The sequence below is a fragment of the Mytilus edulis genome, chromosome 11, assembly GCF_963676685.1.
Source record: "Mytilus edulis chromosome 11, xbMytEdul2.2, whole genome shotgun sequence".
In the NCBI taxonomy this organism is placed as follows: Eukaryota; Metazoa; Mollusca; class Bivalvia; order Mytilida; family Mytilidae; genus Mytilus; species Mytilus edulis.
This window is the reverse complement of record NC_092354.1, coordinates 83,844,991-83,966,886: the sequence shown is the minus strand read 5'-3', so window position 1 is coordinate 83,966,886 and position 121,896 is coordinate 83,844,991. Positions and strand designations below refer to the sequence as shown.

Sequence of the window (121,896 nt, the reverse complement as noted above, 5' to 3'; positions counted from 1 at the left end):
ATAAAACAAGCTTAACATTTTATCTAAACCTTTTCTAAATAACCCGAAATTTATTTTGAAAATGGTAACAGGATAGACAAAATATTGTACCACCGATCAAAAAATGTTTCAAGATATTCTTGTATGACATCATTAAGGTTGCATCTTTTAATATGTTGTTTTTAAAGTACTGTTTGTTTTGATTTGCTTATGTAGAGGGTTGTTTGAATAAGTAACTTTTAATATTTTTTCAATTTCAAAATTCGACATTTTTTTTAAATGACCCATATAAGCAGTAAAAGTAATAACTTACAAAAACAAATGAAAGAATATTATAACACATTATTAAGATGAAACGTCAGTACCTAGAATCTATTCTTCAAGACCATTGTGTATTATTTGTCTATATATTGTAAAGGAATATTCATCATATCTAACAAGGTCTTGGTATCTTCCAATGAACTTTTTGAGAAAAAGGACAAGACATTCTTTGACATACCCCTGGTTCATCAACTTTCTGCTCGGAAACTTGTGGCAAAGTCTAAGTAGCAGGTGCAAGGTTTTGAATACCGAATGAGTTTGAAAATGTATATCCTATACATACTATATGCAGGTAGAGTTTGTGTATTGCTACCTAGGTGTGCGAAATTGATATTTTCAAAATGAAAATCGTCTCGTTTGTCCTCAATTCTAGTACTGAGACGACCGCTTATGTCAAATTCGAGGTATAAGTCCAAATATGAGGCAGCGGAAGCCGTGTCTGTTGTTTCTTTAATTGCTAGTTATGGAGGATATATCAATAGCAGTGGCGGATCCAGAAATTTTCATAAGTGGGGGCCCACTGACTGACCTAAGAGGGGGCCCGCTCCAGTCACGCTTCAGTGATTCCCTATATAAGCAACCAAATTTTTTCCCAAAAAGAGGGGGGGGGGGGGCGGGCCCCCCTCTAAATCCGCCTCTGAATAGAGCCCAATCAAAAAAGTTTGTATTGTTAATTGAAAGAAAATTCATCAATATATCTGAAAATGAATTTAACGATCTGGCTACTTTTTTGATCGTCTTGCAAGTCCATGATGGTATTCCAATTTAATATGAAAATAAGGAGAGACTCACAGTTCGTTCCCATAGGAATGCCGACAATTTGTAGAAAATGTCTACCTCCACATTCAACAAATATGTGTTCACAGATAAACTGCAGCGTTCTAATCACTTATTCCACTGTGTAGCATGTTATACTGTTTGTTTAGTATTAACATGGAAGTAATATTCAATATATTATCAATATTACTTCCATGGTATTAACAAAACGAGCATGGTATTCAAAAGTGATAAATACATAGCATATCATCGGCTACCATTTTTATTTTGAAAAGTATTGTGGATTATTTCTTATAGAATATTTTTTAATTTCACATGGGGAATTGTGGTATACAGGTTTGAAAAATCTTAAGTTTTGATAGATCTTATTTCAGAGAGGGATCGAGATTTAAAATTATCCAGACACTCTTAGGATTTTTTAAGAATCCACATGGATTAACACCACCACTACGCAAGTAAACAGTATTTCTGATGACCCTCTATCGAATAACAGATTGTTATATAATGTCGGGATCACTTTGTTCTAATGCACAAACGATATATAACATACACAGTATAGATCTGAGATAATCTGTTAAATATGTTATATATAATGTCAGGATAATTTTGTTAATGCACTATCTATACGTAATATTTAAACATTTCCTTGATTATGCAAGAATAACCCTATTTCTAAAGCCCTACTTTTATGTAAGTAGGTAAACTGGTATAAGTTGTAAATGAATTAAACCTGTTCAAAACAATGCAATACCATTTATAACTTTATAAACCTGTTAAAAACAATGCAATACCATTTATAACTTTATAAAAAACAATGCAATACCATTTATAACTTTATAAACAATGCAATACCATTTATAACTTTATAAAAATTAATATATCACAAAGGAATAATCCCATTTTGATGCAAAATTTGGTCACATGAATTTGCATGAATCTTACATGAAATTATCGTTAAAATTTTCATGTTAGATTCTCATCTATACATGAAAAGCGCGTTAATCTTTAACCTCACTTAAAAAATGTTTTACAAGCATTTCAGATTCATGTGAAACCCACGTGACCGGATTTCACCTGAGTCTCACGTATTAGCTCGTTTGAGGAGAAATCCACGAGACTTTTAAGTGAGATTCACACGAAGTTAAATTCACGTAAAATTAATGCGAGTGAATTTTCCCTGTGTACTATATATACATGATAAATGACTTGATCTGTTTAATTTTTAATTATTGAAACATCTCGTTCTAACATGTCTAATGTACGACCAATATATTCAGGGTGAGCTATACAATTTAATTCTGATATATAATATGATGACAGAAAAACAAGTTCTAATGCACTACACACATATATATATATATATATATATATATATATAACCATGACTGTATTATATGTGATATACAACTATTCTATTCCTGTTCTTATATCTACTACCAACATATAAAGTTAAACGATTTATATAATCATTCATTCTAAAGTATTACCAGTATATATAGGGTCAACCATATGAAATGTTATATATTATTGTACTAAATGAATGACATAGTTGATATTTAATGACAATTTACTTGAGATAAACAAAGAAAAATAGATAAGGTGTTACTATTTGTCACGCTAAGAAAGTGATCATGGAAGGTATGTATTTACAATGTATTAAGGTGGCTCGGGCCTATTCGAAGTTTCCATCAGAAAGGCCGTATATTTTGTTGTTTTATTCTTTACAGAAAGTGAATCAAATTGGTCGAAAAAAAATAAGGGGTTACGGACCATTTAAGCTCAAAATTTTACTTTTAAACAGGTATGTATAAAAAGGGACCATTTTTCAATGAAATGATAGGGAAAATAGAGGTGTTGACATATTTTTATCGGAATATCAAAAAAACGTTCTTTGACACTTGGTCCAAAATTGTAATATAAAAAGCTGAACTATCATGACTATAGCTTCAAAGAATGGGCAAATACAAAACATAGGTCACGAATAAGGAAAAAAAATATTTTGCCTTAAACCCAAATTTTGGCGTGAAAATGATGAAAATGGGTGAAATGTCATTTTGACCCTTTAACAAATACGGATGATAACGAACATATTCTATTAGTCACATAACTACAATGATTTAACATTTCTAATCAATCAAAATATTAGAAAAAAAATATATCGAATTTACGACAAATACGTTTGTAATTCATGCGTGAAATTATGCGCAGTCGAATAGTCCGGAGCCACCTTAATAGAAATGTTCCTCTAATTAAGCACTTTGCAGAATATATACGACGTAAAACTACATGAAGTCTTGTCGCTCTCCTTAGGCATTCATAGATCTTGCTTTCTATGAGCGTTGGTTCCTCCAGCTAAAAAGTCGCATCAATAATTCTTTTTGCAGTATTACCGTGGAATCATTTATTTTCGAGGTTGCACCTTTTCGTGGATTTAGGAAAACTTGTATATTCGTGGATATTTAATTTCGTGGTTTTGTCATAGTGTCTTTACAATAAAATTGAGAATGGAAATGGGGAATGTGTCAAAGAGACAACAACAGACGACAACAGAGGGTTACCAACAGGTCTTCAATGCAGCGAGAAATTCCCGCACCCGGAGGCGTCCTCCAGCTGGCCTCCAAACAAATATATACACTAACCCAGTGATAATGAACGCCATACTAAACTCAAAATTGTACACAGGAAACTAAAATTAAAAATAATACAAGACTAACAAAGGCTAGAGGCTCCTGACTAGGGACAGGCGCAAAAATGCGGCGGGGTTAAACATGTTAATGAGATCTCAACCCTCCCACCTATACCTTATACAAGCCTATAGAAAATTTGTTATTCGTGAAATATTTAATTTCGTGGTATGTGTGTACCCATGAAAAACACGAAAATTGGTATCCAACGAATAATAATGAATCCATAGTATTGTTACTTTTTTTGTTTCTCGTTTTATTCATGTTGGTATATCTTTTTTCTGTGATTTTTGTTGAATACCCTATATTTATGTTGGTGTTGGTTTATTGTAACCTTACAGTATTTCTGTTGGTCCGTTGTTTTCCCTATATAGTTGATGTGATTTTGGCTGTTTTGATTTATGACCGGGATTTGTTTTCGTTTAATTTACTTAAGACTATTGAACAGCGGTATACCACTATTGCATTTAATATCTATAGGTATCTTCAACACTTGTATTATTTTTTTTTTGGTGTTGTTTGGGGTGAGACTTTACTCGACTTGGTGTAGGTTACCTTTAAATAAAATTACAAAGTTGGAATACACAGATAGATCACCAACTGAACAAACTTGTTTATATAGTACCCGGAGAAAGTATCACATTAATAAAATAAAGTAATAAACGTTGGTACTAAACTTTTGCATCTTTGAAGTGACAATTGAAATACTCTTATTGAAACTCTTAACTTCCCCAATACACTTAATAGTACACAGCTACCTTTTGCATAGGTACTATTTCTGTACTAAACATCTGTAGTACTGTAAATTTACCTTTAATATTTAGTACTATTTCTTTACTTTAAAATTATTGTAATACTTAGGTACCTGTATTTTAAAGTACTAAAAATTTTGGTACAGAAATAATACCAACAGTGATGGCAATATTCAATGTTTGATAATCAAATTTTATGAGATTTGAAATAGACAAACTGCTGAAAATGTAACGGTGTAACCAAAAATTTCCAGCGTAATGTTTTTTCAATGTCAATGTTGCTGCGCATTGTCAAATACTTTTTTACTTTATTTTTGGAAAAATTCAGAAATTTTTTGTGTTCTTTTTTTTTTACATTTTCTTATTTTTTTTCTTTATTTTGGCAAAATTTTATTTTTTGATTTTTTTTGGCAAAATTTCATATATTTTTTTTAATTTTGGCAACATTTTATTTATCCTCTGGTGAACAACCAATCAGATTGCAGTATTTATGCTGCACAAGAAATAATTGGTTTTACGTAACATGTGTAATTGGTTTTACATAACATGTGTAATTGGTTTTACGTAACATGTGTTATTGGTTTTACATAACATGTGTAATTGGTTTTACGTAACATGTGTAATTGGTTTTACATAACATGTGTAATTGGTTTTATGTAACATGTGTAATTGGTTTTACGTAACATGTGTAATTGGTTTTACGTAACATGTGTAATTGGTTTTACGTAACATGTGTAATTGGTTTTACGTGACATGGTCATTCAGTAATCTCTGAATAGAGTGTTTACTTACATGATAAACCCAACTGGATAAATTTGTACATGATCTATAAAATTTTATACAAGGTCATTTATCTCTGGACAAGTGCAGGTAGACTATGTATAACTTATACTTCAATCTTTGAGGAATATTTAATGAAAACTTCAGTATAATATTTATATGCTAGCGATCACATAGCTTATTTATGGATATTTGAACAAATTATTTGTAATGTTTGTGTCATTATTTATATGTATATAATTATGTAAACGGTACAATGTCTTCCCTCTTTCGGAAATGAAGAAATGAACCATTTTTAGGCATAGTGAAAATATATTGAATATTCTCAAATATATACTGAGCGAAACAATCTCTACCATTAAACCGAGATTGTCCCAAAATGTTCCGGATGTCAGAAATTGCGTATTAACTCGGACAACCATTTTACATTCACATCTTGGGAACCTACTATATCGAATTTATCAACATCTTTTATTTAACTCTAATGTATAATTCTGTCCACTCAAAATCAATTCAAATAATTCAGGCGTTGAAGAACACATTTGGTTTTTTTCCATCCAAGTTGAAGATAGTGAATAAACTGCCATTTACACTTTTATTTGCCCTTTCACCTCGGGTGATAGTAGATAATAGAAAATCCCATTTAGACTCTTCATTTGCCCTTTCACCTCGGGTGATAATAGATGATAGAAACAGGAATTTAGACTCTTCATTTGCCCTTTCACCTCGGGTGATAATAGATGATAGAAACAGGAATTTAGACTCTGCATTTGTCCTTTCACCTCGGGTGATAATAGATGATAGAAACAGGAATCTAGACTCTTCATTTGTCCTTTCATCTCGGGTGATAATAGATGATAGAAACAGGAATCTAGACTCTTCATTTGTCCTTTCATCTCGGGTGATAATAGATGATAGAAACAGGAATCTAGACTCTTCATTTGTCCTTTCACCTCGGGGGATAATAGATGATAGAAACAGGAATTTAGACTCTTCATTTGTCCTTTCATCTCGGGGGATAATAGATGATAGAAACAGGAATTTAGATTCATCATTTGTCCTTTCATCTCGGGTGATAATAGATGATAGAAACAGGAATCTAGACTCTTCATTTGTCCTTTCACCTCGGGGGATAATAGATGATAGAAACAGGAATTTAGACTCTTCATTTGTCCTTTCATCTCGGGTGATAATAGATGATAGAAACAGGAATCTAGACTCTTCATTTGTCCTTTCATCTCGGGGGATAATAGATGATAGAAACAGGAATTTAGACTATTCATTTGTCCTTACATCGCGGGTGATAATAGATGATAGAAACAGGAATTTAGACTCTTCATTTGTCCTTTCACCTCGGGTGATAATAGATGATAGAAACAGGAATTTAGACTATTCATTTGTCCTTACATCGCGGGTGATAATAGATGATAGAAACAGGAATTTAGACTCTTCATTTGTCCTTTCACCTCGGGTGATAATAGATGATAGAAACAGGAATTTAGACTCTTCATTTGTCCTTTCATCTCGGGGGATAATAGATGATAGAAACAGGAATTTAGACTCTTCATTTGTCCTTTCACCACGTGGGATAATAGATGATAGAAACAGGAATTTAGACTCTTCATTTGTCCTTTCATCTCGGGTGATAATAGATGATAGAAACAGGAATCTAGACTCTTCATTTGTCCTTTCATCTCGGGTGATAATAGATGATAGAAACAGGAATTTAGACTCTTCATTTGTCCTTTCATCTCGGGGGATAATAGATGATAGAAACAGGTATTTAGACTCTTCATTTGTCCTTTCACCTCGGGGGATAATAGATGATAGAAACAGGAATTTAGACTCTTCATTTGTCCTTTCACCTCGGGTGATAATAGATGATAGAAACAGGAATTTAGACTCTTCAATTGTCCTTTCATCTCGGGTGATAATAGATGATAGAAACAGGAATTTAGACTCTTCATTTGTCCTTTCATCTCGGGTGATAATAGATGATAGAAACAGGAATTTAGACTCTTCAATTGTCCTTTCATCTCGGGTGATAATAGATGATAGAAACAGGAATTTAGACTCTTCATTTGTCCTTTCACCTCGGGTGATAATAGATGATAGAAACAGGAATTTAGACTCTTCATTTGTCCTTTCACCTCGGGTGATAATAGATGATAGAAACAGGAATTTAGACTATTCATTTGTCCTTTCACCTCGGGTGATAATAGATGATAGAAACAGGAATTTAGACTCATCATTTGTCCTTTCACCTCGGGGGATAATAGATGATAGAAACAGGAATTTAGACTCTTCATTTGTCCTTTCATCTCGGGTGATAATAGATGATAGAAACAGGAATCTAGACTCTTCATTTGTCCTTTCACCTCGGGGGATAATAGATGATAGAAACAGGAATTTAGACTCTTCATTTGTCCTTTCATCTCGGGTGATAATAGATGATAGAAAAAGGAATTTAGACTCTTCATTTGTCCTTTCACCTCGGGGGATAATAGATGATAGAAACAGGAATTTAGACTCATCATTTGTCCTTTCATCTCGGGTGATAGTAGATGATAGAAACAGGAATCTAGACTCTTCATTTGTCCTTTCACCTCGGGGGATAATAGATGATAGAAACAGGAATTTAGACTCTTCATTTGTCCTTTCATCTCGGGTGATAATAGATGATAGAAACAGGAATTTAGACTCTTCATTTGTCCTTTCACCTCGGGGGATAATAGATGATAGAAACAGGAATTTAGACTCTTCATTTGTCCTTTCACCTCGGGGGATAATAGATGATAGAAACAGGAATTTAGACTATTCATTTGTCCTTTCATCTCGGGTGATAATAGATGATAGAAACAGGAATTTAGACTCATCATTTGTCCTTTCACCTCGGGTGATAGTAGATGATAGAAACAGGAATTTAGACTATTCATTTGTCCTTTCATCTCGGGTGATAATAGATGATAGAAACAGGAATTTAGACTCTTCATTTGTCCTTTCACCTCGGGGGATAATAGATGATAGAAACAGGAATTTAGACTCTTCATTTGTCCTTTCACCTCGGGTGATAGTAGATGATAGAAACAGGAATTTAGACTCTTCATTTGTCCTTTCACCTCGGGTGATAGTAGATGATAGAAACAGGAATTTAGACTCTTCATTTGTCCTTTCATCTCGGGTGATAATAGATGATAGAAACAGGAATTTAGACTCTTCATTTGTGCTTTCACCTCGGGTGATAATAGATGATAGAAACAGGAATTTAGACTCTTCAATTGTCCTTTCACCTCGGGGGATAATAGATGATAGAAACAGGAATTTAGACTATTCATTTGTCCTTACATCGCGGGTGATAATAGATGATAGAAACAGGAATTTAGACTCTTCATTTGTCCTTTCACCTCGGGTGATAATAGATGATAGAAACAGGAATTTAGACTCATCATTTGTCCTTTCACCTCGGGGGATAATAGATGATAGAAACAGGAATTTAGACTCTTCAATTGTCCTTTCACCTCGGGGGATAATAGATGATAGAAACAGGAATTTAGACTATTCATTTGTCCTTACATCGCGGGTGATAATAGATGATAGAAACAGGAATTTAGACTCTTCATTTGTCCTTTCACCTCGGGTGATAATAGATGATAGAAACAGGAATTTAGACTCTTCATTTGTCCTTTCACCTCGGGTGATAATAAATGATAGAAACAGGAATTTAGACTCATCATTTGTCCTTTCATCTCGGGTGATAATAGATGATAGAAACAGGAATTTAGACTCTTCATTTGTCCTTTCATCGCGGGTGATAATAGATGATAGAAACAGGAATTTAGACTCATCATTTGTCCTTTCACCTCGGGTGATAATAGATGATAGAAACAGGAATTTAGACTCTTCAATTGTCCTTTCACCTCGGGGGATAATAGATGATAGAAACAGGAATTTAGACTCTTCATTTGTCCTTTCATCGCGGGTGATAATAGATGATAGAAACAGGAATTTAGACTATTCATTTGTCCTTACATCGCGGGTGATAATAGATGATAGAAACAGGAATTTAGACTCTTCATTTGTCCTTACATCGCGGGTGATAATAGATGATAGAAACAGGAATTTAGACTCATCATTTGTCCTTTCACCTCGGGTGATAATAGATGATAGAAACAGGAATTTAGACTCTTCATTTGTCCTTTCATCTCGGGTGATAATAGATGATAGAAACAGGAATTTAGACTCTTCAATTGTCCTTTCATCTCGGGTGATAATAGATGATAGAAACAGGAATTTAGACTCTTCATTTGTCCTTTCACCTCGGGTGATAATAGATGATAGAAACAGGAATTTAGACTCATCATTTGTCCTTTCATCTCGGGTGATAATAGATGATAGAAACAGGAATTTAGACTCTTCATTTGTCCTTTCATCTCGGGTGATAATAGATGATAGAAACAGGAATTTAGACTCATCATTTGTCCTTTCACCTCGGGTGATAATAGATGATAGAAACAGGAATTTAGACTCTTCATTTGTCCTTTCATCTCGGGGGATAATAGATGATAGAAACAGGAATTTAGACTCATCATTTGTCCTTTCATCTCGGGTGATAATAGATGATAGAAACAGGAATTTAGACTCTTCATTTGTCCTTTCACCTCGGGGGATAATAGATGATAGAAACAGGAATTTAGACTATTCATTTGTCCTTTCATCTCGGGTGATAATAGATGATAGAAACAGGAATTTAGACTCATCATTTGTCCTTTCACCTCGGGTGATAGTAGATGATAGAAACAGGAATTTAGACTCATCATTTGTCCTTTCATCTCGGGTGATAATAGATGATAGAAACAGGAATTTAGACTCTTCATTTGTCCTTTCACCTCGGGGGATAATAGATGATAGAAACAGGAATTTAGACTCTTCATTTGTCCTTTCACCTCGGGTGATAATAGATGATAGAAACAGGAATTTAGACTCATCATTTGTCCTTTCATCTCGGGTGATAATAGATGATAGAAACAGGAATTTAGACTCTTCATTTGTCCTTTCATCTCGGGTGATAATAGATGATAGAAACAGGAATTTAGACTCATCATTTGTCCTTTCACCTCGGGTGATAATAGATGATAGAAACAGGAATTTAGACTCTTCATTTGTCCTTTCACCTCGGGTGATAATAGATGATAGAAACAGGAATTTAGACTCTTCAATTGTCCTTTCACCTCGGGGGATAATAGATGATAGAAACAGGAATTTAGACTCTTCATTTGTCCTTTCATCGCGGGTGATAATAGATGATAGAAACAGGAATTTAGACTCTTCATTTGTCCTTTCATCTCGGGTGATAATAGATGATAGAAACAGGAATTTAGACTCTTCATTTGTCCTTTCACCTCGGGGGATAATAGATGATAGAAACAGGAATTTAGACTCTTCATTTGTCCTTTCACCTCGGGTGATAATAGATGATAGAAACAGGAATTTAGACTCTTCATTTGTCCTTTCATCGCGGGGGATAATAGATGATAGAAACAGGAATCTAGACTCTTCATTTGTCCTTTCATCTCGGGTGATAATAGATGATAGAAACAGGAATTTAGACTCTTCATTTGTCCTTACATCGCGGATGATAATAGATGATAGAAACAGGAATTTAGACTCTTCATTTGTCCTTTCACCTCGGGTGATAATAGATGATAGAAACAGGAATCTAGACTCTTCATTTGTCCTTTCACCTCGGGTGATAATAGATGATAGAAACAGGAATTTAGACTCTTCATTTGTCCTTTCATCGCGGGGGATAATAGATGATAGAAACAGGAATCTAGACTCTTCATTTGTCCTTTCATCTCGGGTGATAATAGATGATAGAAACAGGAATTTAGACTCTTCATTTGTCCTTACATCGCGGATGATAATAGATGATAGAAACAGGAATTTAGACTCTTCATTTGTCCTTTCACCTCGGGTGATAATAGATGATAGAAACAGGAATCTAGACTCTTCATTTGTCCTTTCACCTCGGGTGATAATAGATGATAGAAACAGGAATCTAGACTCTTCATTTGTCCTTTCATCTCGGGTGATAATAGATGATAGAAACAGGAATTTAGACTCTTCATTTGTCCTTACATCGCGGATGATAATAGATGATAGAAACAGGAATTTAGACTCTTCATTTGTCCTTTCACCTCGGGTGATAATAGATGATAGAAACAGGAATCTAGACTCTTCATTTGTCCTTTCACCTCGGGTGATAATAGATGATAGAAACAGGAATTTAGACTCTTCATTTGTCCTTTCACCTCGGGTGATAATAGATGATAGAAACAGGAATTTAGACTCTTCATTTGTCCTTTCACCTCGGGTGATAATAGATGATAGAAACAGGAATTTAGACTCTTCATTTGTCCTTTCACCACGGGTGATAATAGATGATAGAAACAGGAATTTAGACTCTTCATTTGTCCTTTCACCTCGGGTGATAATAGATGATAGAAACAGGAATTTAGACTCTTCAATTGTCCTTTCACCTCGGGTGATAATAGATGATAGAAACAGGAATTTAGACTCTTCATTTGTCCTTTCACCTCGGGTGATAATAGATGATAGAAACAGGAATTTAGACTCTTCATTTGTCCTTTCACCTCGGGTGATAATAGATGATAGAAACAGGAATTTAGACTCTTCATTTGTCCTTTCATCTCGGGTGATAATTAGGAGATAACTGTATTGTATTTTAAGCTCCGACGGCATCAATTGGGGATTTGATGGTCGCAAATTAAGTTTACTGGCGACGCGTTAGCGGAGACAGTAAACGGACATTTGCGACCATCAAATCCCCAATTGATGCCGTCGGAGCTTAAAATACAATATTGTTATCTCCATTCTAATGAAACTGACAGAAAACAACGTTAAAACACGTAATTCAAATCTGTCATATGCCGTCTGCGCATGCGCGTACGCCCCATAGCATCAATTGTCAATTGATGCCATGTAAGAAAGTGACGTTATCCAATCAAAATGAACGTTACAAACGTTGTTGCATTAGAATAGATGATAGAAACAGGAATCTAGACTCATCATTTGTCCTTTCATCGCGGGTGATAATAGATGATAGAAACAGGAATTTAGACTCTTCATTTGTCCTTTCACCTCGGGGGATAGTAGATGATAAAATATGCTAACAAACGTTAATTTGGACAACTAAATGCACTTGGGCATTTTTATCATTTTTTCAAAGGATGATTTTCAATATTCACCAATCGATTACGTGAAAACAAATCCGGACCACAAACCAAAACCAAGGAAAACACCTAAACTATAAGAGAAAATCAAATGAACAACAGAAAGATTGAACTACAATAAAACGAACACCAACATACATACATAGAAACAGACTATTTGATAACAACTGTCATTTCATAACATGGTGGAGAAATACATAGAAACAGACTATTTAATAACAACTGTCATTTCATAACATGGTAGAGAAATACATAGAAACAGACTATTTGATAACAACTGTCCTTTCATAACATGGTAGAGAAATACATAGAAACAGACTGTGTGTTTGGCCTAGGGTAATTCATATATAAGAATAAAATGCTAGTACCAGAGCGTGCCTTTAACAATGTGTAAGGCACAGTTATGTGGAGATAGAATTATAAAAAAAGTCAATCCCGTTTCGTATTTGTTACTTCCTGAAGATGGTTTCATTCGAGCGTCGCTGATGAGTCTTTTGTAGACGAAACGCGCGTCTGGCGTATATACTAAATTTAGTCCTGGTATCTATGATGAGTTCATTTATATTCAGACACGTTTACCAAAATTAATTTGGGACCTTTAATTTTCATCAGATTTTGTTAAAAATATTTACCTTGAACCTCTGACAAAAATAAAAACAATAATAAAAAACACACACACACTTTATCGGGAAAATTTCATTGGATATGTAACTGCTTGAAAAACATTAAATTTGATCATTGAGAAGCTTATTATTTCCTTATCAATAGAATGTGATTAAAACGTTCATCTGGTTTTATCATCCTATTGTGTACCACCTTTATATATACCTTATCTATACCTTATTCCCTGAAACCTTGCAGGGATTCTTCATTGTTTTGATTAGTTTTGGATTTTAAAAATTGTTGTCTCTAATATCACTATTGAGACAATGATTTTTAAATGCGCATTTGGTGAAGAAAAAAATGGTTACCGTGCATTTTATTATATGTCGAATTCAATCCTTAACCTTTGCATTTTAAACAATATTCGGTGTGAATTTTGAAAGAAGAGGATAAATAGTTATCAAAGGTAGCAGGCCTATTATTTGATACGTCAGACGCGTGTTTCGTCTACATATAACTCATCAGTTGAGCCATATCCGATTCAGGTTATCTATGCTTAGGATAATAAAATCTCTGTATTGTGAAAATATGTAAAGTAAATCGTTTGTCTATTTGATAGAACCATACTAAAAACTAAAACACTTCTCAAATGACCTAGTTTGTTTGTTTCTTTCAAATTATACAGGTTTACAGTTAACAGCGTTTATTCTTGTAACATTTACCATTGTGATATCAGTAAATGGTAAGTACAATTACTTAAAATTTAAAATGTTGTCTTTAATGTTACCCACAATAATTACATGTTTCAAATTCGACGAGTCGTGTGAAGAAGAAACGTGCCTCATATAATACTTATTCTTGTATAATAGAAATCGGAAGTTGTGGTATGAATGCCAATGAGACAACTCTTCATCCAAGTCACAATTTGTTAAATAAAAGCAGCAAAGGTCAAAGTATGGCCATCAACACGGGTTTGCTCACATCGAACAGCAAGCTATATGATCCCCTCTAAAAGGAATTATGTATAACCATTCAAACGGGAAAACCGACGGTCTAATCCATATAAAAACGAGAAACGAGAAAAACTTATGAGTCATCTCAACAAACGATAAACCACTGAACAACAGGTTCCTGACTTGGGACAAGTACAAACAAATGCAGCGTTTAGACACCTAAATAAATCGTCAAAACAGATGACTCATTGATAAAATGTATGCGATTTTTGGTGGATATAATGGATAGAGGTTAAACACGTATATATGTGTTCAATGAAATTTTCATTCATTGAAACCACTAAATAGAGATCTACTGAAGTACAGTGTTTTACCAATCAACACAAATGATACATACTGTACGAAAATATAATATCATATCTGACTAATGCATTTTGTCTTAATTGTTAGCGTCCAATTCGACTCAAGTGCAGTGTTTTAAATGTAATGGTGTTCCTAAAATGGAGGACTGTGGTCACACAGTGACATGCGGTGAGCACGAGGTAATAACAAAACACCTTAAGTGTCAGTCTTTTGTTTACACACAATTACATGTGGTGAGCACGAGGTAATAAAAAGACAAAACACAGTAATGATCAGTCTTTTGTTTAAACACAGTGATATGAAGTGAGCACGAGGTAATAACAACACAAAACACATTATATATCAATCTTTTGTTTACACATAGTTACATGTGGTGAGTACGTGTTTACACATCCAGGCATAAACTAAATCCGAGGCAAAAAGTGTAAAGTAACAAATATATAAAACTAAAAAAAGACAAAATGGATCACTTTTTAACTTACAATCATTAAATAATTAAAAGCATGATGATTTCAACCTTCCCATTTCGAAAAAAGTCAAATTTTAAGCATTTTCCCTTAGAATTACACAACATTTTTGTAAATATCTAGCAAAGGAAGTTTTCCAAGACATTAGTTCTAAATTCATGACGGATACGCTTACTTACAATATTATATAGCAATTGTACTACGGATACGCATACTTACAATATTATATAGCAATTGTACTACGGATACGCATACTTACAATATTATATATCAATTGTACTACGGATACTCATACTTACAATATTATATAGCAATTGTACTACGGATACGCATACTTACAATATTATATAGCAATTGTACTACGGATACGCATACTTACAATATTATATAGCATTCGTACTACGGATACGCATACTTACCATATTATATAGCAATTGTACTACGGATACGCATACTTACAATATTATATATCAATTGTACTACGGATACTCATACTTACAATATTATATATCAATTGTACTACGGATACGCATACTTACAATATTATATATCAATTGTACTACGGATACGCATACTTACAATATTATATATCAATTGTACTACGGATACGCATACTTACAATATTATATATCAATTGTACTACGGATACGCATACGATTTCAAACTAAAAAGGCTGAAAATATTCAAAGTAAACAATGTTCATTTCTTGCAAAATATGTTTCACTTCCGGAAACTAGAAGTAAACGCTCTTAAGCAAATGATAAAAACTGCAGGCTTGACTGTAAATACAGTAGTAACATATGAAGGCTAAAATTAGAAAAATAAAGAACACAACAAAATAAGAAGTTTCTCAAGGAAAACAGCGAGAATAGTAAATTTACATTTGTTTCAACGATTGAATGACGTTTTAAGACACAGGGATGTCACTGTAGCAATCCATGGATATCGTTCATTTTATGTCCGCTATATTGCTCGACGTATATTTTATGTCTCACTAATAACCTATACCAAGATCTCGTGTTATATTGTCAATGAATCCTAAATGGTCCTCTTCTGTTTGTATGTCTGTTGTAAAAACTGGAAAAGGTCATATTGTCCGTAAGATTATTCAGCAGAAGTCATATTGTCGTTCTGATTTTATTATAATTGTCGTAACCACAATCCAGTCTCTTTTGAATGGTTTGTGTGCAAGATGTTCAGAAAACACAACTTAGACATCTAAAGATTCAGCGACACGAACACCACCAAAAAATCAGGGGTGATATTAGATACATTGCAAGGGTCAACAATTCGTGCTCCTTTTTGACCCCCGTCGTGTTGATCGTGTGAATTTATATTACATTAATCTTTACGGCGTATATTCGCATTAATGTCACTTACGTTCAAGATACAGTATATATGCGCCACGTCACAGACATTTGTAAATTCTGCTTATACATTTCGCTCGTTTAACTAGTTAAGAATCGAAAAAATAAAAACATTATTCCTTTTTCCGTCTGAAGAATACTGAATATATTCTCAATGCTTGTTTATTTTGACAAATATATGTAAGTCAGGAATCTGATGTTCAGTCGTTGTCGTCTGTTTATGTGGTTCATAAGTTTTTCTCGTTTTTCGTTTTTATAAGGATTATACCTTTGGTTTTCCCGTTTACATGGTTTTACACTAGTAATTTTGGGGCCCTTCATAGCTTGCCGTTCGCTGTGAGCCAAAGCTCCGTGTTGAAGACTGTACCTTGACCTATAATGGTTTACTTCTATAAATTGTTACTTTGATGGAGAGTTATCTCATTGGCAATCATACCACATCTTCCTATATGTAAGGATTGTACATATAAATGCATGCCACATACCTTTTTGTATGTATATGCTAATATTTTTTTTTATCATTATACATTTGTATGTACATGCTTATATTTTTTTTTTATTACAGGAGTGTTATGTAAGGCGAAGTGTCGGTACGGTTGGTAATGTACTATACGAGTCAGGATGTATTTCAAGACAGGTACGTCATATAAACCAATAAATTGATAAATGCCTGCAGGAGTGTTTATTCAGTACGTGGTTTACACATAAAAAAAAATCGCACACAATAAATCACAATGATACAAAAAGTAGTATGTAAAACAAATTCTGAAGTAAAAGTTTAACTGAAATAGAAAATGAGATCATGTGACCATTGTGATCATTTCTTACTTAGAGCCAACATGACCATTGGTTGATGACATGTCATGTGACTTTGTGTTGATAATAGATCAATTGACCATTTGTTGGTGACAGATCATGTGACTTTGTGTTGATTATAGATAAATTGACCATTTGTTGATGACATGTCATGTGACTTTGTGTTGATAATAGATCAATTGACGATTTGTTGATGACAGATCATGTGACTTTGTGTTGATTATAGATCAAGTGACCATTTGTTGATTATAGATTATGTGACTTTGTGTTGGTTATAGATCAAGTGACCATTTGTTGATGACATGTCCTGTGACTTTGTGTTGATTATAGATCAAGTGACCATTTGTTGATTATAGATTATGTGACTTTGTGTTGGTTATAGATCAAGTGACCATTTGTTGATGACATGTCCTGTGACTTTGTGTTGATTATTGATCAAGTGACCATTTGTTGATGACAGATCATGTGACTTTGTGTTGATTATAGATCAAGTGACCATTTGTTGATGACCGATCAAGTGACCATTTGTTGATAACCGATTATGTGACTTTGTGTTGATATAGACCAAGTGACCATTTGTTGATGACCGATCATGTGACTTTGTGTTGATTATAGACCAAGTGACTATTTGTTGATGACATATCATGTGACTTTGTGTTGATTGTAGATCAATTGACCATTTGTTGATGACATATCATGTGACTTTGTAATGATTATAGATCAATTGACCATTTGTTGATGACAGATCATGCGACTTTGTGTTGATTATAGATCAGTAGACCTCATTCGAGTTCATCCGTCACCATCAAAAACTCGTCAATTATGCGCGCCTTTATGACGTCATTTACCAGATAGAGGGGGTCGCCTGTATCCCTGCACTATTTACGTTCATCAGGCGTCTTAGTGATCGTCATTGTGCAGGATGAACTAGAAATAATGGTTGTTCTGTAGGTACTTAATGACAATTCTCTAATGACAGCAGAGCTGATTGTCAATCTTGATAATTCAATTTGCCGAATAATTCGTACAATATAGATTTATAGTTTTCCAACCACTCGCTCAACATTGGAATGGAAATGATGACGCCCCTAAACGCACAAATGACGTTCACTAAATCAAGAGTTTTTGGACGAAAATGCATCGAGCTCGAGAGTTGTCTATTGACCATTTATTGATGACATATCATGTGAACTTGAGTTGATTATAGATTAAGTGGCAATTTGTTGATGACATGTCATGTGACTTTGTGTTGATTATAGATCAATTGACCATTTGTAGATGACAGATCATGTGACTTTGTGTTGATTATAGATCAATTGACCATTTGTTGATGACATGTCATGTGACTTTGTGTTGATTATAGATTATTTGACCATTTGTTGATGACAGATCATGTGCCTTTGTGTTGATTATAGATCAAGTGGCCATTTGTTGATGACAGATCATGTGACTTTGTGTTGATTATAGATAAATTGACCATTTGTTGATGACATGTCATGTGACTTTGTGTTGATAATAGATCAATTGACGATTTGTTGATGACAGATCATGTGACTTTGTGTTGATTATAGATCAAGTGACCATTTGTTGATTATAGATTATGTGACTTTGTGTTGGTTATAGATCAAGTGACCATTTGTTGATGACATGTCCTGTGACTTTGTGTTGATTATTGATCAAGTGACCATTTGTTGATGACAGATCATGTGACTTTGTGTTGATTATAGATCAAGTGACCATTTGTTGATGACCGATCAAGTGACCATTTGTTGATAACCGATTATGTGACTTTGTGTTGATATAGACCAAGTGACCATTTGTTGATGACCGATCATGTGACTTTGTGTTGATTATAGACCAAGTGACTATTTGTTGATGACATATCATGTGACTTTGTGTTGATTGTAGATCAATTGACCATTTGTTGATGACATATCATGTGACTTTGTAATGATTATAGATCAATTGACCATTTGTTGATGACAGATCATGCGACTTTGTGTTGATTATAGATCAGTAGACCTCATTCGAGTTCATCCGTCACCATCAAAAACTCGTCAATTATGCGCGCCTTTATGACGTCATTTACCAGATAGAGGGGGTCGCCTGTATCCCTGCACTATTTACGTTCATCAGGCGTCTTAGTGATCGTCATTGTGCAGGATGAACTAGAAATAATGGTTGTTCTGTAGGTACTTAATGACAATTCTCTAATGACAGCAGAGCTGATTGTCAATCTTGATAATTCAATTTGCCGAATAATTCGTACAATATAGATTTATAGTTTTCCAACCACTCGCTCAACATTGGAATGGAAATGATGACGCCCCTAAACGCACAAATGACGTTCACTAAATCAAGAGTTTTTGGACGAAAATGCATCGAGCTCGAGAGTTGTCTATTGACCATTTATTGATGACATATCATGTGAACTTGAGTTGATTATAGATTAAGTGGCAATTTGTTGATGACATGTCATGTGACTTTGTGTTGATTATAGATCAATTGACCATTTGTAGATGACAGATCATGTGACTTTGTGTTGATTATAGATCAATTGACCATTTGTTGATGACATGTCATGTGACTTTGTGTTGATTATAGATTATTTGACCATTTGTTGATGACAGATCATGTGCCTTTGTGTTGATTATAGATCAAGTGGCCATTTGTTGATGACTGATCATGTGACTTTGTGTTGATTAAAGATCAAGTGGCCATTTGTTGATGAAAGATCATGTGACTTTGTGTTGATTAAAGATCAAGTGGCCATTTGTTGATGAAAGATCATGTGACTTTGTGTATATAATAGATCAATTGAGAATATGTTGATGACGGATCATGTGACTTTGTGTTGATTATAGATCAAGTGACCATTTGTTGATGACTGATCATGTGACTTTGTGTTGATTATAGATCAATTGATCATTTATTAATGACAGATCATGGGACTTTATGTTGATTATAGATCAATTGACCATTCGTTGATAACAGATCATGTGACTTTGTGTTGATTATAGATCTATTGATCAGTTGTTGATGACAGATCATGAGACTTTGTGTTGATTATAGATCAATTGACCATTAGTTGATGACATGTCATGTGACTTTATGTTAATTTTAGATCAAGTAACCATTTGTTGATGACAGATCATGTGACTGTTTGATGATTATAGATCAATTGAGAATATGTTGATGACGGATCATGTGACTTTGTGTTGATTATAGATCAAGTGACCATTTGTTGATGACAGATCATGTGACTTTGTGTTGATTATAGATCAATTGATCATTTTTTGACGACAGATCATGGGACTTAGTGTTGATTATAGATCAATTGACCATTTGTTGATGACCGATCATGTGACTTTGTGCTGATGATAGATCAATTGATGATTTGTTGATGACAGATCATGTGACCATGTGTTTCTTCCGTTCTAATTTCTATTCTGATAATTACAATATATATAAATAAACTCATTCAAATTTAATTCATGATATAATTTTGACATTCAGTATTCCTCTCAAAATCTAATTAAACCTTTAAACAGACTTATAAAGACGAGATATAGTTATGATACTGCTGTCAGGTCATAAATGATTGCATATGTTGGCTTTAATATTGATTCACTTATAGGGTCTTTTTATCTGAAATAAACATATGTATTCTAAAACCAGTTGTTAGAATGATGCGGGTTATGTTTTTCACATACATTTATGATAATAAATACCTAATGGGAGGGATTGCACTTGGTTCTGATATAACGAAGACATAATCTTTTAATCAATTTAATTGAGATTTGGAGCTGGCATTTAAGAAACTCCTGGTAGTCTTTTGTTAAATTATATATCATTGTCAATTTGTTTAGTCTCTTTTGTTACTTTTATTGACATCGGACTCGGACTTTTATAAACTGAGTTTTACTGTCTTTGGCCAGCGTTATAGGCAGAAAAATGAGATCACACGAAACATGATTAACCCCGCCGCATTTTTGCGCCGGTCCCAAGACAGGGTCTTGTATGTTTAATTAATTTAAGTTCAATCATATGTTTTGGGGTTAAGTGTGACGTCCATCTTCATATTGTTTGTGTGTGTTACATTGGTTCTCCTCTTATATTTTATGCGTTTCCCTCAGTTTTGGTTTGTTACCCCGATTTTGTTTTTGTCCATGTATTTACGAGTTTTGAACAGCGGTATACTACTGTTGCCTTTACTTGTAACTAGTACACATCTTTGTTTGGGGGCCAGCTGAAGGCCGCTCCGGATGTAGGATTTTCTCGATTTATTAAAGACTTAATGGTGATCTTTTTACTCTTTGGTCTGTTTTTATGTATAATAAATCTTTTTAGGTATGTAAACAGCTGTCACAAATTGGCAGGAAAAGATCTACAGACAGACGAAAAAGAGCATTTGTGAACTGCCTACAGTGTTGTAACTCTGAATTATGTAATAAACATCTGTGTACTAAACAACGTAAGTCTTAATACGTATATGACCATATATACAAACAACGTAAGTCTTAATACGTATATGACTATATATACAAACAACGTAAGTCTTAATACGTATATGACTATATATATATATATACAACTCGTCTAAACATCAACCCAACAATGTTAGATTTGTTAATTTGCTTTCGCAATATTTTTGTTCTTTCCTCGCCGGGATTCGAACCAATGCTACTGAGATATCGTTACACCATAAAGCCCAGATGGTCGTGTGGTCTAGTGGGACGGTTACAGTGCAGGCGATTTGGTGTCACGATATCTCAGTAGCATTAGTTCGAATCCCGACGAGGGAAGAACATAAAATTTGCGAAAGCAAATTAACAGATCTAACATTGTTGGGTTGATGTTTAGACGAATTGTATATACATAATGTACACAGCCATGTATCATCATCACTGCTGGTGATCCGATGGATAAATCTGTTGTAGAGTTGTCATTGGCTCAGACATACTTATGACTATATATATATATAAATATATATTTCGATTACTGACTACAAATTGTCGAGTTTTGTGATTAGATAACAACACAGAGATGTCAGTTTATATCCACGAAACTGTCGGGGTATAGTCGAATTTTATTTTACCCAAATCGGAACCTCAACGACGTCATTATAGATAACGTTCCTATGTGACGCAGTCTTACACTATACAGAACACTTAATTATAAATACTAAATGTTGTATCAATTTGCCTTGTATATATGCCTTTTTGTGTTTCTCTTGTTGCATAATTGTTTTTTGTCATATTGGTTAAGATTTGAACACAACGATGAATACACTACTCCTATTATTGACATCTTAACCTATTATGTCTCTTTGTTTTGTTCACACATCGTTGTCAATACAATGAAATTTGATGCGACTGTAATACAAGTGAGAGGTTTAGCTAACAATAAAAGCAGGTTTAATTTACCATTTCCTACATAAGAAAATGCATTTACTTAGTCAGGAATACGACAGTTGTTATCCATTCGTTTGATGTTTTAGGGATTTTGATTTTTTTTAATAGTGTGCTGAACCTCGTTTTTTGCTAAACAAACCTATCACTTATACCCAAACGATATAGTGACTTAATACAGCAGTTGTAATTATATTTCACCCAGATTAAACATTTTGTATTCTTTTCCAGCTGAAATTTCCAATCATATAGAATGCTTTGCATGCAATGATGTACTGATGCCAGAACACTGCAAAAACACTGTGTTATGTGGATTAGACCAAGTATGTTTTCTCACAAATAGTCGAAAAAGCAAAATCAAATTGTTTTAATCAATTGGCGAATGTCGTCCCTTAACTTTTTAGTTTCTCTGAAATTTAACCAAACTTGGCCACACTCTTCATCACAGTGTCTACATGTAGATTGAAAGTGTGTTCGATGTCTGTCAACCAACATGGCTGACATGGCCAAACATAGAATTGAAGAATAAAATCCAACTTTTATCTTTTATCTTGAAAACTGTTTTAAAAAAGTGAAAATTTGATAAACGTAGAAATGTTCAGAATGTTGACTGTCCATTTATATCAAAACTATAAGACGACTTCTGTTAGGAGTAATTGCCCATACATTGAGAATTTTACTATCTGTTTTTCCTGATAGTATATCATCTCGATCTCCATATCAAATAGAGCTCGAAGAAGGTGTAATCTGTACTGTATTACCGGTATTGACCTATATATATCTAGTATTTTTGTATTTGTAACAATTATAATTAACCATATATTTAGGAGTTATTACACAGATATGTTTGTATTTCATAGTTATGTATGGTCATCTTTATTTAAAGACGAGACTTGAGATAGGAAAATAAAAATTTATATTGCAAAAAAAAAAAATGACGAAAATTTAAAACTTTCCTTTGAAAAGCCTGTCACTTTATAACAGAGATGCAAACATCCTTACATATAATTAACTTTGGCAGGAATGTCAACTATCCTTACATATCATTTACTTTGACAGGAATGCCGAACAGATATGAGACTTTTATCTACAAACTACGAATTGAGGTACACACTAGACTGTGGTCCGAAAGCTGTGAGTATATTATTGTTCTGTGGTGTGAATATGTCATTGTTCAGTTCTGTGAGTATATGATTGTTCCGTTCTGTGAGTATATAATTGTTCTGTTCTGTGAGTATACCATTGATCCTTTCTGTGAGTATACCATTGATCCTTTCTGTGAGTATATCATTGTTCCGTTCTGTAAGTATACCATTGATCCGTTCTGTGAGTATACCATTGATCCTTTCTGTGAGTATATCATTGTTCCGTTCTGTGAGTGAATTATTAATTCGTTCTGTAAGTATACCATTGTTCCGTTCTGTGAGTATACCATTGATCCTTTCTGTGAGTATACCATTGATCCTTTCTGTGAGTATATCATTGTTCCGTTCTGTAAGTATACCATTGATCCTTTCTGTGAGTATATCATTGTTCCGTTCTGTGAGTGAATTATTAATTCGTTCTGTAAGTATACCATTGTTCCGTTCTGTGAGTATATCATTGTTCCGTTCTGTAAGTATACCATTGTTCCGTTCTGTGAGTATACCATTGATCCTTTCTGTGAGTATATCATTGTTCCGTTCTGTGAGTGAATTATTAATTCGTTCTGTAAGTATACCATTGTTCCGTTCTGTGAGTATATTATTGTTCCGTTCTGTAAGTATACCATTGTTCCGTTCTGTGAGTATACCATTGATCCTTTCTGTGAGTATATCATTGTTCCGTTCTGTGTGAGTATATCATTGTTCCGTTCTGTGAGTATTCTATTGTTCCGTTCTGTGAGTGAATTATTGTTCCCCAGTGAGTAACTATACCATTCCTCAGTTTTGTGAGTTTATAATTGTTCTGTTCTGTGAGAACATCATTGTTCCGTTTTCATCAATAAGGGATTTTAAACTGTCCATGTTTAAAAACTTAACTAGCTTTTATTTTTTTACGGAATATATAGAAGGTAGTTTGTTTTAATCTCGTTGAATTGTAACCTGTAGCAAGGCATGTAACCTTGAACGACAGTCAGAACAATCTGTTTAATTCTAGAAGAGATCATGTTAACTTGTTAACTTAACTAATGACTACATGATGGAAACGTATAATCTCTCTTATCAATAAACTGATGATATAAACCAGGATGGAAATATTGTATTTGTACCAGACTCGTGTTTCGTCTACAAAAGACTCATTAGTGACGCTCGATTTAAAAAAAGTTGAAAAGTCCATTAAAGTTCGAAGTCGAAGAGTATTGATGACCAATAATTCCTAAAAGTTTTGTCAAAAACAGCTGAAGTAATCTGTTCCTGAGGTACAAAAGCCTTAGTATTTAAAAATGCTAAGTTTTGTAAACAGCTAATTTATAATTATGACCATATCAATGATAATTCATGTCAACACAGAAGTTCTGACTTTTGGGCTAGTGATACCTTCGGAGAATAAAAAAACCACCAGCAGTGGCATCGACCCAGCGGTTGTAAATAAACTCATCATTGATTCCAGGATTTAAAAAATATATTTCGCGTTTCGTTTACATAAGACTCACCAGTAACGCTGTGTCTATTACAGTTTTAATGCCAAGTACAGTGGATACATCTAATTTCGTTGGCACAAATATTCGTACGAAAGATAACGAATCTACATAAATAACTTTGTGTCACACGCTTAAATTATTATGAGAATTATTAAGCGAGGGAATTGACTTCCTTACTGCATAAATGAGTATTTGTTTAAGGTTATATGCACAAATAGGGTTGTTAACGATATTACATGCAACACAGATCTGCAAGTAGACTTTTTAAACTAAGACAACCAAAATCTTTTTTTTCATTAGAACATTTCTGAAGATGTCATTTTTTCTTTAGTCCCGACAATATTCGTTTTGCATTTTTGTACAGTGTTAAGATTTGACCTTATAGATAACAAAATTCCGGATTTTATTGTTTGAATTTGTCTTTGTGAGAATTGTAAAAAATAATTGGAGAAATGCAGAATGATTTATGAAGGTTACCATGGCTAAATTTATGTCTAAAACATTAACAACATATTATTTTAGCTATGCAGAGCGTTAGAAAATGACCAAGTAGCAGATAAGAACTATTGTGTACAGTGTTGTAATAAAAATTACTGCAATCCAAAGCTGTGTGGATTCCTCAGTAAAGGTAAGCTTTATCATTTAACACTTGTTATGTTTAATTTGAAACAAGGTAGATATTGTTAATACAACAACATCTTCTTTTAATATAAATTTCCTGTTACAAATCATTGAATGTTTTTAAAAACTAAGAATTTTTCTTATCCCAGGAATACATTTCCTTAGCCGTATTTAGCACAACTTTTGGGAATTTGGGTCATTTATGCTTTTCAACTTTGTACTTTTTTGGCTTTATAACTTTTGTGATCTGAGCGTCACTGATGAGTCTTATGCAGACGAAACGCGCGTCTAGCGTATTAAATTATAATCCTGGTATAATCTTTGATAACTGTTTACTGAAATACATTGACTTAACATAATGTTGTTCGAGTCATTTATATTTTTATTAATATATCTAATAAAATAGAAATTCCAATGTGACGTCACTTTGTGCGTTGACGGATTTGGCTACCTCGGCTGTGAATTTTTATGTGCTGGTTTAGATTGTTTTAATTTTATAAAAAAATAATGTTTACAAAAGTATGATTTTTTAAATAATAAGGATATTCTTATACTAGGCAGAAAACCCTGGCCGTATTGGGCAAAACTTTTTGGAAATTTTGGTCCTCAATGCTCTTCAACGTTGTACTTGTTTGGGCTTTCGAACTTTTTTCATCTGAGCGTCACTGGTTAGTCTTGTGTGGAGGAAACGCGCGTCTGGCGTATACAATTTTAAACCTGGTACTTTTTGTTAGCTATTATTCGTGAGTTTCTCTGTCCTTTCTGTTCTCCCATTTATTTGTATTGTACTCGTGTCATGTAATGTTGTTATTTTAATGTTATATTTAACATTGCCATAAAAAAGGGGGGTTTGGCATGCCACAAAACCAGGTTCAACCCACCATTGTTTTCTTAAAATGTCCTGTTCTAAGTCAGGAAAATGACCATTGTTATATAATAGTTTGTTTCTGTGTGTGTTACATTTTAATGTTGTGTTTCTGTTGTATCGTAGTTCTCCTCATATATTTGATATATTTTCCTCAGTTTTAGTTTGTTACCCGGATTTGTTTTTTTTCTCAATCGATTTAAGAATTTCGAACAGCGTAATACTACTGCTGCCTTTATTTAAGCCTGTTGTAAATTGTTAATCATCGATAGACAATGGTATGAGTTAAGCCTGTTGTAAATTATCAATTATCGATAAGAAAATGGTATGAGTTAAGCCTCTGTAAAATATCAATCATCGATCATGTCGATTAGACAATTGTATGATTTAAGACTGTTGTAAAAAATCAATCGTCGATAAGACAATTTTATGAGTTAAGCCTGTTGTAAAATATCAATCATCGATAAGACACTTGTATGAGTTAAGACTGCTGTAAATTATCAATCATCGATAAGACACTTGTATGAGTTAGGACTGTTGTAAATTATCAATCATCGATAAGACACTTGTATGAGTTAGGACTGTTGTAAATTATCAATCATCGATAAGACACTTGTATGAGTTAAGCCTGTTGTAAATTATCAATCATCGATAAGACACTTGTATGAGTTAGGACTGTTGTAAATTATCAATCATCGATAAGACACTTGTATGAGGTAAGCCTGTTGTAAATTATCAATCATCGATAACACACTTGTATGAGTTAGGACTGTTGTAAATTATCAATCATCGATAAGACACTTGTATGAGTTAGGACTGTTGTAAATTATCAATCATCGATAAGACAATTTTATGAGTTAAGCCGGTTGTAAAATATCAATCATCGATAAGACACTTGTATGAGTTAAGACTGCTGTAAATTATCAATCATCGATTAGACACTTGTATGAGTTAGGACTGTTGTAAATTATCAATCATCGATAAGACACTTGTATGAGTTAGGACTGTTGTAAATTATCAATCATCGATAAGACACTTGTATGAGTTAGGACTGCTGTAAATTATCAATCATCGATAAGACACTTGTATGAGTTAGGACTGTTGTAAATTATCAATCATCGATAAGACACTTGTATGAGTTAGGACTGTTGTAAATTATCAATCATCGATAAGACACTTGTATGAGTTAAGACTGTTATTAATTATCAATCATCGATAAGACACTTGTATGAGTTAGGACTGTTGTAAAATATCAATCATCGATAAGACACTTGTATGAGTTAGGACTGTTGTAAATTATCAATCATCGATAAGACACTTGTATGAGTTAGGACTGTTGTAAATTATCAATCATCGATAAGACACTTGTATGAGTTAAGACTGCTGTAAATTATTAATCATCGATAAGACACTTTTCTAAGTAAAGACTGTTGTAAATGGTCAATCATCAAAAGGCACTTTTCAAGTAAAGACTGTTGTCGATTGTCAATCATCAATACGATACTTGTATGAGCTAAGCCTGTTTTAAATTATCTGTTATCAATAAGACACGTGTATGAGTTAGTACAGCCCTTGGATGGTGTAAACTTCCCCAAAAAACGTGTATGGTGTAATGGTGTAAGGTGTATTAGTACGATGGTGTAAGGTGTATGGTGCTATGGTGTATGGTGTAAGGGGAATGGTGTAATGGTGTATGAGGAATGGTGTGATTGTGTAACGTGTGATCGGGAATGGTGTGAATGATGGTGTACAATATTTCATTAGTTGAAAACGAAATTCTTTTTATTTTGTTTTTTTTTCAAATTATAAACATAAACAATAATAATAATCTTAATATTGGAAATTTAATTGCATTATGGGTAATTTCGGATCGTGTAGATAGAATGGGTAATGGTGTATGGTGTAATGTGTAAGGTGTATGGTGCAAAGGTGTAACGTGTATGGTGTAATGGTACAAGGTGTTTGGTGTAATGGTGTATGATGTATGGTGTTATGGTGTATGGTGTTAGTGGGAAGTTTACACCATCCAAGGACTGTACTGCTGTACAATATCAATCCCCAATGAGACATTTGCCTGAGTTTAGCCTATTGTAAATATGTTATCATCAATAAGACATTTGTTTGAGTTAGTACATTTACTGCTGTACAATATCAATCATCAATGAGACATTTGCCTGAGTTTAGCCTATTGTAAATATGTTATCATCAATGAGACATTTGTTTGAGTTAGTACATTTACTGCTGTACAATATCAATCATCAATGAGACATTTGCCTGAGTTTAGCCTATTGTAAATATGTTATCATCAATGAGACATTTGTTTGAGTTAGTACATTTACTGCTGTACAATATCAATCATCAATGAGAAATTTGCCTGAGTTTAGCCTATTGTAAATATGTTATCATCAATTAGACGTTTGTTTGAGTTATAGTTATAGTTATTGCTGTGGTAATGTCTGTTTTGCTTTTATTCATGTATAGTTTATCCAATTCCCTTTTAGTATATGATTAAGATGAAATTTCACCTTTTTCAGCTCGACCAGTGATGACGGTCAAACCACAGGATCGTAATGTGTTGCCGGGAGACAAAATAGAACTTCAGTGTCTTATAGCTCATATAGATGGGTTACCTTTCAATATAACATGGACCCACCAGGATGTAAGTTTACTACTTCAGAGTCTTATAGTTCATAAAGATGGGTTACCTTTCAATATAACGTGGAACTACCAGGATGTAAGTTTACTACTTCAGTGTCTTATAACTCATACAGATGGGTTATCTTTCCATATAACATGGACCCACCAGGATGTAAGTTTAGAACTTCAGTGTCTTATATCTCATATATATGGGTTCCCTTTCAATATAACATGGACCCACCAGGATGTAAGTTTACTACTTCAGTGTCTTATAACTCATATAGATGGGTTACCTTTCAATATAACATGGACCCACCAGGATGTAAGTTTACTACTTCAGTGTCTTATAACTCATATAGATGGGTTACCTTTCAATATAACATGGACCCACCAGGATGTAAGTTTAGAACTTTAGTGTCTTATAGCTCATATAGATGGGTTACCTTTCAATATAACATGGAACCACCAGGATGTAAGTTTACTACTTCAGAGTCTGATAGTTCATATAGATGGGTTACCTTTCAATATAACATGGAACTACCAGGATGTAAGTTTACTACTTCAGTGTCTTATAGCTCATTTAGATGGGTTATCTTTCAATATAACATGGACCCACCAGGATTTAAGTTTAGAACTTCAGTGTCTTATATCTCATATAGATGGGTTACCTTTCAATATAACATGGACCCACCAGGATGTAAGTTTACTACTTCAGTGTCTTATATCTCATATAGATGGGTTACCTTTCAATATAACATGGACCCACCAGGATGTAAGTTTACAACTTCAGTGTCTTATAACTCATATAGATGGGTTACCTTTCAATATAACATGGACCACCAGGATGTAAGTTTACTACTTCAGAGTCTTATAGTTCATATAGACGGGTTACCATTCAATATAACATGGACCCACCAGGATGTAAGTTTAGAACTTCAGTGTCTTATAGCTCATATAGATGGGTTACCTTTCAATATAACATGGACCCACCAGGATGTAAGTTTAGTACTTCAGTGTCTTATAACTCATATAGATGGGTTACCTTTCAATATAACATGGACTCACCAGGATGTAAAATTAGTACTTCAGTGTCTTATAACTCATATAGATGGGTTACCTTTCAATATAACATGGACCCACCAGGATGTAAGTTTAGAACTTCAGTGTCTTATATCTGATATATATGGGTTACCTTTCAATATAACATGGACCCACCAGGATGTAAGTTTAGAACTTCAGTGTCTTATAGCTCATATAGATGGGTTACCTTTCAATATAACATGGACCCACCAGGATGTAAGTTTACAACTTCAGTGTCTTATAACCCATATAGATGGGTTACCTTTCAATATAACATGGACCCACCAGGATGTAAGTTTACTATTTCAGTGTCTTATAGCTCATATAGATGGGTTACCTTTCAATATAACATGGACTCACCAGGATGAAAAATTAGTACTTCAGTGTCTTATAACTCATATAGATGGGTTACCTTTCAATATAACATGGACCCACCAGGATGTAAGTTTAGAACTTCAGTGTCTTATAGCTCATATAGATGGGTTACCTTCAATATAACATGGACCCACCAGGATGTAAGTTTACTACTTCAGAGTCTTATAGTTCATATAGACGGGTTACCTTTCAATATAACATGGAACTACCAGGATGTAAGTTTACTACTTCAGTGTCTTATAACTCATATAGATGGGTTATCTTTCAATATAACATGGATCCACCAGGATGTAAGTTTAGAACTTCAGTGTCTTATATCTCATATATATGGGTTATCTTTCAATATAACATGGACCCACCAGGATGTAAGTTTACTACTTCAGTGTCTTATAACTCATATAGATGGGTTACCTTTCAATATAACATGGACCCACCAGGATGTAAGTTTACTACTTCAGTGTCTTATAACTCATATAGATGGGTTATCTTTCAATATAACATGGACCCACCAGGATGTAAGTTTACTACTTCAGTGTCTTATAGTTCATATAGATGGGTTACCTTTCAATATAACATGGACCAACCAGGATGTAAGTCTACTACTTCAGTGTCTTATAGTTCATATAGATGGGTTACCTTTCAATATAACATGGACCCACCAGGATGTAAGTCTATTACTTCAGTGTCTTATAGCTCATATAGATGGGTTACCTTTCAATATAACATGGACCCACCAGGATGTAAGTCTATTACTTCAGTGTCTTATAGTTCATATAGATGGGTTACCTTTCAATATAACATGGACCCACCAGGATGTAAGTTTACAACTTCAGTGTCTTATAACTCATATAGATGGGTTACCTTTCAATATAACATGGACCCACCAGGATGTAAGTTTACTACTTCAGTGTCTTATAACTCATATAGATGGGTTACCTTTCAATATAACATGGACCCACCAAGATGTAAGTTTACTACTTCAGTGTCTTATAACTCATATAGGTGGGTTACCTTTCAATATAGCATGGACCCACCAGGATGTAAGTTTACTACTTCTGTGTCTTATAACTCATATAGATGGGTTACCTTTCAATATAACATGGACCCACCAAGATGTAAGTTTACTACTTCAGTGTCTTATAACTCATATAGATGGGTAACCTTTCAATATAACATGGACCCACCAGGATGTAAGTTTAGAACTTCAGTGTCTTATAAGTCATATAGATGGGTTACCTTTCAATATAACATGGACCCACCAGGATGTAAGTTTAGAACTTCAGTGTCTTATAACTCATATAGATGGGTTACCTTTCAATATAACATGGACCCACCAAGATGTAAGTTTAGAACTTCAGTGTCTTATAGCTCATATAGATGGGTTACCTTTCATTATAACATGGACCCACCGGGATGTAAGTTTACTACTTCAGTGTCTTATTGCTCATATAGATGGGTTACCTTTCAATATAACATGGACCAACCAGGATGTAAGTTGAGTACTTCAGTGTCTTATAGTTCATATAGATGGGTTACCTTTCAATATATAACATGGACCCACCAGGATGTAAGTTTAGTACTTCAGTGTCTTATAGCTCATATAGATGGGTTACCTTTCAATATAACATGGACCCACCAGGATGTAAGTTTACTACTTCAGTGTCTTATAACTCATATAGATGGGTTACCTTTCAATATAACATGAACCCACCAGGATGTAAGTTTAGAACTTCAGTGTCTTATATCTCATATAGATGGGTTACCTTTCAATATAACATGGACCCACCAGAATGTAAGTTAAGAACTTCAGAGTCTTATAGTTCATATAGATGGGCTACCTTTCAATATAACATTGACCCACCAGGATGTAAGTTTAGAACTTCAGTGTCTTATAGGTCATACAGATTGGTTACCTTTCAATATAACATGGACCCACCAGGATGTAAGTTTAGAACGTCAGTGTCTTACAGGTCATATAGATGGGTTACCTTTCAATATAACATGGAACTACCAGAATATAAGTTTGGGTATATGTGACTTTCGGCACACTAATGATAAAGTTATGAGAAGTAAGGTATACCAAAACCGACTTCCACACACTTATGATAATGTGACCTACCGAATTAGACTTTTTTCTGGGTTTTTAATAACACGAACAACACAACGGGTGCCATATGTGGAGCAGAATCTGCCTTCCTTTAGGAACACCCGAGATCACCCCGAGTCTTAAGCTTTCTCTATTAAATATTTTCCTTTGCCTTAAATTTCTCTTTTCTTTTTATTATGTGGTCTTTATTCTGCACGTGATTTCAAGTCCGAAAAGACCCATCCAGACTCAAATATAGATTTATTTCGTCTTCAAGCCATTGTTTCACTACTAAATTGTCTATTCTTCTTACCAGTACACTTAGTACAATCAAAAACTTGATAATAAATTGTTCAAATAAGGTCTTTGAAAATAGTGCAATTAATTACTTTTGGAATGTCAAAAACTTGTTGGAAGAACTTGACACATTGCTTGCTGATATTGGTGATTTTTTACCCTATAAACCACATTGCCTCACATTCTCATAAGAAAAAAATCACACACCTAATTAGATGGGCATTTAAAAAGTCAGATTGTGAATATATATGTTCAAACTCTTTAAGGTCATTTTTTACTACCATTAACAAAAGAACTAGTATGTCAATTGGACATGCTTTGATATTATATCTGCCCTTGAATTTTTACTAGATAACATTTTTGTTCGCTTTGGAGATTCTGTATGACTACGGACCTGGTTTTTTTATTGCTATGAATTACAATTTATGACAAAAAACAGAAAAAATCCATCGAAACAACATCTGATACAAAAAATGAATAATACTTTTAGATATTTGGATGATATATAGGCACTCAATAATAACGTCTTCAGTATGTATAGAAATCTATCCTTTAAATAAAGCTAATACTAACAATGACCACTGCACTTTGCTCGATCTTGATTTTATATCATTAACGGAAAGCTTAATACTAAAATTTATGATTAACGAGATAATTTTTCATTTCCTATCATTAAGTATCCATTTTTAGATGGTGACGTTTCCTTGTCATCATCTTATGGTGTTTATAAATCTGAACTTGTACGATTCGCTCGTGTATGTATCAACGTTTTAGATATTAACGAGAGAAATTTATATATTACTGAAAAATTATTACACCAGGGTTCTCGATATCACAAATTAGTCAAAACATTTACTAAATTTAATGATCGATACTAGGACATCATACGTAAATTTAACTCAACATGCAGACTTCTTATACGTTCTAGTATTTCACATCCAATCTTTTATGGCAATATACTTTATAAAACACAATAATGTCAGTATTCACCTCAGAGGCTAAAAAAACCCTTTAAATTGGCTTATTAAGAAGGAAATAGTTACGATACTGTTGTCAGGTCATTAAAGGGAAAATTCGCGATTTTTTACTTATGGTTTAATTATGTTCATTATGACATAATATATATATTCACAAAGTTTTATCGCTATAATTGCAGTAATAAAGGAGAAATTCAATAATCAATGAAAAAATATTAACAACTTCCTGTAGGTCGTGACGTTTTCTCCTGGTTTTTGCATGCCGGGATTTAAAATACAATCATTAAAAGTCTTGGTTTTAAATTATATTTTAACGTAATCGTAAGCGCGTCGATGACTTCTGCTTTATCTAATAACAAGCCGATAATAAGAAGATAAAACACACAGACGTGCAATTGTACATATTCATGAGATAAATTTTCTATGTTTTAAATTCGAATTTGAATTCAAATAAATTAATTTACTAAGAAATAAACAATTTACGGTTACAGACGGGAAACTTAATTCATGTGTCAGAATGAAATGATATACACCTCTTGTCCTTGATTTATGTCTCATAAAAAAGGGGGACTTAGAAATTAGAAATGGCTTTACCAAAGCATTTTGATTGTCTTTATTAGGCAAAAAAATGTACGAGAATACTTACATTTAGACTTTTGAAACCCATGTAATAATTAATATCTGAAACTATTTGAAGATAACTCTACCGAAGCGGAATATAATACGTACAAATAAAAAAAACTACTGTTGTTTTTTAATCTTTGCACATTAATGATTAATTATTGTTATCAATAATATTGTTCATTTAATTACTTAATTAGTACCTAAAATATGTCTACCGCTTGACATTAAATCTCGGTGTGGTAGGAAACGATTATTACATATAGATTATATTATTTGGATGAGGATTTGAGCTAGTCTATAAAAACACATTAATTAGTTAACATACATTCGAGACCAAATACAGTTGTTGTAATAAAACTTATATTTTAGTCATGCATAACTTTTTGTCCTGTGACTTTTTGTCCGTGACTTTTTGTCTGTGACTTTTTGTCCTGTGACTTTCTGTCCTACATTCGTTGGCATACGTGGACTAGTCTATTTACAAAACTTTTACCCCAATTTATTCAAAATATGTATTTTTTTCTTATGTTCAATGTATACATGTTTATATTTTAAATTGCGCTATAGTTCCGTAACTTTCTACCCAGTCTCGTATAAACGAATCGTCGACAAGTGCGTTCATTTTTTAAATCAATTTTTCTGATATGTTCCACTCTGTCCTTCACTATTGACAACGAGTATATATTACATTTTCCCAAATTCACCCTTAGAAAAAATATTTAAATAGATTTTAATTCCATCAAATCTTATTTTTTGGGGTATTATTTATATTTTTATGAATAATATTCTTTACACCAGAAATGTTATTTATAAACAAGCGTATGAGTTTAGTAATGACAAGTAAGACAGACTTGTATAGTATACATCTGATAGTTCAAATTGGAAAGTTATGAGTTATCGGCCATGTACACTGATCAATACCTGCAGAAGTGAAATGATGCATGAACTTGCAAGCCCGACAGGAAATCGCTTGAATACCTGGACGTGTCACCTCACACCCCTCACAATACCTTTGGAAGTAATACCTTTAGCAATGCTGGTGATCAGATGAGGGAAGATCAGAATTTATTTGAAAAAAGTTTATTACTTTAAAGAATTATGAACAAATTAGATTTTCGAAAACAATTTTCACGGAACACTTATTTATGATTTCAACTTTGACTTTTTACCTAATTCCAATATTAACAGTTTAAAAACAACAGACCATGGTAATTAAAAAAAAATAAGAATATTTTCCGTATCAAGTTAGTTAGTCGGATAAAACAACCGTACGAGTGACAAGATATCGACATGCATTTACGACTACATCGGTTACTGTCGTTTTGTTCCTTTGTGGTTTATAGACATATCGTTGTTATTAATCGAGAAAGAAGACAAAATGGCCGAACGCAGAGAATTGATACTCTAAATTTAAAATCGATGGTGATCGCTTATCTAGCGGAATAAAACTTTAATATTTATGAATTTGAGCATTTTTATAAAGAATGAACATAATATCAATTTTTGATTTTTTTGCGAAGTTTCCCTTTAAAGATTCCATATTTTGGCTTTAATATTGATTCACTGATAAGGTCTTTGCATCGAAAGTGATCACATTTAAAAAAAAAACAGTTGTTGGCATGACCCGGGTTATGTTCTTCTCATATATGTTATGATGGTATGATACTAAAACCCTAACGGGAGGTTATGTATGTGATACTCATATGATGAAGACATTATCTTTCAATCAGTTTGAAATGTTTGACTGTCCCTCTGGTATCTTTCGTCCCTCTTATAACTGAAGTCTGGAGCTGACATGTAAGTTAACTGCTAGTAGTCTGTTGTTATTTATGTATTATTGTCTTTTTGTTTATTTTTGTTTGATACATCTCACATCAGACTCGGATTTCCCTTGAACTGAATTTTAATGTGCGTATTGTTGTGTGTTTACGTTTCTACATTTGCTAGAGGTATGTTTAACCCCGCCGCATGTTTGCGCCTGTCTCAAGTCAGGAGCCTCTGGCCTTTGTTAGTTTTGTATTATTTTTAATTTTAGTTTCTTTATCACTGAAGTCGTGTATGTGTTTGTTTGGGGGTCAGTTTAAGGACGGCTGCGGATCGGGAATTTATCGCTACATTGAAGACCTATTGGTGACCTTCTGCTGTTGTCTGTTCTATGGTCGGGTTGTTGTCTCTTTGACAAATTCTCCATTTCCATTCTCAATTTTTATCCCATGCATTCTCCCATAATTTGGATGATTTAATTAACAATATTTTTTACTCACAAATTCTTTATTATTACAGATGAATCCATATTAAAATGCAGACGTCAGCTCACATTTGTTAACATTAATAAGTTTATTTCAAATTTAACGACACGAAAAATACTTTTTGTTAAACGAACTGTATTTTTTTTTTACTAAACACAACTATGTAAATATTTGTATAGGATACCATTCACAGCTATGTAAATATTTGTATAGGGATACCACTAATTCTATTTTTAGTCAAATAAAGTTGTGACAACACCACCTGTTCAGCTGATGAGTGAAAGCCAAATTCTTGATATGACTATAACAGCTCAACATTATGGCTACTGGACATGTTCTGCTAGAAATCAAAATGGTGTAGTTAACGCAACTGCTCTAATAAAACCACCTGTACCAAGTGGATAATGCAGTAATCTTACATCGTAAGTTGAACCCCATTTTTACAAAACATCCGCTTTTACTGGAGGTTTAGTTAGATCTCTTACATCGGAAATATTTGTGATTTGACTTATAAATGTTGTGTTTTTTATTTCCATTCCATTTTTAATTCTATTTTGTACCTCATAAATTTGCATTTGAAACCATCTTTTTTCCCCATAGAAAACACTACTTTTTGAGAAAATAACCTGAGACCTTTATCGATCCGTGTATTATACCCTTTTTAAAAAGTAAAATCACAAAAATAATGAACTAAAGTCCATAATAACATGGCAAAATCAATTAACAAAACAAATCAAAAACGAATGGACAGGAACTGTCATATTCCTGACTTGGTACAGGCATTTTCAAAGTTTCAAATTCATCACTTGCCGAATTGTGCCGCGATTTCGCGGTTATCTTCTAGTAATGAATACTGAATTTGAAACCGTAAGGTATTAGGCTTATTTAACTCCCTTGTAAGGTTTATTGATAGCTGCGAAATGTCCAGAATATATTACCAGCATTTGCAGGACGATAATATGATCGCATATAAAATTGATAAGTGAACAAACCAAACAGGTATTCCAGTTATAAATGTTAGGGACACAGCAGTCAACATTATGTTATATTTTAAGCACTATTAACAAATATGTCAACAAAAAACCTCCAAAAAAGACACATAGATAAAGCTCATAAAAAACCATCAGTATCAATTATTAGACTATAATCGTAAGTATACAAAGTATTTTTTACATGTTGTAAGAACTTAATTATATAATTGCACCTAATGTTGAAATCGGCTCTTCTTTCCACATGCATTTAGTTTTATTTTATGTCTCAAATCAGTTCAATATTAAAATGTTTCAATTTAAATACCATATCATACTGCTTCTTTTCTTTTTCAGATGAAAACAAAACCAAATATCAGGTGTTAATATGTATTCAAATTAAAGTTATAAAGTCATGAACAAATATGAATCGTGTTTGTTTTCGTCAGGTTACCTCACGCCACGCCTAACGTACACCATTGAGGAGTCATGACTGACTTAAAAGTATTTTTTAATAGAACTAATTGAGAATAAACAATCGAAATACTTTCATATTTTTCATACATAACAATAAAAAAAAAAATAATAGCAAACGTACTTCCACATACCGATATATACTATAGGGTTTAATAACGATACTGTTCAATTATCAAGGGTATGTCAGTATGCATTAATTGGACATTAGGAGCAAAATAGAAAACTACAAACGTATCAATATAAATGTGTACAATTCATTAGTATTACACTAAACTCGAATCGACACAGTTGGAAAATTAAAAATCAATGACAAAATTGAAAATCAAGAAGTGTCAAAACTGACCAAGGATATAACATAAACGGTACCAATTTTACTGGCTAAGATACGCATTTTAACAAATGATGTCCCATCAGTGATGGTATTTGAAAAAATCAAAATCTAGTGCGAACATTTTGGGTCTATAAATCCAAAACCGAAAAATCAATCATGGAAAAATAAGGAATCTATAACATTTCAATATTTGATAACATTTTACAGCTTACCATTTCAGTAACACAATATCTTAATGTTTTTGCCTGTTCCATATTTTACTGGCTACTAGCCTGGGGATACATTTCCATGCTATCAGTCCGCAAGCAGACTATCGAGTGCTAATTAATCATGTTTCACAAAATTAGCAAGTGCAAATATTGACAACCAAGTCTCCTCCGTGATACTTGCTACAAATATGTTTACAAAATACAAAAGCTGATATAAACATTGCTATCTGTAATTAGAAGCACAATAAAGTAAATTTTTGAAATATTCAAAAAATTTATTTTATAGTAATTATGTAATCTATTGACTCATATCTAAATCTATATGTCAAGATCAGATCAACAAATTAAATTGGTCAATGTACACAAGTGTTATAAGCGAGAGGAATAGCTAGCCGTAAAACCAGGTTCAATCTACCATTTGTTGTAGATTTCCTGTAATAAGTCAGGAATAAGGTATTTGTTATCAATAACTTCGTGTCTATGTATTTTGGCATTTGTTTTTCTTAAATTATAGTTCGTATGATTCTCTCGGTTTTCCATGTGTTTGTTTTCTCTCAATTGATTAATGACTGTTGAACAGCGGCTGCTTACTGTTGCCTTTATTTACATCTATATTTAAACCTCTGAGTGGAACTTGTCCTACCTCCGTGACAATTATGTTTTTATCCTCATTTCCCCCTCCCCCCCCCCAAAAAAAAAATAATAATTACACACATACGGTAGTAGCGGTTACACTTACCTGCAGAGAAATATATGCTTATTATCATCTATAGATATTTAGTCATTGGATTGAACAGGACTATTCATTTATCTATGGTATTAGACAGGTGTATTATATGTTTTACAACTAGTCTGTTCCTATACTAATGCACTACCAACATACATTTTAGGTTAAACCATTATATAATCATTGGAACATTCTAATGTCCTATTGGACCAATCCCATTCTACAGTTTTATCAGAATAACTATGGTCTACTATTTGAAATGTTATATACTAGTCAACAAAAGACACGATATAAGACACAGATTATATTTTACCGTTTAGTAGATAGCAATAACAACAAGATAGAATGTGTTTTTTAGGTTTTATATGACACACCTATTTAAATCCAATCACAGTCATAATGTTACTTGGTGGATATCGGTCCATTCCTGAATGAGAGCTTCACACAAACGTAACCTTGTAGGGTTTCCAGTAGATCTGTTCTTTCTAGAACATGTTTGCCGTGTTGATCCTATAAATGTTTAATAGGAGTAAGATCCGGAGATGGTTCTGGCCACGGAAGAACTAGAATATAATTTTATTCAAGACATAAAAAAGGCGATGCGGTTTGATTACCATTAAACAAATCTCCACAGGAGACCAAATAAACATAATTGATATCTAGAAGTTATCAATCGACCTTCAAAAAGCCTATACTGTATAGTCAGCTACAAAAGGCCCCAAAGCCCAAATGTAATACATTTCAAAAGTGAAAACGAACAGCCTATTCAATGTGCAAAAAAAAGGAAACAGCAACAAACGACTTACATTGAATTACAGGCTCCGTTACTGGAACAGTCTCATACATACATAATGCGACGGGGTTAAGCAATTCAGCTTGATCCTAAACTTTTCCTAATCTGATAGTCAATACAACTCCTTGTCATCATGGTCATGTGTACCATGGAGCGTTACCCTATTGAAAACATTGTTGAAACTGCGTTGTCGAATAAAAGGACTGACAATAGGACCAAGGATTTCATTCCAATACTGAATTCAAAGTTTCCATTAATGCTTTTTATCTGTGTGCGTCCATTGTGACATAATTCACCCATTATTATTACACCTTCGCCACCACACAAAAATTGTTCACCTTGCCTTTAATCCACCCTACTGCGTCCATCAGTAAAACGGAAAGCAAATCGAGATTCGTTTGTTAACAGGATATGCTGCCAGGTGTATAATTTCTAACGTCGACGTGCACGAGCCCATTAAATTTTTGCAGCGCTTTGACGCTGTTAAATGTTCGGTCCTTTCGTAGGATACCTCATGGATGCAGTTCCTGCGCTCTAAGTCTTCGACAAACTTTCGGACCCGCAATTCTGTTCTTGTCACTACTAGGTATTCTTCGGCCCGTATTTTTTTGGCATCTAATGTACGGTTTTACATGTATATTTGCAATAATGTGTCAGATGTATCTCGCGGTATCTACGTTATGACGTCTCATGGAGTCTACCGATAAGAGGTCTATCATTTGTTGAGCTATTTTGCCTCAGACGAATCATCAGTCTTTTTTCTTTACACACAATCTTTATTTCCATCAGTAAATATAAATTAATTAATAAAACATCATTAACGGCGAACTCGATTACCTAACGGAAATGTGACATTCAGGATTTTCGTCGTATTTGATCTGTAATATTTAAAACAAAAAAGAATTAAAAGACATATTTTGTCGTTGAAATAAACTTATACAAAATCTTTTAATTGAAAATATAAAAATATTGACAATATTAACTGTTTATCGTTTCTTTGGTTGATTAGTATATATTGTACTTAATGAATGACACAGTGTATATTTGATAACAGTTTAGTTGAGTTAAACAAAGGCGAATAGATAAGGTGTTACTATTTTGTCACGAAAAGCAGGTATCATGGACGGTATGTATTTAAAATGTATTTATTGAAATTTTCCTCTAAACAAAACAAATTGATGTTATGTAGCTTCACTAATGCTTACACATGTCATTCATTCTGCTACTGTAGTTTCGTGAAGATACATAGTTAGCACCTATAACTATTTTCGCAGAAATGTTAGCCTTTTTGGGGTTTTGCGTTTAGGTTCTTGGTGGTTCTTCGTTTTGTTCCGACTTCCTTTACTGCCCTTTATGTATGTTTGTGTTCGTTTATGTAGCAGTTAAGTGTTTCTGTTGTTCCGTTGTTTCCTTAGGTTTTTGTTTTGTTTTTAATAACTAGATTTAAGACTTCTTAAAAACGGTATACTACTGTTGCCTTTGTCTACTGATAACAATACTTATTTGTTGGTTTTTTATGAGTGAATTATAATGTGTCATTGATACGTACATAATTAAACGGTAATACCCCTTTCCTCTCTTTCGCAAAGGAAGTAATATACTATTTTTAACCTAGGTAAAGTAAATCGATAGCATATGCATCGAATGTTCTCAAAACAACTTTCTTCATTAAACCGAGGTTGATCTTAGATAAACTTGAAATCAGCAATTTTTATAACATTGCGCCATAACAGTCATTTGCTGGGAAACTTTTGTAGCGAACTCATCAACATCATTCATTCAACTTCTTTATATCGTATTACATGAGTTATATATAAATGAACCTCCTTGTATCAATATTTTGCGTTTTTTGTACGAATTTTTAATATTTCTGAGAGAATGTCGGACACATTGTGACAAAATTTGTAAAACTTCTCCAAAAATATAATGCGACGTAGTAAGATCTCTATCTTTTCAAGATGAATCAATAAAAAGAGTGAATTACCAAATTTTGATTTATTTGAATATTAACGTTAACATATTGGATAAGAAAGACGAAAGAAACCAGATGGACAGTCGAACTCATAAATCAAAAATAAACTTACAATATTATGGCTAGAAAGAATTAACAAAAAAACGACAAACAATAGTTCACAATACAAAACCTAGAAAAGTAAAGACTAAGCACCACGAGCCCACTCAAACATTGGGGGTGATCCCAGGTGTTCGGAAGGGTAAGAAGATCCTTCTCCACATCCGTCTTGCACCCGTCGTATTGTTCCTTTTAGTGCAAGCCCAGTATTAAGCATAACTCACCAAATGTTAACTTATTTAGTGAGAGACATCATCATAATACCGAAAAATAAAATTGAAGGATAGTGCTAACTTCTTTTTTCTTATTAATAAGTTTGTGTATGAAATCAGCCGCATAAGCATATAGGAACAAGTCGATAAGAAGAGGTGCATAAATGGTTTCCATGGGTATGCCGATATAGTTTGTTTACAAAAATACTTGTATCTATTTTGACCATTCTTTTTAATGAAAATCAAAGCAAAACCAACTCTTTCTTTTTGTCTTTTAGTTTGGAATGGGGAATACTTGTGTAAATTGTAGAAAAGACAAATGTCTAATATTGCCAGATGAAAGAGTCTTAAATTGTATGTACTCTAGAATATCGGAAAATTTTAAGTATCTACATCTGATTCACGCAACCTCTAGAAAAGGCAAATTCACAATTACTTTGAAATTTGGCTTTGTTTATGCATCCAAGACAGTTATGAAAGATCTAGTTCTTTATCTTTGGTTGACATCCCAAAGGAATATAAAACAGACGTATGCTTATCAAGGATTTCCTCTTTGATAAGTGTCGTGGGGATATATGTTGAGAGTTTCTATGTTAATTGTTAATACCTAGTTCAGTTATCAAGTAGTTTATATAACGTGACTTACACCCCAAAACATCGTTTATGTTTCTTTTTTTTGCGGGAACAACAACACATTTGTCATGGTGTTTGGCTTTGATTGCTGACAATATGGATATTGATAACTTTGAAAATGGTTTAGTGGAGCACTTGGAAAATCCAGCACTAAATACCATTGTTTTTAAGCACACTTATGTAGTTTATGTTACAAGACAGTGTTTAAAGATCTAGTTCTTTATCTTTGGTTGACATTCTAAAGGAATATAGAACAGATGTATGCTTATCAAGGATTTCCTCTTTGATAATTGTCGTCGGGATATATGTTGAGTTTCCAAGTGAATTGTAATACCTAATTCATTTATCAAGTAGTTTATGTGACGTGACTTACCACAAAACATCGTTTTTTGTGTCTTTTTTTTGCCGGAACAACAACAAATTTTTCATGGTGGTAGGACAAGTGTTTTGCAACATTTGAGTCTTTAACAATTGACATAGATAAAGGAAGATGTGGTGTGAGTGCCAATGAGACAACTCTCCATCCAAATAACAATTTAAAAAGTAAACCATTATAGGTTAAAGTACGGCCTTCAACACGGATCCTTGGCTCACACCGAACAACAAGCTATAAAGGACCCCAAAATTACTAGTATAAAACCATTCAAACGGGAAAACCAACGGTCTAATCTATATAAACAAAACGAGAAACGAGAAACACGTATATATTACATAAACAAACGACAACTACTGTACATCAGATTCCTGACTTAGGACAGGGGCAAACATTTGCAGCGGGATTAAACGTTTTAATGGATCCAAACCTTCTCCCTTTTTCTGAAACAATAGCATAACATCACAACATAGAAAAACAGACTTAACTCAATCAAAAAACGTATGATTACACAATGAACGAATAAATTTGATCTGCGATATCTGAATACAAATGCACAGTAAATTAAATATTAGAGACAAACATTCATGACCAAAAAGCTGACAAACAAATTCAAACACACTGAGAAATATTTAACCAATCAATGTTCACTTTAGAAAAAAACCTTTTTTTTTATAATCTTGAAGTTTATACAAATGTTGTAAGAATAAGGCAAAATTGAGGATATTACAAATAATCAAAGCTGGTGTACAGACAAGATCCATATAAATAAAAAAATAACAAAAAAGCATTATAAACAGTATCAACAGGTCGAATTAACAAGAAAATACGATTTGAGAGTACTCGCGGTTACTGACAGCTAGTTAAAAGCCAAAACCAATTAATAGTAAAAAATCATGCATCAGAGACTAAAATCGACTAAAACACATCACAGGGATTTAGTATTTTAACGTCATTAATAGTCAAAGAAGACATGACTTGTGCAATGCCAAAAATAAATGTATCGACAGGTAGTAGTATAGTAAAGAGCGACTTCTATAGAAATAAAAGTTAACGTGTCTGTGTCTCTATACATCTCGCCTCAAAAGATAATGAAATTTAGTTATGTTTTAATTTGCTAATGACAAAATCTATATTAGTGCCAATGTGAACTATATTCAGAGATCTAATTACAATATTGGTACGATAACCCTTACTTATAAGTTTGTTTAAAGGTTCGATGAGTTTACAAGGATCACATAGTGATTTCCTCGCTTTAAGTACAATATTACCATAAAATTTAGGATGTGAAATACCATTTTTAATAAGCTTTCTACAGGTATAGCCAAAGGAGTAAGTTCGGTAAGGGCCATATTTGGCCCCAATTATAAAGTCCACAGTTACAAGACAATAAATGTTTTAAGTTGCCGTAAAGACATGAGAGAAAGTTGAACAGAACTGTTTTTGTCAAAGTTTTATTCTAACACGTTGATTTTTACATCCCGAAAAGGTCAACATAAGGGATTTTGGTGAAATTTGACAAAATCAGCTGGATTTCAACCAAATAAAGGACCAGGAAACATAGAGCGCAGGCGTCGACAAGCTTAATAATCAAATGAGACATGTGAAATTTCTTCACAAACATTATTCTAAAAGATCTTTGTTGTCGACGTATGCGCTCTATGTTTCCTGTCCAATAATCTATGGGAATTTATTCATTTTCATTGATTTTTTGTGAAAAATCAATATGAGTACAACTTGTGACGTCATAATGAAACGCAGAAACGTAAAATTTTCAACAAAATGGCTTATATCCTATCTAGTCAATGTATTAGCTATAATTTTTCGTGATATTGGTCAATAAATCCGAATTTGAAATTTACGTTAAAAAAGGGGGCCATTTTAGGACCTTATCGAACATACTCCTTTACTTATCAAATATTTGTATCTATGAAAGAATTTAGTAAAAGTAATAAGTAATTTATGGTATCGAAATCCCTGACACAACAATTTACCAGTGATGCATTGATTACGTTCGTTAAAATCTATGACATTAGAACACACACGGGCAAACCGAACGAGTTGCGATATATAAACACCGTATGATGGAGCCAAAGGCACATCGCCGTCTAAAAAAGGAAAATTAACAATAGGAAATGAAAAATCGTCTCTTTTGTCTTAAATTTTAGTGTGAAGTTTCCCGTTTGAAATTGAAATGTCTAAATCTAGAAAAGGACAACTGCTACTGTTTATGTTAGATTTAGTTAAAGTAAGTTCGTTTGGGTAAATTTCTGAAGTATATTTAGAGAACTCTGGATTATTCAACGAAAAAATATCATCCAGATCACGGTAGGTATTTTTGAATGTATCAACCAAATGTAACAATGATGGGTCTTTACTGAGTTTGGTCATAAACTGAGATTCATAGCAATATAGAAATAAATCTGCTATTAAAGGGGCACAGTTGGTGCCCATAGAAATACCTACTACCTGACGATACACTTTATCGCCGAAACGTACATAAATGTTATCAAGCAGAAAGTTGAAAGCTTCAATCATATCCTCACATTTCCAGTAAGTGTATCTAGCATACTTTCCTTTTTCGTTACAGAAAAAGGCCTTAAACGAGTTACAACAAATAAAATTACAATGCGATTTTTCGAAAGACCATTTTATCAAATACAAAAACTTTTTCTTTATAAGATTGTGTGGAAGTATAGCATGGTTATTAATAGACCAATTGCATTTCTGAGTCTTGATTTATACAAGCGCTCTCACAGCCTAAATCCACTCTCGTACCATATGGAATTTACTGACCCTGTATTTATCATATTAGGTCAGTAGCACACTATGTAACTAATAATATTAAATCCTGTAACGTGTGTTTTTTACTGAAAGTTTTCGTTGCAATGGTTTGATATAGATATAAGAAATGATTAGTACAGACTTATGATTAAAATTAAAAGATGACGGTATCTAGTATTTTGTTGGCAAGGGAGGGTTTAAGAAGGGATCTTTTTCACGTGTTACATTGCAAACTAGCTTATATAGTCTGTGACTTGCAAGTTCCGAAACGATGGCCGTAATTTTGTACTATGATTTGAATGCGTGTTTGAAACAGTCGTTTCTAAACACAAATTAAACAGAGAAAAACACTTTTTTGACGGTGTATGATTCACTTATTGATAAAGGGTGTGTCCATGTATATCTTAGGCGGAGTCGTCATTTGCACAATCCTGAACCCAATCGGTGTAGTTTATGTCAAGATGTTATGCTTATGTAAGATAGAATTATATAGAGATTATATCCCGACTAATTTTGTTACTCCTTTAAAACATGGTTTATCTATAACTTATTTCCTTAGTCCTATGAGAAATGTCGTACCGACTCTTATCTTTGTGACACTTTTTCTATTTCACCACGGTGTTGTGTGATGTATTCAGTTTATATATGACATCGCTAAATTCTTAATTTTCCATTATGGAAATTCATCAAGGGGGTTCCACAATTGAACATAAAACGCTAAAGAGAAAAAGAAAAAAAAAGAAATCCGAGGAAAATTCAAGATGGATGTCTCTAATCAAATGACAAAATTAACTAAAACACGTCACTAACGACATTTTTTTTTTATTATTAACATATTAACAGGTAAACAGTTAACAGCGTTTATTCTTGTGACATTTACCATAGTGATATCATTGTTTTATATTATGCAGGTAAACAGTTAACAGCGTTTATTCTTATTACATTTACCATAGTGATATCATTGTTTTATATTATACAGGTAAACAGTTAACAGCGTTTATTCTTATTACATTTACCATAGTGATATCATTGTTTTATATTATACAGGTAAACAGTTAACAGCGTTTATTCTTATTACATTTACCATAGTGATATCATTGTTTTATATTATACAGGTAAACAGTTAACAGCGTTTATTCTTATTACATATACCATAGTGATATCATTGTTTTATATTATACAGGTAAACAGTTAACAGCGTTTATTCTTATTACATTTACCATAGTGATATCATTGTTTTATATTATACAGGTAAACAGTTAACAGCTTTTATTCTTGTAACATTTACCATAGTGATATCAGCAAATGGTAAGTAAAAGTAAATACGACTTGAAATGATCGCTTTACTTTATTGACAATATTTACCATTTTTAATTCGACGAAACGCGCTTCATAAAAATCCATATCTGGTATCACTACGGGACGAAATAAGAATTGTTCATAACAGTTATTGTACGACTTTGCATTTATAGTATAAGACTTAACATTTAATTGTCATAAAATTCCAGACACTCATAAACTGATATGTTTTTTTCTTTTCTAAGAACTTCTACTAACACATATATAAAATGGAAAACAAAAACAAATGTTTTCAAGAATAAATGTTGGATATATATAATTTATAATTAAATTGATAGAAGATAATCACGTGTGCCATGAAATACACATGCATTGAAACCACTAAATCGAGATCTTCGAAAGTACAGTTTTGTTTATCAATCCACACAAATGGAACATACTGTACAAAAATCTAATGCTCCATAGTATCATATTTAACTATTCATTAACATATTTTTATTTCTTGATTTGTACGGTAGCTTCAAATTCTACGACTAAAGTTCGGTGTTTTAAATGCAATGGTGTTCCTAAAATGGAGGACTGTGGTAATATAGTGACATGTGCTGAGTACGAGGTAATAACAAAACACATTAAATGTCAGTCTTTTGTTTACACACAGTTACATGTGATGAGCACGAGGTAATAACAGAACACATTATGTATCAGTTCTTTGTTTACACATACCTGGGTTATGATTTTCCATTAAATATATGAATTGGTTGAGATTTTCGCATAATATCAATATATAAAATGGGTGTTTTTTTTTTTATTTAACTTCAGCTGTATTCTATAATAAGAAAAAGGGGTTTTCAAAAGTGATGTTTCCCTCTGAAAATTGTCATATTGTTTACAAGATAATTCAGCATAAGTCAGACCAAATTAGACTATTTAGCGGGTTTGTAATAATATAAGCAACACGACGGGTGCCGCATTTGGAGCAGGATCTGCTTACACTTCCAGAGCACCTGTGTTCATCCCAAGCTTTTGGTGTGGTTCGTGTTGCCAAGTCTTTAGTTTTCTATGTTATGTCTTCTGAACTATTATTTGTCTATTTGCCTTTTATTTTTAGCCATGGCGTTGTCAGTTTATGTTCGATCTATGAGTTTGACTGTCCCTCTGGTATCTTTTGTCCCTCTTTCATAAATGTCATAACCGCAAACCATCCCAGTAGTCAGTACTCTTGGTGTTGACATGAATATCAATTATATGGTCATTTTATAAATTTTCTGTTTACAAAACTATGAATTTTGAAAAAAAAAATAAGTATTTTCGTATTCAAGAAATAGGCACAACATTTTTTGCATTTTTGATCCTCAATACTCTTTAATTAGTTATCAAAGGTACCAGGATTATAATTTAGCACGCCAGTCGCGCGTTTCGTCTTCATAATTAACCTTAACCTAGATTGTGTACATCATAGAATGAGACTCATCACTGAATTACCACGAGAAACACGACCAGGGTAACTAGTAAGACAGTATTTCCTTATTTCTGTGGATCTTACATTACTCTTCGTGTTTGATGGAATTCCTATTACCCAGTCTTAAATAATCATTCCACAACTCCTTGTTTTAAATTGTCTGTTAGTCATATTTTATTTTTGCTATAGCGTTGTTAGTTTATCTTGGCTTATAATATGTTTAAATTTTAAATGTCACATTGGCATATGCCGATTCTAAATAAATATCATGAATTCAGTCATATCAATGTCATGTTTAGGAGAATCAAACGACATCAAAGAGATATTCAAAACTCATATTAGTTGATAACAACGCAATGGAAAGACCCAAATACCAATTAAAAGGCAAAGAAGTTAAGAAAACACACCTGAGATAACTAAAGATTCAGCAACACCAATTTTACCAGAAGGTCAGGGGTGAATTCAGATACATTTAGAGGTTCAGCAGTTTATGCTCCACAATTGGCACCCGTCGTGTTGATCGTGTGAAGTTTTATTACATTGTTCTGTATGACATACATCCCAATCAATGTCACTTGCGTTGAAGGTACAGTATGTGTGCTACGTCACAGATACTAGTAATTTTGGCATACAAATTTGGCTCGTTGAACTAACAAACAATACCAAAAACATACATCATTTATCTCTTTTGTCTCAAAAAACCCACTGAGTTATTTCGCAATGCTAGTTTGCCGAATGTATGTAATGATTATGAATGCATCACTATACCCTATTTTAATCATTATACATTTGTATGATCATAAGAATGTTTCTTTTTCAATTATTTCAGGAGTGTTATGTGAGACGAAGTCTCGGAACGGTTGGTAATGTACTATATGAGTCAGGATGTATTTCCAAACAGGTACATTATATAAACCAAAGGGACTGACTGCAGGAGTGTTTTTTGTATTCTTAATGCCCTGTTGTACTCATTTGTGTGTTTAATATATGTTTTACATAACAAAGTTATCGAAAAGATCTTTTGTAGGCAATAAATCACAATGGACCCAAAAGCAGAATGCTTTTTAGGGCAAATACTGAATAGGAAATGCTTAACTGCATTAAAAAATGGGATCAACATCATGTGCCCCTGTGGTGCTTACATACCATGTGAACATGTGTTAATTACAGACCATGTGATTATGTGTTGTTTGCCTTATAAAATTAATAAATATGACCATGTGATGATTATAAACAATGTGACCATGTGTTAATGACAGACCATATGACCATGTGTTGTGTTCTAAATATGTGTGACCATGTGGTGATTACAAACCATGTGGCTATGTGGTTATACAGACCATATGACCATGCGTTGCTTTCTTAATATATATGCCCTTGACCATGTGGGGCTTACCTATCATGTGACCATGTATTAATTACAGACCATATGATCAAGTCTTGTTTTCCTAATATGTGTTACCATGTCGTGCTTGCATTCCATGTGACCATGTGTTCATTACACGCATAAATCAAGTGTTCATGTCCTTATATATGTGACCCTGTGGTGATTATGTAACATTAAACAATTTCCTCCATGAAATAGTGCCTGTCGGACAAATTTTCATATAAAATATTGTCCAATGACAATATTTCATAATTAGAAATAGTACACAAGCATGCAGCATGCACATTTTTAGATTTACAACTGAAATTGTTTTGTATAGTAGAGAATTTTATTATTACTAAAAGTGAATTTCAAATTTGCATAGAAACATTACAAATGGTTTTTTTATTAAAGAATTGTCTAACATAGGTTACATTTTATCAGTGGCGGATCCAGAATTTTTTTATAAGTGAGAGCCCACTTCAGTCACGCTCCAGTGATTCCCTTTAAAGCAACAATTTTTTTCCCCAAAAGGGAGGGGGCGCCTCTGTTTATTACATTATACTGTACAAATATAAGTAATGTACTGACAATTGCTTATTTTACAAATATATACACAGGCACATTTCGCTCAAAAACAATCCTAAATACATGAATATATGTTGATAACTTCCCCTTCATGAGACAAAATTCCGTGACAATCTGTCTACGAAATATTGTCTTAATACTCACGAAATATAACCAAATATAACCTCCCTTTAACAGGACACAATTTCGTAGTATTTATCAATGAAATATTGTCTTAATTCACACAAAATATAACCTCCCTTTTAATAACAAGACAAAATTCTATAGTATTTATCAATGAAATATTGTCTTAATTCACACAAAATATAACCTCCCTTTAACAAGACAAAATTCCATAGTATTCATCTGTGAAATATTGTTCTTCTCTGGAACATTTTTCCATAGACAAGGACAATATTTCATGATACACAGTTACGAAATTTTGTCTTGTGGTACAATATTTCATAGGAAAATATTTTGCTTTACAATTACAAACCATGTGACGATTTGTTCGTTACAGTCCATATGACCAAGTGATGTTTTCCTTATACTTGATCATGTGGTGCTAACATACCATGCGACCAATTGTTAATTACAGACCGTATGATCAAATGTTGTTTTGCAAATATATATGACGATGTGGTGTTTACAAACTATGTGACCATGTGTTAATTACAGACCACGTGACCATATGTTGCTTTAAGATTATGTGACTGTGTGTTGCTTTCAGACCATGTGCGCATGGGTTGCTTCAATTCTACTATCTATTCCGATAATTACAAGAAAAAATAACTAAACTATACTTCATTCATGATACCATTTTGCCAGACCTTATAAATATGTTATTTAGGCAATGCAAAGCTCGAACTTTACCACTGTAATCAATTCCAGCAGACCGATCTGATTGAAGTATTAAGGCAAAGCGAGATAATGAGATCTCACAAAACATGACTAACCCCGCCTCATTTTTGAACTCAAGGAGCCTTTTGCTTTTGTATATGTTTTTAATTTTAGTGCATTTATATGTGTCTGAGTTTTTTGTCATTTTCGCTAAACTAGTACAAATTTTTTAGAGGTCAGTTGTTGACACAAAGTTTTCATGCTGTGTTGAAGACTTATTGGTGATATTGGGCTGTTTTCTACCCTTTGGTCGGTTTGTTTTCTTTTAAACAAATTCCTTTGGTCTGTTTTTATGTATAATAAATCTTTTTAGGTGTGTAAACAGCTGTCACAAATTGGCGGGAAAAGATCTACAGAAAGACGAAAAAGAGCATTTGTTAACTGCCTACAGTGTTGTAACTCTGAACTATGTAATAAACATCTGTGTCCTAAACAACGTAAGTCTTTTTATTAGTAGATACATATGTAGGACTCGGAACCGCGATAGTACTCCGAACCGCGATGGTCAAGCTGAAGTGCGATGTTCTACGCTAAAGTGCGATGGTTACACTATGACGTTAAATTGTTGATATATACGCTGAAGTGCGATGGTGGTTACGCTGTAGTGCGATGGCCAACATAAGACTTTGAGTAAAAGCAAAATGCACATAGTCTGTTGTAATAAAATAACACCATTAATATTTGGCTGCTAACCTTTTATTTGGAAGATGTTTTGACTTCTGTTTAGATCAAACCAAAGACTTTAATTTTTGTTTTAAACTTTTTTCCAAGTCTCCAATTATTCTTTTAGCACGTAAGAGTTTGGAATAATGTGTTCAAAGGAGAAATTAAAAAAAAGATTCAGTGTGTAGGTCTTTCTACCAGTACTAAGAAGTGTCCGTCTCGTTTACGTAAATATAATGATAATGATAAAACTTAGTAATTGCTCACATTCTTCTTCCATTTATATATACATGTTGTACCTTGAATGTCGAAACAGTATCCACGAAATAAAAATACCGACAAGTAAATTTATGCATTACTTATAGCAAAGCTTGTCAATTATTTCACGTAAAACAAAGATGAGGATGATAAATTTGGAAGTACATGTTTTAGACTGAAACCATAAAAAAAACCCAATAGCGACGGTGTTCTTTCAAAGCAAAACAAAAATATCTCGGGAATAAAACAACATTATATGAACTTGATATAGCAAAATCATTGAACCATTGCTAATACTTTCATATTTTTTTTGATTTTTAAATTGCCCACATAAAATCATTTGACGCTTATCGTAAGATAAATTAATATTAATATTAATATATAAAAAAGTCTGCGGCATTATTTAGAATACAGGTTAGCCCATTTTGTGACCAAGTTCATCTTTCAGCTGCTTATGATTAATACGTATATGACCATATATACAAAATAAAATTTCTTTTTAGGCCGTGTACAGAATTATATATTAAAAATTAAATACACAAATAGAGTTTTAAAAGCAGCATTGTCTAGCGCTTTCATCCATCTTGCGACTTTTCAAGACTATGAACGTCGTTATGGGGAACACATTAGTATTATGACGTATCGTCATTGTTCGTAACATATTAGTAGTTTTAATAGAGAAAACAACACAAGCGACATACGTATCTACTTTATACGTTAAATGTTACTTAACAATGGTATTTGTACGTAGGAAGCGTCAACTTCATGTTATTTATACCTTCCAAGCGTCATTTCAACATACATTATACATATGAAAGTGAAAATTATTAATTTGGATTGTCTTTCTTTTCCCAAAAATCATTTTTAGACCGTTAAACAGGTGAAAACGTACATGTATTAATCACTGACTTTGCATACGTAAGATGGTAAGTCCGTGATTGTTTTTACAGATTCATTTTTTTTTACATTAAGCTAAAAAATTACGATTTTTATAGTTAAAATGAAATATATGATCAGTATCTTTCAATTTAAGTTGTCATATTTGATACCTTTTTTTCCAAATTGATTTATAAAGTTTTCGATGAAGATGACATTTGTATCTTTACAGTTGTTATGTTAATGCGCAATGTTATTTATCAACCAATGCACACTCATTTAGATTACTAGAAGATCTTTGTACAGTCCCCAGTCATCAATTCCATTTTTGTTTTAAATGCGTTTCAGTGCATACTACAGGAAATCGAACAAACTTTGAAGTTTATGCAAGGAAATAAATCAAGATTTTAAAATTATAATGGGGTCAAAACAGATAAAATGAAATGTAGCTGATGGCTGCATTTTTATTTTTTTTTGCTTTCTGAAAGTTTATTCTCTTTCATGCAGAAAGAGCAAGAGCCATTACAACATATGTAAAGTAAATTTGAGGAAATTTCAGTCATACACTGGTACACACGATTTCATATTACATTCAATTTTTTTATCGTCTGAGTAAAGCCGTTTTCAATTAATATTTTATAGTTCGTCTTTTCTGTTTGTAATGTTAATATACTGCTGTATCAGGTTTATGGTGAAGGTTGGCGCCTGTTAAAACGTTCAAATCCGCTGCATATATTCCTAAGTCAGATATATAATTCAGGAACAGTGCTTGTCGTTTGTTGGTTGAAAAATGTTTCTCGTTTTGGTAAATAGATTAGACCGTTAGTTTTCCTGTATGAATTGTGATACAATGGTCATTTTGGGGTCCTTTATAGCTTGCTCTTATGCTCATTGTATTCTGCTGTTGCTTAGGGATAGTTATGATGTTGCTGTTAATTTGCTGCTTTTTAGAATCAAATAAAGGAAATCACATTCAAACTCATTGCATGATTTTTTTTCTTTATTTATATGTTTATGAATTTTAAGAAAAATCCCCTGTTCGTTCTTCCCTCAAGCAACAGCAGCAGCATAACTACTTAGGAAGTGAAATGAGAACGACAAAAGTTGCAGGAGCATTGGAAATAGTTTATTAAAAAAATCTTAATATGAGCATTTTAAGCAGCAGCAACAACAACAACACTCTATCCTCAAGTAGCGGCATCAGCAAAACACACACAAGAAGGTAGTGAGCACACAAGAGCTGTAGAGGAAGTAAAAGCATTACATGGAAACACCTTTTATATGAATCAACATGAAGCAACAGCAGCAGCGGCAATACTTTAAAGTGTGAATTGAGCACTACTACACTAGGCCGATATTTAATAACACAACTTGAAAACGTCACAGAAAGCACCCAAATTAGAATTTTAACCTATCAATATAAATAAAAAGATGTGGTGTGAGTGCCAATGAGACAATTTTACATCCTAGTCAAGTCCATATATGAATTTGAGTACGCGGACCTTATAGAAAGCACCCCAATCCGTAAAGCCCTGACTCGTAGTTGCAACGTTATAACTCCCAACATTGATCGATTCTGTTCCGGAACTAATTTAATTTACTCCATCTTCTAGTGAAGAGTTGGCCTGAGCTGGAACTGACAGTGATTTTGCATTGTAACCCAAGATAAAAAAAAAAAAAAAAAAAATTACCTAGAACTATTTCTATACAAATCTACCCATCCGAGAAGTTCAGAACCAAAAAGGCGGAAAGATGTTGGGACTCCCAATTGGCACTCCAGGGATGATAAAGAAACTAACCTCGGCTGTATAACGTAATCCAACTTTGAAGTTTAAATATATCTTCTCACAGATAAGATGAAGTCTTTTTTTCCTATAGATTCAATTTAGTTTCGCGAAATGTTGTACAATTCTGAAGCGCAAATTCAATGCATGATTTCTCGAAAATCCTTTTGAAATTAAATGATGCAGTTAGTATTTTTATCATGGTAGACCAGTTGCCGCATCACAATGTAAGGGGTACATTCACATAACTTAATGTCATACATCTGAAATTTCAGGAAGCTACCATTTGATTTTAGGGGTGGGGTGGCTACGATAAAAAAAAATGTGTCCTGCATTTTTTAAAAGTTGTAATTTCTGTCTTGTATTTTTATTTTATTTGGTCCGGGTTTTTTTTTAGCCCAGTTGCTCATCCTGCTTTTTTTCAATCGAAACTCATGTCCTGTATTTTTTAAATCAAAATTTCTGTCCTGCCTTTTTTTTTTTAAATTTTATCTAACCGGAACTTGTACAACCTTATCTAAAAAAAATCTAATGATGAAACAAATGTTTTAAGCTCTTTGATGAAACAAATGTTTTAATATCATAGATTGAATCCGTTTACATGGTGTCAACAGGGGGGTATAAAAGCGTCAAAAGGGGGATATAAATAAAACAAAAAGTCATATAGATCACAGAAAACTATTTCTTATAGGAAATTGTTGTTTCAAAACAAATTACATTCCTGCTTCGTATCACTAGTTTCCAATTAATTCTTATCTGTCAAGTTCGTAATCTAGTCGTAGCTACAATGTATATAAGTTACGACAACAATTACATGAACCGTCAATAAATTGTAGTCTAGGCCTTTTATCTGCAATATAGTATTATGCATTTTCTACACAAAATGTAAAGCTCTGGATCGACTCAGTTTTGAAGAGACCAATAGTTGTGATAGACTCATTTTTTAAAGATTAACAATAAAATATTAAAATCCTAATTAATGTACAAAAAAAAATAACGAAAAACAAATATATTACACGGCACCAAACGAAAACCACTGAATTACAGGCTCTAGACTTGGGTACAGGCACATATGTACGTACAACGGGGTTAAACATGCTAGCGGAGTTACAATCATCTCTCTAACCAGGAACAGTGGTGTTAGTACAATATAAGAACGAAATGAAAAATAATTTGAAAAAGGCTTATCTGTAGATATTCGGTCTCCTCAGTACTTCATGTACCTTTTGGGAATCCTCTGGTTGTATCCATCAATGTGCCTCGAATTTTTTTACCAATTAACCCCCTTGTTTTCTTCATATTTTCATTCCATATATTTAAATAAGCCATTTTTCAAAATCTTATAAAATCCTTGTTATTTTTTTCATAGTTGTTTTAAACATTTTGTTAAATAGATAGTGGTCAATGTTTAATGAATAAAAAGTCTAGAGAAAATTGTTTCCCGCCAAATTTTCAACGACTTATATCTCGAAAACATGCACACAGTCTTTTAAAAAGCTTGTTAAATAGAGTAGCAAACATCCGTTAGTTTAACTTGGGTTAATTAAACTAAATTAATAGATTTGTTTGGGACTTGTGCTTAATTATCTAAAAAAACATTTAAGGTGGCTCGGGCCTATTCGAAGTTTTTATCAGAAGTGCCGTATTTTTTGTTATTTTATTCTTTATAGAAAATGAATCAAATTGGTCGAAAAAAAGGGGGTCACGGACCATTTGAGCCCAAAATTTTACTTTTAAACTGGTATGTAAAAGGAACCATTTTCAATGCATGAAATGATAGGGAAAATAGAGGTGTTGACATATTTTTATCGGAATATAAAAAAAACGTTCTATGACAATGGTCCAAAACTGTAATATGAAAAGCTGGAATATAGCTTTAAAGAATGAGCCAATAAAAAACATAGGTCACCGATAAGGAAAACAATTTATTTTGGCTTAAAACCCAAATTTGGCGGGAAAATGGTGAAAACGGGTGAAATGTCATTTTGACCCTTTAACAAATACGGATAAAAACGAAAATATTCTATTAGTCACATAACTACAATGATTTAACATTTCTAATCAATCAAAATATTTTTCGAAAAATTATATCGAATTTACGACAAATAATTTTGTAATTCATGCGTATAACTATGCGCAGTCGAAAAGTCCCGAGCCACCTTAATTGATTGTTATAGATCGTTACTCATCTAGTGTTAACTGGTTATACAAGTTCCTGATCTGTGAAGCGGAGCTGTAGGAGAGTTTATTATATTTGTTTGTCTGTCTATCGGGTGGTCTTGTCTGTCTGTCTGTCTGTCTGTCTGTCTGTCTGATTGGTGGTCTAGTCTGGTTGTCTTGTCTGTCTGGTGGTCTTGTATGTCTGTCTGGTGATCTTGTCCCTCTGTCAGTTTATCTGGTGTTCTTGTCCGTCTGTCTGTTTATCTGGTGTGTCTGTCTGTCTGTCTGTGTCTGTCAGGTGGTCATGTATGTCTGTCTGATTGGTGGTCTAGTCTGGTTGTCTTGTCTGTCTGGTGGTCTTGTATGTCTGTCTGTCTGGTGATCTTGTCTATCTTTAGTTTATCTGGTGTCCTTGTCCGTCCGTTTGTTTATCTAGTTTCTGTCTATCTGTTGGCCTGGTCTGGCTGGCTGTCTGAAGGGTTAACTTGTCTGTCTGTCTGTCTGTCTGTCTGTCTGTCTGTCTGTCTGTCTGTCTGTCTGTTTAGTGGTCTTTTCTGTTTATCTGTTGGTCTGGTCTGGCAAGCTGTCTGAAGGGTTAACTTGTCTGTCTGTCTGTGTCTCTTTGGTGGTCTTATTTGTGTGTCTGTCTGGTGGTGTTTTTTTTTATGTCGGTCTGTCTATCTGATGGGCCTGTCTGTCTTATGGTCTTATCTGTCTGTATATCTGTCTTTCTGGTGGTATTGTCTGGCTGGCAAATGTCCATGATTAAATCCAGATCAAGTTCGAATGTTTTTGGGTCTTATGAGTTTGACCGTGTTATTCTTTATATGCTGGATACAATCCACGCTAGCCTGTGTCCCCACTTGTTTCATTCGATATTTCATAAACGTGTTTGCAAGAAGTTCTTCCCAAAAAAACAACTTCGTTATTTATGTGTTCAACCTTACTGTAGATACTTGTTTAAAGAGATGTTTGGTACAATATAACCAGGAGATTGCAACTAAGATGTTCCGTTAATTTTCTTTCTAATGTTGACATCATAGAAGGAATGCACATTTTTTTTTTTTTTTAATTTGATGCGGAGGGGCATTTTATTTCGTACAGACAATTTGATGAAGTATATATGAAGCAATAAAGAATAAAACTTTTAAAAAATCCTTTGTTTAACCAAAAAAGATGAATGGTCGATATCTAACAATATAAACAATCAGATAGCTAACTACAAGGGGGAGTAATGTTGATTTTAAGCAACTATTGGTTACCGTAAGACCTTCATTATTGAGCTTTAGTCCAGACCCAGGGCTCAATTCTAGATTGCCTTAATTATGTACTGACGACAATAAACAAACAAGAACTATCTTGATATAAGATATACGACACATTTATATAGATATAGGAAGATGTGGTGTGAGTGCCAATGAGACAACTCTCCATCCAATGTTGGCGTGAAGTTTTGTATCAACCCGGCATAAATATTCATCTTTAGATTTTTTTATAATTTCACACATGGTGATTCTGACTTGACTATATGGTCTATCTAAAGGGTTTTTTTTTTTTGTAAAAAAAAAACCTTCAAAATACTAGTTATGATAACTATACGCCAAACACAAGTGCAACTTTACGTCAAACACAACTTTAAATTAGAGATACAACCTATTTTGGTTTGAATATCGTGGATATCGTCAACAAAGTGAGATTATATTTGTATTTTGAGATTTTCTATTTCAATTATAATATTTTAATAATAATATGCTTTGACTCCATTATTAACCCTTGACATTTAAAACAAAGTATAACAGATGTATAGCAGTATCTCCAGTTATTGAATCCTAAACTGGATATCAGCTTTTTTATTTCTTCCTTTGCTTCCATTAATTACGATTATTTTTCTTACTATTTAATGGTCAATAATTTTAAGTTACCAGAATCACTAAATCCTAAAAAAAATCAAAACTGCTTTTTCAAGTTTAAGACGTGCATGTTACCTTAAAGATCGACTATAATTGCATTGACGAAATCTCTTTTTTGGAAAGGGAATTAAAACGAGAAAGCAAACATGTGCAAACCAAATACAAATATTATAAGCAGCAACTTAGTCAAGCACTGACTAGCATATGATCGAGCATAAATTGTGGCGGTGAACAAACATGTTTACCGACTCAAAATTCTCTCCTAAGTTTAGAAAGCGATGCAACAGCAGTCGGTAAAAATCAGTTTAAAAAGACAGTTGCAACAATTCACAATAAATAACTCGTAAGAAATAGTCTAAGCTATGACATAGATTAACGATCTGAGATATTAAAGCCCGAGATGACGAAGTATAAAGAAAATGAAAGACGAAAACATTTAAAAAAAACCCACACCAGACCATAAAGCAGAATTCAGCCGAATAATGGCATTGGGCTGTATCTGTTTTTTGATCGGTTTGTTTCTATCAAACACAAAAAACTGAAAATAAACGTTTTCCACTAATGTTGTCTTAATTCAAATATCCTAATTAGATTAAGGAAAAATATGAAGATTAAGGCGAAATTATGGCTGAATGCATTTCGGAAAAAGGGAGACAATTCAATCTGAAATATAGTCTTATTGTGATTTCTTACGGATACTTCATGTATGACGTTAGTAAAGTCAGATATCGAGAATTCTCTATTATGACGCAACGTTATTGTTTAATACGTAACTACTAAGCATAAAGCTTTGCGTCAAACACTTTTATGAATTTTCTTTCTAGTTCTTTACGGTATTCTTCTGTTGGTTCCGTACATTTGAAGAACGGGAAAATAAAGGCAACAGTAGTATACCGCTGTTCAAAACTCATAAATCCATGAACAAAAAACAAAATCAGGGTAACAAACTAAAACCGAGGGAAACGCATTAAATATAAGAGGAGAACAACGACATAACACTAAAATGTGTCACACACAGAAACAGACCGAGCATCAGACAAAATCTCACGAGAATAACAGAAATAAATTACATCAAAACCAAATACATGAATTTGGGATAGACAAGTACCGTGACACGTCTTATCGCAATGTGAATTTACACTCAAAAATAAGAAAACATGGAATTTTATACAATAGATTAAATTTTCTAATTTACAATTTATATTTGCATTAACTGTAAATTTCTTACCGTTTGTTTGAAGTATTTCGTACTGCCGATTTCTCAGTAATCATAATTGTCTCTGGAACATACTCCACAGCGTGAATTGCAACAAATTTGTATGGATGATATGTTATCAATTATATCAAATCGCGCTTTTGTAAATTGGCGTTTTTTAAATGTTTTTCGGTTGTCTTTTACTATAAATGATCGATTCTTCTTTTACCAAATTTTTCATTGTTTAACTTTGATGTAAAATATACATATATATATATGGACTATATATATATATTTATTTATATTACTGACTACAAATTGTCGAGTTTTGTGATTAGATAAAAACACAGAGATGTCAGTTTATATCCACGAAACTGTGGGGGTATATTCGAATTTTATTTTACCCAAATCAGAACCTCAACGGCGTCATCATAGATAATGTTTATATGTGACGCAGTCTTACGCTATACAGAACCCTTAACTATATATTATAAATGTTGTATCCTTGTCTCCCAATTGTCTTTGTATATATGCCTTTTTGTGTTTCTCATGTTGCATAATTGTTTGTTTTTATATTGGTTAATATTTGAACACAACGATGACAACTCTACCCCTATTATTGACATTTTTAACCTTTCATGTCTCTTTATTTTGTTCACACATCGTTGTCAATACAACGAAATTTGATGCGACTTTAACACAAGTAAGAGGTTTAGCTTAAAATAAAACCAGGTTTAATTCACCATTTCCTACATAAGAAAATGCATTTACTTAGTCAGGAATATGTCATTTATTATCCATTCGTTTGATGTGTTTGGGATTTTGATTTTTTTTAATAGTGTTTATTGTGTAATCATACGTTTTTTGATTGAGTTAAGTCTGCCAATTGATATTTTATTGTATGTTTTTCTATGTTGTGATGTTATGCTATTGTTTCAGAAAAAGGGAGAAGGTTTGGATCCATTAAAACGTTTAATCCCGCTGCAAATGTTTGCACCTGTCCTAAGTCAGGAATCTGATGTACAGTAGTTGTCGTTTGTTTATGTAATATATACGTGTTTCTCGTTTCTCGTTTTGTTTATATAGATTAGACCGTTGGTTTTTCCGTTTGAATGGTTTTACACTAGTAATTTTGGGGCCCTTTATAGCTTGTTGTTCGGTGTGAGCCAAGGCTCCGTGTTGAAGGCCGTACTTTAACCTATAATGGTTTACTTTTTAAATTGTTATTTGGATGGAGAGTTGTCTCATTAGCACTCACACCACATCTTCCTATATCTATGAGCCTCGTTTTTTAGCTAAACAAACATATCGCTTATATCTAAACGATATGTTGAATTAATACAGCAGTTTTAATTATTGTTGACCCAGATTAAACATTTTGTATTCTTTTCCAGCTGACATTTCCAATCATATAGAATGTTTCTCACTTTTCTACCTGACATTTCCAATCATATAGAATGTTTCTCTATTCCAGCTGACATTTCCAATCATATAGAATGTTTCTCTATTCCAGCTGACATTTCCAATCATATAGAATGTTTCTCACTTTTCCAGCTGATATTTCCAATCATATAGAATGTTTCTCTATTCCAGCTGAAATTTCCAATCATATAGAATGTTTCTCATGCAATGATATACTGATACCAGAACACTGTCAAAACACGGTTTTATGTGGATTAGACCAAGTAGGTTTATTTTTTATTTTTTTATATATATATATAGATAACAACCGTTGGTTTTCCCGTTTGAATGGTTTAACACTAGTAATATTGGCGCCCTTTATAGCTTGTTCGGTGTGAGCCAAGGCTCCGTGTTGATGGCCGTACATTGACCTATAATGGTTTACTTTTTTTTTCTAAATTGTTATTTGGATGGAGATGTCTCATTGGCACTCACACCCCATCTTCCTATATCTATTTCTCACAGATAGTCGAAAAGGGCAACTCAAATTGTTTTATTCAATTGGCGAATGTCGTCCCTTAACGTTTTAGTTTCTCTGAAATTGAAGGTGGTATCCAACACTTTCACTAAAATTGATTTGGTTAGTTTGATTTTCATAAAATTTGGACAATGTATTGCTTTGACCCTTTAAAAAAAAATCAAAAATTTTAACCAAAAAAATTACACTGGTTATATAGCAGTTTGACAAACACAAATTTTGATCATTGAGAAGCTTAACATTTCCTTTACAACACAATGTATTTAAAACGGCTAGCTGACTTTACAGAGTTATCTCCCTGTAGTGTTAGGTACCTCCTTAACCAAACTTGGCCACACTATTCAGCACAGTAGAAGAAAAGTGCGTTCAGTGTCTGTCAACCAGCATTGTTAACATGGCCAAACATAGAATAGAAGAATAAAATCCAACTTTTATCTTTTATCTTGAAAACTGTTTTAAAAACGTGAAAATTTGATAAACGAAGAAATGTTCAGAATGTTGACTGTCCATTTATATCAAAACAATAAGGCGACTTCTGTTAGGAGTAATTGCCCATACATTGAGAATATTACTATTTGTTTTTCCTGATAGTATATCATCTCGATCTCTATATCAAATAGAGCTCGAAGAAGGTGTATTCTCTACTGTATTTCCGGGATTGACCTATATATATCTAGTATTTTTGTAATTGTAACAATTATAATTAACCATATATTTATGAGTTATTACACAGCTATGCATGTATAACATAGATATGTTCATCTTTATTTAAAGACCAGAATTGAGATATGAAAATAAAAATTCATATTGCAAAAATAAAATGACGAAAATTGCAAAAAAAAAAAAAGACGAAAATTGTCAGATGAAACTATCAATTTAAAACAGTCTTTTGAAAACTTGCCATAGATTTTGGATGGCATGACTTCACATTTACCATAGATTAGGATTCTGCCATAGATTTGGAACCCACCATAGATTTGAGTCCTACATATATCTAGTATTCTTGTATTTGTAACAATTATAATTAACCATATATTTATGAGTTATTACAAAGTTATGTTTGTATTACACAGTTATGTTTGTTCATCTTTATTTAAAGACCAGACTTGAGATATGAAAATAAAAATTTATATTGCAAAAAAAAAAAAAATGACGAAATTTAAAACTTTCATTTGAGATGCAAACATCCTTACATATAATTAAATTTGGCAGGAATGTCGAACATATATGAGACTTTCATCTACAATCTCCGAACTGAGGTACACACTAGACTGTGGTCCAAAACTTGTGAGTATAGTATTGTTCTGTTTTGTGAATATGTCATTGTTCAGTTCTGTGAGTATATGATGGTCCGTTTTGTGAGTTCTGCGAGTGTTTCATAGTTTCGTTCTGCGAGTATACCATTAATATTGTTCCTTTCTGTAAGTATACCATTGGTCCGTTCTGTAAGTATACCATTGGTTCGTTCTGTGAGTGAATTATTGTTCCGTTCAGTGTGTAAGTATACCATTCCTCAGTTCTGTGAGTTTATCATTGTTCCGTTCTGTGAGAACACTATTGTTCCAATCTGTGGGTATATAAATGTTCCGTTTTCACCAATAAGGGATTTTAAACTGTCCCGATTTAAAAAAAAAACTAAAATAGCTTTCTTTTATAATGGAATATAAAGAAAGGGAATTTGTTTGCTTGTTCAAGTCTCGTTGAATTGTAACCTGTAGCAAGGCATATACACATGAACAACGGTCAGAATAATCTGTTTAATTCTAAAAGAGATTATGTTGACTTGTTAATTATTATCAAATGTACTAGGATTTTAATTAAGTATGCCAGACGTGCGTTTCGTCTACATAAGACTCATCAGTGACGCTCATATCAAAAGATTTATAAAACCAAACAAGTACAAAGTTAAATGACTACATGATGAAAACGTATAATATCTCTCATCAATACACTCATCATAGGTACTAAGATGAAAATATTGTATTTGTACCAGACTCGTGTTTCGTCTACAAAAGACTCATAAGTGGCGCGCGATTTAAAAAAAGTTGAATATTCCAATTAATACGAAATCAGTATTGATGACCAATAATTCCTAAACGTGTTGTCAAAAACAGCTGAAGTAATCTGTTCCTGAGGTAGAAAAGCCTTAGTGTTTCAAAAATGATTGGTTTTGTAAACAGCTAATTCAGAATTATGACCATATCAATGATATTTCATGTCAACACAGGAGTGTCAACTGGTCTAGTGATACCACCGGGAAATAAAAACTCCACCAGCAGTTGCATCGACCCAGCGGTTGTAAAAAAACTTATCATTGAAACCAAGATTTAAAAAGTATGTTTGCGCCAGACACACGTTTCGTTTACAAAAGACTCGCAAGTAACGCTCTGTCTATTACAGTATTAATGCCAAGTACGTTGGATACATCTAATTTCGTTGGCACAATAATCGTACGAAAGCGAATCTACATAAATAGCTTTGTATCACACGCTTACATTACATATTATGAGAATTATTAAGCGAGGGAATTGACTTCTTTACTGCGTAAATGAGTATTTGTTTAAAATAATATGCACACATAGGGTTGTTAACGATATTACATGCAACACAGATCTGAAAGTAGTCTTTTAAAACTAAGACAACCAAAATCTTTTTTTCTCAACGAACATTTTTAAAGTTATCATTCTGCCTTTAGTCCCGCCAATATTCGTTTTGCCTTTAGTCCCCGACAATATTCGTTTTGCCTTTAGTCCCGATAATATTCGTTTTGCCTTTAGTCCCCGACATTATTCGTTTTGCCTTTAGTCCCGACAATATTCGTTTTGCCTTTAGTCCCGACAATATTCGTTTTGCCTTCAGTCCCGACAATATTCGTTTTGCCTTCAGTCACGACAATATTCGTTTTGCCTTCAGTCACGACAATATTCGTTTTGCCTTTAGTCCCCGACAATATTCGTAATGCATTTAGTCCCCGACAATATTCGTTTTACCTTTAGTCCCGACAATATTCGTTTTGCCTTTAGTCCCCGACAATATTCGTTTTGCGTTTTTGTTCAGTGTTAGGATTTGACCTTATAGAAAACAAAATCCCGGATTTTATTGTTTGAATTTGTCTTTGTATGAATTTTGGAATGCTTGGACAAAGTATTATATTGCAATGTTTTCTTAATTCGACAGAATGGTACTAATAATACTATGTAAAATTGAAATTATACATTGCATTTTAATAAAACCTTATGTAAATCTTCAGTGCCCCCCCCCCCCCCCCCCAAAAAAAAATTAAATAATAATAATTGGAGAAATGCAGAATGATTTATGAAGGTTACCATGGTTAAATTTATGTCTAAAACATAAACAACATATTATTTTAGCTATGCAGAGCGTTAGAAAATGACCAAGTAACAGATAAGAACTATTGTGTACAGTGTTGTAACAAAAATTACTGCAATCCAAAGCTGTGTGGATTCCTCAGTAAAGGTAAGCTTAATCATTTAACACTTGTAATGTTTAATTTGAAACAAGGTAGATATTGTTAATACAACAAAATCTTCTTTTAATATAAATTTCCTGTTACAAATCATTGAATTTTTTGAAAAACTAAGGATTTTTCTTATCCCAGGAATACATTTCCTTAGCCGTATTTAGCACAACTTTTGGGAATTTTGGGTCATTTATGCTTTTCAACTTTGTACTTTTTTGGCTTTATAACTTTTGTGATCTGAGCGTCACTGATGAGTCTTATGCAGACGATACGCGCGTCTAACGTATTAAATTATAATCCTGGTATAATCTTTGATAACTGTTTACTGAAATACAATGACTTAAAATAATGTTGTACGAGTCATTTATATTTTTATCAATATATCTAATAAAATATAATTTTGTAATTTATAGGAAAGGCAAGTTTCTAATGTCTACTCATTCAGTAGCATACATTTCTTTGGTCAAGTATATCTTTTATATAAATCAATCACAAATACGACACTTTTCTGAGTTAAGGGAGTTCGCTTCTCAGTTTCAAAGTAATTAACTTTTCAAAAAACTAGTTTATATTGATAAGGAATTAATAAAGGAATCCAATGAGCAAAAAAAATATATAGGCCACCGTGCTTGTTTTCGATATATGAGCCATTGAAATTTTGGCGGGAAAATATTCTCTCTTGACTTTTTATAGCTTTATCATTGACAAGTTAAAGTTCTCAAAAACTGTTAAAAAGTAATTAAAATTTTATAAGAATTTTACAAATGGCTTATCATTATACATGTTAAAGAATTTCAAAAAGAAAAATGGGGATCACCGGGCAAATTTTTTAAAAAACCAGAGGATTCCGAAAATCTGATAAAAAATCCAAAACATGACAAACCAGCTCCTTTAAGTCTTTGTAAACTAATTAAAAGCAATTGTCTGAGTTAGGCCTGTTGTATATTATCTATCATCGATAAGACACTTGTATTACTTAAGCCTGTTGTAAACTGTTAATCATCGATAATACACTCGTCTGAGTTATACAGGAGTGTGCTCCTAACAGAGAAACTGCCTAAACAAAGTTATGAGGAGGACGGATTAAAAATGACAGTTCGTAAATTTTACGGACACCATCACGAATTGGTTGATCCATACGATGTGTCTTTGTCTAACCTAACTAAAGAAATTTTTACCACGTGTTAGATTGTGGTTTGTCATTACGTCGTCTGATCTTTTAATTACCGAACGTGACTTATTCCCGATTGTGACTGCTTTGCTGAGTGTGAATTCGCATTGCTAAAAGACCTGTCACGGTAATTTTCTATCTCAAATTAATTTTTTTTTTAGTTTTGTTGTTATATTTGTTATTCTCATCGGAATTTGTCAAATGCGTTATCATTTGAAGTTGTAAATTTTATTTTTTTCTGTTGTATTCGTGTGATATGGTTAAGATAATTAAACACCAAGTTCATTTATTAGATTTTAGTTTGAGTCAACTAACTGTATACGATATATTTTGTTTACAGTTAAATTCAGAAGAATATTAATTAGTATTGGAATTTTAATTAATAAATTATTATTATTATTAATAAATGTTATATCAGTATTACAAATCTTATCTTGAATTCTATACTAATTCTATCCCATTTTGGGGGTAAATGTTTAGAAATTCCAATGTGACGTCACTTTGTGCATTGACGGATTTGGCTACATCGGCTGTGAATTTTTATGTGCTGGTTTAGATTGTTTTAATTTTATAAAAAAATAATGTTTACAAAAGTATGATTTTTTAAATAATAAGGATATTCTTATACTAGGCAGAAAACCCTGGCCGTATTGGGCAAAACTTTTTGGAAATTTTGGTCCTCAATACTCTTCAACGTTGTACTTGTTTGGGCTTTCGAACTTTTTTCATCTGAGCGTCACTGGTTAGTCTTGTGTGGAGGAAACGCGCGTCTGGCGTATACAATTTTAAACCTGGTACTTTTTGTTAGCTATTATTCGTGAGTTTCTCTGTCCTTTCTGTTCTCCCATTTATTTGTATTGTACTCGTGTCATGTAATGTTGTTTTTTTAATGTTATATTTAACATTGCCATAAAAAAGGGGGGTTTGGCATGCCACAAAACCAGGTTTAACCCACCATTGTTTTCTTAAAATGTCCTGTTCTAAGTCAGGAAAATGACCATGTTATATAATAATTTGTTTCTGTGTGTGTTACATTTTAATGTTGTGTTTCTGTTGTATCGTAGTTCTCCTCATATATTTGATATATTTTCCTCAGTTTTAGTTTGTTACCCGGATTTGTTTTTTTTTCTCAATCGATTTAAGAATTTCGAACAGCGTAATACTACTGCTGCCTTTATTTAAGCCTGTTGTAAATTGTTAATCATCGATAGACATTTGTATGAGTTAAACTTGTTGTAAATTATCAATTATCGATAAGAAAATGGTATGAGTTAAGCCTCTGTAAAATATCAATCATCGATTAGACAATTGTATGATTTAAGACTGTTGTAAAAAATCAATCATCAATAAGACAATTTTATGAGTTAAGCCTGTTGTAAAATATCAATCATCGATAAGACACTTGTATGAGTTAAGACTGCTGTAAATTATTAATCATCAATAAGACACTTGTGTGAGTTAAGACTGCTGTAAATTATTAATCATCGATAAGACACTTGTATGAGTTAAGACTGCTGTAAATTATTAATCATCGATAAGACAATTGTATGAGTTAAGACTGCTGTAAATTATTAATCATCAATAAGACAATTTTATGAGTTAAGCCTGTTGTAAATTATCAATCATCGATAAGACACTTGTATGAGTTAAGACTGCTGTAAATTATTAATCATCAATAAGACAATTTTATGAGTTAAGACTGTTGTAAAATATCAATCATCGATAAGACACTTGTATGAGTTAAGACTGCTGTAAATTATCAATCATCAATAAGACAATTTTATGAGTTAAGACTGTTGTAAAATATCAATCATCGATAAGACACTTGTATGAGTTAAGACTGCTGTAAATTATTAATCATCAATAAGACAATTTTATGAGTTAAGCCTGTTGTAAATTATTAATCATCGATAAGACACTTGTATGAGTTAAGACTGCTGTAAATTATTAATCATCGATAAGACACTTGTATGAGTTAAGACTGCTGTAAATTATTAATCATCAATAAGACAATTTTATGAGTTAAGCCTGTTGTAAATTATTAATCATCGATAAGACACTTGTATGAGTTAAGACTGCTGTAAATTATTAATCATCAATAAGACAATTTTATGAGTTAAGCCTGTTGTAAATTATTAATCATCGATAAGACACTTTTCTAAGTAAAGACTGTTGTAAATGGTCAATCACCAAAAAGGCACTTTTCTAAGTAAAGACTGTTGTCGATTGTCAATCATCAATACGACACTTGTATGAGCCAAGCCTGTTTTAAATTATCTGTTATCAATAAGACACTTGTATGAGTTAGTACAGCCCTTGGATGGTGTAAACTTCCCCAAAAAACGTGTATGGTGTAATGGTGTAAGGTGTATTAGTGCAATGGTGTAAGGTGTATGGTGCTATGGTGTATGGTGTAAGGGGAATGGTGTAATAGTGTATGAAAAATGGTGTGAATGATGGTGTACAACATTTCATTAGTTGAAAACGAAATTCTTTTTATTTTGTTTTTTTCAAATTGTAAACATAAACAATAATAATAATCTTAATATTGGAAATTTAATTGCATTATGGGTTATTTCGGATCGTGTAGATAGAATGGGTAATGGTGTATGGTGTAATGTGTAAGGTGTATGGTGCAAAGGTGTAACGTGTATGGTGTAATGGTACAAGGTGTTTGGTGTAATGGTGTATGATGTATGGTGTTATGGTGTATGGTGTTAGTGGGAAGTTTACACCATCCAAGGACTGTACTGCTGTACAATATCAATCCTCAATGAGACATTTGCCTGAGTTTAGCCTATTGTAAATATGTTATCATCAATAAGACTTTTGTTTGAGTTATAGTTATAGTTATTGCTGTGGCAATGTCTGTTTTGCTTTTATTCATGTATAGTTTATCCAATTCCCTTTTAGTATATGATTAAGATGAAATTTCACCTTTTTCAGCTCGACCAGTGATGACGGTCAAACCACAGGATCGTAATGTGTTGCCGGGAGACAAAATAGAACTTCAGTGTCTTATAGCTCATATAGATGGGTTACCTTTCAATATAACATGGACCCACCAGGATGTAAGTTTACTACTTCAGAGTCTTATAGTTCATAAAGATGGGTTACCTTTCAATATAGCATGGAACTACCAGGATGTAAGTTTACTACTTCAGTGTCTTATAACTTATGTAGATGGGTTATCTTTCCATATAACATGGACCCACCAGGATGTAAGTTTAGAACTTCAGTGTCTTATATCTCATATATATGGGTTCCCTTTCAATATAACATGGACCAACCAGGATGTAAATTTACTACTTCAGTGTCTTATAACTCATATAGATGGGTTACCTTTCAATATAACATGGACCCACCAGGATGTAAGTTTACTACTTCAGTGTCTTATAACTCATATAGATGGGTTACCTTTCAATATAACATGGACCCACCAGGATGTAAGTTTACTACTTCAGTGTCTTATATCTCATATAGATGGGTTACCTTTCAATATAACATGGACCCACCAGGATGTAAGTTTACAACTTCAGTGTCTTATAACTCATATAGATGGGTTACCTTTCAATATAACATGGACCCACCAGGATGTAAGTAAACTACATCAGAGTCTTATAGTTCATATAGACGGGTTACCATTCAATATAACATGGACCCACCAGGATGTAAGTTTAGAACTTCAGTGTCTTATAGCTCATATAGATGGGTTACCTTTCAATATAACATGGACCCACCAGGATGTAAGTTTAGTACTTCAGTGTCTTATAGCTCATATAGATGGGTTACCTTTCAATATAACATGGACTCACCAGGATGTAAGTTTACTACTTCAGTGTCTTATAACTCATATAGATGGGTTACCTTTCAATATAACATGGACCCACCAGGATGTAAGTTTAGAACTTCAGTGTCTTATATCTGATATATATGGGTTACTTTCAATATAACATGGACCCACCAGGATGTAAGTTTAGAACTTCAGTGTCTTATAGCTCATATAGATGGGTTACCTTTCAATATAACATGGACCCACCAGGATGTAAGTTTACAACTTCAGTGTCTTATAACTCATATAGATGGGTTACCTTTCAATATAACATGGACCCACCAGGATGTAAGTTTAGAACTTCAGTGTCTTATATCTGATATATATGGGTTACCTTTCAATATAACATGGACCCACCAGGATGTAAGTTTAGAACTTCAGTGTCTTATAGCTCATATAGATGGGTTACCTTTCAATATAACATGGACCCACCAGGATGTAAGTTTACAACTTCAGTGTCTTATAACTCATATAGATGGGTTACCTTTCAATATAACATGGACCCACCAGGATGTAAGTTTACTATTTCAGTGTCTTATAGCTCATATAGATGGGTTACCTTTCAATATAACATGGACCCACCAGGATGTAAGTTTACAACTTCAGTGTCTTATAACTCATATAGATGGGTTACCTTTCAATATAACATGGACCCACCAGGATGTAAGTTTAGAACTTCAGTGTCTTATAGCTCATATAGATGGGTTACCTTCAATATAACATGGACCCACCAGGATGTAAGTTTACTACTGCAGTGTCTTATAACTCATATAGATGGGTTATCTTTCAATATAACATGGATCCACCAGGATGTAAGTTTAGAACTTCAGTGTCTTATATCTCATATATATGGGTTATCTTTCAATATAACATGGACCCACCAGGATGTAAATTTACTACTTCAGTGTCTTATAACTCATATAGATGGGTTACCTTTCAATATAACATGGACCCACCAGGATGTAAGTTTACTACTTCAGTGTCTTATAACTCATATAGATGGGTTATCTTTCAATATAACATGGACCCACCAGGATGTAAGTTTACTACTTCAGTGTCTTATAACTCATATAGATGGGTTACTTTTCAATATAACATGGACCCACCAAGATGTAAGTTTACAACTTCAGTGTCTTATAACTCATATAGATGGGTTACCTTTCAATATAACATGGACCCACCAAGATGTAAGTTTATTACTTCAGTGTCTTATAGTTCATATAGATGGGTTACCTTTCAATATAACATGGACCCACCAGGATGTAAGTTTACTACTTCAGTGTCTTATAGCTCATATAGATGGGTTACCTCTCAATATAACATGGACCCACCAGGATGTAAGTCTATTACTTCAGTGTCTTATAGTTCATATAGATGGGTTACCTTTCAATATAACATGGACCCACCAGGATATAAGTCTATTACTTCAGTGTCTTATAGTTCATATAGATGGGTTACCTTTCAATATAACATGGACCCACCAGGATGTAAGTCTATTACTTCAGTGTCTTATAGCTCATATAGATGGGTTACCTTTCAATATAACATGGACCCACCAGGATGTAAGTCTATTACTTCAGTGTCTTATAGTTCATATAGATGGGTTACCTTTCAATATAACATGGACCCACCAGGATGTAAGTCTACTACTTCAGTGTCTTATAGTTCATATAGATGGGTTACCTTTCAATATAACATGGACCCACCAGGATGTAAGTCTATTACTTCAGTGTCTTATAGCTCATATAGATGGGTTACCTTTCAATATAACATTGACCCACCAGGATGTAAGTCTATTCCTTCAGTGTCTTATAGTTCATATAGATGGGTTACCTTTCAATATAACATGGACCCACCAGGATGTAAGTTTACAACTTCAGTGTCTTATAACTCATATAGATGGGTTACCTTTCAATATAACATGGACCCACCAGGATGTAAGTTTACTACTTCAGTATCTTATAACTCATATAGATGGGTTACCTTTCAGTATAACATGGACCCACCAGGATGTAAGTTTACTACTTCAGTGTCTTATAACTCATATAGATGGGTTACCTTTCAATATAACATGGACCCACCAAGATGTAAGTTTACTACTTCAGTGTCTTATAACTCATATAGGTGGGTTACCTTTCAATATAACATGGACCCACCAGGATGTAAGTTTATAACTTCAGTGTCTTATAACTCATATAGATGGGTTACCTTTCAATATAACATGGACCCACCAGGATGTAAGTTTACTACTTCAGAGTCTTATAGTTCATATAGACGGGTTACCATTCAATATAACATGGACCCACCAGGATGTAAGTTTAGAACTTCAGTGTCTTATAGCTCATATAGATGGGTTACCTTTCAATATAACATGGACCCACCAGGATGTAAGTTTAGTACTTCAGTGTCTGATAACTCATATAGATGGGTTACCTTTCAATATAACATGGACTCACCAGGATGTAAAATTAGTACTTCAGTGTCTTATAACTCATATAGACAGGTTACCATTCAATATAACATGGACCCACCAGGATGTAAGTTTAGAACTTCAGTGTCTTATAGCTCACATAGATGGGTTACCTTTCAATAGAACATGGACCCACCAGGATGTAAGTCTATTACTTCAGTGTCTTATAGCTCATATAGATGGGTTACCTTTCAATATAACATTGACCCACCAGGATGTAAGTCTATTACTTCAGTGTCTTATAGTTCATATAGATGGGTTACCTTTCAATATAACATGGACCCACCAGGATGTAAGTTTACAACTTCAGTGTCTTATAACTCATATAGATGGGTTACCTTTCAATATCACATGGACCCACCAGGATGTAAGTTTACTACTTCAGTATCTTATAACTCATATAGATGGGTTACCTTTCAGTATAACATGGACCCACCAGGATGTAAGTTTACTACTTCAGTGTCTTATAACTCATATAGATGGGTTACCTTTCAATATAACATGGACCCACCAAGATGTAAGTTTACTACTTCAGTGTCTTATAACTCATATAGGTGGGTTACCTTTCAATATAACATGGACCCACCAGGATGTAAGTTTACAACTTCAGTGTCTTATAACTCATATAGATGGGTTACCTTTCAATATAACATGGACCCACCAGGATGTAAGTTGACTACTTCAGAGTCTTATAGTTCATATAGACGGGTTACCATTCAATATAACATGGACCCACCAGGATGTAAGTTTAGAACTTCAGTGTCTTATAGCTCATATAGATGGGTTACCTTTCAATATAACATGGACCCACCAGGATGTAAGTTTAGTACTTCAGTGTCTTATAACTCATATAGATGGGTTACCTTTCAATATAACATGGACTCACCAGGATGTAAAATTAGTACTTCAGTGTCTTATAACTCATATAGATGGGTTACCTTTCAATATAACATGGACCCACCAGGATGTAAGTTTAGAACTTCAGTGTCTTATATCTGATATATATGGGTTACCTTTCAATATAACATGGACCCACCAGGATGTAAGTTTAGAACTTCAGTGTCTTATAGCTCATATAGATGGGTTACATTTCAATATCACATGGACCCACCAGGATGTAAGTTTACAACTTCAGTGTCTTATAACTCATATAGATGGGTTACCTTTCAATATAACATGGACCCACCAGGATGTAGGTTTACTATTTCAGTGTCTTATAGCTCATATAGATGGGTTACCTTTCAATATAACATGGACCCACCAGGATGTAAGTCTATTACTTCAGTGTCTTATAGTTCATATAGATGGGTTACCTTTCAATATAACATGGACCCACCAGGATGTAAGTTTACAACTTCAGTGTCTTATAACTCATATAGATGGGTTACCTTTCAATATAACATGGACCCACCAGGATGTAAGTTTACTACTTCAGTATCTTATAACTCATATAGATGGGTTACCTTTCAGTATAACATGGACCCACCAGGATGTAAGTTTACTACTTCAGTGTCTTATAACTCATGTAGATGGGTTACCTTTCAATATAACATGGACCCACCAAGATGTAAGTTTACTACTTCAGTGTCTTATAACTCATATAGGTGGGTTACCTTTCAATATAACATGGACCCACCAGGATGTAAGTTTACAACTTCAGTGTCTTATAACTCATATAGATGGGTTACCTTTCAATATAACATGGACCCACCAGGATGTAAGTTGACTACTTCAGAGTCTTATAGTTCATATAGACGGGTTACCATTCAATATAACATGGACCCACCAGGATGTAAGTTTAGAACTTCAGTGTCTTATAGCTCATATAGATGGGTTACCTTTCAATATAACATGGACCCACCAGGATGTAAGTTTAGTACTTCAGTGTCTTATAACTCATATAGATGGGTTACCTTTCAATATAACATGGACTCACCAGGATGTAAAATTAGTACTTCAGTGTCTTATAACTCATATAGATGGGTTACCTTTCAATATAACATGGACCCACCAGAATGTAAGTTTAGAACTTCAGTGTCTTATATCTGATATATATGGGTTACCTTTCAATATAACATGGACCCACCAGGATGTAAGTTTAGAACTTCAGTGTCTTATAGCTCATATAGATGGGTTACCTTTCAATATCACATGGACCCACCAGGATGTAAGTTTACAACTTCAGTGTCTTATAACTCATATAGATGGGTTACCTTTCAATATAACATGGACCCACCAGGATGTAAGTTTACTATTTCAGTGTCTTATAGCTCATATAGATGGGTTACCTTTCAATATAACATGGACCCACCAGGATGTAAGTCTATTACTTCAGTGTCTTATAGTTCATATAGATGGGTTACCTTTCAATATAACATGGACCCACCAGGATGTAAGTTTACAACTTCAGTGTCTTATAACTCATATAGATGGGTTACCTTTCAATATAACATGGACCCACCAGGATGTAAGTTTACTACTTCAGTATCTTATAACTCATATAGATGGGTTACCTTTCAGTATAACATGGACCCACCAGGATGTAAGTTTACTACTTCAGTGTCTTATAACTCATATAGATGGGTTACCTTTCAATATAACATGGACCCACCAAGATGTAAGTTTACTACTTCAGTGTCTTATAACTCATATAGGTGGGTTACCTTTCAATATAACATGGACCCACCAGGATGTAAGTTTACAACTTCAGTGTCTTATAACTCATATAGATGGGTTACCTTTCAATATAACATGGACCCACCAGGATGTAAGTTTACTACTTCAGAGTCTGATAGTTCATATAGACGGGTTACCATTCAATATAACATGGACCCACCAGGATGTAAGTTTAGAACTTCAGTGTCTTATAGCTCATATAGACGGGTTACCTTTCAATATAACATGGACCCACCAGGATGTAAGTTTAGTACTTCAGTGTCTTATAACTCATATAGATGGGTTACCTTTCAATATAACATGGACTCACCAGGATGTAAAATTAGTACTTCAGTGTCTTATAACTCATATAGATGGGTTACATTTCAATATAACATGGACCCACCAGGATGTAAGTTTAGAACTTCAGTGTCTTATATCTGATATATATGGGTTACCTTTCAATATAACATGGACCCACCAGGATGTAAGTTTAGAACTTCAGTGTCTTATTGCTCATATAGATGGGTTACCTTTCAATATAACATGGACCCACCAGGATGTAAGTTTACAACTTCAGTGTCTTATAACTCATATAGATGGGTTACCTTTCAATATAACATGGACCCACCAGGATGTAAGTTTACTATTTCAGTGTCTTATAGCTCATATAGATGGGTTACCTTTCTATATAACATGGACCCACCAGGATGTAAGTTTACAACTTCAGTGTCTTATAACTCATATAGATGGGTTACCTTTCAATATAACATGGACCCACCAGGATGTAAGTTTAGAACTTCAGTGTCTTATAGCTCATATAGATGGGTTACCTTCAATATAACATGGACCCACCAGGATGTAAGTTTACTACTTCAGAGTCTTATAGTTCATATAGACGGGTTACCTTTCAATATAACATGGAACTACCAGGATGTAAGTTTACTACTTCAGTTTCTTTTAACTCATATAGATGGGTTATCTTTCAATATAACATGGATCCACCAGGATGTAAGTTTAGAACTTCAGTGGCTTATATCTCATATATATGGGTTATCTTTCAATATAACATGGACCCACCAGGATGTAAGTTTACTACTTCAGTGTCTTATAACTCATATTGATGGGTTACCTTTCAATATAACATAGACCCACCAGGATGTAAGTTTACTACTTCAGTGTCTTATAACTCATATAGATGGGTTATCTTTCAATATAACATGGACCCACCAGGATGTAAGTTTACTACTTCAGTGTCTTATAACTCATATAGATGGGTTACTTTTCAATATAACATGGACCCACCAAGATGTAAGTTTACTACTTCAGTGTCTTATAACTCATATAGATGGGTTACCTTTCAATATAACATGGACCCACCAAGATGTAAGTTTACTACTTCAGTGTCTTATAGTTCATATAGATGGGTTACCTTTCAATATAACATGGACCCACCAGGATGTAAGTTTACTACTTCAGTGTCTTATAGCTAATATAGATGGGTTACCTCTCAATATAACATGGACCCACCAGGATGTAAGTCTATTACTTCAGTGTGTTATAGTTCATATAGATGGGTTACCTTTCAATATAACATGGACCCACCGGGATATAAGTCTATTACTTCAGTGTCTTATAGTTCATATAGATGGGTTACCTTTCAATATAACATGGACCCACCAGGATGTAAGTCTATTACTTCAGTGTCTTATAGCTCATATAGATGGGTTACCTTTCAATATAACATGGACCCACCAGGATGTAAGTCTATTACTTCAGTGTCTTATAGTTCATATAGATGGGTTACCTTTCAATATAACATGGACCCACCAGGATGTAAGTCTACTTCTTCAGTGTCTTATAGTTCATATAGATGGGTTACCTTTCAATATAACATGGACCCACCAGGATGTAAGTCTATTACTTCAGTGTCTTGTAGCTCATATAGATGGGTTACCTTTCAATATAACATTGACCCACCAGGATGTAAGTCTATTACTTCAGTGTCTTATAGTTCATATAGATGGGTTACCTTTCAATATAACATGGACCCACCAGGATGTAAGTGTACAACTTCAGTGTCTTATAACTCATATAGATGGGTTACCTTTCAATATAACATGGACCCACCAGGATGTAAGTTTACTACTTCAGTATCTTATAACTCATATAGATGGGTTACCTTTCAGTATAACATGGACCCACCAGGATGTAAGTTTACTACTTCAGTGTCTTATAACTCATATAGATGGGTTACCTTTCAATATAACATGGACCCACCAAGATGTAAGTTTACTACTTCAGTGTCTTATAACTCATATAGGTGGGTTACCTTTCAATATAACATGGACCCACCAGGATGTAAGTTTACTACTTCTGTGTCTTATAACTCATATAGATGGGTTACCTTTCAATATAACATGGACCCACCAAGATGTAAGTTTACTACTTCAGTGTCTTATAACTCATATAGATGGGTTACCTTTTAATATAACATGGACCCACCAGGATGTAAGTTTAGAACTTCAGTGTCTTATAAGTCATATAGATGGGTTACCTTTCAATATAACATGGACCCACCAGGATGTAAGTTTACTACTTCAGTGTCTTATAACTCATATAGATGGGTTACTTTTCAATATAACATGGACCCACCAGGATGTAAGTTTACTACGTCAGTGTCTTATAACTCATATAGATGGGTTACCTTTTAATATAACATGGACCCACCAAGATGTAAGTTTACTACTTCAGTGTCTTATAACTCATATAGATGGGTTACCTTTCAATATAACATGGACCCACCAAGATGTAAGTTTAGAACTTCAGTGTCTTATAGCTCATATAGATGGGTTACCTTTCATTATAACATGGACCCACCAGGATGTAAGTTTAGAACTTCAGTGTCTTATAGCTCATATAGATGGGTTACCTTTCATTATAACATGGACCCACCGGGATGTAAGTTTACTACTTCAGTGTCTTATTGCTCATATAGATGGGTTACCTTTCAATATAACATGGACCAACCAGGATGTAAGTTGAGTACTTCAGTGTCTTATAGTTCATATAGATGGGTTACCTTTCAATATATAACATGGACCCACCAGGATGTAAGTTTACTACTTCAGTGTCTTATAACTCATATAGATGGGTTACCTTTCAATATAACATGGACCCACCAGGATGTAAGTTTACTACTTCAGTGTCTTATAACTCATATAGATGGGTTACCTTTCAATATAACATGGACCCACCAGGATGTAAGTTTACTACTTCTGTGTCTTATATCTCATATAAATGGGTTACCTTTCAATATAACATGGACCCACCAGGATGTAAGTTTAGTACTTCTGTGTCTTATAGCTCATATAGATGGATTACCTTTCAATATAACATGAACCCACCAGGATGTAAGTTTAGAACTTCAGTGTCTTATATCTCATATAGATGGGTTACCTTTCAATATAACATGGACCCACCAGAATGTAAGTTAAGAACTTCAGAGTCTTATAGTTCATATAGATGGGCTACCTTTCAATATAACATTGACCCACCAGGATGTAAGTTTAGAACTTCAGTGTCTTATAGGTCATACAGATTGGTTACCTTTCAATATAACATGGACCCACCAGGATGTAAGTTTAGAACGTCAGTGTCTTACAGGTCATATAGATGGGTTACCTTTCAATATAACATGGAACTACCAGAATATAAGTTTGGGTATATGTGACTTTTGGCACACTAATGATAAAGTTATGAGAAGTAAGGTATATCAAAACCGACTTCCACACACTTATGATAATGTGACCTACAGAATTAGACTTTTTTCTGGGTTTTTAATAACACGAACAACACAACGGGTGCCATATGTGGAGCAGAATCTGCCTTCCTTTAGGAACACCCGAGATCACCCCGAGTCTTAAGCTTTCTCTATTAAATATTTTCCTTTGCCTTAAATTTCTCTTTTCTTTTTATTATTTGGTCTTTATTCTGCACGTGATTTCAAGTCCGAAAAGACCCATCCAGACTCAAATATAGATTTATTTCGTCTTCAAGCCATTGTTTCACTACTAAATTGTCTATTCTTCTTACCAGTACACTTAGTACAATCAAAAACTTAATAATAAATTGTTCAAATAAGGAAAATAGTGCAATTAATTACTTTTGGAATGTCAAAAACTTGTTGGAAGAACTTGACACATTGCTTGCTGATATTGGTGATTTTTTACCCTATAAACCACATTGCCTCACATTCTCATGAGAAAAAAATCACACACCTAATTAAATGGGCATTTAAAAAGTCAGATTGTGAATATATATGTTCAAACTCTTTAAGGTCATTTTTTACTACCATTAACAAAAGAACTAGTATGTCAATTGGACATGCTTTGATATTATATCTGCCCTTGAATTTTTACTAGATAACATTTTTGTTCGCTTTGGAGATTCTGTATATCGTCAGGTTATCGGAATTCCAGTGGGGACTAACTGTGCACCACTGATTACGGACCTGTTTTTTTTTATTGCTATGAATTACAATTTATGACAAAAAAACAGAAAAAAACCCATCGAAACAACATCTGATACAAAAAATGAATAATACTTTTAGATATTTGGATGATATATAGGCTCTCAATAATAACGTCTTCAGTATGTATAGAAATCTATCCTTTAAATAAAGCTAATACTAACAATGACCACTGCACTTTGCTCGATCTTGATATTTTATATCATTAACGGAAAGCTTAATACTAAAATTTATGATTAACGAGATAATTTTTCATTTCCTATCATTAAGTATCCATTTTTAGATGGTGACGTTCCCTTGTCATCATCTTATGGTGTTTATAAATCTGAACTTGTACGATTCGCTCGTGTATGTAACAACGTTTTAGATATTAACGAGAGAAATTTATATATTACTGAAAAAATATTACACCAGGGTTTTCGATATCACAAATTAGTCAAAACATTTACTAAATTTAATGATCGATACTAGGACATCATTCGTAAATTTAACTCAACATGCAGACTTCTTATACGTTCTAGTATTTCACATCCAATCTTTTATGGCAATATACTTTATAAAACACAATAATGTCAGTATTCACCTCAGAGGCTAATAAAACCTTTAAATTGGCTTATTAAGAAGGATATAGTTACGATACTGTTGTCAGGTCATTAAAGATTCCATATTTTGGCTTTAATATTGATTCACTGATAAGGTCTTTGCATCGAAAGTGATCAAATTAAAAAAAAAAAACACAGTTGTTTGACCCGGGTTAAGTTCTTCTCATATTTGTTATGATGGTATGATACTAAAACCCTAACGGGAGGTATTGTGTGTGATATTCATATGATGAAGACATTATCTTTCAATCAGTTTAAAATGTTTGACTGTCCCTCTGGTATCTTTCGTCCCTCTTTTAACTGAAGTCTGGAGCTGACATGTAAGTTAACTGCCAGTAGTCTGTTGTTATTTATGTATTATTGTCTTTTTGTTTATTTTTGTTTGATACATCTCCTCACATCAGACTCGGATTTCCCTTGAACTGAATGTTAATGTGCGTATTGTTGTGTGTTTACTTTTCTACATTTGCTAGAGGTATGTTTAACCCCGCCGCATGTTGCGCCTGTCTCAAGTCAGGAGCCTCTGGCCTTTGTTAGTCTTGTATTATTTTTAATTTTAGTTTCTTTATCACTGAAGTATGTGTTTGTTTGGGGGTGAGTTTAAGGACGGCTGCGGATCGGGAATTTATCGCTACATTGAAGACCTATTGGTGACCTTCTGCTGTTGTCTGTTCTATGGTCGGGTTGTTATCTCTTTGACAAATTCCCCATTTCCATTCTCAATTTTTATCCCATGCATTCTCCCATAATTTGGATGATTTAATTAACAATATTTCTTACTCATAAATTCTTTATTATTACAGATGAATCCAGATTAAAATGCAGACGTCAGCTCACATTTGTTAACATTAATAAGTTTATTTCAAATTTAACGACACGAAAAATACTTTTTGTTAAACGAACTGTAATTTTTTTTTTACTAAACACAACTATGTAAATATTTGTATAGGATACCATTCACAGCTATGTAAATATTTGTATAGGGATACCACTAATTCTATTTTTAGTCAAATAAAGTTGTGACAACACCACCTGTTCAGCTGATGAGTGAAAGCCAAATTCTTGATATGACTATAACAGCTCAACATTATGGCTACTGGACATGTTCTGCTAGAAATCAAAATGGTATAGTTAACGCAACTGCTCTAATAAAACCGCCTGTACCAAGTGGATAATGCAGTAATCTTACATCGTAAGTTGAACCCCATTTTTAACAAACATCCGCCTTTACTGGAAATATTTGTGATTTAACTTATAAATGTTGTGTTTTGTCTGTCCATTCCATTTTCAAATTTATTTTGTAACCCCTAAACTTGTATTTACAACAATCTTTTTTCCACAGAAAACGCCACTGTTTGAGAAAATAACCTGAGACCTTTATCGATCCGTGTATTATACTCTTTCACTCCTACTAAGTCGACATACTGCCCGCAAAAAAATTCACGTCTTTGTTTCAACACTTGCCGAATTGTACCACGATTCCGCGGGCATCTTCTAGTAATGAGTACTGAATTTAAAGTCGAAAGGTATTTGGCTTATTCAACTCCCTTGTAAGGTTTATTGATAGCTGAGAAATGTACAGCAGAATATATTACCAGCATTTTCAGGACGATAACATGTACATTATGGTAGCATATAACGATAGTAATGTGAATTCACACTCAAAAATAAGAGAAAACAAACGACACAACGGAAACACAACGTTAAAATGTAACACACACAGAAACGAACTATAATATAACAATGGCCATCTTCCTGACTTGGTACAGGACATTTTTAAAGGAAAACAATGGTGGGTTGAACCTGGTTTTGTGGCATGCCAAACCTCCCTCTTTTATGGCCATGTGAAATATAACATTAAAATGACAACACAACATTACAGGACTACAATACAAAAAAATACGAGAACACAATTGACAAAGAAACACATGAATAACAGCTAACAAAAGGCAACAAATTTAAAATTTTAATACGCCAGAAGTGCATTTTGTACACACAAGACTTACTAGTGACGCCCAGATACAAAAGTTTGAAAGCCGAAACAAGTACAAAGTTGAACAGCATCGAGGACCAAAAGTTCAAAAAAGTTGTGCCAAAAACGGCCAGGGTTTTCTGTTAGGTACAAGAACATCCCTATTATTTAGAATAATTTATATTTTTGCAAACAGTAAATTTTATAAAATAACTATACAAAAGATATACATGATAAAACTGAAGTATTAACTAATTACAGGAAACAACTGAAATACATTACATAACCCGACAAACTGCTACACAAAAAATAAACTCATCCGAATATGTAAAAACCTCAACGCTAAGTGACTTCATATTTGAAATTGTAAAAAATGACGTCACATTTGAATTTGTAAAACAGATCATCAAACAATGAAAAATGACGTCACATTTGAATGAATAAGATAGAATTAGGATTGATTTAAGATTATATTTGAACTAAATACTGATATTACATTTAATAACAATGCACATTTCAATACTTATTTATAGCAGACTAAGGTAGCAATTAACTATATTATATAGCTATGTCCGGTTTGTTTTGAATCCAACTTTAGACGTAAAACATCGTACAGATTACAAAATGATTCAATATAAATACATTTTTTGTTGTTTTTTTGTTGTTGACATATCATACTTCTTCTTTTCTTTTTCAGAGGGAAACAAAACCAATTATCAGGTGTTAATATGTATTCACATTAAATTAATAAAATCAAGAACAAATATGAAACGTGTTTGTTTTCGTCAGGATACCTCACGTAAAACGTACGTCATAAAGGTTTCACGCCACGTAAAACGTACGTCATAGAGGTTTCACGCCACGTAAAACGTACGTCATTAAGGTTTCAAGCCACGTAAAACGTACGTCATAAAGTTTTCATGCCACGCAAAACGTACGTCATAAAGGTTTTTCACAGCTAACTTAAGTATTTGTTAAACGAACTAATTAATAAAAAAAAGTTATGGACATTATCTAAAATAGGGACAAAAGATACCAGAGGGACAGTCAAACTCATAAATTGAAAATAAACTGACGCCATGGCTAAAAATGAAAAAGACAAACAGACAAACAATAGTACACATGACACAACATAGAAAACTAAAGAATACGTTTATCTAAATGTTCTTTCCAGAACAATAGTATAACAAGGTAGTAGGTTGGTGATAACTTCGAATGTAATCAGTCTGCAATCAGAGTCTACAATGTCAGTTATGCATACCAAAGACGCAGTTCGTGCTCATGTCGACCATCTCTTCATAAATGCTCTAGGCCAATATATTTACATAATTTGAAAGCTGATATAAACATGATAAACATTACTATCTGTACCTTGAAGCACAATAAAGTCACGTTTGGAAATATTATACAATTGAAAATAGAAATAGGGAATAGGGAATAGAGACTACAACCCGACCAACAGCAAAAAAAAAGAGGATCTTGCAACGACCAAGTTGTAATATTACTAACTTCTAAGCTGTTGATACCTTTGAATGCTATCAGTTTGCAAACAGAATATCAAGTGTAAGTTATACAATAAGGCAGTTGCTCTCAAATAAATCGTTTCTATGTATGTTGGCGTTTGTTTTTTGTTACACTTTAGTGTTGCTGCTGTTCCGATGTTTTCTCGTATAGTTGTTGTGTTTCCCTCGGTTTTAGTTTTTAACCCGTAATTGATTTCTTCTCTCAATCGATTTATGACTGTTGAACAGCGGTATAAAACTGTTGCTTTGATTTAAATCTATCTTCGAACTGTTAAGAGACACTTGTCCTACCCCCATGACAAATATATTATTGTCCTCACTAACACCCTAACACATGAGGTAGTAGCAGTTAAAATTACGCGCTGAGAAATTTCCATTGTCATCTATAGATATTTGGTCCGTGGATTAAGGTATAAAACCACTAATTCATAGCCCCATTGCTTTCTATGTTAAATTCTGCAATTTCAAGCATTTATTGCTACTTTGTCTTAAGAGTAAATAAAGTGGCAGTTATTTCATGTCAAAACTGTACCTTATCCTGACTTGTACTGAAAGAATCACCATACCTTTAATTGCATATTAGAGCGTTCTGGTTCCCGGAAAGTTGATAGTACAAAAACACGAACTTCTGATCTGAACAACAGGCCAAATGTGCCCTCCTATTAGAATTTCCTATACTTCTTTATTATTCAAGTAAAACTTACAACAAGGGTTATACAGTAATTCATGTCCCCAAGCTTTCATTTGATACAAAAACTACCCAAATATTCCCACTATTGACAAAGGTACAGCTAGGCGTAGGAACTATTTTGTTTCAAATATGTACTACTTTCTTGTATGTTCTTTCCGACCGGGCCTGAATTAGTGGTTCTATACCTTAAACAAGACAATTCATTTATTTCACAACAAAAGCAAACACAACAGGTTTAGTCTCGCTATATATGGGATAACATTTCAGAAGTTGTTATTTTTATCCTCTTCAACTGCGTCTTTTATTGTTTCTGTAACTGATTTTATTCATGCTATCATACGTCACTGAAATTGCATTTATTTACATATAAACAGTCTTCTAAACATACCAGTTTGCTTATGACAATTTAATGAAAATCAGACATAAATCAAGAACATGCACTGCATGTAGATAAACATCAATATATGTTAAAAGTGGTAATCACAGATCAAAGAACAGTCCTCAGAAATAAACAAAACCAACATCGTGTAGTGATATACATACTATTCCCATCTGACACATTGTAAAATAATAAAGAGAGGGAAACGACCTAATTAATACTCAACAATGAAAAAAAAAACTATGATTGACAACGAACGACGGCTACATTTCGATAACAGAGTAATAGCCAACAATAAAACAAGAATTTCGCAAAATCTAAAACATCTTCCTCTTTTCCAACATTTACCAACTCAAGTTATTTACTTTATTTTACCTCGCAACGATGTTATTGGTCCTTCTAATACCTTGAATTCATTTCTGCTAAAAGATAGACTACAGATAACAAAATATTTCAACTTCAACTTAAATAAATTGACAACGCCATGGGTAAAAAAGAAAAATACAAGCAAAAAAACAATACAAAAAAAACTTCATATGTAAAGGCTGGGCAACACATACATGACAAACCCCAACAAAATACGGGGGTTATCGCATGTGCTTCACAAGGGTTGGCAGATCCTATTCCACAAGCGGGACCGATCGTGTTGCTTATGTTAGTACAAACCCAGTGATAAGTCTTAGTATACTCACAAAGGGGACGGGACTGTAGTTTCGTCAATTGGTCAATTCCGTTGTCGTTGGTGAAACTGATATTTCATAACGGTCAATCTACTCTAGATTGCGTCCGTACAATATACGAAGAGCCTTCACGGTGGGTAAGGTTGTCCTGCGAGAGAACGTTCTGTGTTGGTGATTCGGTTCTAACCGGTGCTGGTGGGTCCTTATTCTGTGCTGGTGTGTTTGTTAACATTGTATCAGAACGGCAATAAAACGACTGTTTTGTTGCTTAATTTTTCTCTGATACGTCATAAGTACCATGCAAAGAATATAACACCAATTTTATATTGCAAAAGTTGTGCAAGTTCGCAAAAGAAATTTTCCTGACGATGTGCTGGTGATTAGAAAAATGGTCCTGATACTGTGCTGGTGGGTCCTGGTTCTGTGCCTTTATACTTTAGTTAAAAGTGGCAAATATTCAAGATCATTGATGCTTAACTGTAATTGACTAATAAGCTGTTATCTGTTTTCTTAAAATTGACATTGTTTTCAATCCGTTTACTGTTATTATGGGGAAAAAATACCCCTAATTTTTTATTTTACTTTTTTCTGTTTTCTGATTTAAGATGATTTAAAATGCTGTTATCGGTTATCAATATTTTAAATTAACTGTTATCTTCTTTACTGACCTATTAATTGAACCTTTCTTTTCTCCTTTTAAGATAAGAAAATATGTTATCGACTTTCGGGAGTACGGTCATTTTTGCATGATCACCAAAATACGGTGTCGGTCTCACTCATTAGCGACAAGAAGAATTTTAGCGACAATCAGCGTCAAGAAGCGTCAAGAAGCGTCAAGAAGCGGCAAGAAGATTTATGTTAACGACAAGAAGCGAATACTGTTAACAACCATACGTCATCGTACGACCTTCAACAATAACCCTTAAAATCAAAATGTACAAGGTTTTTGCATAAAGCAGGAAAACATAAATATAGAATAAATGACCTTTTTTTCTAATAAAATTGATAGTGGAAACGGGGAATGTGTCAGAGACAACAACCTGACCAATGAGCAGATAACAGCTGACGGCCACCAATGGGAGGGCTACAGACGGTTCTAAAACTAAAATGTAATCTATAGTTCAATGAAAATAGACATAGCACTCAACTTCAAAACATATAAATGACCTAAAATAAAAAAAAATTAAAACAACAAACTTGCAAAACTTACAAAGGCAAGTGGCTCCTGACTTGGGCCGGGCGCCAAAATGTTTTAAAAGAATCAGGCACAAACAATCAAGTGAGTCTGAACACTTCTTTATAGATGAGTATAGATAATACATTCAGTGTCCTGAGCATCCTGAATATTGTTTCTCTGACAAATTTGTACGATATTGTAGATACTTTTCTTTTTATCCAGCCAAATGAAAATCAGCCTTGTTTCTGCGTGTACGAATCATGTGTCTTCAGCAGCTAAAATCAGATTTCTTTGTGTGCAATTTAGTGCTTACTAAAATGATGACAACAGAATTTCGTTTTTTTTTAAAAGAGAAGGGGCGTTAAGAAGAAGGAGGTCACAGTAAAAAAATTTTAGCTTGGAATTGGAATAGTTTTGAAATTCTAAGAAATACACTTTTATTTAGATATTTGTAATATTACGACCCTTTTAAGTTTTTTTTTTGTCTCAAGCACACCGTCTCTGCAGTAATGACTCGTTACTAAGGTATTCTACTTCAACCATTTATTAAATTTTTTGATACGTGACTGTGAGTTCTTAGTATTATTATATTAACATGAAGCCTCTATATATACTTAAAACAAATCGATTCTAAAGCCAAATATATTAAACATGTTTTTTCATTTATGCATTTTCAGGACAAAACAAGCAATTCAAACACGCCTTGAAAGTAAATTGCGTACTCGACTGTCTCTTTAAAATAAAATATTGACACATTTTTAGACCCCTCCCCCCAAAAGAGGTTGGCGGGGGAGGGACGGGTACTCAGAGATTGATGGTTTGCATATGAACCCATAAGAAAAAAATTTAAATTTCCCAACTGTTTCCGTCCATTCTTTATGAGAAAAAACGTCAGAAATCATAATTTTCGTCTTTGTTTACATATTTTCGATGATCTACAGCACCGGTCAGGACCGAATCACCAGCACAGAACGTTATCACGCAGGACAACCTTACCCACCGTGGACTTGGAACTCTTGGTTTAATAGCTTCCTTGAGCAGCAACCCTCTATCAACATGATCAAGGAAATCATGATAGGAAAAACAAGCTTTAGAATATCGTTTCAACTAGGAGAGGTTTGCTACATATTAAGGCGCTGCCGGAATTTGTACCAAGAAATTGAAAGATTGAAAATCATGTTAAAACAAAACACCATTTGAAATTTATAAACTTTATTGAATTAATTCATATACTAAATTTGAGGTCATTTTTATAGAATGTATAGTTTATACAAAACGCCTGATAATATAAACAATAAGCTCATAATTCAAAGATGTGAGACTTATTTACAATGACAAGTGAGGTATAAAACCAGGTTCAATCCACCATTATCTACGAAAGAAAATGCCTGGTCCATATCAGAAATATGACAGTTTTTATCCATTCGTTTGGGGTGTTTGAGCGTTTGATTTTGTCATTTGATTAGGGACATTACTATTAGAATTTTCCTCGGAGTTCATTTTTTTGTGAATTTACTTCCATGAAGATATGTTAAAGCTGTTTTTTTTATTACTAAAAACATGAAACTTAGGCCATTAATCAATAAGACATTGCACATCGAATAATTTAACCAATGGATTTTCAAACTATCTCCAGATTATATATTCTAATAAGGATAGCGTTTTTCTTAATGTTTGTTGAAAATTCGTGAAGGTTTACCAAAGTTATTTGTAGTGATACTTAAATCGGACGATAATTATATGTTTACTGCCAAAAAATATTCAATTATTAGCCAAATACCGAGTTTAAAAGATTTTCAACTTTACAATGACAATATTTGATTAGAATAAAATGTCATATAGTTATCCTAAATGTATCTAGTACACATCAAAACAAAAACACTTATTTACAATTGATTACATATCTAATGGCAAGCATTTGATCAGAAAATAAACAAGAGTTTATTTTTAAACAATGTCGAATATGTTTCTAATGACAAACATATAAAATAGAGCCTCCAAACAATAAACAACATATTTACAAAAGCAAAACACTTATTTACAATAATTATTGATTAAATACTGGTATATGCACTAACAAAAATGTTTGACGAATATATGAACAAGAGCTTCTAATACAATGTTGAATATATGAACTATATGTCCCTATACTAGTACACAACAAAACGAAAACCCTTATTTAAAATTAAAACAATATTAAATGACAGGCATAAAACAAATAATAAGCTAGAGTCTCTTATTCAAATTAGAATAATTATACAAAATGTCATCGTGTTATACAACAAAACGAAAACACATATATACAATTGATTAGATATTATATGACAGGCGTTTTAAATGTGGGACGATACTACTCCGTATTTCGCATCCGCCGTGTTAATCATGTTAGTACAAACCCAATCATAAGTCTAGTTCGGTATTCCACGAAAGGGAAAAAATGAAATGACGGGATTTTATTTACGATATTAGGAACATTTATGCCGTCATCAGTGAAAGAGACAACTATAACGTTGAACTAACTCGTGAGGCCATCCGTGAAATTTACAAAGGAATGATTTGAACTTCACTACTTTGAACTCTCGATTTAATAGCTTCCTTGTGAGCAGCAACCCTCTATCAGGAAATACAAGAAGTGGAATATTGCATTAAATGAGAGATATATACTCCGTATGCAGACGCCCTTAGCATGTTGCTACATCGAATTTGTGAAGCAGAAAGCATCTCTTTTGTCCTTATGTTTAGTTGTTAACCTGCCCTCATAGTCAATGTTGATGAAAGTAAACATAAAAGAAAAACTTAACGTTATGTGTTGTATCCTATATCTCAAGTTCGATGAGATAGATGTGTCACCAAATGAAGAATTATTTAGTAAGAGAACATCATCTATATAGTCAAAGGGAAGTCAGAGGGTCCCATGGGACCGCGATTTGGTTGTTGTAAATAAGTTATTCAAACGTGACAAAAAATATCAGTCAAAATCAAGCATCTTGATAATATTAGTTTAGAAAAATTGTTTGAAACACAGTGATTTTTTACAAAATACGCTCTTTCCCTCCCTAAGACAAGATACTTGTATCTACGTTGGTCGCTATAACTTATGCAACAATACAAAAAATTAAATTATATTTGTTTCTAGTTTCTAAAAAATACATCAAATCAAGGAAACTTGTGCAGACTGAGTAACCATTCTAATCATGCCAAGCTCAGATGATCAAAACAATCAAGCTGTTCAACTAATATAGTTGACCTCATGTTCATTATATATAATATGAAAATTTAGCCTTCATCAATAGTCGATGTGAGATTAAAAACATCTGACGGACTTGTAGACCTTGAACGAATTCGTATAACAAAAGATAGTTTTCCTGAAACATACAACAAGGGAGAAATTCTTGTGACAATAACCTATGATATTTTAAGTAGTCGCTGAAAGGATGCCACGGCCAATATACATAAGGTTTCTGCTATGTTTGTGTTCATGATACACATGTTGATTCTAGGAATATGACAAACATTTTAATAATCAAATGATATATAGTAAACAGACGATATCTGTAGGAGATTTGAAATTTGTTTTATAATAACATTAATTAATTAGATAAGCCAGCATATTTATCACGAAAATATATACATATAAACAACTCGCTTGTAGTTCATTTGGAACAACTCTGATAGGTTGATATATCTCTGCTTGAAACAGTTGTGTTTTCTATTTTATCTGCCAGTTCTGAATATACAGAGTCTTCTCGTAGAGCGTTGAGGAATTCAAAAAATCCATTTTCACTTCTGTGCAAAAGTATGTCGATTAATTGCCTGTTTTTTTGTATCTGTGCGGGACTAGCATTTATCATTTGGCTTTCAGCAATAGTCAACACATCACGTGATATCAGATGATCGACTATTGTCTCATGCTGTATGTTGTCAATGATCTTTGAATAGTTCTTTTGTAGACGAACTTTATACACCGGAACTGTCCACTCTGACAACCCTATAAATATTTTGCTTTTAGTATCGCATTATATAATCTTTGAAAACGTAACCAAAATTCTGAAGAGAATTTTTGGAAAATTACACAAAAATGCATGAAAATACGACCAACAATAAACAGATGAAATGGTAGCAAAAACATTGTTATGAGATTGCAGATACTGATGGAATGATTATAATTTTCTATCTGACTCGTTTCCCAATATAATATCTCATACTAGACATTATAATTATACATCAAAGGTCAATTGATGAGAACCGATATGTATTGCGCCATAAACTAAAGATATCGTTAAAATCGTATGAAATTGATAGCTAAACACTGTGGTGTGCGAGTCCACGCATTTGTTCTACCAGAAACGTAACACAAAAGGTATTATTTTTATGTTTTATAAAAAAACAAAAGAGGTCCTACCTTTATTTTCAGCTTTTTCTAATGATATGCTTGATTCCTCTTCCTGTGCATAACATTTCAATTCATTCGCTAGATCTGTATATCCACTTGTTCGGAGTGCATCAATAAACACCGAATAAGTGGGCTCTCCCCTTTTTTTCACTTCATGAAGCAAAGCTTTATTCTGATCGTCTTGTCTAACATGTTGTTCAATGCTGCGTCTGTCATCTGATGATATCACCAAGTGTGTCATCATATAATCTAAAATCTGGCTGATGACTATGTCGTGTATGATTCTATCTGTATTCATGTAAATATGAATAAAAACTATGCTAAATTCTGAATAGTAATTATTCTATGATATAAGTTTCAATTATCAATTTAATAATTTGATTTGGTTTTGGTTTTGTTATCATAATAGAATGACCCCAACAGTCAATGATACTTATGTGTTTTTTATTAATTGCTCATGTTTTAAAATTTCTTGAACAAAACTACAGTTATATCATTGTAAAAACATTCAAGCTCGTTTGACTATTTTGCTTAAAGTGAAATTGTCTCGTTTGTCATAGCGATCAATGAACAATTACAGTCCGTCGAAAGACACTAAGACGTTGTCTCGAAAAGATACACCGGTTTATTTTTCCAGTATCCCATCATCCTATAATATCTTCGGTCATCAACGGTCCCACGACTTTGGCATAGTTACACCGTCATTCTTGCTTTGTTGCTCAATAGTAGTTTTCAGTGTAGTACTTGTGTTATGCATTTTTAGTTGTATCTATGAGTTGGATTTCTTTAATTTCTTAGAATTGGTTTTTGAAATGGCAATTTGCTTTCTATTGTTTTTTTTATACGATCTAACATACAAGATACAGTTGATATGTTACTGGAAGTATTAAACTGGCCTTTGTATGATAAAAACGATTGATCTTTAAGTCATGAAACTGAAATTCAGGTCAGTTAAACCTGTCAGAAAGGCTTTTAACTGTTGATGAAAATTTGCACCAATTCAACCCGTTACAGATACATGGATTGACCAGAAGAAAGTAGAGGAGATTATAAAAAAAAGAATGCTATGTAATTTCAGCTGGCAGTTTTTTAAAACGTACATACAGTTAGTACGAGGAACTGTATTATTTGTCAGATTGAATATTTATTATGTTTGTACATACCTTCAACTTGTTCCTCTTGTCCTACGTCATATGTTAAGTATGCTAAAACACTAGATAAATCAAGGCGATGAAGAGCCTTCCCCAAAACTTCATATGTAGCTTCTGGAAGTCTCCTCCATGTGTTAAGGACCTCCTCTGTTTGGCTACGAAGATTTCTTACATGGTTCGTTGCTATTTGTTGCATCTGAACAACAGAAAGTCCAAGTTCTATTCCTAGCTGGAATGTTTGATAACCAATATGATCAGGTAGTTTCTGTATATTGGAAATTGATGGTCTGCGTATCAATCTTTCTTTTGGTTGGTCTAAAATACATTTAACAAGTTTTATAAGTAAATTAGCTATTGGTAAACACAATACCAGTTTATATGTAAAATGCCTTTGATAATATATTAACAGACACAGCTTTCTTTAGCACATATATGACAGACACGGCCTCCTCCGCCTCAGTTTTAGACTTATGCGTCGAATTTGACATACACAGTCATCTCAGTACCTGAATATATGACAAATGAGACGATTTTAATTTTGAAATCATCAATTTCCCCCACTTTGGTAGCAATATACCAACTTCACCTGCATATGGGATATACATTCTCAAATTATTCGGTATTCTACTACTCAGTCTTTGTAGAACGTCACCAGTGTCTGAGCAGAAAGTTGATGAAACAGGGGTATGTCAAATAACGTCTATTCCTTTTTCTGAAGACGCTCATCGTAAGGTACCAATACCTTGTTGATAAATATTGCATATCAACTTCACAAATAATACACGATGGTCTTGAAGTATAGATTCTGCGTACTGACGTTGTTTATCATCTTAATAAAGTGTTCTTTTATTTGTCTTTACTAATATAACTTTTGCTGTTTGGTGTTGTTTGGTGATATCCATTTGATATGGCTCTGTACTTATACATCCCGTCATTGTGTTATATGTACTTTGTATGTGTGGCTTTTTATGTTTCTTAGATACATATGACGTGGCTTTGTACTAAAATATTCCGCTATTGTGTTATAGTTCCATTATACTTTTGGTATTCTGGTCTTATATTTGCTAATGCTTTGCATATATGCCCTTTTATGTTTCTTTAATACATAATGGCGTGGCTCTTTGTTTTTTTTAGCAGAAATACATAATAAGCACATAGCCAAGTGGCAGGAAGGAAAGGTGAACATTTATTTACATTCTGCAAAGGATATGCCTGAATCAAAGCAGGAATATGACAGCTGTTATCCATTCGTTTTGTGTGTTTTGCGCTTCTGATTTTTCCATTTGGTTAGGCAGTTCCTGTATTGAGTTTTCCTCGGAGTTTTGTGATTTTACTTTTTTTTATATAGTAATATGAAATTTTTATAAGTGTTAAATATTATTGTTTATCCCATTGGTGTTCTACTTTAGTTTATACATTTAATTTTCTCTTTTTGTCGATTATACATTCACCACAAGTCATGTTTGCCACCACTTTTCTACATTTGAAAATGCCTGTACCAATTCAGGAATATAACAGTTCTTGTCCATTTGGTTTTGATGTGTTTTGTCATTTGATTTTGCCATGTGATTATGGACTTTCCGATTGGATTTTCCTCTGAGTTCAGTATTTTTGTGATTTTACTATTTGCTTGAGCGACATATCGGCTGTCACCTGGAACTTGGTTGGTGTTGGTGTACTAGTGTGTGTCCTTTTCTGTTTAAACATGGCGATGTCAGTTTATATTTTACTTTAAAGTGCGGATGTCCCTTTGGTATTATTCGTCCCTCATTAATTAAAATGGTTGAACATTGCATTTCAAATAATAATTTGGAATGCCTTTATATGTATATTCTAAATCTCTGAGTCATTAAATTATAACGATAATGATATATACCAATGCAACAGTAATTCATCAGGTTGCTACCAATTTCAAGATACCAGCATATGTTTATTTCAATATAATGTTAACAGATGGCCTTTGTTCATTAGTGTTTTAAACTTACAATTGTCCATGTCTACATTTTCAAACGGATTAAACCATACATTGTTTTAAAAATAAGCATGGCGTTAGATCTATGTACATGTCACGAATTGGTTGATCTAGACGATGCGTTTGTGTCTATACTAACTAACAACATTTTTACCACGTGTTAGTTCAAATAACAATGAATGAGTTTGACGTCGACACAGCCTAAAATATCTTTTCAATACCGTCATAAAGTTTTGTGAAATTAGTTATGTTTACTTATATATAAGTCACAACAATAAGTCACTGTTTTTGGAGTCCTGTGCTATTGTAAAAGGAAGATGCTCGTTGTTATTCTTTGGTTTACATGTTACTAATGTACTTTTAAATTATTTGTTTACACGTTTCTCTGTGCTGAGTGTTCTTTTGTTTTTTTAACTGTATTTCTGTCATGTACTATATCGTCATTTTAGCGATATGTTTTTAACATTGCCTTATACGCGGGAGATTTGGCTAGCCATAAAACCAGGTTCATTTACCATTGTTTTTATTAAATGTTCTGTACCAAAAATATGGCAGTTAGGATATTTTGATTTTCGGAAGTAAAACTGTTTCGGAGGATTTTTAGGAACTGTATTAAAGTGAAAGATAAAAGAAGCAATTTGAATATGTTATCTAGAGCTAAACCGATCAACATGTAATTTAGAACAGGTCTAGTTCAATCGACGTTGTTCGGGTCAACGTTGGTTTTGATTTTAAAACGGTAGCAACGTTGTTTTAAGTTTAAAGCTTTTTATCAACTTTTATCCATCATTGATATTAAAAGTTTTTAGCTTGTTTTATAGATCAAATATGAAAAGATTAAATACATTACACACAGATTTTGAATTCCTTCTACCTCTTCAATGTCAATAAAAAAAAACGTATGTCCGTCCTAAGGGATGTAACTATAAAAACAGATCTTTAATTAACGAGTCACTGACATAATCTATTAGACGGGCGCAAAAACACAATACGATATTCTAATGGAACGTGCTTTTTATTCTGATGTGTCCCTTTCATTTCTGAGCTGGTATATCATTACCACTTACCAAATTCCTTTTGAACTTCTCTTGTAATCTGAAATGACAAATGTGCAACAGCCGTTTCAACTTAGTATTTCAAAACAATTGATGCAGACATTTTGTCAAAGTAATACATCATTGATTCTATTTTTCATATTTTGGTAATACGAACTAGCAATACGCCATTTTAAGCGAGATAAATAATTAAGGCTGTTATCACACAAACAGTTTGATGTTGTTTACTTGATTTAGATTATTGAAACATTTTTATTTAATATATTTTAAAGCAATATTTTCAATTGAGAACTTCACTCTCGCTATCATAAATCTCGGAGGTCTAGTTAGGTATGAAACCAGGTTTTACACCATTTTCCTCGGACAATGTCTGTACCAAGCTAGGAATATAACATTATTTTTTTCTATTCCCTCCGTTGGAAGATTTTGTCTACATCCCTTATTTACCTAAGAGGTTGGAATGTTTGATAACTCTTGTATACTATTAAAACCCATCAGTGGCCTTCGGCTGTCGTCTGCTCTATCGTTGGGTTGTTGTCTCTTTGACACATTCCCCATTTCCATTCTCAATTTTATTAACAATATCATTGTTTTCAATTATGTGCAGTTTGATTTTAAGATTTATATCCAATTCAAATTTGTCTACTCTTGAATCAATGATAAAAGAGTTCGAATATACAAAAAAGATAAACTTGCATGATTTGAAATAGTGTTTCTACATAAAGGCAACAGTAGTTTACCGATGTTAAAACTGATAAATCGATAGAAAAAAAAACCAAATCTGGGTCAGATAAGAATAACAAAGATAACATCAAAACTAAATACATAAATTTGGGATAGAAAAGTTCCGTGACACGTCTTATAATAATGAGAATTCACACTCAAATATAAGAGGAAACAAACAACACAAAAGACACACAACGTTAAAATGTAACAAACACAGGAACGAACTTTAATATAACAATAACTCCTGACATGGTACAGGACATTCTACTCGTGATTGCTTGTTTTAAACAAAAGAAGGGGTAACTTTTAAACTTTTTCATCTTGGATCAATAGTTTTTTAGCAAGATTACTGTTGAAAGAAATCATAACAGGAGAGATGTATACTCCATACATATGCATTGCTCAAATGATGAAACGTATAAATGAAATAAATGCTACCAAAGAAATATTTTCGTAGAAGTATTTCACAAATAACTAACAAAAAATAAATGACAAAAATACTGAACTCCGAGGAAAATTAAAAAAGGAAATCCCTTATCAAATGGCAAAATCAAAAGCTGAAACACAACAAGCGAGTGGATAACTATCATATTCCTGACTTGGTATAGGTATTTGCTTATGTAGAAAATAGTGGATTGAACCTGGTTTATAAAAAATATCCTCTGATAAAATAAAATAACATCGAACCTTTACATTTGTCAATTCTTTTACCATTAATCCTTCAAATATGATTATTGATTATTGATTATATTCTATATCAAACAATGATGATATTTTAATGATATTTGTGTAGATCACGTATTGCTGATAATTTACAGTGAAAAAGTGTCCGATATGGTACATGTGATAGACAAAAACACTTAATAAGTTAAAATACATAACTAAGGGTTTTACTCTAATACTCCTTAAAGAGTCATTCTATGGATTAGATCAAATTGAAATTGTTGATGAACTTGTACTGAATAGAACATATAAATATAATGATAAATACTCGAAAGATCATATGGATCATTCATTCATTGTTTAAGGAAAAACGTTCTGATGTAACGATCTTTGACAAAGTTTAATCATACAGTACTTAAAAGAGGGGCGAAAGATACCAGAAGGGGCAGTCAAACCATAGATCGGAAATACACTAACAACGTCATGGCTAAAAAAAAAAAAGAAAACAATTAGACAAGTAATAGAACACAATACACATCATAGAAAACTTAAGAATTAGCAACACGACCCCACCAAAAACTATGGATCATCTCAGGTGCTCCGGAAGGGAAAACAGATCTTTAAATTATACTCTTTCGATTATAAGATGACCAATAAGGCAGGTCTGCAAACATGAAAAGCAAGCAAGATATTAGTCACCACTTTATATCACAAATGTCTAAAATATTCGATATGAAATATTAGTGACTTCTTAAAATGTGATTAATTTACTGCAAAATTACTTTCTATTGCTATGGATCATAGTGACAACATAGTTGTCAATCAGTGTATAGGAACTATTTTAAATCATGTGTGAAACTAAGAAAGAATTCTACAACAATCATAGTTAAGATCAATCTATTGAAATAAAGCATGTACCCTAAAATTTATTGTACCTGGCACAGTTTGTGAATATCTATATCTTCCTTCTTTAGACTACGTTCAAGCTCTTTAAATGAGGGATATTGGGTACTCTTCTTCCAATCATATAAAGCATACATCTTCATATCAAATCCTCCTCTTTGGTTTGATTCGTTGATAATATCCCACGACAAAGCTGGTTCTTTTTCCTTCAAACGCATATATATTTTCCGTGTATCTGAACCCGTCATTTTAGATGCTAGACGTCCAAGATGTTTGTCTTCAGGCCAGCGCTCTAACCATACATTGTCTAAGCCTATACAATAATGTAATTTAAGTCATTTAAATTACTAGAGCTTGTCATGTAGTAACTCTAGATACCCAAGCAAATAGCATTATTTTTATTCTTCAAGTGACACTCTATTCTCAAAATGACACTTTACTTATATATTCTGGTTCATCAAATTGTGGTTAACTTAAACAAAAAAGTTACGTTAATTGGAACATTTAAACTGTTAAGAAACACAAACACAACTGAGTTTTTAAGAATACGGCACAGTATCACAGTTTATCAAGTTTTATTCTGACCATTAAACTGTTGTTATTTCAAGTCAGTCGACATTGGAAACCATATCTTGACTTCTTTGTAGTTTAGCAGTAACTGGCGTAAATACATGCAGCAGTAGTGTACCGCTGTTCGAAATTCATCAATCAATTGAGAAAAAAACCAAATCCGGGTTACAAATTAAAACTGAGGGAAACGCATCAAATATAAGAGAACTACGACACAACAGAAACACAACATTAAAATGTAACACACACAGAAACAAACTATAATATAAAAATGACCGTTGTCCGGACTCGGTACAGGACATTTTAAGAAAACAAATGGTGGATTGAACCTGGTGTTGTGGCATGCTAAAACTCCTGCCTTTATGACAATGTTAAATAAAACATTAAAATGACAAAATTACACGACAGGACTACAATAAAAAAACAATAGGAGAACATAAAGGACAGAAAAACACACGAATAATAGGTGACAAAAGGTACCAGGTTAACAATTTTATCCGCCAGACGTGTGTTTCGTCCCCACAAGACCAATTAGCAACACCCAAATAAAAAAAGGCTGATAGCCAAAAAGAGTACAAAATTGAAGAGCACTGAGAACCAAAAGTTATTAGAAGTGAAGTTATTATTTCGACGATAGTGTCCAGCTGCACTTTCTTGCCATTATAAGTTTATCTCAATATGCTATAGTTCTTAAGATACATGATATAGCTATTTTCCGAAAGAGGCATGCTTTTTTGCAATGTCAGGTTGGTGTTGGTGAATGATTGAATGAACTGAAATGGATTATTTTATTAATTGCAAGTAAAATGGAAGAAATTTAACCAAAATGGTTTTCCTGTTACTTTAATCCTTAATCATTAATTAAGCTTTGAAAGACTTCACTCGTCTGAAGTAAAAAAAAAATATCAGTAATAACTAAAATATTCTCACCTGAACAATCTTCAGGGCATCTGTCACCTTCTGTAGGAAACTGTAAGATAGGTATAAATAGCAACATTTATTTCATATGTAATCTCATGGAGGTTCATTGATCTGTTTCATAGTCTTGGTGAACATTGTTTATTCATAAAAGAGGGGCGACAGATACCAGAGGGACAGTCAAATTCATAGATCGAAAATAAATTGACAACGCCATGGCTTAAAATTAAAAAAAGACAAAGAGGCGAACAATAGTACACATGACAACATAGAAAACTAAAGACTAAGCAACACGAACCCCACCAAAAATGGGGGTGATCTCAGGTGCTCAGTTTAGCACCTGTCGTATTGCTCATGTTATTACAAACCCGGTAAATAGTCAAATTCGTTAAGTTATATTCATGAAAAGGGGAGGGGATGTTAGTTACGACATTAGGAACTAGAATTAATCAATAACGAATACTCTTACATCGGCAATTTGAGTTTTGCTGTCACAAATATGATTACACTATTTACATTTTTAGATGAGCCTACTCATGCTACTCTAACCCAGGAAGCCTTCATTAATTGATTGTAATTTTTCCTATTGGATATTGATTTCTTTAAATTGTAGTATAATTCTGTCCGTTCGTTTTTCCTTTTGAACTGTTCTACATTTGGTTTTCTAGGGGTATTTGTTTTAGCAGTATGCAAATCCCCTAAAACAAGTTGGATAACCCGTTCCTTATAGTATGTCTGATCTCTAGTTTATGGTTTTTAAAGTATTGATATTTAAAAGCTGTATTTGAATGAAAAGTATTGTGAACACTGATGTTTGAAAGCTATATTTCTATGGGATACTTTCTTATATGGGCATTAAAAAAAAAATAAGTTTGAGAAAGGTTATACTAAATTAGTGTATTGATAATATTAGGTAAGGTAACGTTAGCTAATTGATCAACTAAACAGCGACAGTTTTGAGATTTATACACAAAATATATACCTTGTCTGCAAACCATTTTGACACTAAATTAGTCATGTGCTTTTTATTGTGATCTTGGCATGTCCATTCCTCCTTTGATGACAATGTATGGTCAAAAAAGCAAAGTTCTGTTCCACAAACAATACCAATCTGAATATTAAACGGCAAATCTCTAGTACAAGCAGAATCCTCTGAAACTGAAAAATAGAAATTAGAAATGTTTGCGACAGCATGTGTGAGGCATTCCTGTGCTGTAGATGCAATTGTTGGTACAATGGAGATTGTGTTGTCTTTGTGTGTGAGAGAAACTATAAATCTGTTTCCCCGGATGTCAAATCTCATATCGTGGTATTTGTCGATTGTTACATCAGCACTGTCTGTAAAGATCATCAGACGACTGGAACTCTCACTGACCCGTAACTTCCACATTGAAATGAAGGTGGCAATGAATCTGTACAAAATAGCAGGTGGTACAACTTCCTCCTTAAACATATAAGCCAGATGGATGCTTCTGTCAAGCTCTATCTGTTGGCTCTCTTCTCTTTTGGTACTAATCATGCATGGCACCAAGAAAAAATCGGATATTTCGTTATCGCTTTTTTGTCGACAAATTATGTCCAAATGAACTAACATTTCTACCATATAATCTTTATGATCTAATATCTCTCGAAAACACGTCTGCTTCCATATTTCAAATACATCCTGTATAAACAATTTCCCGCTTTCTTTGAGAGCTTTTAAGATTTCTTTGAGATATTCCGGCCAGAACTGTTCATCAGTGACGATCGAACGTAGTACATCCACCAAAAACACAGGATCTATTATAACTTTATCTCTCAGGCAAGCTACGTCAAAGTAGATCAGTTTTCCCAGGGCATGGTTAACCTTCAGAAACTTCTTTAACTGATTAGGACTTAATGCTGATTGCTCATTTTGTTTGTTTATGTCATTAAGTTCATCCATAGTTAGTATTTTCGTGTTTTTCTCTACCATTTTGGCCAATTGAAGTTCCAGGGGTACAAACTTGGTCGGCATCAGTTCCCCACAGCGAGGATGGTTTAATGCAACTTCTACCAGCTGTTTTTTTAATGTGCTTAGTTCTTCGTCTTCCTTGTTTCGTGCATCAACAAAGATAAGTGGTTTGTATTGAAGATGTTTTTTACCTCCATGGTTTTGAAAGAGTTCTTCGATTGAGTTTTCCAATGAACATCTCTGCTCCTCTACATCACCCTGTAATATACAAAGATAAAAAAAAATCAGCAATATCAAATATTGTATTTGTATGATGTCAGTTTGTACATTTGGGGGTTTAAACTTTTGCATTCATTTCAAATTCAACCAAGTATGGCCTCGTACAGGATGCAAGTAGCACTAGCAAATATAGATTGAACAGATAGGAATTGCTTTTATAGTACATCATGATTTTGTCATTTGATGACGGGTTTATCTTTTTAAATTCCTTGGAGGCGAATGTTACTTTTTATACTAGAGAGCACTGAATACAGATTAACATAAATATTATATACAGAGTTCCTTAAATCATGAGATCACTTACTTTGACCTGATCCTTGTGGGTCGCAACAAATTTTATTTTTGGATACTCTTCGTTTTGTGTCAATGTCTTACAGTATGTTAAGACAGAATTAACCCAATGTACTAGGTAAACTATAATAAAGAGTATATAATTAAATATGTATGAAAGTAAAAAATGTACAACCTAACAGCGACAAAGATATGTATCGCTTGCATGATTTTTAAAGTAAAATACAAGTGATGATATCAAAATGATTATTCTTTAACATGTGAACCAAACAAAACACCAATACTAAATGAAACATCACATACGATCCAGGATAAAGGCATCTACAAAGACATTAAAAGGCCAACGTTAATACAAATGTGAACAAGATATCATTGACTAATCATAAGTAGTTCCTCTTAGAATGTCTAAATATATGAACTAACAAAGACTCAGGAGCTAGGGCAACTCAAATATCACTGTAAATGATGAGCTTATTATCATACAACTTCATATCGAAAATGACTAAGTTACCATCGGTGGATCCCATTAAACTAGTCCTGTTTCAAGTAAAAGTTTCATTTTTAATTGGCTGTAATCGAGGAATGATTAGGCGATTCGAAGCAATATTTATCGCAAGATGTGTCAATACTCTTTCAACTACACACTAAATGTATTGCCTATACCAAGTCAGGAATATGACATGTTTCCAATCGTTTGATGTGTTTAAAATTTTGATTTTGCTCTTTGATTAGGACCTTCCTGTTTTTAATTTTCTTCGGAGTTCAGTATTTTTTGTGATTTTACTTTGATCTAATTCACAAATATGACTTACCTGCTGTATTTCTTTGTCCCTGACATCCGGGGAGTTCTGTATAATCTGGTATGTCTTCATTTATTTCCTTGCTACCATTGAATATCAGCAGAAAAGTTCCTCTACTAGTTATGAATAGCTGGTGAGTCATTTGGTAGACTTTTTGTCCACCAAAATCCCACAAATCTATCGGAACAATTACCATTTCATAATTTCCTTTAGTACATTCAGAGCGGAGAAATCTGAAAATGTCATCCTCTGACATACCTTTGGTGACCAAATCATTATCACTCATAGTTCCTTCCATTCCTACACTTCCATCATCTGGGGTTTTATTATTTGAGGTACTTTTACCTGAAGAGCAATAAATTTGACTTCAGAAAGAACAAACATGACAGCTCAAAAGGAAATGTTTTTATGTTTTAATGACCAAATATTTAAAAAAGTAGAGTATTTGTGTTTTACTGAAATGAATAAAAATGAATTTTATTGAACAGATAGTGGCTACACATAGAAAAGCACAAAACATATATGGTTATAACACCTCAAAATGAAACACATACGAACTCTATGCAACTGAACAACCCAAGTGCATCACGAAGTGCAGCCCTTGCGCAAGGGAAATAATATTTTTACTGTAAGTGAATTTTAAATAAACACCCATATCTGAATTGAATTGGACTGTTAATTCCAGTGCCGCTCACTATGATCTTTAAAGTTATCAAAGGTACCAGGATTATAATTTTAATACGCCAGACGCGTGTTTCGTCTACATAAGACTCATCAGCGACGCTAAGATCAAATTAGTTATCAAGCCAAACAAGTACTAAGTTGGAGATCATTGAGGACCCAAAATTTCCCAAAAGTTGTGCCAAATACGGTAAGGTAATCTATTCCTGGAATAAGAAATTCCTAATTTTTTTGAAAATTTAAATTTATAAAAATGACCATATAATTGATATTCATGTCAACACTGAGGTGCTGACTACTGGACTGGTAATAACCTCGGAAACGAAACGTCCACCAGCAGTGGCATGGACTCAGTGGTGTAAATAGTTGGGCTGGTGATACCCGCGGGGACGAAGGATCGTTACAACAAATCTATGGGAGTCCTTCACTTGAAATTTTGCTCTGTCAAATATTGCTCACTGTCCAACATTTTACAGTGAGATTTAAAATGTTTACTCTTGTAACCTTGTTTATCTCCGCTTTGCAGAACCTGTCTATTGTTTTAACGTTAATTTGTTCTCGTCCCGAACATACATAAATAAAGGCAACAGAAGTATACCGCTGTTCAAAACTCATAAATCCATGGACAAAAAACAAAATCGGGGTAACAAACTAAAATCGAGGGAAACGCTTTAAATATAAGAGGAGGTCAACGACACAACACCGAAACGGACCAAGCAACAGACAAAACACCACGAGAATAACAAATATAACATCAAAACCAAATACGTGAATTTGGGATAGACAAGAACCGTGCCACGTCTTATCTCAATATCTCAAAATTAAGAGAAAACACAAACGACTCAACGTTAAAATGCAACACACAGAGAAACGAACAATATTATAACAATGGCCATCTTCCTGACTTGGTACAGGACACTTTTAAAGGGGAATAAAAGTGGTGGGTTGAACCTGGTTTTATGGCATGCCAAACCTCGCACTTTAATGGCAAAGTTAAATATAACATTGAAATGACAACAGAATATTACAGGACTACAATACAAAAAAAATAGGAGAACACATTAGACAAAGAAAAAACATGATGAATAGATAACAAAAGGCATCAGGTTTAAAACTCAATACGCCAAAAACGCGTCTTGTCCACACATACTCACCAGTGACGCCCAGGTATAAAAGTTTGAAAAGTTTCCAATTATACATTAACCAAACTGCGAGTAATCAATGATTCATCATTATACCATAACAAAGAAATTTCAGATACGACAAAGCTCAAATGATTTCTAAAAAAAATAGCCAATATCACACTAATACTCATATTTTTTTCATAGGAATGCATCAATATTTTTATGCATTACTTTTATCTTTTTATTATACAAATACAGGGTGGCAGTTAACAAATGAACGATGAATACAATATAGTGTATTCTGGTATCCTGCTTCTGTTGCTAGTAAAAGGTTATATTCGAATCATTTTTAATATAATTAGTTATCAAAGGTACCAGGATTATAATTTAGTACGCCAGAAGCGCGTTTCGTCGACACAAGAATATAAAGGTTGAATGGTGGATCCTCAATGCGGTCCGTAAATAAATTCTACGTTAAAGTTCAATGCTAAATTTAAAATTGTTATACGATGATGACTGATGTACCCATATTTTGACTATTCTATTTATTTTGTCTGTTTATTTAACGCATCAATGTAAATATAACGGAATTTGATGAGACTGTCATTAAAGTGAAAGGGTTAGCGCTATAGAACCAGGTTTAATCCACAATTTTCTACATTTGAAAATGCCTGTACCAAGTCAGGAATATGACAGTTCTTGTCCATTCGTTTTTGATACGTTTTGTTATTTGAATTTGCCATGTGATAATGGACTTTTCGAATTGATTTTCCTCTAAGTTCAGTATTTTTATAATTTTACTTTTTACAAGATAAAGACAATACTCCTACATTGTAGACATATAAATAAAGTGTACTCCCTACTTAACAATCCCCTCTTTCCTCTCTGTTTATAAGAGCTCATCAAATAGATTTAACAATATTCTTTTTATGTTTATTTGATACATTTCGCGAAGCACTAAACTTTAAACATCCCGTCATAGTGTTATTGTTCCTTTATAATATTTACCAATGCATGCACTTCTTTGTTAAATATTTTTTTTAATTTTTTTGTGTTTAAGATTGACACGGTGTTGACTGTTGTACCTCTATTTTGACAATTATACCTTTTTTTGTCAGTTTGTTTTATTAACGCAATGTTGTTGCTTATATCATTGAATTTGATGTGACTGTCATACAATTGTGAGGATCTAACCCTAAAAATAAACAGGTTAAATACTCCATTTTCAACATTGGAAAATGTCTGTACACAGTCAGGAATAGAACAGTTGATGTCTATTTAATTGATGTGTTTGTGGTTTTAATTTTGCCATTCGATTAGAGAATTTCCCGTGTTTTGTCTACATAAGACTCATCAGTGACGCTCATATCCAAAAAGTTGTAAAACCAAACAAAAACAAAGTTGAAGAGCATTAAGGATCCAAAAATTCGAAAATACGATGTCTAAATAGCTAAAAAGATATCTCTCAACAGAAGACCACAACACACATAAATTAACGACTTCAGTTCACTGTAATGCTTTCAACAAGGAGCAACACAGATACGACAAAGTAAACAATAAAAGGATCTTAAATGAAAAATGACAATCAGTTCAAACAAGAAGGCTAACAATCTGTTTTATAAACAAAAAACGAATATGTTAAATTTGCATTTTTGTCCATCTGATGAGTAAAGAATTTTTCAACTGATTTTTATAGTTCGTTCTTATGTTGTTCTTTTGTACCACTGTCCCAGGTTAGGGAGAGGGTTGGGATCCCGCTAAAAAGTAAAATCACAAAAATACTGAACTCCGAGGAAAATTCAAAAAAGAAAATCAAAAATCAAAATGCAAAATCAAAAGTCATTATTTATGTGTGTGCCTGTCCCAAGTCAGGAGCCTGTAATTCAGTGGTTGTCGGATGTGTATGTGTTACATTTTTGTTTTTTGTTCATTTTTTTTAATAGAAATAAGGCCGTTATTTTATTCGTTTGAATTGTTTTACATTGTCATATCGCGGCCTTTTCTAGCGTACGAGACAGTATGGTCTTTGCTCATGGTTAAAGGCCGTACGGTGACCTATAGTTGTTAATGTCTGTGTCATGTTGGTCTCTTGTGGACAGTTGTCTCATTCACAATGATACCACATCTTCTTTTTTGTATATACAGCAACTGAATTTCAGACTCCTAATTAGGGAAATGCATATACAGAATGACGCGGGTTAAAAGTCGTTGTAAGGCTCAAACTCTCCTACCTTTAGGAAACTGGACATGTGGTGTAACAGAACAATATAAGAACCAACTATAAAATATATTAAAAACGGTGTAAATCTTCAAATGGACTCAAATAGAATACATCTAACAATACTGCAGAGTGGACATGGGCATGATCTTTTACATCCCAACAACATGAACAACAATAGTATTTAAGTACAGATCTGAGAGTACTCACAATACCTTAACTTACATCAAGAAGGTATCAATACAACTATATGACTTTTTCTTCTATTCCTACACATATTTATCACTATTAACTTATAGTATACTTGGAAAAGTTTACTTTACTTTTGTTTCATTCAAAAATAAAGGATATATGGCTTTAAATAAGGATCAAATATGTAACTTCATGAATAAGTTTTTTGTTGCAATGCCATGATGTTTATTCTGTATACTTTCATTCCACACAATTTTATCGAAGCGTTATACGTCTATTCGAGGAAATGTTTTCTCCATATAAATCTTGGTATTAATGTATCCTTTCCAAGCGTTATAATTCCCTTTTGAACAATCACATTTAACAAAAACGGCCCAATTAGAAATATGATAAGAAAATAAAAAGAAAGAGGTATCAGCACGGGCCCGTTTACTCTGTGTTGGGTGAATCAGCGACTGCAATACATATGTTTTAGTGAATGTGTGTGCCGATTGTATTTTAGTTGTTTAATTATTTGGAGATACACTATTTTTTTTTTCGACTGGTATTTTTTTATTGTCCCTTTGGTATTTCTGTCGATTTTTATGCTGAGACACACAACCGCAGACATCTGCTTCATTGAAAATGATAACATGCGTGTTTTTGAAATGCATATAATTATTGGACACATTCACACATAATAAAAATCAACAAATACCTTTTAAAGCTTTCTGTATAAATTTAGGTAGACTAAACAAAGATTTCAGCTTTGACTTCTTTTTCTTTTCGTGTCGAAAACTGTAAATAGATTCAGCTCCATCTGGATCTGTCATTTCTTCGATACATATACCAGCATCTAGATCAATGATTTCATCATCGGGTGTAAAATCAGAGAGATCTGCATTTTCATCACCATAATTTTCAGCAACTAAATCTTTCATTTCCTCGCTAAATGTAACAGTTACTGGACTCGTTATCTCTGTACTCCTCATGTAGCTCTGTATAGTGGCGTTTAAGATAGTCCCTAATATGATATATTGTCAAATTTATCAAAACATAATTTGAGTCACAAATCATGCAACTTAAATATGATTATCACTACAAAATGCTCAGAGTCTAAATTGATAAGTTTTTGTGCTCGACCAGTAAAGTCGAGCACATATTATACTTGACCTGACTCGACATTATCTCAACAGTACTAATGTGTACTCGACTTAGGTCTCGACTTTAATTAATAATTTTATAATTCTGATTGAGTAAGTCAAAGTCTGAATTTGGTCTCTACCAACGCTCGACCACTCTCGACCAATGCTTGACCAGTCTCAACCAATGCTCGACCAGTCTCGACCAATGCTTGAATAGTCTCGACTAGTCTCGACCAGGCTTGACATGTCTCGACTTTTAAAGGACAAGGTATGATAAAGGCTATTTTTGGCCCCCTCTCCAAATAAGTTTAAATTGATATCAATGATGGTCTTAGTGTAGACACTTGAAAAAATAATGATTTTATTGTGTTCCGGTGAAAGGAAGGTTGCCTAGCAACGGTTTTTATGAAGAATTAAAATTATCACATATTAATTGCTTTATCAGTAAAAATTTTAATATTTGCAAATGATATTGTTTGTCCAAGAAGAACTTGAAGTCACAAATGAAAATACCCTTTGATTTTGTTTATTATATGCTTAATAACAACCTTGGCAACAGAAATGTTGCCTAGCAACGGTTAAAAAATTGGTGCTTGCCCCTCTTACAATGTAAGTATGAATTAAGCTGTTGTTTGAAGATTTTTTTTCCATTTGGTGTTTCATCCAATATTTTTTCATATACATCTTTTTTTTTATTCTTTACAAATTCCATATTGAGCATAACAACACAAGTGTTGCTTAGCAACAGCAAACCATGTTTGAATTAAAGCCAACTACAAATCAATAAGTCATTTTATTGAACAAATTAAATTGAATGCAATACACATTGTCTTTTTCTAAACATGTTTAGTTAGAAATGAAAACTTAGTTCAATTGTAGGTCACTACACGCTGATCAACAACTAAATTATATAACAAGTGCATATCAACAATGCAATAATAGGTTCTTTATATTTTTTGAAGTATGAGCTAAGTTATTTTTTAAGAATATACTTCTTATACGGTGTTACACTATAATATACACATCTAGATTATCATTATTTTTTGGACGAATTCTATATTGAGTATAGAATCCCACATCTTACTAAGCAACATCAAACATTTTGTTTAATTTGTAGACCAGTACAAAATATTTGTTTCAATGTGAAAGTCTTTTCATGAAAACAAGAATATATAAGATTTAATAATTTGAGATGAGTTTAAACAGTTTTTAAAGATACTTAACAGTTAATGGAATAAAAGAGACGTGACTTGTACCACATACAGACATTGTGCGGAATAAAATGTCTAATCCAGGCAATTACGAATTAATATGATGTACACATGTAGGGGTTGGAATAAATGTGTCCTCTGCATGGGTACAAACCTATGGTGGATTAGAAACGACTTATCAAGGCAAAAAGGGGGGTGTATAAATCATTTTTGGAGTTATTAACGAGGCATTAAACCATGAAAGTTAAAGGTCAATTAATTGGACCTTGAGATCAACGGTAAATGTCATAATGATATTGAAATTGAGAATAGAAATGGAGAATGTATCAAAGAGACATCAACCCGACCAAAGAAAAAACAACAGCAGAAGGTCACCAACAGGTCTTCAATGTAACGAGAAATTCCCGCAACCGGAGGCGTCCTTCAGCTGGCCCCTAAACAAATATGTACTAGTTCAGTGATGATGAACGCCATACTAATTTCCAAATTGTACCAAAGAAACTAAAATTAAAAAAATATAAGACTAACAAAAACCAGAGGCTCCTGATTTGGGTCAGGCGCTAAAATGCGGCGGGGTTTAACATGTTTACGAGATCTCACCCCCCCCCTTAATACATCGAGCCAATGTTGAAAAGTAAACGCATAACAATACGTACATTTAAAATTCAATTCAAGAGAAGTTCGAGTCTGATGTCAGAATATGTAACCAAAGAAAATAAACAAAATAAGACTGTTATGATATCTGAGTCATGGCTATACACTGTATGCCAAATATCACAAGTCAATGTATAAAAACTAAATAAGTGTAGACCAGGACAAGTGTGTATGAGAATAAAATTCCAAAAAAGAAGAAAAAAGTAATATGTTTAACATAATTAATCGATTCATTTCATTTGAAGCCAGGGAAAATTGACAAAGACAAGTGAAAACTGAGAACAGAATGGACTGTTTTCTTTCACGATGAAATGGACTATAGTTTAAATGGTTTTACAGTAGTAATTTTGAGGCCCTTTATAGCTTGTTGTTTGGTGTGAGCCAAGGCCCCGTGTTCAAGGCCGTACATTGATCTATAATGGTTTACTTGTATAAATTGTTATTTGGATGGAGAGTTGTATCATTGGCACTCACATCACATCTTCCTATAACTATGGAACATTTTTGTTATCTGTAATTATGATGTGAATACTGGCAATGACGGAAAATGGTTTCACTTTAATTCCTGTCAGTGTCAAATGATTTGTGAAATATCATGTAAAATGCATGTATGTGACTAATTTGCATTTTGCATTTTTTCGTTTTGTTTTTGTGTTTTTGTAATTTGTTTATCAAAATGAACTACAGTTTTAATTGGACATGAAAGTTACTAATAAGAGTATACTAGTATAAGTTCGGGTTAGGGTGAAGGTTGTCGCCTGTTTAAGCGTTTACACATGCTGCGTTTGTTTGCAACTATAAAGGAACCTGTTCAGTGGTTGTTGTGGTTCATACGTGTTCCTCGTTTCTAGTTTTTTTTATATAAAGATTAAACCGTTGATTTTTCTGTTTGAATTGCTACATTAACCACTTGTGTGTCCTTGATAGCTTGCAGGTTGGTGTAAGCCAAAGCTCTGTGTTAAAGGTCGTACTTTGACTTATAATTGTTTACTTTTTACATGTTGTGTCCTGAAAGGAGAGTAGTATCATTGGCACTCATACCACATCTTCTTATTTCTATAAATGTTGCAAAAGTTATTTCTTTTGGGTGGATGTGTATGTTTAAGCGCGGATTCATGTAAGATGGATTGTTACAGTATGCACCCTTTTATTCATTCATTGTACAATTTTATAGATATAATAAATGAATTAAAACGCTTGATATCGTGGGTTCTGACACCGGCCTGGTCAAACTTAAGACTTAAAAATTGGTATTTGCTGATTTCCGTCAATCAATTGGCATTAAGGGGTAAGAACAAAAACTAGTTGGATCGGAGTGTCAAGTTAGGGTAATATATCTTCCAACGGACTGTAACCTTTTAAGCTATAGCACACTAAAAATTAATGAAACAAACAACCCATTCAGCAACATGATGTCCAAAAGTGAGCACTTTGTGAATTATTATTGAAATAGTAACTTTTATGAATTAACTGTTAACAAAACTTTATATTGTTTGCAAAAACTACGGATAATATATTCAGGAACAAATAACCTTTATTCACAAGAAAAATCGGAATTTTGAGCCTTTAATGGCCCTTTGACAGTCTATTATTCGACCGTCACTGATGAGTCATTTGTACGCGAAACACACGTCTTACAAGCAAGATATCTTTAATTATGATGCGTTTTTCTTCCTTTCATATTCAATACTTGTTTTATTTTCTTCGACGTGTAAATATCTGATTAAAAAATAAAAGAAGCTTTTATTCTTTTGAATATGTTTAAATTCATAATACATGAAGTGCTGTTATTTTAGAAGATATATGATTGATTGAATGTTATTTTCTGACCGTCCAGTGACAAATACTTTTTGCATGCAAATTTTAACGGAAAGATATGAAGACAATGATTTGCAAACAAGAAATACGAAGTAGCACCAAGTTGTTGTCATAACAGAACAACGGGAAGGCGGGTGACAATTACAAATAATAAATCCAATAAATTCAACGCCATGACCAAAAAAAAATACCTCAAGATACATAATTTAGATCATAAAAGTGTTGGATAGTTTTGTTTAATTTTGATCATTGTTACACTTACACAAATAACTAATTAAAATGGTCACATGGTGTCTTCTTATGTGAGGGGGGAAAGGGGTACCCTTCTCCCTTCTCCCACCCCTCATCTCCTTTCTCCTACCAGGCCTCTTCTCTTTTCTCCTACCCCTCTTCTCCTTATTTGATTTTTTTTTAATTTACCGGAAAAAAAGAGAGATATTTTATTTTTTCATATTTTATTTTTTTTCTCCAACTTTTCTCCTTTCTCCCAGCCTTCCTCTCCTTTCTCGTACCCCCTTTCTCCTTTCTCCTACCCCTTTCTCCCTGTCTCCCTTACCCCTGTCCTTCCCCTGTTATGTGATATGAATTACAGTGTATGTTATTATTCACAGTTCTGTAGTTTATTTTCGCCATCTGTACTTTTATTAAATGATTGTCTAAAATGTTAACTTGGCATGCCATACTTGGTAGAAATGCGGACGTGAAAGAAAGCACTTTTCACAAAAGTGTCAACGGAGATTAAAACATTCCAGACGACAATTTCGTCAATTATGAAAGAAAATACGTATATATGCACTTTTTGAGTATGAACCAGTTATTATATTCATTCACAATTACGTTCCCAGTATTTCTCTGAAGTTTATCACAGTTCCGTTTATTTTTGGGTCAGATTTCGACGGTCTGCTAAAATGTCACTTTAAGTTCAAGAATAATGAGTAAATGAATATCCTGTTTTCCTGTCTCAAATATATGTTTATTTTTCGTCCCAAAGAAACTAGCTATTATTATAGCGTAGCAGGAATACTTTTCCGTCGTCAGATCTAGTAAATACCGGAAATCATCTCCGGTCCGCAGTTCGGTTAAAATGCAGAAAAAAGTTTGGAAACTGCCATTTTTCTGCCCTTTTCGCGAATCTTGAGGTCTTTACAGCAACAGAGCATGAACACTATCAACGGAAGTTGAAAAATCTATTGATGTTAACAAAAATATAGGTTTTAAACTTTAAGAATAATGTATAATAATTAATGGCAAGTCACTTTTAATTTGAACGAAATTAGGGGGCCGTTCTCTAATGCTTATCGTACCTTGTCCTTTAATCTTGACTGGTCTCGACATAGTCTGAATTAATCTTTACCATACAGGAGAAAAATTATAACAGAGTTGCCTCCCTTCCCTTAATCAAAATTGAATTTTCTATTTCATTGCATTTGAACATAATTACAATCTAAATGGTGGCTATGCAAAAATTATTCTAATCATAATTAACTGTTTAATATTGGTGAATATTTTAAAAATCTGTTTACAAATACATGCAGAACATTACAACTTGATTAGTATTATTGATCTAAAATATTTGCTTTCCCTGCTATATTTTTGTTTTTTTACATGAATTGTCTGATAAAAATTAAAATAAATAGCCATAAAAGAGGGACGAAAGATACCAAAGGGACAGTCAAACTCATAAATCTAAAACAAACTGACAACTCCATGGCTAAAAATGAAAAAGACAAACAGAAAAACAATAGTACACACGACACAACATAGAAAACTAAAGAATAAACAACACGAACCCCACCAAAAACTAGGGGTGATCTCAGGTGCTCCGGAAGGGTAAGCAGATCCTGCTCCACATGTGGCACCCGTCGTGTTGCTTATGTGATTACAAATCCGGTAAATAGTCTAATTCGGTAGGTCATATTCATGAAAGGGAAGGGGATTGTAGTTACGACGTAAGGAACATATCCGATATCATTTGTTAAACGGTTATTCCATAACGGTCAACCAACTCGTGATGGCGTCCGTAAAATTTACGAAGGGATGATTTCAACTTCACTATTTGGAACTCTTGGTTTAATAGCTTCCTTGTGAGCATCAAACCTCTATCAAGAAAATCATGCTGCTGGAATGTTGCTACTTAGAAATGGAAAGTTCACAATTGGAAAGCTGAAATCATCTCTTTTGTCGTAAAGTTTTGTTTTCAACCGACCCTCATTGTCAATTTCTAGACGTAAGTCAAGATATGAAGCCGACTTAATTGTATCTGTAGTATCCTTTATCTCTAGTTCGATTGGATAGATGCGTTCCACATAGTCACCAAATTTTGAATTGTTTAGTGAAAGAACATCATCTATATAGCGGAAAGTAGAGTTAAAGGATATTGCTAACTTCTTGTCTTTCTTCCTAAGAAGTTCCTGCATGAAGTCAGCCTCATAATAATAAAGAAACAAGTCGGCGAGTAGAGGGGCACAGTTTGTTCCCATTGGAATGCCGACAGTCTGTTGAAAAACACGTCCTCCGAACGTAACAAATATGTTGTCAATCAAGAAATCAAGCATCTTGATAATATCAGTTTCAGAGAATTTTTTGTTTGAATCAGAGTGATTCTTTACAAAGTAGGATTTATCCCTCCCTAAGACAAGATACTTGTATCTACGTTGGCCATTCTTTTTTATGAAGCAAAGTAATACCAACTCTTTCAATTTGTCTTTTAGTTTGGAATGTGGAATACTTGTGTACAGAGTAGAAAAGTCAAATGTTTTAATACTGTTACAAGATGAAAGAGAGTTAGATTGTATGTACTCTAAAAGATCTTTTGAATTTTTAAGTATCCACATCTGATTCACGCCACCTCTAGAATAGGCAGTTTCACAATAACTTTGAAGCCCGTCTTTGATTGCTGATAAAATAGATGTTAATAATTTAGAAAGAGGTTTCGTGGAGCACTTGGAAGACCCAGCAATATACCGTTGTTTGTAAGGACACTTATGTAGTTTAGGTATCCAATACAGTGATGGAAGATCCAGTTCCTCGTCTTTGGTTGAAATTCCAAAGGAACATAGAACAGACCTATGATTATCCAGGATTTCCTCTTTGGTAAGTGTCGTGAGGGTATATGTTGAGTTTCCAAGTGAATTGTCAATACCTAATTCGTTTATAAAATAGATATTTGAAATGAGAATTATTGTGTTGTTATCATTACTTCGTGTGTAATTAAATGCAAGTTATCATTTCCTTATCTTCCATTAAAGATCAAATGCCCTGACCATTTACTTTATTTTATTAAGTTGAAAATTTGTAAAAGGTTGAAATTATCAATCTTAATCTGATCCTTAAGTACCATTTTATCTATTCCTATGAAACTACCAAGAAAAATTCGTATATAGTCCAATTATTTCATCATTGCTGAACATGTGTTCTCAGTATAACTTTGCATATCCATTGGTTTATATATGCGAAATACAATTCGAATACAAGTTTTTAAAATTAAATAGAGGCTCCTAGGACAAGAATCGCCCATTCTGCTTTTATTGCATATCTATCAATAAAAAAGAAAGACAAAATACGTACACAACTGTTGTATATTGCTATTGAAGGGTCTTACATAGCCAAAATAAAAAACAAAACCTTCTAATGACCAATACTTCGAATCAAAATCAAACATGTGCAATAAAGATGACAAATTGAACAAAGGTTTCGATGTAGACTTCGAAGTTCATTGGCGGTTATTTTGATATATCAATCGACACCAAAGTTCATATGATATAAAATCTAAGATACATATTTGATATCAGGATATTTCTGGTTTAAATCCATGTTTATTTCTATTATGCATTTCCAAAAGTCTACAATTTGATACCACTATGGGGGTTATTTCAAATATTTATCGTCATGGACATAAACTGATGTTGTGTATTTCGTACACGATTATATCAAAAACGATATCAGTCGTATCTGGTATAAAATAAAAATTTAAAAGAAAATGTTCGTCTCCTGATAATATTTGGATCATAATTTTTTTCCTTAAAATTTAATCAACGTTTAACTCGTTATATTGGCAAAATAAACTCAAATGATGATTCGAATATGGACTCCAATTGTGAAAACATTAATTAAGATTCGAACTATAGCTCTCTAAAAACACAACTCTTAGTTCCATTTAACTTTCCAATTACCATTCCGCTTTTTGATGAATAAGAAATACCTTTCTTTAGGAAAACCCAACTACGTTCCTGAATGTCCATACCAGCCCTTCCTATGTAAATCCATATGCCATCCGTAGATTCACGTTGTTCTGGAACGTCCTCTCCCACTAAAATCTTAGCTAGAGCTGTCTTTCCAACCCCGAATGGGCCAGTTAGAAAGATTCTGTTCCAGTAACATTTGTAGGACCCACTCTTTAATAGATCTTTAAATTCTTTATCAGAAAAAATCTGTATTTCATCTGCGGGGCCTGTATGTTTAAACACAATTATTTATCAATCAAATTTGACATAAAAGTTTAGTATTATTCTGCCAAAGAAAGATAGCAGTATGAAAAAGAAGGTGCATGTTGTATCCTGTAAGGCATACACTTTTCTTATTAGACATTGAAAGCGATCATTAAATTCATACGTTTCTACAAGCACCATGTGACTGTAATGAAAAAATGTAATACAGCATAAAGCAACATCGTAATGTTGCGAATGCTTACCAAAGGCTGTCTGAGTTTAAATTAACAGTTTGAATTAATTTTTGGAATTTATGTTTCTTATGTCAATTTTGATTTTAATACATTGGTAGTCGTTAGCTTTCCATGGTGTGTTTTTTTTTTACTGTTTTTGGTTTGTCCTTTGTTTTTTTTTATGAAATCGTTGTCAGTTCGTTTTCGACTTATAGAATTCTTTTACATTTTGTTTCAATAGGGTTTTATCATTGATGTCTACCACACTTAAACTTTGTATCTATTCAAATCTTACCTGTGAGTACTTCTGACAAATTTCTCAATTCCTGGTCTTTCATAAGAGACTGCAACATAAAATATGACATCAATTAGTAATGAACTGCAAATAAGATATTTCTAGTAGCCTGCATTTTTCACAAGTTATAAGTTATTGATGTACCTTTTTTCGATACAACGTTGGTGCCTTTTACTAAAATACTGACACGAGACTATTGAGACGCCAGAAAGAAAGTTTCAGTATGGGATTATAATGATAATCATTCATTAAGTAATGAACGTTGAAAGCATTTGTGCATATTATGTATTTTGCAATCCGTGGAGAGATTTTGTGCCGTTTTGGATAAGAACGTGTGTTTTGTACATTCAATAATAAGTATTCTCTTTATGCTGTTAAACAATGTACCTATTGTATAGAAGCATACTACTGTTGCCTATATTTACGGCATATTCATCTAAATAATGGTATTATATCAATCACATGCATTAAAATTTTAGTATTATACATCTAATCTTAAGTCATAACACAAATAAACATAAATAAAAATTGATTCATCAGATGTAATGTTAACTTACAAATCGTAAAATGTAACGATTCTACAACGTAACGTTTTATGGTTATAATTTGTGTTTTATGATGTTTCACAGAATACCTGATTAACTGGAATTTGATTATTTTCTTTTGATAATTTGAAACACTTGGAAAGATTCATATTCGTGTTGATTAATCTATAGTTTTCTATGGGTTTTCAAACTAAACCAAGACATTTGTGTTTAACTCTCATTGAAGTATATGTTACAATAACGTTTGGATATTAAAGGTCTCTGCCACGAATGTTTGATACAATGTGTCTGTTTAAAGGAAATTAAGATGAAAGTAACAATAGGCACTTTTCTACATGTCAAATATGTATCTGCTTGTTTTTCGTGCATTTCTGATTAAAGGAACTTTAAGCATTGTTAAGAAAAAAATCGGACATGAATTAAAATCGTTCTTAACAGAACTTATGTGAGTACTGAGTTTAAAGTATATCTGACCATACGTTAACATTTTTTAACCCCGCCAGATTCTGTACGTATATGCCTGTCCTAAGTCAATCACTGGTTGTCGCTCATTGTTGAAGGCTTTTCTGTGACCTATAATTGGTATCTTGTGAATAGCTGTCTCATTCACATTCTTACGACATTTTCTCTTTTATACCTTTTAATAACCTGATAATATACTGGTTTCACACTACCTTATTTTCATTTCTGAATATCTTAAAGAGGTCTACATAATATGGTATTCAGTCTGATCGACTAACGATCGTGCATACAGACTATACAACTTATATCCTAAAAGGGGTAAAACAACGTGTACCCTAGTTTATAGTAAGGGTACACGTATTTTCAAGGAATCAACATAGACGATAAAAGGATTTAAATATCAAGTACGGGTACACGTAGTAGGCTATATATATATGGTTAAAGAACATCAGTTGTTCGACCTGTTAGTCAAATGCGTTTTGTTTAAATATACTTTTTCACTTTTTTGGTCTTTTGGAAAATGTTGTTTGTGCTGTTTTTAGACCCTTCTACAACGAAATTTGTTTGACATGCAAACGTATAAAAATTGCGATTTTTATCCAACGCAATCATAGGTTTAAATGTAGTTTTCAATTTAGACTCGTTTATATATATATATATATATATATATATATATATATATATACAACTCGTCTAAACATCAACCCAACAATGTTAGATCTGTAAATTTGCTTTCGCAAATTTTTGGTTCTTCCCTCGCCGGGATTCGAACCCATGCTACTGTGATATCGTGACACCAAATCGCCTGCACTGCAGCCGTCCCGCTAGACCACACGACCACCTGGGCTCTCAAAAAAAGAGCTTTCGGTGTTCATGTGTTACCTTTCCACGTCAGTTTTAATCTAGCGGCGTACTACAGTACATGATATATAAGGCATGAAGATGTTATTGTTACAGATCAGCTAAATTATCTATAGTAAAGGATCCTACAAATTAATGTAATATACAGTCACAGAAAATAATTATATTCATAAGTACGTCTGAGTCAGTGACAACTCTACAACAGATGTATCCATCGGATCGCCATCAATGATGGTGATACATGGCTGTGTACATAATGTATATACAACTCGTCTAAACATCAATCCAACAATGTTAGATCTGTAAATTTGCTTTCGCAAATTTTTGGTTCTTCCCTCGCCGGGATTCGAACCCATGCTACTGTGATATCGTGACACCAAATCGCCTGCACTGCAGCCGTCCCGCTAGACCACACGACCACCTGGGCTCTCAAAAAAAGAGCTTTCGGTGGGCATGTGTTACCTTTCCACGTCAGTTTTAATCTAGCGGCGTACTACAGTACATGATATATAAGGCATGAAGATGTTATTGTTACAGATCAGCTAAATTATCTATAGTAAAGGATCCTACAAATTAATGTAATATACAGTCACAGAAAATAATTATATTCATAAGTACATCTGAGTCAGTGACAACTCTACAACAGATGTATCCATCGGATCGCCATCAATGATGGTGATACATGGCTGTGTACATAATGTATATACAACTCGTCTAAACATCAACCCAACAATGTTAGATCTGTAAATTTGCTTTCGCAAATTTTTGGTTCTTCCCTCGCCGGGATTCGAACCCATGCTACTGTGATATCGTGACACCAAATCGCCTGCACTGCAGCCGTTCCGCTAGACCACACGACCACCTGGGCTCTCAAAAAAAGAGCTTTCGGTGGGCATGTGTTACCTTTCCACGTCAGTTTTAATCTAGCGGCGTACTACAGTACATGATATATAAGGCATGAAGATGTTATTGTTACAGATCAGCTAAATTATCTATAGTAAAGGATCCTACAAATTAATGTAATATACAGTCACAGAAAATAATTATATTCATAAGTACGTCTGAGTCAGTGACAACTCTACAACAGATGTATCCATCGGATCGCCATCAATGATGGTGATACATGGCTGTGTACATAATGTATATACAACTCGTCTAAACATCAACCCAACAATGTTAGATCTGTAAATTTGCTTTCGCAAATTTTTGGTTCTTCCCTCGCCGGGATTCGAACCCATGCTACTGTGATATCGTGACACCAAATCGCCTGCACTGCAGCCGTCCCGCTAGACCACACGACCACCTGGGCTCTCAAAAAAAGAGCTTTCGGTGGGCATGTGTTACCTTTCCACGTCAGTTTTAATCTAGCGGCGTACTACAGTACATGATATATAAGGCATGAAGATGTTATTGTTACAGATCAGCTAAATTATCTATAGTAAAGGATCCTACAAATTAATGTAATATACAGTCACAGAAAATAATTATATTCATAAGTACGTCTGAGTCAGTGACAACTCTACAACAGATGTATCCATCGGATCGCCATCAATGATGGTGATACATGGCTGTGTACATAATGTATATACAACTCGTCTAAACATCAATCCAACAATGTTAGATCTGTAAATTTGCTTTCGCAAATTTTTGGTTCTTCCCTCGCCGGGATTCGAACCCATGCTACTGTGATATCGTGACACCAAATCGCCTGCACTGCAGCCGTCCCGCTAGACCACACGACCACCTGGGCTCTCAAAAAAAGAGCTTTCGGTGGGCATGTGTTACCTTTCCACGTCAGTTTTAATCTAGCGGCGTACTACAGTACATGATATATAAGGCATGAAGATGTTATTGTTACAGATCAGCTAAATTATCTATAGTAAAGGATCCTACAAATTAATGTAATATACAGTCACAGAAAATAATTATATTCATAAGTACATCTGAGTCAGTGACAACTCTACAACAGATGTATCCATCGGATCGCCATCAATGATGGTGATACATGGCTGTGTACATAATGTATATACAACTCGTCTAAACATCAACCCAACAATGTTAGATCTGTAAATTTGCTTTCGCAAATTTTTGGTTCTTCCCTCGCCGGGATTCGAACCCATGCTACTGTGATATCGTGACACCAAATCGCCTGCACTGCAGCCGTTCCGCTAGACCACACGACCACCTGGGCTCTCAAAAAAAGAGCTTTCGGTGGGCATGTTTTACCTTTCCACGTCAGTTTTAATCTAGCGGCGTACTACAGTACATGATATATAAGGCATGAAGATGTTATTGTTACAGATCAGCTAAATTATCTAT

At 33.3% G+C, this 121,896-nt stretch overlaps 3 protein-coding genes across 3 annotated transcripts; 2 read left to right on the top strand and 1 right to left on the bottom strand.

The window, feature by feature from the left end:
* The first annotated feature begins 2,630 nt into the window (after positions 1-2,630).
* On the top strand, positions 2,631-38,351 carry LOC139496457 (uncharacterized). The gene is made up of 11 exons (XM_071285077.1): positions 2,631-2,715; positions 13,835-13,891; positions 14,553-14,644; positions 16,865-16,936; positions 21,466-21,589; positions 22,758-22,849; positions 23,586-23,660; positions 25,672-25,777; positions 29,170-29,294; positions 37,198-37,382; positions 38,286-38,351. The coding sequence occupies exons 1-10, from the start codon at positions 2,709-2,711 to the stop codon at positions 37,363-37,365; spliced, it is 918 nt and encodes a 305-aa protein (XP_071141178.1). The 5' UTR covers positions 2,631-2,708; the 3' UTR covers positions 37,366-37,382; positions 38,286-38,351.
* A 3,183-nt stretch (positions 38,352-41,534) lies between these two features.
* LOC139496456 (uncharacterized) lies at positions 41,535-84,399 on the top strand. The gene is made up of 11 exons (XM_071285076.1): positions 41,535-41,591; positions 47,790-47,846; positions 48,356-48,450; positions 50,126-50,197; positions 52,443-52,566; positions 62,569-62,660; positions 64,127-64,201; positions 66,286-66,391; positions 70,513-70,637; positions 82,664-82,848; positions 84,326-84,399. The coding sequence occupies exons 1-10, from the start codon at positions 41,585-41,587 to the stop codon at positions 82,829-82,831; spliced, it is 921 nt and encodes a 306-aa protein (XP_071141177.1). The 5' UTR covers positions 41,535-41,584; the 3' UTR covers positions 82,832-82,848; positions 84,326-84,399.
* A 5,684-nt stretch (positions 84,400-90,083) lies between these two features.
* LOC139496455 (uncharacterized) lies at positions 90,084-101,621 on the bottom strand. Its single transcript, XM_071285075.1, has 7 exons — positions 101,412-101,621; positions 100,442-100,481; positions 98,974-99,254; positions 96,662-96,689; positions 93,635-93,937; positions 92,481-92,759; positions 90,084-92,066 (listed from the first exon to the last, which is right to left on the bottom strand). The coding sequence occupies exons 1-7, from the start codon at positions 101,445-101,447 to the stop codon at positions 91,732-91,734; spliced, it is 1,302 nt and encodes a 433-aa protein (XP_071141176.1). The 5' UTR covers positions 101,448-101,621; the 3' UTR covers positions 90,084-91,731.
* Between the last annotated feature and the right edge of the window lie 20,275 nt (positions 101,622-121,896).

Coding starts and splice junctions, on each gene's coding strand:
- LOC139496457 (XM_071285077.1), top strand. Junction 21,590..22,757: donor ACATCTGTGTACTAAACAAC/GTAAGTCTTAAT, acceptor ATTCTTTTCCAG/CTGAAATTTCCAATCATATA. Junction 29,295..37,197: donor TAACATGGACCCACCAGGAT/GTAAGTTTACTA, acceptor TTCTATTTTTAG/TCAAATAAAGTTGTGACAAC.
- LOC139496456 (XM_071285076.1), top strand. Junction 50,198..52,442: donor CAGGATGTATTTCCAAACAG/GTACATTATATA, acceptor AAATCTTTTTAG/GTGTGTAAACAGCTGTCACA. Junction 52,567..62,568: donor ACATCTGTGTCCTAAACAAC/GTAAGTCTTTTT, acceptor TCTCTATTCCAG/CTGAAATTTCCAATCATATA.
- LOC139496455 (XM_071285075.1), bottom strand. CDS start 101,447: ATGACTAATTTAGTGTCAAAATGGTTTGCAGACAAG. Junction 100,482..101,411: donor CAAAATGGTTTGCAGACAAG/GTATATATTTTG, acceptor CCTATCTTACAG/TTTCCTACAGAAGGTGACAG. Junction 93,938..96,661: donor AGAAGTTCAAAAGGAATTTG/GTAAGTGGTAAT, acceptor AATGTATTTTAG/ACCAACCAAAAGAAAGATTG.